This window comes from Coregonus clupeaformis, unplaced genomic scaffold (genome assembly GCF_020615455.1).
Source record: "Coregonus clupeaformis isolate EN_2021a unplaced genomic scaffold, ASM2061545v1 scaf0782, whole genome shotgun sequence".
Classification (NCBI taxonomy): domain Eukaryota; kingdom Metazoa; phylum Chordata; class Actinopteri; order Salmoniformes; family Salmonidae; genus Coregonus; species Coregonus clupeaformis.
In genome coordinates, this window is record NW_025534237.1 from 28742 (window position 1) to 172500 (window position 143759).

General features: G+C 46.2%; 7 protein-coding genes and 2 pseudogenes across 12 annotated transcripts in view; 3 read left to right on the forward strand and 6 right to left on the reverse strand.

Annotated features, from left to right (window-relative positions):
- The window catches only part of LOC123485653, a 13480-nt pseudogene extending 6860 nt beyond the window's left edge, over positions 1 to 6620 (reverse strand).
- Positions 6621 to 30629: 24009 nt separating this feature from the next.
- Positions 30630 to 41874, forward strand: LOC123485658 (annotated as a pseudogene).
- A 16794-nt stretch (positions 41875 to 58668) lies between these two features.
- Positions 58669 to 71151, forward strand: LOC123485657 (growth hormone-regulated TBC protein 1-A-like). Its single transcript, XM_045216729.1, has 7 exons — positions 58669 to 58949; positions 60117 to 60284; positions 62266 to 62390; positions 68006 to 68102; positions 68429 to 68601; positions 69428 to 69613; positions 69718 to 71151. The coding sequence occupies exons 1-7, from the start codon at positions 58859 to 58861 to the stop codon at positions 69808 to 69810; spliced, it is 933 nt and encodes a 310-aa protein (XP_045072664.1). The 5' UTR covers positions 58669 to 58858; the 3' UTR covers positions 69811 to 71151.
- A 104-nt stretch (positions 71152 to 71255) lies between these two features.
- LOC123485656 (lysosome-associated membrane glycoprotein 1-like) lies at positions 71256 to 86175 on the reverse strand. Its single transcript, XM_045216728.1, has 9 exons — positions 85809 to 86175; positions 79013 to 79131; positions 78623 to 78839; positions 78351 to 78512; positions 75394 to 75602; positions 75188 to 75313; positions 75000 to 75066; positions 72672 to 72839; positions 71256 to 72418 (listed from the first exon to the last, which is right to left on the reverse strand). Exons 1-9 carry the CDS (start codon positions 85858 to 85860, stop codon positions 72279 to 72281), a joined length of 1260 nt encoding a protein of 419 aa, XP_045072663.1. The 5' UTR covers positions 85861 to 86175; the 3' UTR covers positions 71256 to 72278.
- A 2955-nt stretch (positions 86176 to 89130) lies between these two features.
- LOC123485652 lies at positions 89131 to 90339 on the reverse strand. Its single transcript, XM_045216723.1, has 2 exons — positions 89541 to 90339; positions 89131 to 89507 (listed from the first exon to the last, which is right to left on the reverse strand). The coding sequence occupies exons 1-2, from the start codon at positions 90190 to 90192 to the stop codon at positions 89476 to 89478; spliced, it is 684 nt and encodes a 227-aa protein (XP_045072658.1). The 5' UTR covers positions 90193 to 90339; the 3' UTR covers positions 89131 to 89475.
- Positions 90340 to 91976: 1637 nt separating this feature from the next.
- LOC123485655 (cullin-4B-like) lies at positions 91977 to 109667 on the reverse strand. 3 transcript variants are annotated; one of them, XM_045216725.1, is made up of 19 exons: positions 109005 to 109650; positions 108292 to 108407; positions 106722 to 106825; positions 105894 to 105963; positions 105693 to 105766; positions 105243 to 105405; positions 104971 to 105060; positions 103736 to 103818; positions 102603 to 102670; positions 101909 to 102027; positions 101598 to 101790; positions 101179 to 101394; positions 99973 to 100058; positions 98942 to 99049; positions 98693 to 98806; positions 98414 to 98549; positions 94675 to 94847; positions 93225 to 93377; positions 91977 to 92796 (listed from the first exon to the last, which is right to left on the reverse strand). In XM_045216725.1, the coding sequence occupies exons 1-19, from the start codon at positions 109144 to 109146 to the stop codon at positions 92701 to 92703; spliced, it is 2304 nt and encodes a 767-aa protein (XP_045072660.1). In that variant the 5' UTR covers positions 109147 to 109650; the 3' UTR covers positions 91977 to 92700. The 3 variants fall into 3 exon arrangements, with proteins under 3 accessions (XP_045072660.1, XP_045072661.1, XP_045072662.1); XM_045216726.1 differs by having other exon boundaries at positions 98444 to 98549; positions 109005 to 109649; XM_045216727.1 differs by lacking the exons at positions 91977 to 92796; positions 93225 to 93377; positions 94675 to 94847; ... (5 more) ...; positions 101598 to 101790; positions 101909 to 102027 and adding an exon at positions 102111 to 102542 and having other exon boundaries at positions 109005 to 109667.
- A 1994-nt stretch (positions 109668 to 111661) lies between these two features.
- Positions 111662 to 120259, forward strand: LOC123485654 (transforming growth factor-beta receptor-associated protein 1 homolog). Its single transcript, XM_045216724.1, is given in 13 exon segments — positions 111662 to 111780; positions 113070 to 113777; positions 113887 to 114081; positions 114322 to 114425; positions 114427 to 114477; positions 114737 to 114975; positions 115169 to 115354; positions 115908 to 115965; positions 116211 to 116354; positions 116560 to 116724; positions 117458 to 117617; positions 117974 to 118440; positions 120020 to 120259. Coding segments are annotated over 12 exon segments (2649 nt in total). The 5' UTR covers positions 111662 to 111780; positions 113070 to 113089; the 3' UTR covers positions 120212 to 120259.
- Positions 120260 to 124051: 3792 nt separating this feature from the next.
- LOC123485650 (sciellin-like) lies at positions 124052 to 137041 on the reverse strand. Of its 4 annotated transcripts, XM_045216720.1 has the most exons (5): positions 136829 to 137041; positions 135257 to 135325; positions 131825 to 131930; positions 124515 to 124617; positions 124052 to 124430 (listed from the first exon to the last, which is right to left on the reverse strand). In XM_045216720.1, exons 1-5 carry the CDS (start codon positions 137020 to 137022, stop codon positions 124414 to 124416), a joined length of 489 nt encoding a protein of 162 aa, XP_045072655.1. In that variant the 5' UTR covers positions 137023 to 137041; the 3' UTR covers positions 124052 to 124413. The 4 variants fall into 4 exon arrangements, with proteins under 4 accessions (XP_045072655.1, XP_045072653.1, XP_045072656.1 ...); XM_045216718.1 differs by lacking the exons at positions 135257 to 135325; positions 136829 to 137041 and adding an exon at positions 132674 to 133963; XM_045216721.1 differs by lacking the exons at positions 135257 to 135325; positions 136829 to 137041 and adding an exon at positions 132223 to 132440.
- LOC123485659 (putative protein TPRXL) overlaps positions 137034 to 143759 on the reverse strand; it is an 8385-nt gene continuing 1659 nt past the window's right edge. Inside the window, exons 2-6 of the mRNA XM_045216735.1 lie at positions 142959 to 143133; positions 140042 to 140527; positions 139645 to 139944; positions 137162 to 137241; positions 137034 to 137047 (exon numbers count right to left, since the gene is read on the reverse strand). Coding sequence (XP_045072670.1) covers positions 137034 to 137047; positions 137162 to 137241; positions 139645 to 139944; positions 140042 to 140527; positions 142959 to 143107 — 1029 coding nt within the window. The 5' untranslated portion in view covers positions 143108 to 143133. The remainder of the gene's footprint in view (positions 137048 to 137161; positions 137242 to 139644; positions 139945 to 140041; positions 140528 to 142958; positions 143134 to 143759) is intronic.

Below are 143759 nucleotides of genomic sequence, written 5' to 3' on the forward strand. Positions count from 1 at the left end.
CTTGTTGCCTTTAGACTCAGCATGGAGCTTCCTGTAGTATGGACCAATCAGGAAGGACTTGAGGAGAGCACACAGCAGTAGCACCACAGCCAGAGAGAACAGGACCTGGGACAGGAGCAGGAGGACACGCATACCCCAAACAGAACACTACAGAACACAGGATAGAACACAGAACACCAGCCTCACAACACAGAACACTAGTTAACAGAGAGAACAGAACCTGGGCTAGGAGGAAAGAACACAGGACAGAAGACAGAACAGAACCCTCAGAAGACAGAACACAGGCCAGAACCCTCAGAAGACAGAACCCTCAGAAGACAAAACACAGGACAGGACTCTCAGAACACAGGACAGAACCCTCAGAAGACAGAACACAGGACATAACCCTCAGAACACAGGACAGAACACAGGACAGAACCCTCAGAAGACAGAATACAGGACAGAACCCTCAGAAGACAGAATACAAGACAGAACCCTCAGAAGACAGAACACAGGACAGAACCCTCAGAAGACAGAACAGAACCCTCAGAAGACAGAACACAAGACAGAACCCTCAGAAGACAGAACAGAACCCTCAGAAGACAGAACACAGGACAGAACCCTCAGAAGACAGAACATAACCCTCAGAAGACAGAACAGAACCCTCAGAAGGCAGAACAGAACCCTTAGAAGACAGAACACAGGACAGAACCCTCAGAAGCAGAACACAGGACAGAACCCTCAGAAGACAGAACACAGCACAGAACCCTCAGAAGGCAGAACAGAACCCTTAGAAGACAGAACACAGGACAGAACCCTCAGAAGACAGAACACAGGACAGAACCCTCAGAAGACAGAACACAGGACAGAACCCAACAGTATTAATCATTAGAACTTCTAACACAATCTTTGGAACGACATACCTCACTAGCATGAGACAAATTGTGGGACAGGTTGAGTTAGACTGTGCAGGTGTGTATACCCAGCAGGTACTATATGTACACAGGGTGTGTCTAGATCCTAGTGTATATACAGCTGTGTGTTAGCTCACCTGCCCAGGTCACCAGATGACACCTGTATGAGGGTGGGCATGACGGCTATGAACAGACCCAGCTGAACATCCTGCATCACCAACATCCCCAGGAGAACACTGCTGTAGTCCAGCTCACCTATGCACACACACACACACACACACACACACACACACACACACACACACACACACACACACACGTGCGCGCACTCACGGTTTTAGTGTTTGTAACCAGTTACTCATTTTAATGACAGGTGCTTCTTTAACATTCAAATAAAAAGTATTGGAAGTCAAGTCTCTCTCTCGCTCTTTCTCTCTCTCTCTCTCACACACACACACACACACACACACACACACACACACACAGTCCGTAGTCTCCGTACCGTCCTTGTCTGCGCGGGCGCCCCCAGCCAGGAAGCGTGAGACCAGCGGTGTGGAGGACAGAGAGAGACAGGAGGAGATGAAGACAGTCTGGGTGGGACGGATATGCAGCACCTGGCCCCACAGCAGCCCTGTAGCCACCATCAACAGACTGAGGTAGCAGGAACCCTGCACAGAGGTCTTCCACACCTGCACACACACATAGGACAGGACACACACGTTAAATATACACACGCATGTACACACACAAAATGGTCTTCAACTATACTCTTGAAATTAACACAATATAATTATCTTATTAGGACACATTCCAGAGAAGGGAGGGAGAGAGAGAGAAAGAAGCAGGAAGACTGATAAGGAAAGAAAATGTGTGATAAACAGATAGCTAGCCAAATGGAGAGGAGAGACAAGGGAGAGCGAGAGAAAGAGAGAGAGAGAGAGAGAGAGAGAGAGAGAGAGAGAGAGAGAGAGAGAGAGAGAGAGCGAGAGAGTTAGGTGTTGGTCTCTGCTGAGACTGAGTTGGTGAAAGAATGTAAGAATGTGGGTTTCTGAGTCACACTGTGAAAATGTAGGTCAGAGTAACGCAATTCACACCAGTCTTTTACCGTCTGGTGATGAAAATGTATGCATCACTAACTGTAAGTCGCTCTGGATAAGAGCGTCTGCTAAATGACTAAAATGTAAATGGTGATGTCACCAGGCAGGCAAGAACTCCATCCCACCAAAACAGGCGGTCTTTTCAAACAGCTCTTAAACTAAAAAGTGCATTATCATCATTTTCACAATTTCACAGTATTATTCCAACCTCATAGCGTGGAAATATATATAAAACACAGAATAATCACTTTTTTTACTGCAATGGGCCTTTAAGAATTTTAACTATTTCAAGAATGTAGGCTAATATCTGATGGAAAATCCCTCTATGTGTGTGTGTGTGTGGGGGGGACAGCCTACCTTCCGAAGTCGCTCTGGGGAGAACTCCAGGCCCACCAGGAAGAGAGTGAAGAACACTCCCAACTCTCCCAACGTCTCAACCTGCACCATAGACTGCACAGGGACACATTACTCACACACACACACACACACACACACACACACACACACACACACACACACACACACACACACGTCTCACCTTGATGCTGTTGAGTCCAGAGGGACCCAGGAGGACTCCACAGATGATGTAACCAAACATGGGGGGCAGGCCCATCATAGTGCACAGCCAACCACATGGCAGAGACAGCATCACTATGGAGACCAGGTCCTGACCAGCCAATCACAGAGAACAGGAAAGGACACCACAGGGACACAGATTAGAATTGTGCAAAATTGTAGTTTCATTTGAAGACCCATTTGGTCAGATTACAGCTGGACTCATAGGACAGACTTCATATAGTCAGATTACAGCTGGACTCATAGGACAGACTTCATATGGTCAGATTACAGCTGGACTCATAAAACCAGACTTCATATAGTCAGATTACAGCTGGACTCATAGGACAGACTTCATATGGTCAGATTACAGCTGGACTCATAGGACAGACTTCATATAGTCAGATTACAGCTGGACTCATAGGACAGACTTCATATAGTCAGATTACAGCTGGACTCATAGGACAGTCTTCATATGGTCAGATTACAGATGGACTCATAGGACAGTCTTCATATGGTCAGATTACAGCTGGACTCATAGGACAGTCTTCATATGGTCAGATTACAGCTGGACTCATAGGACAGTCTTCATATAGTCAGATTACAGTTGGACTCATAGGGACAGTCTTCATATGAATTGGATCAATCAATCAGTAAGGGTCAGGGTTTAGAGGTCAGGCATTAGCGTTCAGCGGTTAGGGGGTCAGGGGTTAGAGGTCGTACTGACCTTGATGAAATGTTGATCAGAGTGGGGCATGGTGGAGTCTCTGGGCTTGGTCAGGGGTTAGAGGTCAGTGGTTAGAGGTCGTACTAACCTTGATGAAGTGTTGATCGGAGCGAGGCATGGTGGAGTCTCTTGGCGGTCAAGGGTTAGAGGTCAGGGGTTAGAGGTCGTACTAACCTGATGAAGTGTGATCGGCGAGGCCGTGGTGGAGCTTGGGCTTGGCAAGGGTTAGAGATCAGGGGTTAGAGGTCGTACTAACCTTGATGAAGTGTTGATCGGAGCGAGGCATGGTGGAGTCTCTGGGCTTGGTCAAGGGTTAGAGATCAGGGGTTAGAGGTCGTACTAACCTTGATGAAGTGTTGATCGGAGCGAGGCATGGTGGAGTCTCTGGGCTTGGTAGGTTAGAGAATTAGAGGCGATATAACCTTGATGAAGTGTTGATCGGAGCGAGGCATGGTGGAGTCTCTGGGCTTGGTCAGAACATACTGGTTGTTCTGGGAGTCAATGAGCATGCCTCAGTCCCAGGTCGGCCCTCCACCTCTCCACCTCTCCTTGACGCGTTCCTTCTTCTTTTCCCTCCATCTTCCTCATCCTCCTCCACTCTCAGCACTGCCTCCACGTTCGCTACGTGCATTCCCTTCATCTGACCACAATCATGATAATAACTATACAATACAATACAGCCCCAAAGCAGCATATCAGGGGCTGTATCCATAAACCGTCTCATAGTAGGAGTGCTGATCTAGGATCAGGCCTCCCTGTCCTAACAATCTGATTCATTATGCTCTATAAGGGAAAACAACGGATCCTAGATCAGCACTCCTACTATGACCTGTTTGTCGTCAAAGGCGTGGTCCTCTATATAACCTGTGTGTTTGTTGTTGTTGTTGATGAACCTGTTTATTGTTGTTGAAGGCGTGGTCCTCTATATGACCTGTTTGTTTGTTGTTGTTGTTGATGAACCTGTTTATTGTTGTTGAAGGCGTGGTCCTCTATATGACCTGTGTGTTTGTTGTTGTTGTTGTTGATTAACCTGTTTATTGTTGTTGACGGCGTGGTTCTCTATATCACCTGTGTGTTTGTTGTTGTTGTTGATGAACCTGTTTATTGTTGTTGAAGGCGTGGTCAATGACCTGTGTGTTTGTTGTTGTTGTTGTTGATGAACCTGTTTATTGTTGTTGAAGGCGTGGTTCTCTATATGACCTTGTGTTTGTTGTTGTTGTTGTTGTTGTTGATGAACCTGTTTATTGTTGTTGAAGGCGTGGTCCTCTATATGACCTGTGTGTTTGTTGTTGTTGTTGTTGTTGATGAACCTGTTTATTGTTGTTGAAGGCGTGGTCCTCTATATGACCTGTGTGTTTGTTGTTGTTGTTGTTGTTGATGAACCTGTTTATTGTTGTTGAAGGCGTGGTCCTCTATATGACCTGTGTGTTTTTCTGTGTGTTTTTTTTCAGGGGGAATGGATCAGCTTAATATTGCAGATAGATTGTATCTTCTATCAATGTAATTGTCTGCATCACTTCCAATCCCCCATGTTTTTTTTTATTTTTTATATATATTCTCCCCTTTATTACTTTTCAACCCCACCATCCTTTCCCTACTTGGAGTAAATTAGTGAACAACAATGCCCAGGCCTCTACTTCCGGTCTATACTTACTATCTACACCTTATGGACAGAGTTAATTTTACAATAATTATATTATATATTGTGATGCCACGAGAGGCTGCACGCTTTCAGCGGGGTTGCCCAAGTAGTGCAAGGAGTCCAGGTTCAACCAAACAAGGATTTTTATTAAAAGGTCTTCGGCAACTAACGAAATTATAACACAATTCTCTTCTTCCCGAGCCCACCCTCCAGACCGTGTCTCTTCCCTTCCAAACAACTCCAGCCCATCAGCCCCCTGATTGGTTTCAGCTGCGTGGGAAGATTGGCCACAGAGGGTTGGAGTTCCCGACCATACCAGCAGATGGAGCCATAGCTGTCTGGGTTTGCAGCCACCTCAGGGGGATGACGTCCCTCCAGGACACAGCCTCTCGTGACATCACACACCCCTCTCGGGACCGACGTCCTCGTCGGGGTAAAGGCAGTGAAGAAGGCATCACGCCGGGAGAGGGCGTCCGCATTTCCGTGGTGCTTGCCAGCCCTGTGGACAACCGAAAAGTTAAACGGTTGCAAGCTCAAAAACCATCTGGTTACTCTACTGTTTGATTCCTTGTTCTTGGCCATCCACTGCAGAGGGGGGCGTGATCAGATACCACCATGAAACGTCGGCCCAGGAGATAGAACCGAAGGGACTCCAGGGCCCAGACTACAGCCAGACATTCCTTCTCCACCGTTGAATAGTTCTTCTCTCTGGAAGTAACTTCCTGCTTAGGTAGAGAATGGGATGTTCTTCCCCGTCATGGGCCTGGGTGAGGACAGCACCCAGACCCACCTCCGAAGCATCCGCTTGGACCAGGAATTCTTGAAGTCTGGTGCCACCAGGATCGGACTGGAGCAGAGTGCTCGCTCCAGGTTGCGGAAAGCCGCCCCGCCGCAGGGTTCCACTTCACCATTTCGTGAGTGGCGTTGGTCGTCAGCTCCGCCAATGGTGCCGCTAGTGGTAGCAAAATCTGCAATAAAGCGTCTATAGTAGCAGCGAGGCCCAAAAATGACCTTACTTGCTTCCTGTTGATGGGCTGCGGCCAGTCCTGTATGGCCCGCAGTTTGGCTTCTGTGGTTTGACCAACCCCCGCCCAATGGTGTACCCCAGGTAGTTTGTCTCACTGAAGGCCACCTTGCACTTCTTCGGGTTTGCCGTGAGCCCTGCTTCCCTGAGCGAATCCAGCACCGCTTGTACCCGGGGTAGGTGGTGGCCTAATCCTGACTTTGTATAACCACATCATCCAAATAAGCCGTGCGCACTCTTGTGGGGGCGCAAGGACTCGATCCATCAGGCGTTGGAACGTGGCAGGTGCCCCGTGGAGACCAAACGGAAGTCGGGTATACTGGTAGAGCCCCTCGGGGTGGCAAAGGCTGTCTTCCTTAGACGCCGGGGTCAAGGGCACCTGCCAGTAGCCTGTGAGATCAAGAGTGGTTATGAAACGAGCATGCCCCAAGGAGTCTATTAAATCATCGACACGAGGCATTGGGTATGCATCAAATTCAGACACTCATTCAACTTTCGATAGTCATTACAAAAATCGTATTGAACCGTCTGGCTTGGGAACTAGTACTATGGGACTTGCCCAGGCACTGTGGGACTCTTCGATTACTCCCAACTCCCCGCATCTTCCTTACCTCCTTCTGTATAACCACTTTACGAGCCTCTGGTACGCGGTACGGGCGCGGTTTACCGCTCGGCCAGGCATGGTCGCGGATCTCATGTTGGACCACCTCTGGTGACCGGGAAGGGAGGAGAAGACATCCTGGTTCTGCTCCACGAGTTCCAGGGCCATCTGTCGTTGATGTGGGGACAGATTTGGACCCAGCTGAACCTCTTCTGGCCGGTTCCTGGGTCTCTGTGGGGGGTAGAGAGCTAAACAGCGCCGCTGGGCCACTTTTTTAAAAGGTTAACATGATAAATCTGCTCAGTTTTCCTCTTATCTGGTTGCCTCACCTTGTAGTTCTCCCATGCGTTCAATGACCTCATATGGTCCTTGCCAGGTTGCCAGGAATTTGCACTCAACGGTTGGCACCAGGACCAGACCGCCCGGCCCAAACCCTGGGCTGAGCAGATCTGTTGTAGGAGGTTGCTGTTGCCGCTGACTGGCCTCCATGTGTTCCCGCATCATGGGATAGATGGCCCATTCTCTCCCCCATAGCCCCCTACATGGTCGATCAGTGTCCGCGTTGGCATGGCTGCTCCTCCCAGGCCTCCTTGGCGATGTCGAGCAGTCCTCTGGGTCTGTAGGAAAGCAAGAGCTCAAAGGGTGAAAAACCAGTAGAAGACTGGAGGTACCTCTCTCACCGCAAAACAATATGTATGGTAACAGTGATCCCAGTTGCGCCATCTTCCCCTACCGCTTCCGCAGCATGGATTTTTAGTGTTTTGTTAAAACGCTCGACTAGGCCATCTGTCTGGGGGTGGTAGACCGAGGTTCTCAGCTGTTTGATTTTCAGTAAAGCACAGAGTTCTTTCATCACCCTGGACATGAATGGAGTCCCTTGGTCCGTCAATATCTCTTTGGGATTCCCAGACTAGTTGAGAGACGGAACAGCTCCTTGGCGATTTGTTGGATGTAGCCCTCCTCAGCGGAATGGCCGACCGGGAGAGTCCAGAATGACCAGAATGTATTGATGTCCCTGGCACTTTGGTAAGGGCCCGACTATGTCTAATCCAATCCTCTCAAAAGGAGTTTCGATAATGGGCAAGGGAATGAGCGGGTTTCTATAGTGGGCTTTGGCGCAACCTGCTGACACTCAGGGCAACCACGGCAGTAGTTCTCTCTTTGTGTAGGCCAAAAGAAACTTGCATGATTCTTTCCTTAGTCTTCTACCCCCAAGTGGGCCTAGTGTGTGTGGGCTAGGTTGAGTACTGTGGCCCGAAGGGCGTGGCACGAGGAGCTGTTCATGCACTTCCTCATTTTTCTTGACTATCTGATATACTTACCCCGGTTTACTGGAAATGGGGGTAAGTAGGGGTTGTTTATCACCTAACACTACACCTTCTAATACCTGCACACTTTCTTAAGGCATTTGCAAGAGTAGGATCTTGTAATTGAGCCGTACCATACTGGCCTGTGAGAGGGGGAAGCTCTTGGGTGCCTGGGACGCCTTCTTCACTGGAGAACGGAGCACTTTCCTGGGCTGCGTTCTCTTCTCCCGTATCCGGACCAGTCTCGGTGTCGGGTCTGGGCACCTGCCATCCCTATCAGAGCCCGGGCGGGAGGAGTAACTCGGAGGATTGCACCGGAGCCTTCCCAGGATGAGTCTTGCCCTCCGTTCCGAGGTACTGGTTATCCTCTCCTGAGACTCTCTCCAGAGTGGGTAAAAGGCTGGGCAGTCTCGTCCAATTAGGACAGGGACGGGGAGGAATCAACCACCCCGGGCCGTGTGTATGGTTCCCCCGTGTGCTGGTCATTGTAAGTTCAGTAATGGATCGGAGTCCCATGGACACAGGAAACTGGGAGGCGGGCAACATTGGGCCACAAATCCTTAGCACCAGGGTGGCCCGGCCACCAGAATCCAGTAAGGCCTCCACATCATGGTGATTCACAGTTACCGGGCAGGTGGGGGGTCACTGGGCGGCCATCTACGACTCCCAAGAGCGAGGCAACCCGGTGTGTGGGTGCTGAGCTGGAGGATCCGCAGTGGGCATAGGTATGGGTGGTTTCACACTGCCAGGAGATATGTATCTCCCCACACCGGTAACACTGTCGAAGCTTCCCCCTGGTGTACCTTTGACCCGCTGGTTTTGGCTCCCTGGAGCCGGGATAAGTCTGAGGGCTGGGCCGAGACCTGGGGTCTTTGGAGGTTTCATTTGTGGTGGGGCCGCACCCCGGGGTTTTTGAAGCATTCAGCATTCGGAGGCGGACTTTTCCACAGCTTCCACGGTCAGATCAGCCGTGGTAAGGCCTGCTGACGATGAACCGCTTTGCCTCATAAGGCAGGGGGTAGGTAACCATCACCACAACCCTCCACCACCGCCGCTGCGTATTCCTATAATTCCTTGCGATTCGGACGGAAGTTCATGCATCTGCCGAGGAGGTTGGTTGGTTGGAAGGTCCAACTGGGAAAGCGGGGCATACCAAATTTTGTGAGTCATATCTGCTGAGGATCTAGACTTAGGGCATAAAGTGAATGGTAGGGCCAGGTCCGGACAGCATTCAGCGTCCCGGCTAGAAAGGGGGGCTAACAGACCAACCCACTGCTGCTTGGGCCAGGTCCTAGTGGCCGTGGCCTCAAATGCATGCAGGTATGCCTCAATGTATCGGTAGCTCCATCTTAGATATAAAGTACTTGCTTTATTGGGCGGGTATTTTGGAAACCATCGGTCCTGCAACTGCAATTCCTCTGCCTTCAGAAGGTTGGATTTTTTTGCTCCTCCAGAGAGCAAGTTACTTGATGGGCTTGGAGCAACAAGGTTTAATATGTCCTCCATTTCAGTCGGAGCTACGGCCAACTGGAAAACTGGGTGATAAACGATCCTCCTTGACATGCACATAACGCTTGAGCATGCGATTCCTCCACCATCGGAGCAGAGAGACGCAGGTCAAGTAGTGCAAGGAGTCCAGGTTCAACCAAAACAAGGATTTTATTAAAGGTTTGGCAACAACAAATTATAAACAATTTTCCCGACCCACCCTCCAGACGGTCCTTCCCTTCCAAAACAACTCACCATCAGCCCCGGATTGGTAGTGGAAGATTGGCACAGAGGGTTGGAGTTCCGACCAACACAGATGGAGCATAGTGTCTGGGCTTGCAGCCACCAGGAGGATGTAACGTCCCTCCAGGACACAGCCTGAATACAAAGAGATAAATATAAAATATATATATATATAATATATATATATATATATATATATATATATATATATAATTTTTTTTTGTCGAACTTCTTTTACCAACCCTCTCCGATCATTTTCATGGTGTCATCCGGGTTTGCTTCTATATGCCATATTTTTAACTGTGCTCTTCCCAAAAAGCTCCCAACATACAACCATATACTTATTATGGACACAGTACGCTTACAATAGCATCTTTGTTATTATTTGTTGTTATTTGTTATTAGTCCCATCCTTCAACCCTATTCAATACCTCCCATCTATCTCTTAACACCATCCATATAGGATTTCTATTTGCCATATATATTTTGGACGACGTGATGTTTTACAAAAAATTCGAACCTTTATTTATTTACAGATTGTGAATAAAAATAAACATTTTTGCTAAAAATAATATATTGATTGATTGATATGACTTTTCAGATCACCCAGTAATGCTATCTGCAAGGTTAGTTAGGTAAATATTGCAAAATTTAGCATTCCTGGACCTGTGTCCAAAAACAAGCTACAAATGGACAGAACCAAAACAAATGATCTAATGATTCTGTCTCTTCACAGCAAAAGCTGCAGAGCTGGGAAGATTGTATCCCCATATAAATAATATTCTATTGGTAGCAAGAATTTTATATAATAACTAAATTGAAAGATTCTAATTTTAATTTTTTTGGTCAGTTCATAAACACTATGCATGGGATGGAACGCCAAAGATCTTTCCCAACTATTTTGCAATCTATATGGGAGGAGAACTCCTTTGGTCCTAAGTGAAACTGATATATTTTTTATTATAATTTAAAATATGTTTTTAATGCAAGGGACAGACAAGTTCCTTACTCCCACTCCTCTCCACTTATGGTAAGGCTGAATTATTTGGTTGTAATTTTGGGTAGAGCAGACATTTCCATATGTTTTTGTTAGCTGATGTGCGATAACTCCACAGTCAGATGATATCATTTACGAAGATTATACCTTAAAAATCGTAAAAAAAAAGTTTTTGTAATTAGTATATTTGAATTTAAAAATATGTGATATGTGTTCTGGAGGATTAAATTGAAATTGCAACCAACTTTCTATGGCTTGTTTTAGAAATAGTGACATTTGGGAGATTATTTTTTTCAAATAACTGAAAGTGAGAGGTGTAATCTGGAATAAAGGGAAAAAGGCCTTTTTGAACATTGGGTGAGACAATCTTATAATTTGCTTGAGAACCAGTTGGATTTAAGTATAACTTTTGTATGACTGAAGCTTTTAGTGATAGGTTAATGCTTAATATTTAATAATTTGTCTCCGAATTATATTATTATATAAATATGTTTTAATTTTGTTGGATTGCCGCCAAATAAAATTGAATATTTTTTTCTCATATAATTTAAAAAACTGTTCGCAGGGAGGCAAGACCATAAGCAAATAGGTAAACTGGGATAATATAAAGAGTTAATAGGGTGATTTTTTCCACAAATTGACAGGTATTTTTTTTTCATGGTAGTAAGATCTTATTATTTTTGCTAACTTTCTATTAAAATTTATTGAAGTGAGATCATTTATTTCCTTTGGGATATGTATTCGAGCATACCACATCACCATCAGACCATTTTATTGGTAAACTACATGGTAATGTAAAAATTGTATTTTTTTGTGATAAAGTAATATAGTAATTTGTATAATTTTGTAATCAGAGAGGTTAGAAAATGTATCAGATCCTCATGAGGCTGTAGGGACTCTAGTTGTGGATTTAAAAGAAAACATGAATATCTGGAATGACACCTTTGTTTTTAAGCCCGATTTTAATCCTCTGATATTATATTGGATGATTTAATAGCTAACATCTGATGGCCACAATAAATAGATATGCCGATAGTGGACATCCTTGTTTCACTTTGACAGTTTAAAACTTTCTGAGAAATAGCCATTATTTACTATTTTACACCTAGGTTACTATACATGATTTTGACCCATTTTATAAGAGATTCTCCAAAATTGAAATGTCCAGGCATTTAATATAAACCCCAGTCGAATTTATCAAATGCTATGACTTGGTTTGTTTTTGTTGTTGTTGATGAACCTGTTATTGTTGTTGAAGGTTATATGACCCGTGTGTTTGTTTGTGTTGTTGTTGATGAACCCGGATTGTTGTTGAAGGCGGGTTATATGACCTGTGTTGTTGTTGTTGTTGTTGATGAACCCGTTTATGTTGTTGAAGGGTGGTCCTCTATATGACTGAGTGTTTGTTGTTGTGTTGTTGATGAACCGTTATTGTTGTTGAAGGTGTGGTTTTATATGACCTGTGTGTTTGTGTTGTTGTTGTTGTTGATGAACCTGTTTATTGTTGTTGAAGGGTGTTATATGACTATGTGTTTTTGTTGTTGTTGTTGATGAACCTGTTTATTGTTGTTGAAGGCGTGGGTCATATGACCCATGTGTTTGTTGTTGTTGTTGATGAACCTGTTTATTGTTGTTGAAGACGTGGGTCTTTATAGACCCGTGTGGTTGTTGTTGTTGATGAACCTGTTTATTGTTGTTGAAGGCGTGGTCTAATCTCCTCAGAGTAGCAGCTCTCCTGACGTATCCAGCATGGACAGGGTTTGTTCTGGGCAGGGACTCTTCACAGCCTCCACCTGGAGCTTCTCTGCTGCTACCATACATACTCCTGCTCCCCCTGGGACAGACACACACACACAACACACACAAGACAGACAGAGAGACAGAGAGAGAGAGACAGAGAGACAGAGAGAGAGAGAGAGAGAGAGACAGAGAGAGAGAGAGAAAAAAAGACAGAAAGACAGACAGGCAGATAGGGTCAGACCAATTATTTATATATACATAGATGATAACAGGGGGTGCTGTTTGAAGCTGTCTTGGCACTCCCCACCTTTAAAATATATTTTGGACGCATTTTGCAGTTTATTCTATTACAGACACCTTAATGCATACTTTCAAATTATATTGTGAGCTAAAATTTAAAAAAAAATATATAAAAATATATAAAAACATTTTTTAAAGTATAATTTTTTGAAAGTTCTAATTTATGTCCACTACAAAAAAAAACATTTCATTGAAATACTGTAGAATTCCATTTATCTCCTATGGAGGACTGCTTTCTGGGAGTGCCAATATGGCCGACCGGTGGCTCCAAAGCCTCTCACTGGCCAATATATAGATCAGCAATCAGGGTATTTAATATGGAGACACACAGGCAGGGAGGCAGACAGACAGACAGACACAAACAGCACACACATAATTAGGAACAAACGAAACACACACACACACAGATGGTCCACAGAAGCAGTGTATTTTGCAGAGTAATGCTGTGCCCCACTTGCCCCTGCTCTGGCTCATCCAATCAGAGATAAGAGTTGCGTCTCCAGCTGGTCAGAATGCAGAACCTTTCTGCCCCGGCTGTTACACGGAGACCGACTAATCACATTCACTACCTTCCTGTCAAAACCAAGTGTATCCCCTCCTTCCTCCCCTCTACCCCCCCCCCCCCCCCCCCTCTCCATACCTCTCTCACCCCCCCCAGAAGGCTCCCTCTTCCCCCCGCCCCGGACCTTAACGTCTGCCCTCTCCTGCCCTCACCTTAATGCTGCCCTCCCCCCGCCCTCACCAAGGCTGCCTTCCCCGCCCGCCCCAACATTAACGGCTGCCTTGTCCCCCTGCTCTGACCTAACGCCCCCCTCCTGCCCCCCACCTTAAGGCTGCCTTCTCCTCTGCCCCCACATTAATGGCGGTCTTCTCCCCCGGCCTGACCTAAGTCGTTTCCTGCCCTCACCTAATGGTGCCTTCTCCTCCTGCCCTCACCTTAATGGCTGCTCTCTGCGCCTGCCCCTCACCTTAATGGTGTTTCTGAGGGCTCAGTCCTGATGGCTGCTCTCCTTCATGTTGACCACGGCCCTGTAGTCTCCCTGCAGCGCCTCTGCAGGCCCACCACCGTGGAAGACTGAGCGTCGCTCTCATTAGCTTCTTCTGGAACACCTCCAGAGTGTGCACCTGGACGGGGAGAGAGAAGAGAGAGGATACTAGATAGGGCCTTCAGAGGTAATACAGGAGGTAGGTGGCAACTCAATTGGGGAGGATGTGGGGTAATGATGAGCGAATCGGGAAGGTATCAAACACATGGTTAGGTGTGATTCATTCATTAGCTCCGCCCGCATTATTATGAGGTCCCTCCCTCAGCAGACTCCCGTAGTGTGCACCTGGACAAGGGGAATACACTGGTAAAAGTAGGGTACTATATAGGGAACAGGTGACGTTTGGGACTCACACTGGGATACAACTAGAACACCTCCAGACTGTGTACTTGGCAGACATGGGATAGAGAGAAGGTAAGACGGGTGAGACCAGGGCTGCATCTCAATATTCAAAAGTAGTTTCCTCTCCTTTATTTAAAGATCTTAACAAGAGTGAGACATTTTAGAATGTAGTTTTGATAAAAGTGCCTGGCTTGGATATGAAGGTTTAGGTATGTTTATAACATATGTCAGAGAAAGGTTCAGGTTAGAGTTGGGGTAAGGGCAGTGCCTGTACTGTTTATATTTAGGTGCAGGAGCTCCACAACACTTTGGAGCTAATATTCTATTTAGCAGTGGTTCCCAACCAGGGGTACTAGGAACTCTTGGGGTACTAGGAACTCTTGGGGTACTAGGAACTTGGGGTACTTGTCCTATCTACAGGGGGTACTTGGCCTATCTACAGGGGGTACTTGGCCTATCCACAGGGGGTCACTTGGCCCTATAAGGGGGCACTTGTCATCTACAGGGGGCACTGGCCATTTACAGGGGGACTTGGCCATTACAGGGGCACTTGGCCCATACAGGGGGCAGGCATCTACAGGGGGCACCTTGGCCCATCTACAGGGGACTTGCCCATTTACAGGGGGTACTTGGCCCAACCACAGGGGGGTACTTGGCCCATCTACAGGGGGCACTTGGCCCATCTACAGGGGGGCACTTGGCAAGGGGGTAATTCCTAACTACAGGGGGATGGTTACAGGGTACTGGCCTAACACGGGGGTACTGATCCACAGGGGCACTTGGCCAATCTACAGGGGGAACTTGTCCCATTTACAGGGGGAACTTGGCCCATTAAACTGCCTATCTACAGGGGCACTCTGGCCCAACTACAGGGGAACTTGTCCATTTACAGGGGGTACTTGTCTATTTACAGGGGGTATTGTCCATTTACAGGGGTATTGTCCTATTTACAGGGGGTACTTGTCCCATTTACAGGGGGCAACTTGTCCCATCTACAGGGGGTACTTGTCTATTTACAGGGGGTACTTTGTCCCATTTACAGGGGGTACTTGTCCCATTCACAGGGGGTATTTGTCTATCTACAGGGGGTACTTGTCCCATTTACAGGGGGATTGTCCCATCTACAGGGGGTACTTGTATTACAGGGGGACTGTCTATCTACAGGGGGTATTGGGAGGAAGGGTGGGGTGGGGTATAAAAAGTACTAAGAGTTTCTCTAATAACAAGTAATAACCATATCCTCCAAAAAGAGTTAGATTGGACTAAGAGTTAGGGTAGGGTATGGAGCTAAACGCTCCATTTTATCTGCCGCCCACCTGGAAGAGTCCGTCTGAGAGGGAGTGGTTCGCTCACAGCGGCTGCAGCACAGCTAGCTTAATGGGGATTTTCTGTCGGATGAGGTGCCAGGCGCCGGCAGTATCAGACACAGTCAAGTGGACACAGCACTCCTGCCCCGATGCAGCTTGGATGGCATGGAGCTACCTGCTCCCGCTGCAGCGCCCCTACAAGGCCAAGGCACAGCACTGCACACACAACCCGCATCCAACCCATTTCTGCTGCGCCCCTTCAGAGAAAGAGGGAGGGAGGGAGGAGGGAGGGAGGGAGGGAGGGAGGGAGGGAGAGAGAGAAGGGGATATGGTGAGAGAAGAAAAGCGATGAGCAGGAATGGAGAGAACAAAGTGAGAAAACAAAGACTAGGGAAAGAGAGAGAGAGAGAGAGAGAGAGAGAGAGAGAGAGAGAGAGAGAGAGAGAGAGAGAGAGAGAGAGAGAGAGAGAGAGGCTGGTGGCAGACAGGAGAAGAGAAAGGTAGATAAGGTGTAATAAAGCCGACAAAGTTAAACAAACACAGACTGTATGAATGTCCCGCCAGTGGAATACAGAGAGGTTAGTGCATAGACAGGATGGGGAGGCCCATACCTGCTCAGGAACAATTACCTGATGAAGCCACACCTGTATCCAGTGACCTGTATCTTCTAGAACACATCACCCTCACCACACACAGTTGACAGCCGAGCTAGTTCCGGGAAGAAGCAAGTACCGTCACACTGAGTCAAAAATAAAATGTAGGCCAAAGACTGCAGAAATTGTTACCATGGCTTGGATTGTAAAGAGAAATCAAAGTGTATACTTATACTAGCAGCACAGTACCTTTGTGTACATGGGTAGGGTTAGTTATGTTTATATTCAGACCCCTCCTACGTCCCTCCCCATGGGAGTAGAAATAGTACTACTCCTATGCTGACCTGTGGATCAATGAGACCACTGTTATAAGGGTGTACACACACAAGCTATAGTTACAGAATACAATGAAAACATCGTAACAACACCAAAATTGCCAACAAGTATTTTGATTAGGTGTGCGGTAACATAATATTATATGATGTACAGAGATCATTCATTCAGTGGAGAGAAAAAAAGGTTGTAATTAAGTGACAGTGATGATATGGACTTAAATGTTGATTAGCATATTCATAGGTATGCCATCTATTTTATGCTTAAATTGTGGAAAATAAAATAGGTAAAATGTTAGATAGTACCACAGCCAGTGTGCAGGCCCCCTCAGACCTGAACTCCACAGTAAATGAGCGAAAACAATGTGCGCTTGTAATGCCACCCTCCCCAATCGCCAATAGCTCTAGCCAACGTTGAGCCCAGAGCAGGCATTCGAACTACACACAGGCGACAAACTTCATGCATTTCTAAGACCCCTACGGTTGACTGCAACAAACGGCTAGTAGGTAGGTAGGCATTTGAGTAAATGTATGTTAATATTGCGCTATTGTCTTTATAAATGGCATTTGCGTGCCGATTTTTAGAAGGTTAGCTATGAATGTTGAAAGCCGTAAACCAGCTTGCGCCTACTAGGTTAGTTGTAGTGAATTTAATAACAAGTTAGGTTAGTAGGGAACTTTTCAAACTTTTGAACATTGACAGAAACCTCAAAATATGAGAATTTGAGGTAAATTTCTCGTAACAAATCTGCAAACATTTTAATAAAGTTGTTTGTGGTGAATTAGATTTGTGATAGGTAATAAAATGTTAAATTGTAGTTATTTTTACTTACTTCGAAACAAATAAACGATTGGTTATATTGGAGATATGGGATATGTAGTTGTATCAAGTGCCGTTTTTGAAGTAACTGCCCTTCTTGGAAAAAAGCGACAGTGGAAAGTTGAGCAATTAGCTGCTGGACTAGCTCCAAAGACCATGAACATAAACTCATCACAGCTATTCAACAGCATTGTGCAAGTAATTTTTACTGCAATGAATCACATTATTTTAAATTAACATTTTATGCAAATGTTTATTTTGCATAAATATACTATACATGTACAGTGTTATTTGGTTAGAAGTGTACTAAACAAGGCCACAACTTCAAGAGCACTGATTATCCAAGAACTACAAGTCCAGTGAGACCTAAACTCCCGTGGGTAGGTTGGCAGCGTACAATGCATTGGGAACATGGCCAAACAGAGGGTGATAGAAATGGTAGGTAAGATCAAAGATGATAAACCTAAACTTGTGAATAAACCCATGGGACAAAGTGTATAGCTGGAAATGTTTTGGGGGCTGCTATGAAGGCCCCCCTATAACGGGAAACGGGGTTCTGGCAGGGCATTGCCAATGTGTGTTCACTGTTGAATTTATAGGGGAATGGAAGGTAGGGTTGTTGTTATTGTGAGAGGGAAAACTGGCACGTACCTTTTCCCCTGGTTGGTATGTCGCCCATGCGCTGGAACAGAGAGGTGTCCGAGCGGCTGGCTTCGGGAACTGGGTCGCGGGAGAGGGCGCATGGCGAATGCCGCTACATGGGGTTCCGAGCGAGAAGATGGGGTCAGATGCAAGACGGGAGTTCTCTTCACGATTATAGCCATCTCGCACTGCACGACCAAGCCAGTCAGAGAAGGGGCTCCGTGGTTGTGTGCCAACCCTCCCGTTGTTTACAGGAGCAAAAGTTGTTTTTTTTTCACACGGTGCGTGCTCACGGTGATGAGTGATGTAAGATTGTTGCCAGTGTGTGTTATTGATCCCGTTGTTATCTGTCCCGACGACCGTTTAGATTATTGGGGGGAATGTTTAATCAAGATGTATTTCCCAACACAGATGTATTTCCGTTTCTAACGGATTGTCCTCAGGCTCCCATCAATGCCATATGATTCTATATAGATGTACAATGTTTTGGGAGTGCATGCTGTGAAGAAAGTAAAGTTTACAGTCAAAAGGATGGGTTGAACAGAACACCAGTGTGAGGTATTGATCTGGCGATCCAACAACCCTCTCTGTCTAAGGATGCTGTTCTGTAGAGAGAAATACAAATCGGTGAGAAATGGAACTGTTCTCCAACAGATAGTTAGACTTAGAAGGAGTGGGGAAAATATGACCGAGATGGTAGAGGGGATTGAAAAGTTGTAGAGGTAGAGGTGAGGGGTAAAGGTTGATGGATAACCTGCCTGTCTTTGTAGTGGGTGTATATATGTGTGCGGTGTGAACCTGTTATCTAACTGGGTCTGTCCTCTCTTGCAGCATAAGCTGAAGTGCCTCAAAAGGACAAGGTTGCCAGTCATGACCTTACTAGTCTGGGGAGAGGACAGATGTGTATGCCTGACCCAGAATGACTGGAAACCAGAGGTGGCCACAGACAACACTTCCAGAACCCCGAACTCTACATAAAGAATCCATGAAAACCTGTGGACGGGAAGAAGTAGAACAGCCACAACCGATACAAAGGTAAGAGGAAGAGGGGAGGGGGAGAGGGAGGGTGTAGGGGTGAGAGGGGAGAGGGAGGGTGTAGTGGTGAGGGGGGTGTAGTGGGGAGAGGGGGGGTAGGGTGAGAGGGAGAGGGAGGGTGTAGTGGGGAGAGGGAGGGTGTAGTGGTGAGAGAGGAAGAGGGGAGAGGGAGGTGCAGGTGGGTGAGAGGAGAGGGGAGAGGGAGGGTGTAGGTGGGGGGAGAGGGGGAGAGGGAGGGTGTAGGGTGAGAGGGGAGAGGGAGGGTGGAGGGGGTGGAGAGGGGAGAGGGAGGGGTGTAGTGGGTGAGAGGGGAGGGAGAGGGTGTAGGGTGAGAGGGGAGAGGGAGGGTGAGAGGGGAGAGGAGGAGGGGAGAGGGGAGGTGGGAGTGAGAGGGAGGGGGAGAGGGGGGGTAGGGTGAGAGGAGAGGGGATGGGAGAGGAGGAGAGGGGGTTGTAGTGGTGAGAGGAGGAGAGGGGTGGAGGGGGAGAGGAGAGGGGATGGGAGAGGAGGAGGGGGAAGTGGTGAGAGGAGGAGAGTGGGGAGAGGAAGAGGAGGGGAGAGGAGGAGGGGGGTGTAGGGGTGAGAGGGGTGTAGCGAAGTGAGAGGAAGAGGGGATGGGAGAGGGAGTGTAGTGGTGGGAGGGGATGGGAGAGGAGGAGAGGGGGGGGAGAGGAAGAGATGGGAGAGGAGGAGGAGGGGTGTAGTGGTGAGGAGGAGAGGGGATGGGAGAGGGGGTGTAGTGGTGAGAGGAGAGGGGATGGGAGAGGAGGAGAGGGGTTGTAGTGGTGAGAGGAGGAGATGGGGGTGTAGTGGTGAGAGGAGAGGAGAGGGGATGGGAGAGGAGGAGAGGGGTTGTAGTGGTGAGAGGAGGAGATGGGGTGTAGTGGTGAGAGGAGGAGATGGGGTGTAGTGGTGAGAGGAAGAGGGGAGGGGAGAGGGGGTGTAGTGGGAGAAGGGGATGGGAGAAGAGGAGAGGGGTTGTAGTGTGTGAGGGAGGGAAGAGGGAGGGGAGAGGAGGAGGAGGGTGTAGTGGTGGGAGAGGGAGAGGGGATGGGAGAGGAGGGGTGGAGGGTGAGAGGAGAGAGAGGGGGATGGGAGAGGAGGGGAGGGTGTAGTGGTGAGAGGGAGGAGAAGGGTGAGGTGGTGAGAGGAGGAGATGGGGGGTGAGAGGGAGAGGAGGAGATGGGGTGTAGTGGTGAGAGGAGGAGATGGGGTGTAGTGGTGAGAGGAGGAGATGGGGTGTAGTGGTGAGAGGAGGAGATGGGGTGTAGTGGTGAGAGGAGGAGATGGGGTGTAGTGGGGAGAGGAAGAGGGAGGAGAGGTGTGGTGGGGAGGAAGGGATGGGAGAGGGAGGAGAGAGGGTTGTAGTGGGGGAGAGGAAGAGGGGAGGAGAGGGGGTGTAGTGGTGAGAAGGGATGGGAGAGGAGGAGAGGGGTTGTAGTGGTGAGAGGAAGAGGGGAGGAGAGGTGTGTGTGTGTTAGGATTAGGTGTGTAAGAGTCAGGGGGGTGGGTGTATATGAAGAATGAAGGAAACATTTAATGAAGTGGGATTGTATCAGTGTATTGTATCAGTGTAATGTATCAGCTCGGAGTTGTAGTCTATTTAATTATTGTTGTTGTGTTCTCTCCAGACCCCCAGGATGAGAATAAGATGATGAGATAGCAGTTTGTGGATGACACCCTGGAACGGCAGAGAGGCTTGGGGTGGCTGAAGTGTGCCGCCACGCAGGTGAGTTGAGCGAGGAAGGAGTTCCTCGAGGCATGGCCGAGCTGGGGTGAGCTAGCTTCCGTGATGTATCTTTCTGCGCCACGCAGCTGTGTTCACCTGTTCAGTAGGAACCATTTTTGAGAAACGTTTTGAAATGGAAAATGAAAGCAAGTGTTATTGAACAACTAAAGATTTTTGAAACGGAGGTCAGGCAGGTACACTGGAATTAGTCCAATAAGAAGTCCTGTGTGGGGGGGGGGGGGTGTCTAGCTGTGACAGTAGAGAAGCTGAACTCGCAGACAGAACAGAAACTAAAGAACGTTAAAGACTTCTACCAGTTCACCTTCAACTCGCCAAGAACCCCGGACAGAAGGGACTAGGTAAGCATTTCCAAGGCTTTTTTGAAAAATGCTCTGAAAGTGGGGGAAAAATAGGTTTTGGTAAATATTGTATCCAGATGGAGAGGTTTAGGCAAACCCTGGTTGGTCCAGCACTGTGTTTGAGGAGAAGGGTTTTACCCTGGTGTAGTTTTAACCCTGGCGTTGAACTCCGTGGAACATGGTAGACAATGTTGATAAGAATGTATGTAGATACCAACAGGAAAAGGTGGAGATGGAAAAAGAATATCAGTAATAAAGACCACAAAACTCTATTGGCTACTAATGTCTATGAACCCTGCTGGAGGAGAGGGCCTTGAGTTGATAGGGAGTGTAGATGTATGTGTAAAAATTTACAGATAGATACCTATCACGCTAAACAGAGATCAGGTGGTCCAAATGGAAGCCCATTCCCTAGATAGTCACTAATATAATAAATAATATGCATTTAGCAGATCGCTTATCAAAGGACTTACAGTAATGCGTGCATACATTTTTTTTTGTGTATGGGTGGTCCGGGGATCGAACTCCACTACCATGGCTGCCCAAGCGCCGGGGCTCTACCAGCTGAGCTACAGAGGACCACACTACTTTTGACCGGAGCTCTCATGGGCAGTAGGGAATCATTTAGGTTAGAGTAACATGATAAACAGGGATTCTGGATGGGACAAATGTTTGGTGTTGTTGGGTGTTCTGTGCTGTTATGACGACCAGAGTGGGTGACCAGCTAAGTTCCTGGAACAACAGTAGCGCCCATTGTCAAAACTCAACTGACTGTGATGCCCTTCTGGTAACTCTCTGACACTGTAATTACTAGGGTGATGCCCTCTTCTGTAACTCCCTGTCTGACACTGTAATGTCACTAGGGCTGTGATGCCTCTCTCTGTAACGCCTGTCTGACACTGTAATGTCATAGGGCTGTGATGCCGCCTCTCTCTCTGTAACCTCTCTGTCTGACACTGTAATGTCACTAGGGCGTGATGCCTCCTCTGTAACCGTCTGACAATAATGTAAGAGCTGTGATGAGCTCTCTCTCTGTAACCCTGCCTGACACTGTAATGTACTAGGCAGTGATGCCTCTTTGTAACCCCCTGTCTGACACTGTAAGTACTAGGGGATGCCTAAATCCCGTCTGACACTGTAATGTCACTAGGCTGTGATGCCTCCCCCCGGTAACTCTCTGTCTGACACCGTAATGTCACTAGGGCTGTGATGCCCTCTCTCTCTGTAACCCTCTGTCTGACACTGTAATGTCACTTTAGGGCTGTGATGCCTCTCTCTGTAACCTGTCTGACACCGTAATGTACAGGGCAGTGATGCTCTCTGTAACTCCCGTCTGACACTGTAATGTCACTAGGCAGTGATGCCTCGTAACTTCTGTTGACACTGTAAGGTCACTAGGGGGATGCCCCCTCGTAACCTCTGTCTGGACACTGTAATGTCACTAGGCTGGGATGCCCCCCCCCCCGTGTAACTCTCTGTTGGACACCGTAATGTACTAGGGCTGTGATGCCCTCTCTCTGTAACCCTCGTTGAATGTAAGTATAGGTGGATGCTCTCTCTCTGTAACTCTCTGTCTGACACTGTAATGTCACTAGGGCTGTGATGCCTCTCTCTCGTAACTCTCTGCCTGACACTGTAATGTCAAAGGCTGTGATGCCGTAACGTGACACTGTAATGTATGTATCACTGAGGAAGAATGTACTAGGGCTGTGATGCCTCTCTCTCTCTGTAACTCTCTGTCTGACACTGTAATGTACTAGGGCTGTGAGATACAGTATCGGAATATTTTCCATGAGCATAAAATAAAAAACAGGAAGCAGACTAAACTTGGTCTTTAAAACTGGATGGAAGATATTGTGTTTATATTGGAAAATAAAGACATGTGACTGGATGACAACATCCGAGGGGTTTTCTGAAGAAGTGAAATCGCCTCTGTTTACTTCCTTGCTACGATATAACGCAAATGAGGAGATGGTATTGTCCCGCCACTAGATGCCACCCTCAATCCCCTCTCGGTTCTTATCACTCACACACTAACTCCAAGGTCAGCAGTTATGGGATCAAACTATTCAGACTAGGAAACACAGAAATAATCATGTCCTGTGTGTTTGACTGAAATGCTAAATAAGTACTGTGATGTTGTAGACAACTTGCTATGCCCATTGATGATGATGTTATGAACCCCTCTGCTCTCTGTGAGACCTGAGATGGTGTAGTTATGATGATATTAAAACCCCTGCCTCTCTGTGTCAGACCTGGAGATAGGTAGTTATGATGATGTTATTAACCCTCTGTCTCTGTGTAGACCTGAGATGGCTGTAGTCTACTGATGATGTTATTAACCCGCTCTTGTGAGTAGAACTGGAGATGGCTGTAGTTACGATGATGTTATAACCCTCTGCTCTCTGTGGCAGACCTGAGATGGCCGAATGATGATGATTAACCCCTCTGCTCCTGTGTCAGACCTGGAGTATGGCTGCTAGTCTCACTGATGATGTTATTAACCCCTCTGCGTGTAGACCTGGAGATGGCTGTAGCCTATGGAAACGGTTCTAACAGGTCGATTCAAGTTCTGGACCTCTGAAACAGGTTTTATTGGTGAGTGGAGGCTCGATGCAAGGTGTATTAATGGCTATTTCCTAAAAAAAACTTGGATAGGTGTATTCATGTATTGATAGTTGATGATGTATTATCTGTGTGATTAATGCAGGAGAGAAATGAGATGTTATGTGTGATTAAGAGGAGATCATAATTCTGATAATATCTGTGTGATTAATGCAGGAGCACCAAATTCTGATGATGTCGTAGCTTGGATTAATGGGAGCAATAGGATTTGATGATGTATTATCTGTGTGAATAATGCAGGAGCATCATAATCTTGATGATGTATTATCTGTGTGATTAATGCAGGAGCATGATCTCTGATGATGTCATCGATGTGTGATTAATGCAGGAGCATATAATTTGATGATGTCATCTATCCGTGTGATTAATTTGCAGGAGCATCATAATTCTGATGATGTCATTATTGCGTGATTAATGCAGGAGCATATAACTTCTGATGATGTATTATCTGTGTGATTAATGCAGGAGCATCATAATCTCTGATGATGTATTATTGTGGATGAATGAGGAGATAATTGATGATGTATTATCTGTGTGATTAATGCAGGAGCATCATAATTCTGATGATGTATTATCTGGTGATTAATGCAGGAAGCATCAAATTCTGATGATGTCAATCTGAGTGATAATGAGGAGATCAAAGCGGTGATCCCAAAGACAGGAACCTCCTACTGGACTTTGGCAACATGATCCAGAAATGTAATACGAAAAGAAGGTGAGATATAACCACTATATGAATGGGTACCAAATGGCAACTCTTTCCTGCGCACTACTTTTGACCAGGCCATAGTAGAACCACATACGGATTAGGGTTGCGATTTGAAACGCAGCCAAAGATTTCTGTAGACCAATAAAACATACACTGGCCCACACCTGCCACACCCTAAGCTTAGATCAGGATAGATTCCCTCTAAACAAATAACAAGAGAGACTAAGATCTGACCTGGAGTCAGGAGCTGGGGATTGGGACTTGACTCTACCTACTACACGCAGCTCAATCACTATCACCAAATATTTCTGCCAATCACTAACCATGCAGCTAATCATGTGACCCCTTTTCTGTCAAGAGTTGGCCTGTCTCATAGATGACTTTGTGGAATTTGCCCGGCCAATCGTGACAGGGGGCAAGCGTAAACCATATAGGCCATATAGATACAGCAGGGGTGAGGATATATACACACGAAGAAAAGAGATTCTACAAGACTGTCAAGGTTGGAGAGATTTAGCTGCAATCAGGGGCCGGGGAGCGGAGAGACAGCAATCAGAGAGAAGGAAAACAACAGGAAGAGGGAGTTATTTTTTTTTTGTTTTGGGACTGAGTCACTACGGGAGGCGGGTGTAGGGGGGTGGGATCTGTGGGAGGAGCTATGAGCGTCTGGTCCCATTGGCTGGCTGGATCAGACTGAGCGGCCAGGGAAATGCAGCCGAGACACCACACCAGCCACCATAGATCAGTGGGCTGTCTATAGATTTAGAACTGGGCTGGCCCACCCCTACCTGTACCCGGCCCGCTCCTTACTAAAGAACGAAGGAGAGCAAACAGAACAGCAGAGAGAGACGGAAGTTTGCTCTCTGCAGCAGAGAGAAGAAGGGTGTGATATTGGATCAGTGGAGGCCGTGCAGAGGGGAGGATCTGGTTAATAGATATTGGCCGGAACAGAGGAATGGAAGGATCCAACATGTGTTTGATGTATTTCAAAAATTCACTGATTCTGCTCAGCATAAGAGCCCGCTCACCAATGAAGGTGACAGCCTCGTGATCGATCACAGTATAAGAGTGTCCTCTGCCGGCCCACTGATGGATGAACTAGGACAATTAGAGTTTGAGGTTTTTCTAGTTGAGCATTAAGTGCGTGGAGGAAAAGAACAAATTTAAAATGAATTAATCAGAGGTGAGGTGTGGTAATCACTGTCCAATGTTCTCATCCAATCCAACCCAGTGTAACGCTCTGCTTCCATTTAATAACATGTAAAAGTGTACTTTTTTGTTATTATGTGATAGGGTGTGTCATAAAGAGTCTAGAGTAGGAGTGGAGGATGTTAGCTTGAGATATAATGAGTAAGATAATGAACAGGGAGGAGGATCCAGATCATGCACGACTACCTGAAATGCTTTAAGAATACAGGCCAGATCCACTGTGGTATTCAGATAGAAGTGGACGGAGACCGACAGAGCAGCATGCTTTTAGAGCTCAACACCAGAGAAACACTATAGCTACAGTTGAAACATACTGATCATAGTATTCATGTATAGATCTAGAATTTTAGAATAATGAATAATAAAAGAAGAAATGAATTTATAATATGAGATGGAGAAAAGATTGAAATGGAAGAGATCAGATAGTGTAAATGGCACCTCATTCCATATAGACGGTAAAAGTAGTGAGTATATAGGAACAGGTTTGCCATTTGGGACGCACAATGTCTCAGAGCTTTCTGTCTGATTTAGTTAGTTGTTTTTGGGGTGTAACTGTTACATCACCAGAGACTGGGTCTTGAAGGGTATATATCCTCATCAGGGGCTAACTTTTCCAACAAGTAGTTCTATTTTGAACAGCACACAACAAGTTGAATTTATAGATCATATTCAGTCTGCAGCACTGTACATGTCATAGTTGAATCTATGGATCATATTAGTCTGCAGCACTGTACATGCCTTCATAGTTGAATCATGGATAATTAGCTGCAGCACTGTAATCTCATGTTGAATATGGATAAAGAGCACTGTAATGATTTAAATTTTATGTAGTATTGTTGGTTGGTATCATGAGTCACTGTAGCAGCCAGTGAAGTGAAGGTTACAGTGTGTATAGACCAGATTGAGACCATGTTACTTCAGATCTCTGAGACACACACACACACACACACACACACACACACACACACAGGAACACTCTCAGTAACAGACATCCTGGAACAGCAGGTGCAGTAATAGTTTCTATTCGAAATGTTGAGATTTGGGGGCACCTCGGTTTGTCCCAAATGGCACCCTAAAGTTGTGCACTATGTAGGAATAGGGTGCCATTTGGGAGATGTCTAAGTTATGCTAGTTATGCCACGCCTTAGACAATTGCACTCAAATCTGGGGGAAAGTAATAAAAACATATTCTGTTAACGGTGACATGTAATGACAGGAGAAGACTGAGATATGGAAGAGTTTTCCTGAACTATAAACGCGGACACTAAGGACGAGAGAGGTCAGTGTGTTGAATGTTGTGCGTAGTATATTAGCTCATCAGCCAGTATTTTTTCCACTGAGAGAAAATAAAAATGATTTTAAACATTTGTGAATCGCTGTGGAGACATTATACAATACTTTGTTTTGGAAAGGAAGGTAGGTCAATAAAGCATGTTGTTTTTTAACCAAAATGGAATGAGAGACTTTGTATCCATCTGTTTTGTCAAGGTTCAAAAAGATAGTTATCATAGAGAATGTGCCCACACATACAGTGGGGGAAAAAAAGTATTTAGTCAGCCACAATTGTGAAGTTCTCCCACTTAAAAAAGATGAGAGAGCGAATTATCATAGGTACACGTCAACTATGATAGACAAAATGAGAAATTAATCAGAAAATCACATTGTAGGATTTTTAATGAATTTATTTGCAAATTATGGTGGATATGCAAATAAGTATTTGGTCAATAACAAAAAATAATACTTTTGTTATATACCCTTGTGGCAATGACACAGGTAAACGTTTTTGTAAGCTCTCACAAGATTTTCAACAATGGGATTTTGGCCGATTCCTCCATGCAGATCCCTCTAGAGCAGTGATGTTTTGGGGCTGTCGCTGGGCAACAGGATAACTCCCTCCAAAGATTTTCTATGGGGGTTGAGATCTGGAGACTGGCTAGGCCACTCCAGGACCTTGAAATGCTTCTTAGATGCCGGGCGGTGTGTTTGGGATCATTGTCATGCTGAAAGACCCAGCCACGTTCATCTTCAATGCCCTTGCTGATGGAAGGAGGTTTTACCATTTTTCCTTTACACGGATCAGTCAGCCCTGGTCCCGGGGCAGAAAAACAGCCCCCAAAGCATGATGCTTTCTACCCCCATGCTTCAGCAGTAGGTATGAGTGTTTTTGATGCAACTCAGCATTTTTGTCCTCCAAACACGACGAAGTTGAGTTTTTACCAAAAAGTTCTATTTTTGGTTTATCTGACCAATAACATTCTCCAATCCCCTGATCATCCAAATGCACTCTAGCAAACTTCAGAGGGCCTGGACATGTATGGCTGAAGCAGGGGGGAACTGGACTGCAGGATTTGAGTCCTGGCGGAGTGTGTTATGATGGTAGCTTTGTTACTTTTGGTCCCAGCTCTCTGCAGGTATTCACTAGGTCCCCCGCGTGGTTCTGGGATTTTTGCTCACCTGCTCTTGTGATTATTTTGAATCCCACGGGGTGAGATCTTGCGGAGCCCTGTGATCGAGGGAGATTATCAGTGGTTTGTATGTTTCATTTCCTAATAATTGCTCCCACAGTTGATTTTCTTCAAACCAAGCTGCTTACCTATTGAGATTCAGTCTTCCCAGCCTGGTGCAGGTCTACAATTTTGTTTTGGTGTTTTTGGAAGCTCTTTGGTCTTGGCCATAGTGGAGTTTGGAGGTGACTGTGAGTGTGGACAGTGTTATATGATAATACAGGTAACGAGTGGAGGACAGAGGAGCCTTAAAGAAGAAGTTAAGTTGTGAGAGAGCCAGAAATTTGCTGCTTGTAGGTGACCAAATACTTATTTCCACCATAATTTGCAATAAATTCATAAAAATCCTACAATGTGATTTTTGGATTTTTTTCCTCAATTTGTCTGTCTTAGTTGACGTACCTATGATGAAAATTACAGGCCTCTCATCTTTTAAGTGGGAGAACTTGCACAATTGGTGGCTGACTAAATACTTTTTTCCCCACTGTAGAGAGTAAAGACATCACAAAGTTGTCTCTGTCCCATTATGGGTTGTGAGTTTTAGGAAGAGTAGGGAAAGGTTAGGGGGGTGTGTTGGTGGGTGATAATGAGCGAGGTTTAGGGGTGATGAGAGGTAACAAGGGAGGGGGCTGGTTAACACTCCATTTTATTGCCCCAGTGGGGGGGAGGGGAGGGAGGGAAAAGGGGGAACTAGACCTACTGGTCAGCTGGACACAGAGCCTAACCCCCTTCCTCAGCCCTCTATCCCCCCCCAACCCAGCCCTCCCCTCCTCCAGCCCCAACCCTATCCCCCCCCAGCCCCCCAACCCCCAGCCCCCCCCCCCCAGCCCCCCCCCCCTCCAGCCCTAACCCCCAGCCCCCCCCCCCCAGCCCCCTGATCCCCCCAGCCCCCCAACCCTCCAGCCCTCCCCCCCCCTCCAGCCCTCCCCCCCCCAGCCCCTCTAACCCCAGCCCCCCTCCTCCAGCCCCCTATCCCTCCAGCCCTCTCATCCCCCCCCTAACCCTCCAGCCTCCCCCCCCAGCCCCTAACCCCCCAGCCCTCTAACCCTCCAGCCCTAACCCTCCAGCCCTCCCCCCCCCCCCCCTAACCCTCATTCCTCCAGCCCCAACCTCCAGCCCTCAACCTCCAGCCCTCTAACCCTCCAGCCCCCTCCTCCAGCCCTCAACCCTCCAGCCCTCAACCCAGCCCTCCTCCCCCCCCCAACCCCATTCCTCCAGCCCCCCCAGCCCTCATTCCTCCAGCCCTCAACCCCCCAGCCCTAACCCCCCAGCCCCCCAACCCCCCCAGCCCCCCCCCCCTCCAGCCCTCCTCCCCCTCCAGCCCTCCACTCCTCCAGCCCCCTTCTCCTCCAGCCCTCTTTCTCCAGCCCTCCCATCCTCCAGCCCCCCAGCCCCCTCCCCAGCCCTCAACCCCCAGCCTCCCTTCCTCCAGCCCTCAAAGAGCCTCACCCCCCCTCCAGCCCTCTAACCCCCCAGCCCCCCCCCCTCTTAACCCCCAGCCCCCCCCCCCAGCCCATAAACCTCCAGCCCTCCCCCCTCCAGCCCTCCAACCCTCCAGCCCTTCCTCCTCCAGCCCTAACCCCCAGCCCCCCCCCCCCAGCCCTCCCTCCAGCCCCCCTCCTCCAGCCCCCTCTTCCTCCAGCCCCCCCCCCAGCCCCCCCTCCCCCAGCCCTCAACAGCCCCCCCCCCCCAGCCCTCTAACCCCCCAGCCCCTTTCCTCCAGCCCCCCAACCCTCCAGCCCCCCCTCCCCCAGCCCCTCCTCCAGCCCCTTCCTCCAGCCCTCAACCCTCCAGCCCCCCTCCTCCAGCCCCCTAATCCCTCCAGCCCTCCTCCTCCAGCCTCCAACCCAGCCCTCTCTTCCAGCTCAATCCCTCCAGCCCTCTCTTCCTCCAGCCCTCTAACCCTCCAGCCCTCTAACCCTCCAGCCCCTCTCTCCTCCAGCCCTCTAACCTCCAGCCTACCCTCCAGCCCTCCCCCTCCAGCCCCCTTCCCCCAGCCCCCCTCCCTCCAGCCCCTCTTCCTCAGTCCCCTAACATCAGCCCTCCCCCCTCCAGCCCTCAACCCTCAGCCCTTCCTCCAGTCTCAACCTCCAGCCTCAACCCTCAGCCCTCTTCCTCCAGTCCCCTAACCCTCCAGCCCCTTCCTCCAGCCCTCTTTCCAGCCCCTAACCCTCAGCCCTGGCTATAGCCCTGGACTCCCTGGGGATGAGGGTATTGCTTTTAGGAGACACGATAACACACACAGAGGTGCTGATAAAGAGTGTGTGTGTGTGTGTGTGTGTGTGTGTGTTAGGATGAGGAGAGAGAGTGACTGGTGATTAGGGCTGATAGATGACAAAGAGAGCAAGAGAGAGAGGCGAGAGCATGGGGGTGGGGGACTGAATGGATGCACTACAGTTAAAAGAGAGATCAACCACGGACGTCCATCAGTTTAAGAGGGAACACCATTAGACCGCAGATTACAGACCAGAGCTGTGTGACAGCATCAGAGAGTGTTACAGGTCCCTGAGGATAGTAGGTGGACCGGAGACTGGGCAGCAGACTGGAGGAGGAGCTCTAGAAGGCTGTGTTTAACCAGTGGAACACTATCTTAGGTGACAGAAGAGGACTAAGATCTTGGGAGTCCGACTGTTTCTGAGAGACTCTGTCTACCTGGAGCTGTGTGTAGTGCGGAGGCAGAAGGACATAACTGAACACCTATTGAAACCACATACATATCTTCGCTTTAGTCAGGGTTGGTGGGCATCTTGAACCCTAACCCTCATGGAGAAGTTCCAGGCTGGTAGTGGTCTAGCGTGGGGGGGGGGGGACGCCTGGCTAACGGGAGAGTGCCGGTGGAGAGAGCTGCCCTCTGGGCCACAGATCCAGGAAGAGCTGGCTCTCTGGGAGGCCTGGGGGCTCTGGAAACTGGACCCAGACAACGGCCCTCAGCGACGGAGCCCTGATGCACATGACCACCGCTGAGGCCCTCATCACAGGTGAGGACAGGACACACCCACAGAGGTTAGAGGAGGGTGGATGGGGAGGACGGCATGGGGTTAGGGGGACATAGGGGGTTGGTGCTAGTTGACCATGCTAGAAGGGATGGATACTAACTAAATAGCAACATTGACCAATCAATAGGACTTGCTCATTGGTTCCAACGATATTATCACTTTATGACCATCTAAGATACAGTGCCTGGTAAGCCTAGTAAAGGAAACTAGTAAAGGAAAACTAGTAAAGGAAAACTAGTAAAGGAAACCAGTGAAGGGAAACTAGTAAAGGAAACTAATAAAGGGAAACTAGTAAAGGAAACTAATAAAGGGAAACTAGTAAAGGGAACTAGTAAAGGGAAACTAGTAAAGGGAAACTAATAAAGGGAAATAGTAAAGGGAACTAGTAAAGGGAAACTAGTAAAGGGAAACTAATAAAGGGAAACTAGTAAAGGGAACTAATAAAGGAACTAGTAAAGGGAACTAATAAAGGGAAACTAGTAAAGGGAAACTAGCGAAGGGAACTAAAATAGTGGAGCTCTCTGAGACAGTGAGACCACCAGTAGTCTGGTGTTTCTCTCATTCTCACTGACACATTCACTCACTCTACTCTCTCTTCACTCACCTAAACCTCTCACTATCTCCTCAATCATTAACACAGACACACACGCACACACACACCTGTCCAGTCAGATTTTACAGCGAGACGAGAATAGCAGTCTTTAAGTCTCTAGGACTAGTCTGTGGAAACTCCTAATCACTGGATGGGCCATATTTCTTCGGGACAATGCCTGGCTGACACCATAATCCCTATAGTAGTTAGAAATGACTCAGCAGGCGTAATCCCAAACACCTCCATATGTCATCACATCTACACTTCATCTCTTCATCAGAGGAGTCTAGCCTGGTCCCAGATCTGTTTGTGCTAATCTTGAACTCCTATGGTCTGGCAATGGAATTGGCAAGAGCATAGGAGTTAGCAGTGGTGGAAAAAGTACCCAATTGTCATACTTGAGTAAAAGAAAAGATACCTTAATAGAAAATGACTCAAGTAAAAGTGAAAGTCTCCCAGTAAAATACTACTTGTGTAAAAGTCAAAGTATTTGGTTTTAAATATACTTCAGTATCAAAAGTAAATGTAATTGCTAAAATATACTTAAGTATCAAAAAGTAATTCCTTATATCAAGCAAACCAGACGGCATCATTTTTCTTGTTTTTTTAAATTTACGGATAGCCAGGGGCATGCTCCAACACTCAGACATAATTTACAAATTAAGCATGTGTGTTTAGTGAGTCCGGATGCAGTGGGGATGACCAGGGATGTTCTCTTGATAAGTGTGTGAATTAGACCATTTGCCGTCCTACTAAGCATTCAAAATGTAACAAGTACTTTTGGGTGTCAAGGGAAATGTATGGAGTAAAAAGTACATATTTTCTTTAGGAATGTAGTGAAGTAAAAGTAAAAGTTGTCAAAAATATAAATAGTAAAGTACAGATACCCCAAAAACTACTTAAGTAGTACTTTCAAGTATTTTTACTTAAGTACTTTTAAACAACTGGGAGTTAGCAAAACAACACAAACAGATCTGGGACCAGGCTCCGCTGGGCAGCCTGACAGGACAACACGTATGTCACCAACCCACCGTTGGCCTGGACGTCTGGAGCTGCCAGGAGCTGCCAGGAGCTGCCAGGTCGGATAAGTCCAAAATAGAACATGAGTCTGTCCTCAGGCAGAGAACAATAGAGAGACAAGGTCTCATCACATCACCAGAAGCTACACCCCCAAGGTCTCATCACATCACTCATAGCTACCCCCTGGTGATCCTGTATCGGATTTGACCGGTGGATTGTGTTCAAAGCTAGCAGCGCTCCTGTAGAGAGATGACAGCCTTACAGATTAGCCTGCCGCTTTAGCCGCATTTCAACAACACAGCTTGAATGTGTCCCAATGATACCCCTATTCCTTATGTAGTGCACTAATTTTGACCAGGTTCCCACTCCATAAGACTCTGGTTAAAAGTAGTGTACTATATAAGGAATAGGGTGTAATTTGGGACACTTACCAAGTCAGGCCAGAGAACCACCATGAATCACTGAAATTGACAGGGGAGCTGGAAGCAAACAAATGGAGAGGAGAGGAGAGGGAGAGGAGGGGGGGAGGAGAGGAGAGGAGAGAAGGGAGGGGGAGAGGAGAGGAGAGGAGAGGAGGAAGAGGGAGGAGGAAGAGGAGAGGAGAGAAGGGAGGGGAGGAGGAAGAGGAGAGGGAGAGGAGAGGGAGAGGAGAGGAGAGGAGAGAGGAGAGGAGAGGAGAGGAGAGGGAGGGGGAGGGAGAGGAGGAGGGGGGGGGAGAGGAGAGGAGAGGGGAGAGGAAAAGAGAGGAGAGGAGAGGGAGAGGAGAGGGAGAGGAGAGGAGAGGAGAGGGGAGGAGGAAGAGGAGAGGAGAGAAGAGGAGAGGAGGAAGAGGGGAGGAGGAAGAGGAGAGGAGAGAAGGGAGGGGAGGAGGAGAGGAGAGGAGAGGAGAGGAGGAAGAGGAGAGGAGAGGGGGATTTCAGTGGATCTTGTCTTGGCCCACGCAGGCATAGGCCTATGTTATAAACTCTAATCTGGGTCCATATTCACAAAGCATCTGAGAGTGCTGATGTGGGCTCCTGTTGCTTGTTAGATTATAGATATATATTTTTATTGTATTTTACCTTTATTTAACTAGGCAAGTCAGTTAAGAACAAATTCTTATTTACAATGACGGCCTACACCGCCAAACCCGGACGACACTGGGCCAATTGATGCGGAATCGAACCAGGGGGTCTGTAGTGACGCCCAAGCACTGAGATGCAGTGCCTTAGACCGCTGCGCCACTCGGGAGCCCTAATAATGAATGGACAGAAGGGAACTGATCCTGGATCAGCACTCCCACACGATAGGCTGAATCACACACTGCCCCTGATCCATATACCACAGGGGACCGAGAGAAGAGGGGGATGTCAATGTATCTCTGGACCACGAGGTATAGGCCTTTATTACAGCCTAGGCCCAATGCAAGCATAGGCCTTTATTACAGCCTAGGCCCACACAAGTATAGGCCTTTATTACAGCCTAGGTCCACGCAAGCATAGGCCTTTATTACAGCCTAGGCCCACACAAGTATAGGCCTTTATTACAGCCTAGGCCCACGCAAGTATAGGCCTTTATACAGCCTAGGGCCCACACAGGTATAGGCCTTTATTACAGCCTAGGCCCACGAAGCATAGGCCTTTATTACAGCCTAGGCCCACGCAAGTATAGGCCTTTATTACAGCCTAGGGCCACACAAGTATAGGCCTTTATTACAGCCTAGGCCCACGCAAGTATAGGCCTTTACTATAGCCTAGGCCCATGCTAGTATAGGCATTTATTACAGCCTAGGCCCACGCAAGTATAGGCCTTTATTACAGCCTAGGCCCACGCAAGTATAGGCCTTTATTACAGCCTAGGCCCACGCAAGTATAGACCTTTATTACAGCCTAGGCCCACGCAAGTATAGGCCTTTATTACAGCCTAGGGCCCACGCAAGTATAGGCCTTTATTACAGCCTAGGCCGGCCTACGTAGTATGAGAACACTGATTCTGGGCTCTGTATTTTTAAAGCATCCCAGAGAAGGAGTGCAGATCCAGGATCAGATCCCCTTTGGCCATGTAATCTTATTCATTATAACCTATCATGCAGAAATGATCCTAGATCAGCGCTCTTACTTTGAGATGCTTTGTGAATACAAACCCTGATGTACAACAAAGCATACGTCAAACAGCAACAAGTACCCAACATCAAACCCCTCCTTGATAAAGTAGGGATGTACACAACCCTATCCGGCTCGAAGGACCATGAAAAAGAGCTGGATAGGAACAATTGTCCTGGAACAAGGGGAAAGGGCTTCAGAGATGGTACATCAAGACATGGCCGGTTAGACTGCAGGTAACTGCTTCTAAACAGAGGGTATGAATTCCAAATGGCACCCTTTTCCCACAGTGCACTATTTCTGACTAGGGCCTATTCCATAGGGTGCTCTATTTTTGACTCGAGACGGATGGGCCCTGGTCAGAAGTAATGCATTATAAAAGAGGGGTGCCATTTGGGAGGCAGACAGTGTAGTAACTAGGTTGCTATTTAGGAGGCAGACAGTGTAGTGACTAGGGTGCTATTTAGGAGGCAGACAGTGTAGTGACTAGGGTGCTATTTAGGAGGCAGACAGTGTAGTGACTAGGGTGCTATTTAGGAGGCAGACAGTGTAGTAACTAGGTTGCTATTTAGGAGGCAGACAGTGTAGTGACTAGGGTGCTATTTAGGAGGCAGACAGTGTAGTGAAGGGCATTCACACCGCTTGTCTTGTCTGGTAAACTAGGATGAGAAGATGGAATGAATGATTTTCATTCAGTTACTTTGACACCAGTAATCCCCCTTCGCTCCTCTTCTTTACACCCACTGATTGGAACTCCCCCTCCCTCTCTTCCTGACACCCGTCTGGTTCCTCCCTGTCCTGAGGGTGTAGCCTGGACCCTGAGTCCTGAATCAGAGGTGACACACACACAGACAACACACCACACACACACCACACCAATGACACACACACACACTCCACACCAATGACACACACACACACACAAACATATGCACCAACCCATGATACACAGGTGTGGAGCCCCACATCAGAACACATGGTCTAATCTAAGCACAGCACAGCAGGCTGAAACATAGACTCTCATCTGGCTGGTATGGCAAACATGCCACAGCCCCCCACGGACAGACAGGGTCTGACCCAACCACTCTGTGTGAGTGTTTATATATTTATAGAGAGGAGAGGGAGAGGGAGAGGGAGAGGGAGAGGGGAGAGGAGAGAGGAGAGAGGAGAGAGAGAGAGAGAGAGAGAGAGAGAGAGAGAGAGAGAGAGAGAGAGAGAGAGAGAGAGAGAGAGAGAGAGAGAGAGAGAGAGAGAGAGAGAGAGAGAGAGAGAGAGAGAGAGAGAGAGAGAGAATGTGTGTTAACTTTTCACAGTATGCATCATGACATCATAGTTGACATGACATGACATGACATCACGAGGGCACTACATTCATCCACCTCTGGCCTGCTAGCCCCTACCTCTACGGAAGCACAGTTCCCGCTCAGCCAGTCAAAGCTATTCGCTGCTCTGGCACCCAATGGTGGAACAAGTTCCCCACGACGCCAGGACAGCGGAGTCACTGACCACCTTCCGGAGACACTTGAAACCCTACCTCTTTAAGGAATACCTGGAATAGTAAAATAGTTGGCCTTTGCAGGTGTATTTAATGACAAGCTTCCAGACTTGCAGTTGCATTAACTATGCTGTGTGTAAACTGTGGTGTGGTAACTATGCTGTGTGTAAACTGTGGTGAGGTAACTATGTTGTGTGTAAACTGTGGTGAGGTAACTATGGTGTGTAAACTGTGGTGTGGTAACTATGCTGTGTGTAAACTGTGGTGTGGTAACTATGCTGTGTGTAAACTGTGTTGTGGTAACTATGCTGTAAACTGTAGTGTGGTAACTATGCTGTGTGTAAACTGTGGTGTGGTAACTATGCTGTGTGTAAACTGTGGTGTGGTAACTATGCTGTGTGTAAACTGTGGTGTGGTAACTATGCTGTGTGTAAACTGTGGTGAGGTAACTATGCTGTGTGCAAACCGTGTTGTGGTAACTATGCTGTGTGTAAATTGTGGTGAGGTAACTATGCTGTGTGTAAACTGTGGTGTGGTAACTATGCTGTGTGTAAACTGTGGTGTGGTAACTATGCTGTGTGTAAACTGTGGTGTGGTAACTATGCTGTGTGCAAACCGTGTTGTGGTAACTATGCTGTGTGTAAACTGTGGTGTGGTAACTATGCTGTGTGCAAACCGTGTTGTGGTAACTATGCTGTGTGTAAATTGTGGTGAGGTAACTATGCTGTGTAAACTGTGGTGTGGTAACTATGCTGTGTGTAAACTGTGGTGTGGTAACTATGTTGTGTGTAAACTGTGGTGTGGTAACTATGCTGTGTGTAAATTGTGGTGAGGTAACTATGCTGTGTGTAAACTGTGGTGTGGTAACTATGCTGTGTGTAAACTGTGGTGTGGTAACTATGCTGTGTGTAAATTGTGGTGAGGTAACTATGCTGTGTGTAAACTGTGGTGTGGTAACTATGCTGTGTGCAAACTGTGGTGTGTTCTGTGTTGTTCCAGACTACTGGTGTTTGGAGGACCTCTACAGGGAGCTGGTCAGGGTGTATGTTGAGGCCATGGCGTCTCTCCAGGGTCGCCCTCCTGACCCAGCCACCGTGGAGGGATGTGCTCACCTCAAACCCAACAACTTCCTGCTGGCCTGGCACACACCCTTCAATGAGAAAGGTCAGAGGTCACAAAACACAGATGTGTGAGGTCTAATGGTGACATGATTTAGTAGGGCTCAGTTCAACCTGCATATGTGCAGTCTCTCTCTCTGTGTATCTCACCATGTGGCAATTCTCCTGATGGGTTTTGTGCAGGTTCTGTGTTTGGTGCAGGCACTAAGGCAATGTATGTGTGTCTCACAGTGTGTGTGTGTGTGTCTCACTGTGTGTGTGTGTGTGTGTGTGTGTGTGTGTGTGTGTGTGTGTGTGTGTGTGTGTGTGTGTGTGTGTGTGTGTGTGTGTGTGTGTGTGTGTGTGTGTGTGTGTGTGTGTGTTCCTCACCAGGTTCTGGGTATGGAGCTGCCACCAAGGCCATGTGTGTGGGGATGAAGTACTGGCAGCCTGAGAGGCTGGACAACCTAGTGGAGGTCAGCATTGAGACGGGACGCATGACCCACAACCACCCCACAGGTACCATACAACATGACCCACAACCACCCCACAGGTACCATACAACATGACCCACAACCACCCTACAGGAATCATACAACATGACCCACAACCACCCTACAGGAATCATACAACATGACCCAACCACCCTACAGGAATCTCATACAACATGACCCAACCACCCACAGGAATCATACAACATGACCCAACCACCCTACAGGTACCATACAACATGACCCAACCACCCTACAGGAATCATACAACATGACCCACAACCACCCTACAGGAACTCATACAACATGACCCACAACCACCCTACAGGTACCATACAACATGACCCAACCAACCCTACAGGAACTCATACAACATGACCCAACCAACCTACAGGAATCATACAACATGACCCACAACCACCCTACAGGAATCATACAACATGACCCACAACCACCTACAGGTACCATACAACATGACCCAACCACCCTACAGGAATCATACAACATGACCCAACCACCCTACAGGAATCATACAACATGACCCACAACCACCCTACAGGAATCATACAACATGACCCACAACCACCCTACAGGAATCATACAACATGACCCAACCACCCTACAGGAATCATACAACATGACCCAACCACCCTACAGGAATCATACAACATGACCCACAACCACCCCACAGGAATCATACAACATGACCCAACCACCCTACAGGAATCATACAACATGACCCAACCACCCTACAGGAATCATACAACATGACCCACAACCACCCTACAGGAATCATACAACATGACCCACAACCACCCTACAGGAATCATACAACATGACCCACAACCACCCTACAGGAATCATACAACATGACCCACAACCACCCTACAGGAATCATACAACATGACCCACAACCACCCCACAGGAATCATACAAACATGACCCAACCACCCTACAGGAACTCATACAACATGACCCACAACCACCCTACAGGAATCATACAACATGACCCACAACCACCCTACAGGAATCATACAACATGACCCACAACCACCCCTACAGGAACTCATGACAACATGACCCACAACCACCCTACAGGAATCATACAAACATGACCCACAACCACCCTACAGGAATCATACAACATGACCTAACCACCCTACAGGAATCATACAACACTGACCCAACCACCCTACAGGAATCATACAACATGACCCAACCACCTACAGGAATCATACAACATGACCCAACCACCCTACAGGAATCTATACAACATGACCCCAACCACCCCACAGGAATCATACAACATGACCCAACCACCCTAAGCAGGAATCATACAACATGACCCAACCACCCTACAGGAATCATACAACATGACCACCACCCTACAGGAATCATACAACATGACCCCACAACCACCCTACAGGAATCATACAACATGACCCACAACCAACCTACAGGAATCATACAACATGACCCAACCACCTACAGGAATCATACAACATGACCCAACCACCCTACAGGAATCATACAACATGACCCAACCACCCTACAGGAACCATACAAACATGACCCAACCACCCTACAGGAATCATACAACATGACCCAACCACCTACAGGAATCATACAACATGACCCAACCACCCTACAGGAATCATACAACATGACCCAACCACCCTACAGGAATCATACAACATGACCCACAACCACCCTACAGGAATCATACAACATGACCCAACCACCCTACAGGAATCATACAACATGACCCACAACCACCCCACAGGAATCATACAACATGACCCAACCACCCTACAGGAATCATACAACATGACCCAACCACCCTACAGAAACCATACAACATGACCCAACCACCCTACAGAAACCATACAACATGACCCAACCACCCAACCACCCTACAGAAACCATACAACATGACCCAACCACCCAACCACCCTACAGAAACCATAGCCTAGACGTTATATAGTATAGCCTGCTATTTAACTAGCCTGGTCCCACATCTGTTTGCGCTGTTTGCTCTAGTGATTATCCTGGGGACCCGAGGTTAGTGTCTTGCCAACTCCTATAGGCAAAACAACAGCAACAGATCTGGGAGCAGGCTGGATTTACCTGGCATCACCATCCATAATGACATAATACTGACCTGGCTGATTCCAACAGGTTTCCTGGGCTCTCTGATCACGGCTCTGTTTGCGTCACGCGGTGCAGGGCAAACCGACAGACTGGGGTCGCGACCTCATGAAGGTCATCCCCAAAGCCGAGGAGTACTGTAAGAAGACCATACGCCACATGGCAGGTGTGTGTGTGTGTGTGTGTGTGTGTGTGTGTGTGTGTGTGTGTGTGTGTGTGTGTGTGTGTGTGTGATTAAATGGGACTATATGTTGTGTCCACTGCAGAGTACCAGGAGAAGTGGTCTACTGAGGCTAAGTGGCAGTTCTACCTGGAGGAGAGAGAACTGAGCAGGAGGGGCAGAACAAGCCACTGTTCCTGACACCTACAACGCGAGGAGACAGACAAGGTCATCCATTGGTTCCATTCTACCTGGCAAACTGGATATTTAAAGACATTTGACAGATGTATTTGATCATGGTGTGCTCTCCTTACAGGTGTAGAAGTATTTAACCCAGGGTGTCCCCTCTCCTCAGGTGTAGAAGTATTTAACCAAGGTGTGTCCCCTCTCCTCAGGTGTAGAAGTATTTAACCCAGGTGTGTCCTCCTCTCCCTCAGGTGTAGAAGTATTTAACCCAGGTGTGTCCTCCTCTCCTCAGGTCTGTATAAGTATTTAACCCAGGTGTGTCCTCCCTCTCCCCAGGTGTAGAAGCATTTAACCCAGGTGTGTCCTCCTCTCTCAGGTGTAGAAGTATTTAACCCAGGTGTGTCCTCTCTCAGGTGTAGAAGTATTTAACCCAGGTGTGTCCTCCTCTCCTCAGGTGTAGAAGTATTTAACCCAGGTGTGTCCTCCTCTCCTCAGGTGTAGAAGTATTTAACCCAGGTGTGTCCTCTCTCTTCAGGTGTAGAAGTATTTAACCCAGGTGTGTCCTCCTCTCCTCAGGTGTAGAAGTATTTAACCCAGGTGTGCCTCCTCTCCCCAGGTGTAGAAGTCATTTAACCCAGGTGTGTCCTCTCTCCTCAGGTGTAGAAGTATTTAACCCAGGTGTGTCCTCCTCTCCCCAGGTGTGAGAAGTATTTAACCCAGGTGTGTCCTCCTCTCCCCAGGTGTATAAGCGCTGAGCTCAGAGGGCCGTGCTGGACGGAGGGGTCATGACGCTCCCATGATAGCCTACGATGCCTCCCTGGCCTCAGGCTCCGACTGGACCCAGCTCTGCCGCCGCGCCATGTTCCACGGAGGTGGGCTGTGTGTGTGTGTTGTGTGTGTGTTGTGTGTGTTGTGTGTGCTTGCCATTAGTATCAGTTCTGAGCCATTCATTGTGTCCCCCAGGGGAGAGCAGTGCCACAGGGCTGATAGCAGGCTGTCTGTACGGTCTCCTGTTCGGCCTGTCCCAGGTCCCTGAAGGGCTGCACCAGGATGTGGACCGACGCACTTGGGTGGAGGAGGGAGCCGAGCTGTACAGGGCAGCCTCTGCAGAGAGGAGCACAGAGAAGCAACAACACCACCCTGCCCACACCGCCCTCTTCTGGCCGACATAGGAACTACACATGAATGACTTCTCCATGGCTGGCTGCTGGCTGCTCACCTGCCTACCTACCTACCTACCAGTGGAGGCTGATGGGAGGAGCTATAGGAAGACGGGCTCATTGTAATGGCTGAAGTGGAATACATGTGCTGGATACTGTTCCATTAATTCCATTCCAGCCATTACAATAAGCCTGTCCTGATACATCTCCTCCCACCAGCCTACTTTGCTACCTACCTATCCCACAACACTGCACCCCAGCCCCCTAGCCCGGCCTGTAACCTCTTTCTCTCTCTCTCTCTCTCTCAACTGCTCCTGCTGGGGTCTCTGGAATAGTTCCATTCTATTTTCAGTTCCATAAGTGTTTATAAAAAACAAAGTAATTAATGTGGAACTGAATCAAAATCAGAATTGGAACTCCAAAACTGGATATGGAATGTAACTATTCCATAGATTCCAGAGGCCCACCTGCTCTCCTCTTTAGATTAATATGGATTAACTAACATACCTGCCTACACTACCGTTCAACAGTTTGGGCTCACTTAGAAATGTCCTTTTTTTTTCAAAGAAAATAAAAAAAATGTGTCCATTAAAATAACATCAAATCGATCAGAAATACAGTGTAGACATTGTTATTGTTGTAAATGGCTATTGTAGCTGGAAACGGATGGTTTTTAATGGGATATCTACATAGGCGTACAGAGGCCCATTAACAGCAACCATCAGTCCTGTGTTCCAATGGCACGTTGTGTTTGCTAATCCAAGTTTATAATTTTAAAAGGTTAATTGATCATTAGAAAACCCTTTTGCAATTATGTTTGCTCAGCTGAAAACTGTTGTGCTGATTAAAGAAGCAATAAAACTGGCCTTCTTGAGTCTAGTTGAGTATCTGGAGCATCAGCAATTGTGGGTTTGATTACAGGATCAAAATGGCCAGAAACAAATAACTTTCTTCTGAAACTCGTCAGTCTATTCTTGTTCTGAGAAATGAAGGCTATTCCATGCGAGAAATTGGCAAGAAACTGAAGATCCCAGTACAACGCTGTGTACTACTCCTTCACAGAACAGCGCAAACTGGCTCTAACCAGAATAGAAAGAGGAGTGGGAGGCCCCGTGCACAACTGAACAAGAGGACAAATACATTAGAGTGTCTAGTTTGAGAAACAGATGCCTCACAGGTCCTCAACTGGCAGCTTCATTAAATAGTACCCTGAAAACACCAGTCTCAATGTCAACAGTGTAGAGGTTACTCTGGGAAGCTGCCAGTTGTGCACCGGGCCTCCCATCCCTCTTTCTATTCGGTTAGAGACTGTTTGCGCTTGTTCTGTGAAGGAGAGTAGTACACAGCCGTTGTCACGAGATCTTCAGTTTCTTGCCAATTTCTCGTATGGAATAGCCTTCATTTCCAGAACAACAAGGGTCTAATGATCAATTAGCCTTTTTAAAATGATAAACTTGGATTAGCAAACACAACGTGCCATTGGAACACAGGACTGATGGTTGCTGATAATGGGCCTCTGTACGCCTATGTAGATATTCCATAAAAAATCAACCGCTTCCAACTACAATAGCCATTTACAACATTAACAATGTCTACACTGTATTTTGATCAATTTGATGTTATTTTAATGGACAAAAAAATTGCTTTTCTTTCGAAAACAAGGAAATGTCTAAGTGAACCCAAACTTTTGAACGGGCAGTGTACATACACCAGTCCTGGGTTAAAACGTGATTGTGGACAAAGAAGACGGTCCTATAACATGTAAATGGGATTATAAGAACAGGCTTGTTATTAGTCTGTGTCCCCATATAGTATATGTTCCTATAGTGCACTACTTTTGACCCGAAACCTATGGGGCCCCTGGTTAAAGTAGAGCACACTAGGTGCCATTTGAGATTCAATCTTAGTCTGTTATTTGCACTCATCTCATGTTTGGGTTTATTGTCTGCTGTGGATTCACCGTGAGTGACATGGTGCCTGTCATGATAATAATCATGTTATTATCAGATTAAAGTGGATAACTACATATTACCTCTGAGGTCCGTCTCTCTTTGCTACTGTCTTTATAATGCTGTAGAGGTCAGAGGTCAATCCTAAACTAACACCAGGGATGTGTCCCAATAATATCTCCTTTCTGCTGAAGTGTGCACTCCACCACCATATTTTTTCCACCATATTTCTTACACCAGTCATTTCCTTTCAAATCAGTGAAGGGAAGTGAACAAGTGCACACTTTGGGAGGAAGGAGAGATAATTGGGACATAGCCACCTTACTGTACCAAGACCCCTAGAAACCACCAATAGTCTGTTTCTCTCTCCTCTACTTGCCCCCACCTCCCTGTTATAGAGCAACTAAACAGTCCCTGTTATAGAGCAACTAAACAGTCCCTGTTATAGATCAACTAAACAGTCCCTGTTATAGAGCAACTAAACAGTCCCTGTTATGGATCAACTAAACAGTCCCTGTTATGGATACACTGAGGGAAAAAAGTATTTGATCCCCTGCTGATTTTGTACGTTTGCCCACTGACAAAGAAATGATCAGTCTATCATTTTAATGGTAGGTTTATTTGAACAGTGAGAGACAGAATAACAACAAAAAAATCCAGAAAAATGCATGTCAAAAATGTTATAAATTGATTTGCATTTTAATGAGGGAAATAAGTATTTGACCCTCTCTCAATCAGAAAGATTTCTGTTTCCCAGGTGTCTTTTATACAGAACGAGCTGAGATTAGGAGCACACTCTAAAGGGAGTGTCCTAATCTCAGCTTGTTACCTGTATAAAAGACACCTGTCCACAGAAGCAATCAATCAGATTCCAAACTCTCCACCATGGCCAAGACCAAAGAGCTCTCCAAGGATGTCAGGGACAAGATTGTAGACCCACACAAGGCTGGAATGGACTACAAGACCATCGCCAAGCAGCTTGGTGAGAAGGTGACAACAGTTGGTGTGATTATTCGCAAATGGAAGAAACACAAAATAACTGTCAATCTCTCTCGGCCTGGGGCTCCATGCAAGATCTCACCTCGTGGAGTTGCAATGATCATGAGAACGGTAAGGAATCAGCCCCAGAACTACACGGGAGGATCTTGTCAATGATCTCAAGGCAGCTGGGACCATAGTCACCAAGAAAACAATTGGTAACACACTATGCCGGAAGGACTGAAATCCTGCAGCGCCCCCGCAAGGATTTCCCCCTGCTCGAAGAAAGCACATATACAGGCCGGTCTGAAGTTTGCCAATGAACATCTGAATGATTCAGAGGAGAACTGGGTGAAAGTGTTGTGGTCAGATGAGACCAAAATGGAGCTCTTTGGCATCAACTCAACGTGTTTGGAGGAGGAGGAAGATGCCATGACCCCAAGAACCACCATCCCCACCCGTCAAACATGGAGGTGGAAACATTATGCTTTGGGGGTGTTTTTCTGCTAAGGGGACAGGACAACTTCACCGCATCAAAGGGACGATGGACGGGGCCATGACCGTCAAATCTTCCTCAGCCAGGCATTGAAAATGGGTCGTGGATGGGTATTCCAGCATGACAACGACCAAAACACAAGGCCAAATCAACAAAGGAGTGGCTCAAGAAGAAGCACATTAAGGTCCTGGAGTGGCTTTAGTGTCACGGTTTCGCCGAGGCTGCTCCTCCTCCTTGTTCGGGCAGGCTTTCGCGTCGCGTCCCCGAGATAGCTGCCACCGCTCTATGTTTCTGTGTTTGATTGCTTTTGTCTGTCTGTCACACCTGTGTCTGTTTGAGTGTTGATTATGTGTCTTATAAGTTCCTTGTTTTGCTCTATGGTAATTGTGTGTTGTTATTTTTCCGTTGCCTCTTGTATTTTGATACGTGTTTGTTTTCCGTATCATTTTTCTATGTTTAGTGTTTTACGCGTGTGCTTTTTCCTCGCCTTCGTGTTATTCGAGGTCGGGGTGTACACTATTGCTTTTGAGACTATTAAAAGTCTTGTTGGACTAAACTCTGCTTCCTGCGCTTGACTCCTCCACCACATCCACAACGGTTTTATGACAGAACAACACACCATTATGGAGTCAGCAGGATCAGCGACGGCACCCGAATCCCTGCTGGACCGGATCAATTTCCAGGACGCATGATCCAGCAACTCGGGACCGTCATGGACGAGGTGTCCAACGCCCTCTGCGCCGATAGGTGAACTCTGAGGTGGCCAAGGACCTTACAACTTAAGATCACCAACGGCCAGTCCTCCTCTTTCTCAGTACCGAACCAGTGGCATTCGGCCTCACTCCCGAGGGCATATGAGGTTCTGCAGCGGGTGTCAGGGATTCCTCTGCAGGTAGAACTGTACCTGCCACTATACACCCGGCGCCTCGGGATACGAGAGCGTCTCCGCCCTCATCTCTGTCTCTCCGGCAAGGCGTTGGAATGGGCCAACGCCGAATGGAGGGGAATAGACGCCGCTACCATCACCTACGCGGAGTTCTCCCGCCGCTTCAGGGATGGAGATCGAAGACAGCCCTGGGCGGGAGACCAAGGAAGAGGAGTGGACCGGACACTAGCGGGGTACGCGGGGTGGAATGAGAGGGCCCTCATCGACCAGTACCCGATGTAGTCTACGAGAGGACGCTCGGAGGGAGCTCGGCTCTGCAGGGACACCAACCTGTCGTTTGACCAGTTGGTGGACATTTCCATCCGTCTGGATACCCTGCTGGCTACCGCGGACGCCCCGAGTGGGGGTGCCAGTCCACCCTCTAGCACTGAGCCGATTCCCATGGGAGCAGGGGGTGCTGGCGCTAGAGAGAGGAGGAGAGGGAACCCGAGGGGGCCATCCACTGCACCACCTGCGGTCGTGGAGGACACACTGCGGCCAGGTGCTGGGGAGGGTCTCCTGGGGGAGAGGTGACAACAGGCCACGCACTGGGGAGTCATTTCAGGCCCCTGAGTAGGCGCCCACTCACCCAGAGCCTCTGTTGGTCACATGAGTATTCCTGTGAGGTTTCCACAGGTGGTACCTAAATTCCCAGCATAAGGCGCTAGTAGATTCAGGCGCAGCTGGGAACTTTATTGATCGAGCATTTTGTGCTAGGTTAGGAATTCCTTCGGCCGGTAGAAGTTCCATTCCCTGTCCACGCATTAGACAGCCGGCCGTTGGGGTCGGGTCTGATCAGGGATGTCACAGCACCACTGACTATGACGGCGCAGGGGGTCATGAGGAAATCATTCAGTTCTATCTGATTGACTCTCCTGGCGTACCCAGTGGTGTTGGGCCTTCCTGGTTAAGTACCCATGATCCTACCATAGCGTGGCAACAGAGGGATCTTATGGAGTGGTCTGCCCAGTGTGTGGGGAGATGTTAGGTGTTTCCATAGGGGCGACTGTAGAGAGTCCGAACCAAGGGCCGCGACTGCGCGATTCCCCCGAAAGTATGAGGATTTAGCACTCGTGTTTAGCAAATCGAGGGCAGCACGGCTACCTCCCACAGACAGGGGGGACTGTGCGATAAATCTCCAGACCGGAGCGGCTCTTCCCGGGAGTCATGTGTATCCCCTGTCTCAAGAGGGAAACTGCGGCTATGGAGACCTACATAGCTTGAGTCCTTGGCACAGGGATACATACGGTTCTCTAATTCCCCAGTCTCCCTCGAGTTTCTTCTTTGTAGAAGAAGAAGGACGGGGGATTGCGCCGGTATTGATTATCGTAGTCTCAATCAGATCACAGTTAAATACAGCTACCCACTTCCACTGATTGCGCGACGATGACGGAGTCCACAGCGAGGCGGTTCTTCACAAAGTTGGATCTCAGGAGCGCGTGTACAATCTGGTGCGCATAGGGAGGGGGGATGAATGGAAGACAGCATTTAGCACCACCTCGGTCATTACGAGTATCTAGTCATGCCATACGTTTAATGAATGCTCCTTCAGTCTTCCAATCCTTTGTTGACGAGATTTTCCGGGACATGCATGGGGGCAGGGAGTAGTAGTACAAAGACGACATCCTAGTGTACTCTGCTACCGAGGAGCATGTAGCCCAGTCGCGAGTGTTGAGACGACAGTGGAGCATGACTTGTATGTCAAGGCAGAGAAATGCCTGTTCTTCCAGGAGTCCGTCCGGGTATCGGTTGTCGCGTCTGGTGTGGAGATAGAGGTAGACCGAGTACTCGGCCGTGCGTATGGAAACTCCAACCACTGTAAAAGAGGTGCAACAGTTCTTGGGTTTTGCTAATTACTACCCGGAGGTTTATTCGGGGAGTTTGGACAGGTTGCAGCTCCCATTACGTCCCCTGCTAAAGGGGGTCCGGTTCGCTGGGTCGGCTGAGGCGGACAGGGCATTTGTCAAACTTAAGAACCTGTTCACCTCGGCTCTGTGCTGGCGCATCCGGATCCCTCTTTACCATTCCAGGTTGAGGTAGACGCGTCCGAGACTGGTATTGGGGCAGTTCTATCACAAACGGTCGGCACGCACCCAAACTCCGCCCGTGCTCTACTCTAAGAAGCTCAGTGCGGCGGAGAGTAACTATGATGTGGGGACAGGGAGCTGTTAGCCGTAGTCCAGGCCCTAAAGGTGTGGAGGCATTGGCTTGAGGGGGCTCAACACCCTTTCCTCATTCTGACGGATCACCGTAACCTGGAGTACATCCGGGCAGCTAGGAGATTGAACTCGTCAGGCTAGGTGGAACATGTTCCTAACCCGGTTGCTTTTTAAGATCACATACATCCCTGGGTCCCAGAATGGTAAGGCAGACGCCTGTCCCGGCGATATGACACAGAGGAGAGGTCCAACGAGCCACTTCCATACGGCCGGAGTCTTGTTTGGTGGCTCCGGTGGTGTGGGAGGTCGATTCAGAAATCGAGTCGGGCATGCGCACCGACCCTACTCCCCCGAGTGTTCTGTGGGGCGGACGCGTCTCCGCCTCGAGATTCGTGATAGACTTATTTATTGGGCTCATACATCACCCTCCTCGGACATCCTGGTATTGGCCGGACATTGCACTGTCTTAGCATGAAATACTGGTGGCCAACGTTAGCCAGGGATGTGAGGGTTTATGTCTCCCTCCTGCTCGGTGTGTGCCCAGTGTAAGGCGCCTAGACATTTGCCCAGGGGTAAGCTACATCCCCTGCCCGTTCGCAACGACATGGTCACACCTATCGGTGGATTTCGTGAACCGACCTTCCTCCCAGGGGAATACCACCATTTTGGTCGTTGTGGATCGGTTTTGCAAGGCCTGTCGCTCTTCCCATGCCGGGTCTCCCTACTGCCCTACAAACCGCTGAGGCCCTATTCACCCATGTTTTCCGGCACTATGGGGTCCCCGAGGATATTGTGTCTGACCGAGGTCCCCAGTTCACTTCCAGAGTTTGGGGAGCGTTCATGGAACGGTTGGGGGTCTCGGTAAGCCTACCTCGGGGTACATTCAGAGAGTAATGGGCAGGTGGAACGTGTCAACCAGGATGTGGGTAGGTTTTGAGGTCCATTGCCGGGACCGGCCGGAGGAGTGGTCGGGGTTCATCCCCCTGGGCAGAGATGGCCCAGAACTCTCTCCGCCACTCCTCCACCAACTTAACACCTTTCCAGTGTGTTTTAGGTTATCAGCCGGTCCTGGCACCGTGGGTACGAGAGCCAGATCGAGGCCCTGCGGTGGACGAGTGGATTCGGCGCGGAGGAGACGTGGGACGCTGCCCATGTCCATCTGCAGCGTGCCATACGTCAACAAAAGGGAGCGCCGATCGCCACCGCAGAGGGGCCGGTGTACACACCGGGAGATCGAGTCTGGCCTCGACCAAACCGCTCCTTCGCCTGCCCTGCCGGAAGCTGGGTCGGGCGGTTTGTGGGGCCCCTTCAAAGTCCTGAGAAGATTGAACGAGTGTGTTACAGGTTACAACTGCCAATTGAGTATAAAAATATTAACCCCTCGCTCCATGTGTCCTTCTCAGGCCGGTGGTAGCTGGCCCACTCCAAGAAGATGAGATAGGAGAGACCCCCCGCCCCTTTGGACATCGAGGGGGCCCCGCGACAGGGTCCGGACCATCCTGGACTCGAGGCGCCGGAGGAGTGGTCTCAGTATCTCGTGGAGTGGGAGGGGCACGGTCCGGAGGAACGGTGCTGGGTGCCCAGGGGGACATACCTGATCCATCCCTCTGACTGAGTTTCACTATGGGCATCCCACGCGCGTCGCTCCTGGCCGCCCCGAGGGCGGGCGAGCGCGTCAAGGGGGGGCACTGTCACGGTTTCGCCGAGGCTGCTCCTCTCCTTGTTCGGGCAGGCTTCGGCGTTCGCCGTCCCGGAGTATTAGCTGCCACCGCTCTATGTTTCTGTGTTTGATTGCTTTTTGTCTGTCTGTCAGCAGCCTGTGTCTGTTTGAGTGTTGATTAGGTGTCTTATAAGTTCCTTTGCTCTATGGTAATTGTGTGTTGTTATTTTTCCGTTGTCTTGTATTTTTGATACGTGTTTGTTTTTCCGTATCATTTTCTATGTTTAGTGTTTTACGCGTGTTGCGTAATTTTCCTCGCCTCTTCGTGTTATCGAGGTCGGGGTGTACACTATTGCTTTGAGACTATTAAAAGTCTTGTTGGACTAAACCTCTGCTTCCTGCGCAGACTCCTCCACCACATCCACAACGGTTTTATGACACCTAGCCAGTCTCCAGACCTTAATCCCATAGAAAATCTGTGGAGGGAGCTGAAGGTTCGAGTTGCCAAACGTCAGCCTCGAAACCTTAATGACTTGGAGAAGATCTGCAAAGAGGAGTGGGACAAAATCCCTCCTGAGATGTGTGCAAACCTGGTGGCCAACTACAAGAAATGTCTGACCTCTGTGATTGCCAACAAGGGTTTTGCCACCAAGTACTAAGTCATGTTTTGCAAAGGGGTCAAATACTTATTTCCCTCATTAAAATGCAAATCAATTTATAACATTTTTGAAATGCGTTTTTCTGGATTTTTTTGTTGTTATTCTGTCTCTCACTGTTCAAATAAACCTACAATTAAAATTATAGACTGATCATGTCTTTGTCAGTGGGCAAACATACAAAATCAGCAGGGGATCAAATACTTTTTTCCCTCACTGTAACCTAAACAGTCCCTGTTATGGATCAACTAAACAGTCCCTGTTATAGATCAACTAAACAGTCCCTGTTATGGATCAACTAAACAGTCCCTGTTATGGATCAACTAAACAGTCCCTGTTATGGATCAACCAAACAGTCCCTGTTATGGACTCAACCAAACAGTCCCTGTTATGGATCAACTAAACAGTCCCTGTTATAGATCAACTAAACAGTCCCTGTTATGGATCAACTAAACAGTCCCTGTTATAGATCAACTAAACAGTCCCTGTTATGGATCAACTAAACAGTCCCTGTTATGGATCAACTAAACAGTCCCTGTTATGGATCAACTAAACAGTCCCTGTTATAGATCAACTAAACAGTCCCTGTTATGGATCAACTAAACAGTCCCTGTTATAGATCAACTAAACAGTCCCTGTTATGGATCAACTAAACAGTCCCTGTTATGGATCAACTAAACAGTCCCTGTTATGAATCAACTAAACAGTCACTGTTATAGCTGTACGCTGCTAGAACACTCACTGGAAATCTAAATCATCTCTAAATCTGCTGCTGTAGCTAATGTACTGAACAAGGAATTCATCTTCTGTCATGTATAAAAAATGCATTGTCCATGGTAGAGGTTATAGTACAGAGATGGTAGACGTTATAGTACAGAGATGGTAGAGGTTATAGTACAGAGATGGTAGAGGTTATAGTACAGAGATGGTAGAGGTTATAGTACAGAGATGGTAGACGTTATAGTAGTACAGAGATGGTAGAGGTTATAGTACAGAGATGTGGTCCTCTGTAGCTCAGCTGGTAGAGCACGGCGTTTATAACGCCAAGGTAGTGGGTTCGATCCCCGGGACCACCCATACACAAAAAAAATTTATGCACGCATGACTGTAAGTCGCTTTGGATAAAAGCGTCTGCTAAATGGCATATTATATTATATTATTTATTATATGGTAGAGGTTATAGTACAGAGATGGTAGAGGTTATAGTACAGAGATGGTAGAGGTTATAGTAGTACAGAGATGGTAGAGGTTATAGTACAGAGATGGTAGAGGTTATAGTACAGAGATGGTAGAGGTTATAGTACAGAGATGGTAGAGGTTATAGTACAGAGATGGTAGAGGTTATAGTACAGAGATGGTAGAGGTTATAGTACAGAGATGGTAGAGGTTATAGTAGTACAGAGATGGTAGAGGTTATAGTACAGAGATGGTAGAGGTTATAGTACAGAGATGGTAGAGGTTATAGTACAGAGATGGTAGAGGTTATAGTACAGAGATGGTAGAGGTTATAGTTCAGTGTCTGCTAGTCAGCCCTATCACAGGATGTTTCCGTCATCCCTATGGTCCCTGTTCTGTCCTGAGAACAAAGCTAGGTCCTTCTGTTTCCCTACAGAGCAGAGAGAGAGCAGCGAATGCAAGGCATCAGGCCTCACTGTGGACACCAGCGCCTGAGGAGGCTGGTTTGGGACCGGACGACCCGCCAGGAGTCAGAGGGGTTCTGGAGAGCCTGCTCCACTACCTGACCCAGGACCTGCCCAGCCGGAGTCCCACCGCGACGCCTCCTGAGAGGTTAGGGCTGGAGGTCGGAGTGGGGGTGGAGGTGCCCCAGTTCAGCAGGTATGGAGGTCGACCAGCAGGGGGCGAAGTCTCAAGGCGCCTCACCTCCCTTCCAGCTCCTCCAGGCCAAGTTCTGAGGAACACCCCCCAAACCTCCGCCTCACACACCGCCGGAAGGTGGGGGGCCCTGGCACTGTCCTCCAGAGGGAGGCTGGGGAGCCACAGCCAGGCAGAGAGCCCCCAGTGGACAGGTTGAGGGCTGCATTCCCAAAACAGGATGTGGAGAGGAAAGGGGAACACTGTTAAGGATGTGCTGGGCTAGGTTTGCCGTGGCAGCGCAGAAGGAGAGGGGAGGGGCCACACAGGGGGAGGAGTGTTGAAAAGGCCCCACTGATCGGCAAGGGGCAGCTGCTGTCTGCCATAATGGACAAGTTTGAAACCATGGCGACGGTGCAACGGGGAAGTGACGTGAGTTGCCTGGAAGAAAAGCTCACCTGGTAAAGTCAAGTGACCGGTGGTCATGTGAAAGAATTAGTGAGTCGTCAGGAAGAAGGGGGACAACAGTGCTTAGGTCAACCAGGTCAACCCGTCAAAGGTCAGAGTTCAATGAAGCAGCAGGTTAAGAGTAAAGGCTGGGGACAGCAGAGGAAAGAGAACCCCTCTGGAGTGCAGGGAGGAGATAGAGGATCAGAGAAGACAGTAGCTGGTCTGAAGGATTCACCTCAACACAGAAAAGAGTGGAACGGGAATCAGAAGGTGAAAGCTCAGTCTATAGTCAATAAGCAGGCAAGGGGGTCTGGTTCAGATCAGAAGCTGAAGGTCGATTCAAGATTCAATTAAGGAGGAAGAAGTTTGGGGCGCTGATCAACAGGTAAAGACTCTGGGTATGAAACAACAGATGGAGATTCAGGGTACAAACCAAGAACAGATTGTTAGCTCAGGTCAAATACTAGAAGGCCATGGTTCAGAGCTGGACAAGGAGCTAACGGTTCAGCATCAATACATTGAAGTTAAGGCTTCAGTGGGTCAGGAAGTAGTGGTACAAGCTTCACATCAGGATCCTGATCAAGACAGTGAAGTTGAAGTTTCAGATCAGGAGGTCAACGTACAGGTTTCAGGTCAGGAGGTCAAGGCACAGGCTTCAGATCAGGAATTAAAGTTACAGGTCTTAGGTCAGGAGCTCAGCTATGGGCAGGTAGAGCTGCTCTGCTCTGCTGCGGTGGTCCAGTGGTCTCCCCCAGCGCCCCAGGTAGGGATACCTGAGGTAGAGGCCTTGCTGTCTGGGTACCTGGCAACCCTGCTCCCCTGCCCTCCTGTGTGGGCCCTAGCTTCCTCTGTGGATCCACCAGCACACAAATACTCAGGGTCAGGGTCCAAAACCAGGACCCTGGAAGGCCCACTTCTCTCCTACCCCTGGAGAAAACAGTTCCTGGATCCACCCCAACCCCGGTCCACCCAGAGAGGCCAGCCCAGATACCCCATCCCTAGGAGGGCCCACGGCTCAGAGTCAGAATCATCGGAAATGGGCCAGGCCCATAACACCAGCCTCTCACCCCCACCTTCTGAATCTACGACCCCTGATGTTATGACCTCTGTCCCCACAACCCCTGATCTTGACCTTTGCTTCCTGCCATCAGCGTCCACAACGTCCAACCAGGAGCCCCGCCCACATGGAGCCAAACAGGAAGTAAATGTCCCAATGGCACTGCAAAGTGGGGAAAGGGAGGTGACATGTCAGGAGGGGGGGGGGCAGGGTAGCACTGTGATGTCACACAAAGATGACATCATCACTATGCACGGTCTAAGGTTGCAGACCCAGAAAGACTACAGACAGAAAAGCAGGAGAGACCAAAGTACAGGACGTTAAACTATGGCGACCCTTCTGCGAAACTGACCTATAAACCCAAAGTCATCCGATTCACAGATACCTTCAATTTCTAAGTCACTCATTCACTCACTCAGACTTCAGTGATGTGTCATCTGTGAAAGATAAAAGCCTTCTGAACTTTCTCTCATCACAGTGAAACACAATACATCTTCAAGGTCATGCTAGCTATCCCATGTCTTGCTGTCCTCTGAAAGCCGTGGCGTTGCAGGAGTAGCATTCACTCTGCTTGAGGGTGTAGTGATGCAGATACAGCAGTCCTGGCATGGTGTTATTCAGCAGCTGTGTAATGCTCTAAGTAGGGGGTGTGTGTGTGTGTGTGTGTGTGTGTGTGTGTGTGTGTGTGTGCGTGCGTGTGTCGTCCGTACTGTAACAGTGGAAAGACAAACAGAACAGGGGTGTGTAACAGTGACTAAGCTAGGCCTAAGCTTTAAAATGGCATTTTCATGGAAAACATTGTGAAGCAATAATATCAGGATTTAAACTGTAACTATGACAACCAAGTCAAACAAACCTCTGCTCTTTATCAGATTAAAGAAACTCAATCACTTCTCTTGTAGTTCTTGTATTGTTGACGTTGTGATCAACATGAAACACCTGTGCTCTTCTAATCTACCTTTCATTCATTGGTCTGTTTGTGTTAGCTCTACTGACCTTGGCTTATCTATACGCTCCATAAGGCTCGTGACTTTTGTCTTTATCAAACAGCAAACAAGTAAAGGGGAACAAAGGCCCCATACATTTAATGTCATTAGAATAATCTCTGTGATTAGGGACATATTTGGCCACTTCTTGTATCATTGAAGTTTACAATGCAGAGAATGTTTCTATCTTCAAATGTTCACGCCACAAGGTTATTTTTTCTGGAATGTTCCAAGGCCCCAGGTACACCCACACACGTACACGCGCACACACACACACGGGTTGTTTGTGTGCCAGCTAGATGTTCTACTACCACCGTACCTTAAATGTGCCCTCACCGCGAGTGTTTTGGCTACAGACAGGGACCATAACCTTGGGAAATAACCAAAATATCTCATACTGTTCACACCACAGTCACATTTCATAGATGCTAGGAAAAACAGCCCTAAACACACTATTTTTGTGCTAAGAAAAGGTGGACGTGCACTTTTATTGATGGGTTACGCTCAAACACACACGCACACAAACACAGTTTGTCATGGCATGTGTGGTGCATGACGTCATCTACTGTAAAATCACCTGTCAGGGGGAGTGGCTAAAGGTAAGCATCAGAAGGGTTTCCCCATTCAGTTATCATGACGTGGCATTGGGGACATTTTGTAAACCTAGTATATTATGAAGATTAATTTAAGAAAATTATATGTGGTTATACATGATTGAATAGGTTAATTATTTCATCGCGGATAGTTTTGGAGTTGCGTGCGTAGAATATTTAGAGTGGGCGGTTCTATTTCTCGCTCATGCTTGATTGACATGTGCCCCGAGGCTTAACGGAGCTCATGCGCGGTCAGGTGTTCTACCATGGAATACGTGGAAAGAACCCACCCCGCGGATTCATAGACATTTCAAGATATTTGTTAATGATGGACCATGTTTCGAGACGCTGTGGATTCAGCCGATCGCGTTTAACATTGTTGTTGCCAGATTGCGGTTGTTCTTCAGTTTCAGCCACCAAAGTAACGATCCAGGTGCATAAACGGGGTTCTCTCTTCCAGATAGGATGAAAGCTCGAGACACTTTACCCTCCTCTTCCAGCTGAACTTGCTAGTGCCTAGGGTGGGACAATACACCTCCCCGTTGTTTGACTGTCAGTGACATCGAGTGACGCTTTCCGACTGTCCCCTGATCGGAATCCGAGTCCACGCCTGGGATTTGCTGTTGTGGGACTCGCTTCATGGAGAGAGAGAAGCGATATCGTTTCAACTTGTGCCAACACAGCTTTCAAATTTAGGACTACATGATAGCCTGCTGCAATTAACCAAACTCTTAGGCCATATTTCCAAGACATCTCTGGAATATATTTGGGTTCACACATGGAAAAGAAAAAGAACAAAGCGAACTGGGTTCGCTCGCCGCAACTTCGAAGCCTGAACTCAACTATCAACTCTCCTCCCAGTGGCAGCAGCGCGCCAAAGAGAGAGTGCACAGGTAGCCACACTTTATAGCTAGCAAAAGTTACATGCCAACTAAACAAACTAGCTGGCTACGAATATTCGCATATTTCCGCCCGTCCCTACCATCATATACCTGAGAACTGAATGTTCTTAGCGTTACACAAAAAGTTATACTATTTTAGGCAGAGTTATGTAAAAATAAACAAAATTGGCCAACGCTAACTAGTTAAACTGGCTAACGACAAAGCATGGCAGGTGGTGGTTGTACTTGTGTTTTGCAAAGCTACCTCATACAGTAGTTAGCTAGCTAAATTGATGTGTTGAGAATGCGAGGAGTGTTGGTCCTTCGTAATGGCATGTGCACTATTCCAGGCTGCCTCACAACCTCCACCCGACACCCCGTCCCCCACCATCGAGATTACACACGTTTTAATAGCTAGTCACACGTGTTGTGCTATGGCCAGGGTTCCTCCACTGTTGTGCACACTGAAACATAGTGATCTTATATCTGGTGACTCGAAACTTCCAGCACAGTACTTTTCTAAAACACTCGATTCAACGTGCTTAATGGTTTGATTAGTTGAATCCGGTATGTTAGTACTGGGCTGGAACAAACGCTTGCACAGTTTTGAGTCACCAGATTGAAGATCACTAAGGACTAGGATGAACATTGCTGGCTCGGAAAGTTCTCAACCAAAACATTAGGCCCTAGGCTACATACCTTTCAGTGCAAAGCTTTGTTGAAGTTCACTGATGTTTGTTTTTTTAGGTTGTAACTTGTCCTAAATGATAGGTTACACATTGTGGCCCCCAGGGTTATTATAGTTGAGTGTTTTATTTATATTAGTTAAAACATAATTGATGATTGTTTTATTTTATATGAGTTTGTTTTGGAGTAAAAGCTAATAGTTTCAGTGTAGTTTTAGTTTTTCAAACGGGTTTTTTAATTTTATTTCAGTTTACTAAATCGTTTTTTCATGATTAGTTTTAGTTTACTATAATATCCTTGGTGGCCTCTCATTCTATAATAATAATACATAATAATATCCCCTCTTCCTTTCCATAGTGTCTTACTCCACCACCGTTCAGTAATCACCCAGCAACTAGTGGGAACATCCCATTAGGTCACTCATCCACACAATATCATTACTCTAAGATCTTATTAAGTCTACTCCTGGAACTCACGCTGACTGGAGAATGTGTCTGGTCTTTATAAAGGGCCATTCTATGGCCAGATTCCATACCAAACAACAGATTGCCACACATCCTACTACTACTCACCAGTCTGGTCTTTATAAAGGGCCATTCTATGGCCAGATTCCATACCAAACAACAGATTGCCACACATCCTACTACTACTCACCAGTCTGGTCTTTATAAAGGGCCATTCTATGCCCAGATTCCATACCAAACAACAGATTGCCACACATACTACTACTACTCACCAGTCTGGTCTTTATAAAGGGCCATTCTATGCCCAGATTCCATACCAAACAACAGATTGCCACACACTACTACTACTCACCAGTCTGGTCTTTATAAAGGGCCATTCTATGGCCAGATTCCATACCAAACAACAGATTGCCACACATCCTACTACTACTCACCAGTCTGGTCTTTATAAAGGGCCATTCTATGGCCAGATTCCATACCAAACAACAGATTGCCACACATCCTACTACTACTCACCAGTCTGGTCTTTATAAAGGGGCCATTCTATGCCCAGATTCCATACCAAACAACAGATTGCCACACACTACTACTACTCACCAGTCTGGTCTTTATAAAGGGCCATTCTATGGCCAGATTCCATACCAAACAACAGATTGCCACACATCCTACTACTACTCACCAGTCTGGTCTTTATAAAGGGCCATTCTATGGCCAGATTCCATACCAAACAACAGATTGCCACACATCCTACTACTACTCACCAGTCTGGTCTTTATAAAGGGCCATTCTATGGCCAGATTCCATACCAAACAACAGATTGCCACACATACTACTACTACTCACCAGTCTGGTCTTTATAAAGGGCCATTCTATGCCCAGATTCCATACCAAACAACAGATTGCCACACATACTACTACTCACCAGTCTGGTCTTTATAAAGGGCCATTCTATGGCCAGATTCCATACCAAACAACAGATTGCCACACATACTACTACTACTCACCAGTCTGGTCTTTATAAAGGGCCATTCTATGCCCAGATTCCATACCAAACAACAGATTGCCACACATACTACTACTCACCAGTCTGGTCTTTATAAAGGGCCATTCTATGGCCAGATTCCATACCAAACAACAGATTGCCACACATACTACTACTACTCACCAGTCTGGTCTTTATAAAGGGCCATTCTATGGCCAGATTCCATACCAAACAACAGATTGCCACACATACTACTACTACTCACCAGTCTGGTCTTTATAAAGGGCCATTCTATGGCCAGATTCCATACCAAACAACAGATTGCCACACATACTACTACTACTCACCAGTCTGGTCTTTATAAAGGGCCATTCTATGGCCAGATTCCATACCAAACAACAGATTGCCACACATACTACTACTACTCACCAGTCTGGTCTTTATAAAGGGCCATTCTATGGCCAGATTCCATACCAAACAACAGATTGCCACACATCCTACTACTACTCACCAGTCTGGTCTTTATAAAGGGCCATTCTATGGCCAGATTCCATACCAAACAACAGATAGCCACACATCCTACTACTACTCACCAGTCTCACTACGCTCGTCGCTCAATATCCCCTTTAGATTGACTTAGTTTCTGACTCCTGCTAGCTAGACTCTGATTGGAACTGAAACATTGCTGTGGACCCGCTTGGCTTTGACTCTATTGTAAACCCTGTGTGGTGTCTTCAGTGTGGACCCGAATGGCTGTGACTCTGTTTCAGTGTGGACCCGTATGGCTTTGAGCGGTCAAAGGACTTTGACTATGAGTCGTATGAGGAGCTGATGTCAGAGTACCTGGCCGTGCTCACCAGAAGGTCCATCAGGTGGTCCAAGCTGCTGCAGGGCCGGGGACGGCTGGAGAAGAGTATCAAGGGTGAGTGGGACTTAATCGGAGCCAGAGCATAACATTTACTTTTTGGTCCACCAGCCACTGTGACGGGTAGATTTTTTTACCAGCCAAAATATTTTTTTCTGCTAAAATGACACCAACAAACCACAAAAAAACAGATGAGCATGCGTTGTAGTGTTTCTAAAACAATAAATGTATTACTCGTAAGAAGTAATGTGGTATATTGTTTAATTTCATTTTTTGTGTCCCGAGTCTTTTAACCAAAATATCACAGATGAGACAAACATTTTCACCTGCCCCTTTAAGGGCGGTAGGTTACCGTGGTAGCGCAACTCAGAGTCATGTTTGTGCCTGTGAGATTGAGTCTGACTAGGAGAAGCGTTGTCTTCTCTTCCCTAGCAGTTGAAACTCAAACCTAGTTTGTGAACAAAGAAACACAAGGACAAAGACTCACTTCAGTAGACTTTCGTTTCAAGTCAATTAGACCAACTTTGATGACTGTTTCTAAAAATTCAGGTGGAATAGGCTGTATAGGATTCTTAGTTCTTTGACTTTGTGTGATTTAATTTACCAGCTGTGAAACAAAACGGCAGAAATACTTTGAAAACAGCTATGGCAGCATTTATTTTACTATAAATATGATCATACTTGATAGATGTCTTAACCGCCAATGCCAAAATCTACCCGCATTTGGCAGGTGTTTTTTGTTGTTGGTTATTTTTGTTTTTTTATTCTTATTAGTATTATCAGCTTTAATATTACAGATTGAGGCTTCTATCAATGTAATTGTCTGCATCATTTCCAATCCCCATATATATATATATATATATATATATATATATATATATATATATATATATGTGTGTGTGTGTGTATGTATATGTGTTTTTGTTGTTGTAAATATATATGTAATTTTAAATATGTATATATTTTCCTTCTTTATTATTTTCCCCTAACCCTACCACCCCTCCCCTAATTGGAGTAAAGTAATGGACAACAATACTTAGGCTTCCACTTCCAGTTTATACATTTGGCAGGTGTTCATGTTAGGCCCTGATCGGAGCACACTGACTGTACAGCACACGTCAAATCAGTGTTTTTGTTCATGCTGCTTCTAGGATGTGTGAAAGTGTGTGTGTGTGTGTGTGTGTGTGAGAGAGAGACTCACTGACTCATGAAGCACTCCCACAGTGAAACGGTATGTGCGTAAGGGCGTGCCCAACGAGCACCGAGGGTTGACCTGGATGGCAGCCAGCGGGGCCCAGGAGCACCTGGAGAAGAACCCAGGCTACTATCACTCTCTACTGGACACTACGAAGCAACAGCACGACCCCAAGCTGGTGGACTCCATACGCACAGGTGAGCTAATGGACATCATCATAGGTTAGCTAATGGACATCATCATAGGTTAGCTAATGGACATCATCATAGGTTAGCTAATGGACATCATCATAGGTTAGCTAATGGACATCATCATAGGTTAGCTAATGGACATCATCATGGGTTAGCTAATGGACATCATCATGGGTTAGCTAATGGACATCATCATGGGTTAGCTAATGGACATCATCATGGGTTAGCTAATATACATCATGGGTTAGCTAATGTACAGTTCATTTGGAAAGTGTTCAGACCCCTTGACTTTTTCCACATTTTGTTACGTTACAGCCTTATTCTAAAATTGATTAAATTGTTTTTTTTTCTTAATCAATACCCCATAATGACAAAGCAAAAACCGTAAAAAAAAAAAAGTTTGCAAATTTATAAAATTAAAGAACCCCAGGAAATATCACATTTACATAAGTATTCAGACCCTTTCCCAGTACTTTGTTGAAGCACCTTTGGCAGTGATTATAGCCGCGAGTCTTCTTGTGTATGACGCTACAAGCTTGGCACACCTGTATTTGGGGAGTTTCTCCCATTCTTCTCTGCAGATCCTCTCAAGCTCTGTCAGGTTGGATTGGGAGCGTTGTAGCACAGCTATTTTCAGGTCTCTCCAGAGATGTTTGATCAGGTTCAAGTCCGTGCTCTGGCTGGGCCACTCAAGGACATTCAGAGACTTGTCCTGAAGCCACTCCTGCGTTGTCTTGGCTGTGTGCTTAGGGTCGTTGTCCTGTTGGAAGGTGAACCTTCGCCCCAGTCTGATGTCCTGAGCTCTCTGGAGCAGGTTTTCATCAAGGATCTCTCTGTACTTTGCTCTGTTCATCTTTGCCACAGCATGATGCTGCCAGCACCATGCTTCACCGTAGGGATGGTGCCAGGTTTCCTCCAGACGTGACGCTTGGCATTCAGGCCAAAGAGTTCAATCTTGGTTTCATCAGACCAGAGACTCTTGTTTCTCATGGTCTGAGAGTCCTTTAGGTGCCTTTTGGCAAACTCCAAGCGGGCTGTCATGTGCCTTTTACTGAGGAGTGGCTTCCATCTGGCCACTCTACCATAAAGGCCTGATTGGTGGAGTGCTGCAGAGATGGTTGTCCTTCTGGAAGGATCTCCCATCTCCACAGGGGAACTCTGGAGCTTTTTCAGCGTGACCATCGGGTTCTTGGTCACCTCCCTGACCAAGGCCCTTTTCCCCCCGATTGCTCAGCTCTAGGAAGAGTCTTGGAGGTTCCAAACTTCTTCCATTTAAGAATGATGGAGACCACTGTGTTCTTGGGGACCTTCAATGCTGCAGAAATGTTTTGGTACCCTTCCCCAGATCTGTGCCCCGACACAATCCTGTCTCGGAGCTCTACTGACAATTCCTTCGACCTCATGGCTTGGTTTTTGCTCTGACATGCACTGCCAACTGTGGGACCTTTTTATATAAACTGATGTGTGCCTTTACAAATCATGTCCAGTCAATTGAATTTACCACAGGTGGACTCCAATCAAGTTGTAGAAACATCTCAAGGATGATCAATGGAAACAGGATGCACCTGAGCTCAATTTCGAGTCTCATAGCAAAGGGTCTGAACACTTATGTAAATAAGGTATTTCTGTTTTAGTTTTTATAAATGTGCAAAAAAAAATGAAGAAAAACATTTATTTAATCCATTTTAGAATTAGGCTGTAACGTAACAATGTGGAAAAACTCAAGGGGTCTGAATACTTTCCGAATACACTGTACATGATCATAAGTTAGATAATATACATCATTATAGGTTAGCTAATATACGTCATCATAGGTTAGCTGATATACACCTGAACAGGTGAGCTTCATCTCTGAGATATTTCTCTCTGTATGTACTCCGCTTTGAGAAATAGCTGAAAGGGTTAGAGATGTTTGGAGTAGGCAGCAGGTTGTTTTTGGTGGTGATTATAACCACAGCACCTCCTTCTTTCCTTTTCTCCCTGGCAGACTTGAACAGGACCTTTCCTGACAACGTCCAGTTCCGCAAGACGTCGAACCCGTGTCTCCAGAAAACCCTGTACAACGTGCTGCTAGCGTACGGACACCACAACCCGGCTGTGGGCTACTGTCAGGTACGTTACCCTGTTACACCTGGCCGTTATCTGGGCTGCGGCCCAAATGGCACCCTATTCCCTATATAGTGTACTACTTTTGACCAGGGCCCACAGGCAGCCTCATATTCCACTTTACAGGCTCAATCACGGCAAAGACTAAAATCAATCAATCAAATGTATTTATAAAGCCCTTTTTACATCAGCAGATGTCACAAAGTGCTATACCGAAACCCAGCCTAAAACCCCAAACAGCAAGCAATGCAGATGTAGAAGCACAGTGGCTAGGAAAAACTCCCTAGAAAGGCAGAAACCTAGAAATAAACCTGGAGAGAAACCAGGCTCTGAGGGGTGGCCAGTCCCCTTCTGGCTGTGCCGTGTGGAGATTATAACAGTACATGGCCATTAAGGCCAGATTTTTCTCCCCAAGATGTTCAACCATTCATAGATGACCAGCAGGGTCAAATAATAATCACAATGGTTATAGAGGGTGCAACAGGTCAGTACATCAGGAGTAAATGTCACTTGGCTTTTCATAGCCGGGCATTTAGAGGTTGAAATAGCAGGTGCGGTAGAGAGAGAGTTGAAAACAGCAGGTCCGGGACAAGGTAGCACATCCGGTGAACAGGTCAGGGTTCCATAGCCGCAGGGAGAAGAGTTGAAACTGGAGCAGTAGCACGACCAGGTGGACTGGGGAAAGCCAGGAGTCATCAGGCCAGGTAGTCCTGAGGCATGGTCCTAGGGCTCAGGTCCTCCGGGAGGGGAGGGAGAGAGAGAGAATTAGAGGGAGCATACTTAAATTCACACAGGACACCGGATAAGACAGGAGAATAACACCAGATATAACAGACTGACCCTAGCCCCCCGGCACATAGACTATTGCAGCATAGATACTGGAGGCTAAGACGGGTGGGGGGGTCTGGAGACACTGTGGCCCCGTCCGATGATACCCCCGGACAGGGCCAACCAGGCAGGATATAACCCCACCCACTTTGCCAAAGCACAGCCCCCACACCACCAGAGGGATATCAATAGACCACCAACCTACTACCCTGAGACAAGGCTGAGTATAGCCCACGAAGATCTCCTCCACATCCCGAGGGGGGCGACAAACCGGACAGGAAGATCACGTCAGGGACTCAACCCACTCAAGTGACGCACCCCTCCTAGGGACAGCATGGAAAGCACCAGTAAGCCAGTGACTCAGCCCCCGTAATAGGGTCAGAGGCAGAGAATCCCAATCGAGAGACGGGAACCGGCCAGGCAGAGACAGCAAGGGCGATTTGTCGCTCCAGTGCCTTGCCGTTCACCTTCGCACCCCTGGGCCAGACTACACTCAATCACAGGACCTACTGAAGAGATGAGTCAGTAAAGACTTAAAGGTCGAGACCGAGTCTGCGTCTCTCACATGGATAGGCTGACCATTCCATGTAAATGGAGCTCTATAGGAGAAAGCCCTGCCTCCAGCTGTTTGCTTAGAAACTCTAAGGACAATAAGAAGGCCTGCGTCTTGTGACTGTAGCGTACAGTGAGGGAAAAAAGTATTTGATCCCCTGCTGATTTTGTACGTTTGCCCACTGACAAAGACATGATCAGTCTATAATTTTAATGGTAGGTTTATTTGAACAGTGAGAGACAGAATAACAACAACAAAATCCAGAAAAATGCATGTCAAAAATGTTATAAATTGATTTGCATTTTAATGAGGGAAAAAAGTATTTGACCTCTCTGCAAAACATGACTTAGTACTTGGTGGCAAAACCCTTGTTGGCAATCACAGAGGTCAGACGTTTCTTGTAGTTGGCCACCAGGTTTGCACACATCTCAGGAGGGATTTTGTCCCACTCCTCTTTGCAGATCTTCTCCAAGTCATTAAGGTTTCGAGGCTGACGTTTGGCAACTCGAATCTTCAGCTCCACCCACAGATTTTCTATGGGATTAAGGTCTGGAGACTGGCTAGGCCACTCCAGGACCTTTAATGTGCTTCTTCTTGAGCCACTCCTTTGTTGCCTTGGCCGTGTGTTTTGGGTCATTGTCATACTGGAATACCCATCCACGACCGATTTACAATGCCCTGGCTGAGGGAAGTAGGTTCTCACCCAAGAGTTGACGGTACATGGCTCCGTCCATCGTCCCTTTGATGCGGTGAAGTTGTCCTGTCCACTTAGCAGAAAAACACCCCCAAAGCATAATGTTTCCACCTCCATGTTTGACGGTGGGGATGGTGTTCTTGGGGTCATAGGCAGCATTCCTCCTCCTCCAAACACGGCGAGTTGAGTTGATGCCAAAGAGCTTGATTTTGGTCTCATCTGACCACAACACTTCCACCCAGTTCTCCTCTGATTCATCAGATGTTCATTGGCAAACTTCAGACGGGCCTGTATATGTGCTTTCTTGAGCAGGGGGACCTTGCGGGCGCTGCAGGATTTCAGTCCTTCACGGCGTAGTGTGTTACCAATTGTTTTCTTGGTGACTATGGTCTCAGCTGCCTTGAGATCATTGACAAGATCCTCCCATGTAGTTCTGGGCTGATTCCTCACCGTTCTCATGATCATTGCAACTCCACGAGGTGGGATCTTGCATGGAGCCCCAGGCCGAGGGAGATTGACAGTTCTTTTGTGTTTCTTCCATTTGCGAATAATCGCACCAACTGTTGTCACCTTCTCACCAAGCTGCTTGGTGATGGTCTTGTAGCCCATTCCAGCCTTGTGTAGGTCTACAATCTTGTCCCTGACATCCTTGGAGAGCTCTTTGGTCTTGGCCATAGTGGAGAGTTTGGAATCTGATTTGATTGCTTCTGTGGACAGGTGTCTTTTATACAGGTAACAAGCTGAGATTAGGAGCACTCCCTTTAAGAGTGTGCTCCTAATCTCAGCTCGTTACCTGTATAAAAGACACCTGGGAGCCAGAAATCTTTTTGATTGAGAGGGTGTCAAATACTTATTTCCCTCATTAAAATGCAAATCAATTTAACTTTTTTGACATGTGTTTTTTCTGGATTTTTTTGTTGTTATTCTGTCTCTCACTGTTCAAATAAACCTACCATTTAAAAGTATAGATTGATCATGTCTTTGTCAGTGGGCAAACGTACAAAATCAGCAGGGGATCAAATACTTTCTTCCCTCACTGTACGTGTAGGTATGTACGGCAGGACCAAATCGGAGAGATGGGTAGGAGCAAGCCCATGTAATGCTTTGTAGGTTAGCAGTAAAACCTTGAAATCAGCCCTAGCCTTAACAGGAAGCCACTGGAGTAATATGATCAAATTGTTTGGTTCTAGTCAAGATTCTAGTAGCCGTGTTTAGCACTAACTGAAGTTTATTTAGTGCTTTATCCGGGTAGCCGGAGAGTAGAGCATTGCAGTAGTCTAATCTAGAAGTGACAAAAGCATGGATTAGCTTTTCTGCTTAATTTCTTGACAAAATGTTTCTGATTTTTGCAATGTTACAAAGATGGAAAAAAGCTGTCCTTGAAATATTCTTGATATGTTTGTCAAAAGAGAGATCAGGGTCCAGAGTAACACCGAGGACCTTCAGTTTAATTGTCAGATCCCACAGAAGATCTCTGTTTCTTGGGACCTAGAACTAGCATCTCTGTTTTGTCCGAGTTTAAAAGTAAAAAATGTGCCGCCATCCACTTCCTTATGTCTGAAACACAGGCTTCCAGGGTAGGCAATTTTGGGACTTCACCATGTTCCATCGAAATATACAGCTGTGTGTCGTTCGCATAGCAATGAAAGTTAACATTGTGTTTCCGAATGACATCACCAAGAGGTAAAATATATAGTGAAAACAATAGTGGTCCTAAAACGGAACCTTGAGGAACACCGAAACTTACAATTGATTTGTCAGAGGACAAACCATCCACAGAGACAAACTGATATCTTTCAGACAGATAAGATCTAAACCAAGCAAGAACTTGTCTGTGTAGACCAATTTAAGGTTTCCAATCTCTCCAAAAGAATGTGGTGATCGATGGTGTCAAAAGCAGCACTAAGATCTAGGAGCACGAGGACAGATGCAGAGCCTTGGTCTGACGCCATTAAAAGGTCATTTACCACCTTCACGAGTGCAGTCTCAGTGCTATGATGGGGTCTAAAACCAGATTGAAGCATTTTGTGTACATTATTTGCCTTCAGGAAGGAAGTGAGTTGCTGCACAACAGCTTTTTATAAAATTTAAGAGGAATGGGAGATTCGATATTGACCGATCGTTTTTTAAAAACATTTTCTGGGTCAAGGTTTGGCTTTTTCAAGAGAGGCTTTATTACTGCCACTTTACCTGCTAGCCTTTTCAGGAATCCCAACCCTTCCTCGATCATTCAATCAGCTTTTGTTCCTAAATGGGAATTCTATAGTTGGAATGGCATGTGGAATAGACAAGGCTATGGTGTGTGTGTGGTTGTGTGTGATTTGATAGGGAGATTTTCAGCATTTTGCAATGCAAAGAAGCAGCATTATGGCTGAAGGTTTAGTGTGTGTGTGTACAGTCAGTCGTTCTGTCTCCTTCTCGTATTGTCAGTTTTTCTGTATATTAGTCTCTGTCTTTTTATTTGACAATCAAAGACACATTAAATCACATCAACTCCAATATTTACTTACTAGAGACAATGTATTGTTGGCATGGGCCCATAGGGCTCTGGTCAAAAGTAGTGCACTATATAGGGAATAGGGTGCCATTTGGGACACTTAGTGTATCTCTGTCCACCTGTTCATCTCTCTCCCTCTCTCTGAACTCATTCATCAGAATACAGACGTGTTCTCCTTCTCTGAACTCATTCACCAGAATACAGACCTGTTCTCGCTCTCTTTGAACTCATTAATCAGAATACAGACGTGTTCTCTCTCTCTGAACTCATTCACCAGAATACAGATGTTGTATTAGCCATGCAGGGGGGAGGAGAGAGAGAGAGAGAGAGAGAGAGAGAGAGAGAGAGAGAGAGAGAGAGAGAGAGAGAGAGAGAGAGAGAGAGAGAGAGAGAGAGAGAGAGAGAGAGAGAGAGAGAGAGAGAGAGAGAGAGAGAGAGAGAGAGAGAGAGAGAGAGAGAGAGAGAGAGAGAGAGAGAGAGAGAGAGAGAGAGAGAGAGAGAGAGAGAGAGAGAGAGAGAGAGAGAGAGAGAGAGAGAGAGAGAGAGAGAGAGAGAGAGAGAGAGAGAGAGAGAGAGAGAGAGAGAGAGAGAGAGAGAGAGAGAGAGAGAGAGAGAGAGAGAGAGAGAGAGAGAGAGAGAGAGAGAGAGAGAGAGAGAGAGAGAGAGAGAGAGAGAGAGAGAGAGAGAGAGAGAGAGAGAGAGAGAGAGAGAGAGAGAGAGAGAGAGAGAGAGAGAGAGAGAGAGAGCTGTTGTATTAGCCAGGGAGAGAGAGACAGGGCTGTTGTATTAGCCAGGGAGAGAGAGACAGGGCTGTTGTATTAGCCAGGGAGAGAGAGACAGGGCTGTTGTATTAGCCAGGGAGAGAGAGACAGGGCTGTTGTATTAGAATGGGGTGAATGGGTTGTGTCCCTCCCTAAGCTGTCAATGAGAGGATGTCTGCAATCTACAGACAACAACACCTTGAAAACACTGTTGCATGACTTAACTATTTATTGTGGCTGAAATGTAATATTCATATGTATCCAAGTGATTTTCTGTCTTGTCTTCAGGGCATGAACTTCATCGCTGGGTACCTCATTATCATCACTAAAGATGAAGAGAAATCATTCTGGCTGATGGACGCTCTGCTGGGCAGGATACTACCAGGTGTGTGTGTGTGAGGGACAGCAGCTCTATTCCTGTCTCCTCCCCCTGCCGTGGGTCTATGTATAACCCAGCTGAGGTCACATGGTCTTGAGCCTCGTTAAGACCCATGTCCCGTCACACGGAGGGGAGGGCTAATCCTATGATGTCACACAGGAAATTACATCACGCCCCAGCCCACTACCCCCCCCTTCCTGTTCTGGCATAGTCAGGCTCCACTCCGGCAAACAGGTGGATTTCATCTGAGATCACATTCGTCACTGTGTTCAGGGTTGATATCTTTGAGGTGTGTTTGTGACTGTTGATACTAAGTTGTGTCTCCTGTCTAGACTACTACACCCCGGCCATGCTGGGTCTGAAGATGGACCAGGAGGTTTTAGGGGAGCTGGTGAGGACCAAAGCCCCAGTTGTGTGGCAGGCCATGGGGCAACACAACGTCATGTGGACCCTGGTGGTCTCCAGGTGGTTCATCTGCCTCTACATAGACGTCCTGCCTGTAGAGGTGAGGGGGATGGAGGGCGGGTGAACTTTGGCAAAATCTTTGTGGTTGTTGGAGTACTATTACTACGTTGATGCAACTATTGAAAATGTGAACGCCCAGTCAGGTTTGGGTCTGTGATCTGTTGTAGAAGGGCTGTTAAATAATGCTTTATCAGTGCTGACTAAGACACTGAGCTTTATCAGAGGCTCAGCTCCACAACAGGTCTGAGTCAGGTTTCCAGGGCAGAATGGGATCTGTGTGTCAGGAGATTAGTCTGCTGAGCTGAACTAAGTCCAGGGCTGTGTCCTGGAGCAGCAGGGAGGGGAGGCTGACGCGGTATCATGAAGTAGAATGATCATGAAGAACAATCTTTACATCTTTCATCACTGTGCCTAGTGTCACTGTCTACCGTCTCAGCTAATATGACTGTCCTGCTGCCCTTCTGTTATTAAACCTGACTGTCCTGCTGACCTTCTGTTGTTATTAAACCTGACTGTCCTGCTGCCCTTCTGTTGTTATTAAACCTGACTGTCCTGCTGCCCTTCTGTTGTTATTAAACCTGACTGTCCCGCTGCCCTTCTGTTGTTATTAAACCTGACTGTCCTGCTGCCCTTCTGTTGTTATTAAACCTGACTGTCCCGCTGCCCTTCTGTTGTTATTAAACCTGACTGTCCCGCTGCCCTTCTGTTGTTATTAAACCTGACTGTCCCGCTGCCCTTCTGTTGTTATTAAACCTGACTGTCCTGCTGCCCTTCTGTTGTTATTAAACCTGACTGTCCTGCTGCCCTTCTGTTGTTATTAAACCTGATGCTCTCCTCTCTCCATTCTCCTTGGTTCTCCTACTCAGACGGTTCTGCGTATCTGGGACTGTCTGTTCTACGAGGGTTCTAAGATCCTGTTCCGTGTGGCTCTGACATTGATAAGGAACCAGCAGGCTGAGGTCCAGCAGGCTGGTTCCCTGCCTGACGTCTGTGACAGCTTCAAACACATGACCAGAGGCCCCTATGTAGAGGACTGCCACACCTTCATGCAGGTACACATATACACACACAAACACTGAAATGAACATTGTGTGTGTGTGTGTGTGTGTGTGTACCATGATGATCTCTGTAATCCTTTGTCCTGCTGCTTTCCCAGAAAATCTTCACGGAACCCGGAAGCCTCTCCATGGCAACCATCACCAAGCTCCGGGAGATGTGTCGAGCACGCATCATCGCTGAGGAGTCCTGACCCCATCCTCCTGACCTGTCAATCAAACACTACACATTCCGGGCTGGGTCCCAACACTCCTTAATGGTCTCCTCTCTTTGGCTCCTATCCCTCACTGTTGGGACAGTCCCTAGACTGTTTTGCCTGACTACCATGTAGCTATGTAGACTACCATGTATGGAGACCACCAGAGGTGAAAGTAAGGCGGTACGTCCGGTATGGAGTACCGGCAAAATAATTAGTAGCTATCCTGTGGAGGTACACCGTACTGGTTAAACATGAGCCTATCACAATAAGGAACAACAAAGACGGAAAGGAAACTTTTGGCTATTACACTATCAATACCACATGAAAGTCGCATGAAAAAAAAACACAATTGTGAATGGACATGGAAAAACGTATGGAATACGCTCCAAAATGCGGTGTGGTTCGGCCATAAGTGACATTTTGCAAAGGCAGAGATGATTGGCCGAGACCGAGGCGGTCGGACAGCAGTGGACATATCAATGCAGGTTACCAGTCTGCTGTAGCCCTGATAAATGACCATCACTGGATATCATTCATTACACCTTTTTGCTGTCTTTCCATTCATCAAATGGCAGGTGCACAGTGCGCTGTAGAGATGCAGGAATTCAAAATGGTTTTCAGTCCAGCATTGGTCATAATCTGTGTTTGGGAAACCACCCCTAGATGTATTTAGTTCATGTAGACCTGAATGTATACATGTAGCTAGATAGATGGCGTGCTTGTCTTAAATCTCACCCTGCTAACTGACGATTCCATTGTGTCCCCCAAATGGCACCCTATTCCTGACGTAGTGCAAAAGTAGTGCACTATATAGGGAATAGGGTGCCATTTGAGCCACAACTCATGTGAGATTCATGTTGCCGCCTGAAGCTAGTCTTAACAGGAGGAAGACCATTTCATTTAAGAAAAATATTTGAATTCTATGACTTTGCACTTTTCTCCTCCCAGAGTGGATGAGATCACTGATGACGTTGGGAAGTAGACTTGACGCGTATGGTACGTTGTTGAGCGTATGGTACGTTGTTGAGCGTATGGTACGTTGTTGAGCGTATGGTACGTTGTTGAGCGTATGGTACGTTGTTGAGCGTATGGTACGTTGTTGAGCGTATGGTACGTTGTTGAGCGTATGGTACGTTGTTGAGCGTATGGTACGTTGTTGAGCGTATGGTACGTTGTTGAGCGTATGGTACGTTGTTGAGCGTATGGTACGTTGTTGAGCGTATGGTACGTTGTTGTACATTGTACATGAATGATGAAGTGTCCGTTGTAGTTCACTAGCCCCAGTCTTTGAACACCAGACACTATTAAATAAGCTACTCTGACTCTCCTCCTTCACCATCATGTGACCCGTCTGTTCTTTCTGATACTTTTGAAGTCCCTGTAATCTCTAGTGCTGGGAACTACAAACCCCATCTATTCTCAACTCCAGGAAGCAGAAGAGAGTTTCAAATGTATTTTATTGACCTCAGCAGGATGCATAATAGAAAAATGATCAAAACATTCTCTACAAAAATAAAATATAAACTCGCTACAAATCGATATTAACACAATCATGGGAGGAGAGGGGAAGAGTTAGACAATATTACACCCCCTGCTTTTAGAAAAAAATGCATCTACCCATTTCTGCCCAATTCAACACATCCATCATGTAACACCTTGACCTTGTGTTACATTCCTCAGTCTTATGCCATCCACAACCCTTTGTTTTGAAATGGAGTAAAACCCAAACACAGCACATCCCCCCCTAAGGCCTTTCAAATGTTCTTGTGACCTACAAGATAATTAGGTCAGTATTTCTAACCAGAGTGGGGTTATTAGACAGACATTCACAAGTTTCCCTTTTCACAGGAGTCTTCGGGCCTCCTAGGTGATGTCATAGAAAAGATGGTGGTCATGAAGGAAAGGAGATGAGGAAGGAAGGAAGGAAAGCTTGTTGTGTGTTTGAGCCAATCACAAGATGTGGTTCTAGGAAAGACCCCCTCCTCCATAAGAGTTTAATACCATATAATGTCAGATTAATTGTAATTTACACAAAAATTACAATTGAAGAAAAAAAAATCTTTCAATTACTTCAAAGCGAAAATCCACCCAAGTCAAACATGAAATGAGATTAGAACTAAAATGAGGGTATACTGAGCCAGCTGCAGTAGAGATGGGTTAGAGAGAGAGACGAGGGGGATAGTAGGTTTTACCAGGCAGTAGTCGGTTAGTAGGTAGCAAAGGATGAGCTGCTGTGAATAACAATACATAGAGGATACACACTCACTCTCACACACACACACGCTGCAGAGAGGGCTCGGTTTGTACATCGTCCAGTCAGCCATTAGTAGCAGTGGGTGGTTGGAGCGTCCGGCTCTCTGCAGTATGTCTGAAAAGGCTCCATTGGCCTCTGGTCAAAAGTAGTGCACTATCTAGGGAATAGGGGGCTATTTGAGACACAAGCAGCCTGTGTGTCAGTGTTCTCAGATGGTCTGGTATCCAGCGGGCCTCCTCTTCCTGCCGATGAGGTAAGCAATGAGAACGATTAGAACCAGGCCGGCCAGAGCTGCTCCCACGACGATGGGGATCAACATGTTGTCCTGATCCAACTGACACTCCTCCGCTAGAGGGAGGGAGGGAGAGGAGGGATGTGGAGAGAGGGAGAGGAGGGATGTGGAGAGAGGGACGGGGGGGGAAGAGAGAAGGTAATTAATACAAATGCAGAACTTCTAATCAAGGACAACCATAAAACAAAGGGTAGAGAGAGAGAGGAGAGATGGATAGATCAGATGAAAGGGTAGAGAGAGAGAGGAGAGATGGATAGATCAGATGAAAGGGTAGAGAATGAGAATGCTAGATTATGACGTATCCAGTACCTTGTGCAAACTGTCCTCTGGTGAGGCCGAAGGGCTGGACCTGCAGCTGGAAGGTGTTGAGGGAGAAGTTCTGGTCTACAGCCAGAGTCTGTTCTGAACTACACATGTAGCTACGCCCCAGGGAGCCACGCAAGTAGTCCAGACTACTGTTACTGGTGTTGAACGGGGCTGGAGGGAGGGAGAGTCGTTAAACATTCAAATCCAGACATGCACTCTTACCATGGAACAGTAATTATTCAGCAGAGAGAGGTGGTAAAGGAACAGAGAGAGAGGGGTGGTAAAGGAACAGAGAGAGAACCAAATCATGAGAAAACAAAAATATAATTTACAAAAAAACTGCACAAACTAGAATGCTATTTGGCCCTAAACAGAGAGTACACAGTGGCAGAATACCTGACCCAAAATTAAGGAAACTTTGACTATGTACAGACCCAGTGAGCATAGCCTTGCTATTGAGAAAGGCCGCCGTAGGTAGACCTAGACAGGCTATGTGCACACTGCCCACAAAATGAGGTGGAAACTGAGCTGCACTTCTTAACTTCCTGCCAAATGTATGACCATATTAGACATATTTCATTCAGATTACACAGACCCACAAAGAATTAGAAAACAAATCACATTTTGATAAACTCCCTTATCTACTGGGTGAAATACCACAGTGTGCCATCACAGCAGCAAGATTTGTGACCTGTTGCCACAAGGGCAACCAGTGAAGAACAAACACCATTGTAAATACAACCCATATTTATGTTTATTTATTTTCCCATTTGTACTTTGTACACATCATTACAACACTGTATATAGACATAATATGATATTTGAAATGTCTTTATTATTTTGGAACTTGTGTGAGTGTAATGTTTACTGTTAATAAAAGTGATATAAACAATAAAAAAGTATCTATTTCACTTGCTTTGGCAATGTAAACATGTTTCCCATGCCAATACAGCCCTTACATTGGAATTGAATTGAGAGAGAGAGAGGCAGAGAGAGTGAGTGAGAGAGGTAGTAAATGGCGAGAGAGAGAGAGGTAGTAAAGGTGAGTGGTATCATATACAATGCATTCAGAAAGTATTCAGACCCCTTGACGTTTTCCACATTTTGTTACGTTACAGCCTTATTCTAAAATAGATCACATTGTTTTTTTCCCCTCATCAACAATACCCCATAATGACAAAGTGAAAGCAGGTTTTTAGAAATGTTTGCATGTTTTGTCTATATGGACACTATTGATAAGGAATCCCTAACCTGTCATGTCAGACCAAGCTGTTACCACAGACAGACCACTGAGGTGATACTAACCTGTCATGTCAGACCAAGCTGTTACCACAGACAGACCACTGAGGTGATACTAACCTGTCATGTCAGACCAAGCTGTTACCACAGACAGACCACTGAGGTGATACTAACCTGTCATGTCAGACCAAGCTGTTACCACAGACAGACCACTGAGGTGATACTAACCTGTCATGTCAGACCAAGCTGTTACCACAGACAGACCACTGAGGTGATACTAACCTGTCATGTCAGACCAAGCTGTTACCACAGACAGACCACTGAGGTGATACTAACCTGTCATGTCAGACCAAGCTGTTACCACAGACAGACCACTGAGGTGATACTAACCTGTCATGTCAGACCAAGCTGTTACCACAGACAGACCACTGAGGTGATACTAACCTGTCATGTCAGACCAAGCTGTTACCACAGACAGACCACTGAGGTGATACTAACCTGTCATGTCAGACCAAGCTGTTACCACAGACAGACCACTGAGGTGATACTAACCTGTCATGTCAGACCAAGCTGTTACCACAGACAGACCACTGAGGTGATACTAACCTGTCATGTCAGACCAAGCTGTTACCACAGACAGACCACTGAGGTGATACTAACCTGTCATGTCAGACCAAGCTGCGACCACAGACAGACCACTGAGGTGGTACTAACCTGTCATGTCAGACCAAGCTGCGACCACAGACAGACCACTGAGGTGATACTAACCTGTCATGTCAGACCAAGCTGTTACCACAGACAGACCACTGAGGTGGTACTAACCTGTCATGTCAGACCAAGCTGTTACCACAGACAGACCACTGAGGTGATACTAACCTGTCATGTCAGACCAAGCTGCGACCACAGACAGACCACTGAGGTGATACTAACCTGTCATGTCAGACCAAGCTGTTACCACAGACAGACCACTGAGGTGGTACTAACCTGTCATGTCAGACCAAGCTGTTACCACAGACAGACCACTGAGGTGATACTAACCTGTCATGTCAGACCAAGCTGCGACCACAGACAGACCACTGAGGTGATACTAACCTGTCATGTCAGACCAAGCTGCGACCACAGACAGACCACTGAGGTGGTACCTGTTAGACGTGGTGTTCTGTAAAGAGAAGAACATCAGTCACGGAGGAGAGTAGAGAATTAACAGACAGACAGGTAAACAGACTGATAACCAGACAGACAAACAGACAGACAGGTCAACGGTAGAGTGATGATGTCACCAGAGTAAACAGGAAGCTGAGGTTGGTGGTTCCGCCCTGCGTCAGCACCAGGGTGGCGCTGGAGGGGTCACATGATCCTGAGCTGGTCGTCTGATTGGGCAGCAGGTTTACTACTTCCTGGATAGTCTGTCAATGAGGAGGAGAGGAACAGGTTATTGTGTGTTACTGGGACAGTGTGTGTGTGTGTGTACATGAGTGTGTGTTACCTTATTCTGTAAGGCAGAGAAGTGGGAGATGTTCAGCTGCAGTGCCATGCGGGCCAACAGACAGACAGTCCCGTTGCTATTGGAGACGGAGTAGCTGCCCTGGTTGGGGGTTCCAGGGGGGGTGGGGACAGGGACGGGGGCTGCTGTGGTGGTGGAAGGGGGTGGAGGGGGGGCTGTGGTGGAGTTCTGGTCAGCAGTACACACACTCTCTGGGAATGACAGAACAGAACATTTATCAACACCACAACACGGGTCAATATCCTCATACTGTTCAGAACATTTATCAACACCACAACACGGGTCAATATCCTCATACTGTTCAGAACATTTATCAACACCACAACACGGGTCAATATCCTCATACTGTTCAGAACATTTATCAACACCACAACACGGGTCAATATCCTCATACTGTTCAGAACATTTATCAACACCACAACACGGGTCAATATCCTCATACTGTTCAGAACATTTATCAACACCACAACACGGGTCAATATCCTCATACTGTTCAGAACATTTATCAACACCACAACACGGGTCAATATCCTCATACTGTTCAGAACATTTATCAACACCACAACACGGGTCAATATCCTCATACTGTTCAGAACATTTATCAACACCACAACACGGGTCAATATCCTCATACTGTTCAGAACATTTATCAACACCACAACACGGGTCAATATCCTCATACTGTTCAGAACATTTATCAACACCACAACACGGGTCAATATCCTCATACTGTTCAGAACATTTATCAACACCACAACACGGGTCAATATCCTCATACTGTTCAGAACATTTATCAACACCACAACACGGGTCAATATCCTCATACTGTTCAGAACATTTATCAACACCACAACACGGGTCAATATCCTCATACTGTTCAGAACATTTATCAACACCACAACACGGGTCAATATCCTCATACTGTTCAGAACATTTATCAACACCACAACACGGGTCAATATCCTCATACTGTTCAGAACATTTATCAACACAACACAGGTCAATATCCTCATACTGTTCAGAACAGTTACAGTGGGGAAAAAAGTATTTAGTCAGCCACCAATTGTGCAAGTTCTCCCACTTAAAAAGATGAGAGAGGCCTGTCATTTTCATCATAGGTACACGTCAACTATGACAGACAAAATGAGGAAAAAATATCCAGAAAATCACATTGTAGGATTTTTTATGAATTTATTTGCAAATTATGGTGGAAAATAAGTATTTGGTCAATAACAAAAGTTTCTCAATACTTTGTTATATACCCTTTGTTGGCAATGACACAGGTCAAACGTTTTCTGTAAGTCTTCACAAGATTTTCACACACTGTTGCTGGTATTTTGGCCCGTTCCTCCATGCAGATCTCCTCTAGAGCAGTGATGTTTTGGGGCTGTCGCTGGGCAACACGGACTTTCAACTCCCCTCCAAAGATTTTCTATGGGGTTGAGATCTGGAGACTGGCTAGGCCACTCCAGGACCTTGAAATGCTTCTTACGAAGCCACTCCTTCGTTGCCCGGGCGGTGTGTTTGGGATCATTGTCATGCTGAAAGACCCAGCCACGTTTCATCTTCAATGCCCTTGCTGATGGAAGGAGGTTTTCACTCAAAATCTCACGATACATGGCCCCATTCATTCTTTCCTTTACACGGATCAGTCGTCCTGGTCCCTTTGCAGAAAAACAGCCCCAAAGCATGATGTTTCCACCCCCATGCTTCACAGTAGGTATGGTGTTCTTTGGATGCAACTCAGCATTCTTTGTCCTCCAAACACGACGAGTAGAGTTTTAACCAAAAAGTTCTATTTTGGTTTCATCTGACCATATGACATTCTCCCAATCCTCTTCTGGATCATCCAAATGCACTCTAGCAAACTTCAGACGGGCCTGGACATGTACTGGCTTAAGCAGGGGGACACGTCTGGCACTGCAGGATTTGAGTCCCTGGCGGCGTAGTGTGTTACTGATGGTAGGCTTTGTTACTTTGGTCCCAGCTCTCTGCAGGTCATTCACTAGGTCCCCCCGTGTGGTTCTGGGATTTTTGCTCACTGTTCTTGTGATCATTTTGACCCCACGGGGTGAGATCTTGCGTGGAGCCCCAGATCGAGGGAGATTATCAGTGGTCTTGTATGTCTTCCATTTCCTAATAATTGCTCCCACAGTTGATTTCTTCAAACCAAGCTGCTTACCTATTGCAGATTCCGTCTTCCAAGCCTGGTGCAGGTCTACAATTTTGTTTCTGGTGTCCTTTGACTGCTCTTTGGTCTTGGCCATAGTGGAGTTTGGAGTGTGACTGTTTGAGGTTGTGGACAGGTGTCTTTTATACTGATAACAAGTTCAAACAGGTGCCATTAATACAGGTAACGAGTGGAGGACAGAGGAGCCTCTTAAAGAAGAAGTTACAGGTCTGTGAGAGCCAGAAATCTTGCTTGTTTGTAGGTGACCAAATACTTATTTTCCACCATAATTTGCAAATAAATTCATTAAAAATCCTACAATGTGATTTTCTGGAAAAAAAATCTCAATTTGTCTGTCATAGTTGACGTGTACCTATGATGAAAATTACAGGCCTCTCATCTTTTTAAGTGGGAGAACTTGCACAATTGGTGGCTGACTAAATACTTTTTTTCCCCACTGTATAAACCAACACGGGTCAATACCCTCATACTGTTCAGAACAGTTATAAACCAACACGGGTCAATATCATCATACTGTTCATTTAAACAATAAGTTAAGGGGTCAAAGCCAAACATGTAAAGGAATAACCAAAGTGTTGATGGTTGATGCTCAGTGTACAGTTGTTAATGGTTGATGGTCAGTGTACAGTTGTTGATGGTCAGTGATGGACAATAAGTGTGCGTCCCAAATGAGCCCCGGTCAAAAGTAGTGCACCATCTAGGGAATATGGTGGCATTTGGGTATCAGCCCAGGTGTTGGTGGCTGTACCGTTGGGGCTCAGATCATCTCCTGTCATGTAGGCCTCCATCTTGACGTTTGAGAAGGTGACGGTGGCTCCTCCCACAATGACAGGTGAGACGCTGATACATCTGTAGGTGGTGTTGACCCTAGCAACCATCCCCACAGAGGTCGTCTCCACAGTTACCACATCTGTAGAACAACAGACAAGACACATTGGTCAGAAATCAAATAATAATCAATTCCGTGTGTGTACGCGCGAAGCGTGCCTCCGTGTGTGTGTGTGACAGTCTCTTTCTCACCGGTACTGTTGGCCTCTGGGAAGGTAGTGACATCACTGAGGTTGTACTGCAGGGTGAGGTTAGATACGCTGTACAGGCTGTTATTGGATGAGAAGCTGAGGCCCAGGGTGTGGCCATCCCCAAACAGCGCCACGAGCCAGGGGGAGCGGCCGTCACCCCCACACGAGCTGGCCCCACCCACCACCGCCGACCCTGGGAGGGGCACCATCACCGTACGCTGGAGAGAAGAAGAAGAATGTTTGTACATTTAAAACATGTTCAGGATGGGATCGTTGGCCCAAACTCATGCACACAGTTGTCGTGGGAAGAGAGACTTATGTTCAGGACATTTTCAAAAGTACAATCTGTGTTTTTCTAAGCCGGAGAGGATTGTGGGGGGATGTAGTTTACCGTGCCGTTGGCTGTGTCATAGGTGATGGAGAAGGAGGCGGAGAGTTCAGCTTTTATACAGGTGGAGTTTCCCTCTGTCACCTCCAGAGTGACCAGAGCCTGGGCTACTGTCACGCAACCTGGGGGGGAGATATCATCATCATTACCATCACCACTATAACTATGACTGACTGGGCTACTGCCACGCAACCTGGGGGGGAGATATCATCATCATTACCATCACCACTATAACTATGACTGACTGGGCTACTGCCACGCAACCTGGGGGAGATATCATCATCATTACCATCACCACTATAACTATGACTGACTGGGCTACTGCCACGCAACCTGGGGGGGAGATATCATCATCATGACCATCACCACTATAACTATGACTGACTGGGCTACTGCCACGCAACCTGGGGGGGAGATATCATCATCATTACCATCACCAACTATAACTATGACTGACTGGGCTGCTGTCACGCAACCTGGGGGGGTATCATCATCATTACTATAACCATGACTGACTGGGCTACTGCCATGCAACCTGGGGGGGAGATATCATCATCATTACCATCACCACTATAACTATAACTATGACTGACTGGGCTGCTGTCACGCAACCTGGGGGGGGAGATATCATCATCATTACTATAACCATGACTGACTGGGCTACTGCCATGCAACCTGGGGGGGAGATATCATCATCATTACTATAACCATGACTGACTGGGCTACTGCCATGCAACCTGGGGGGGAGATATCATCATCATCATTACCACCACCATCAGCAGCACCATCACTTGAGCAACAACCTGAGTAGTTCTAGCAAAGACAGTACAGTAGGAAGATAGGCAGAAACTGCTTCTCCAATAAAAATCCCTGATCATTCTTGTAAGTGATGTCATGGCGACACTGGCTAGCTAAGCTCATGCACAGAAACACATTAACGGGTCTAATGGTCATCTAGTGCCAAACTGTGCATGTACATGCTGTCAAATCAAAGGCACTCCTTTGATATCAAGTTGTTTTTGACTGAAAATTAAAACGTGTCAAGTTTGCCACTCTCACAAGGTTGGAGTGTTGAGGATTATTCCATGTTTAAGGCCCAGTGCACTATCAAACTCACTATCACAGTGGCAAAGTGTTTCTCCAAAATGACCACCAAGTCACCTGACCACTCACCTGACAGGTCAGATGGTCACCATCTGACCATATTAAAGATGGCCGCCATACACACACCACACCAGACATTGGCTGCGTTTCAAACACATAAAAGACACACCCTCCTCCACTTACCCTCGCGGCCATATTTGTTGTCAGTCCAAATGATTGTCCAAGCAAGGGAAGTTGGCAACGTAAGCCCCTCAGCCCTAGTTTTTGATCGAGTTTGCGAGTGTATTATTACGTTCACTCCGGGGCCTGAAATGCCCCATAATTCAATTCGCGATGATTGTACATCCGCTAAGAAAAGTCAGCCAAAACTTAAAACCAACATTAATATGGAGAAGTCAACATACAAGTGGAAGTAAAAACGAATGTAAATAAGTTAGAAATTGTGCTACTAATGCACTTGACGGCTCAAACATGTATCATAAAAGTAATTATGTTTTTATTTGGTTAGCTTTTGGAAACGTTAGCTTGTGCATCCAACTTTCCCTGACATCACACTTACACGTTGTAATTTTCGATTTACCTGATATAGTCGGACGCGTTGTCTTCTAGCCAAGATATGAAATGCAATCATAATTGACTGTGGCGCATATAAAGCACACACAACAGCTACCGGTGGTTCCACGATGACTGAAAACACAACTGTGGGACGAACGAGTGACACATTTTCGGGCAAGAGCGGTCCATTTAAAATTAATTCATTCTTCTCTCGTCCTGCAAGTGTCAACTCGTCAGACGTCATAATAAGTCATCAGAAGTGTCCACTTAATTTGAGGGCTGAGGGGAGAGGGTGTGTCTTAAGTGTTTGGAATGCAGCCATTGTTTTGGTTTGGAAGCCATCAGACAACTCTCCAGGATGACTAAGTGAGTGTTATGTGTCCTTCATGTGGTATATTCACGTCACACTGTTTATCGATTGTAGAACCCATGTCGTATGATAATGCTAACTAGTAGCCTTTTAGCATATGGTTTGCAAGGGCCCATTCAGGTCTGTATTGACCCAAGGACCACATGTTGTGGTTACCATTATGCTACTTATGGTCCTTTATGTTTAGTATATATATATGATGATGTTTTATAGCCTATCTAAGGGCATAGGGCCCATTATATTGGGGTAACTGTAGCCTACTGACTTCTGTATTACCTTAGGACTATTGTGTACTTTGATCAGTTCACAGTATGTTACGCTTTTAACTTTTTTATAATGCTAATTATGTTCCATTGATTATGTAAACCTTAATACTTGTTTCCATCTGTTACAAAAACCATACATGCATATTACATTCTATCACTTCAATGTCCTCTGATTGACCTGGCTAAATAAAAACGGATCAAAGTGGTTAAAGAGACGTTCTGAATCAGTCGCTCTGACAGGAGCCCTTGGGCGGCCAACACCTTTCACTAAAACCAGCCATACAGTCCTAGAACATTTCTTACATGGAGTAATAACATGTTCAACTACTTAAGACGTTGCCTCGAATCTAGGTTGTGCCTCTAGATTTCGAGCAAATCAACAACTAAGGAAGAATTGTTCACTTCCCTCATTAACTTCTCTAACCCCAAACCTCGGCCTGGTCTGCTTCGCAAGCGTTCCTGGATGATGCGCCTCTAGTTTTAAAAATGATGTGGTGCTAGTCTCATCTCACAGCTGCTGCACAACCTGAGCAACAACGTCAAGAACTCCATCCAGTACAGGGAAACATATCAGTTCTCAACAATGACCAGCAGAGGGTAGTACAGGGTTAGAGTTGAGACTGAGACACAGGGACTCAGGTCACATATCAATCTAGATAGACAAGCGATTTCACAGCCTGAACACATATGTCTACAACATAATCCAGAACCCTCACATCTACAGCTGAGAAGCATCACTACCTGTCCGTACTACCAGAATAAGTTCTAGTTTCACAGCAGTTCAGTTCCAAGCCTGAGAGGAGTTCTAGAACTTTTTTTTTTTTTTTTTTATTTCACCTTTATTTAACCAGGTAAACCAGTTGAGAACAAGTTCTCATTTACAACTGCGACCTGGCCAAGATAAAGCATAGCAGTGCGATAAAAACAACAACACAGAGTTACATATGGGGTAAAACAAAACAAAAATCAAAAAAATACAACAGAAATACAATTAATATACAGTGTGCAAATTTAGCAAGTTATGGAGGTAAGGCAATAAAATAGGCTATAGTGCAAAATAATTACAATTTAGTATTAACACTGGAATGATGTGCAAGAGATGATGTGCAAATAGAGATACTGGGGTACAGATGAGCAAAATAAATAACAATATAGGGATGAGGTAGTTGGGCGGGCTAATTTCAGATGGGCTGTGTACAGGTGCAGTGATCGGTAAGGTGCTCTGACAACTGATGCCTAAAGTTAGTGAGGGAGATAAGCGTCTCCAGCTTCAGAGATTTTTGCAGTTTGTTCCAGTCATTGGCAGCAGAGAACTGGAAGGAATTGCGGCCAAAGGAGGTGTTGGCTTTGGGGATGACCAGTGAGATATACCCGCTGGAGCGCAGACTACGGGTGGGTGTTGCTATGGTGACCAATGAGCTAAGATAAGGCGGGGATTTGCCTAGCAGTGATTTATAGATGGCCTGGAGCCAGTGGGTTTGGCGACGAATATGTAGTGAGGACCAGCCAACAAGAGCGTACAGGTCACAGTGGTGGGTATTATATGGGGCTTTGGAGACAAAACGGATGGCACTGTGATAGACAACATCCAATTTGCTGAGTAGAGTGTTGGAGGCTATTTTGTAAATGACATCGCCGAAGTCAAGGATCGGTAGGATAGTCAGTTTTACAAGGGCATGTTTGGCAGCATGAGTGAAGGAGGCTTTGTTGCGAAATAGGAAACCGATTCTAGATTTAACTTTGGATTGGAGATTCTTAATGTGAGTCTGGAAGGAGAGTTTACAGTCTAACCAGACACCTAGATATTTGTAGTTGTCCACGTACTCTAGGTCAGACCCGTTCTAGAGTAGTGATTCTAGTCGGGTGGGCGGGTGCAAGCAGCGTTCGGTTGAAGAGCATGCATTTTGTTTTACTAGTGTTTAAGAGCAGTTGGAGGCTACTGAAGGAGTGTTGTATGGAATTGAAGCTCGTTTGGAGGTTTGTTAACACAGTGTCCAATGAAGGGCCAGATGTATACAAAATGGTGTCGTCTGCGTAGAGGTGGATCTGAGAGTCACCAGCAGCAAGAGCGACGTCATTGATATACACAGAGAAAAGAGTTGGCCCAAGAATTGAACCCTGTGGCACCCCCATAGAGACTGCCATAGGTCCAGACAACAGGCCCTCCGATTTGACACATTGAACTCTATCTGAGAAGTAGTTGGTGAACCAGGCGAGGCAGTCATTAGAGAAACCAAGGCTATTTAGTCTGCCAATAAGAATGCGGTGGTTGACAGAGTCGAAAGCCTTGGCCAGGTCAATGAAAACGGCTGCACAGTACTGTCTATTATCGATCGCGGTTATAATATCATTTAGGACCTTGAGCGTGGCTGAAGTGCACCCATGACCAGCTCGGAAACCGGATTGCATAGCAGAGAAGGTACAGTGGGATTCGAAATGGTTGGTGATCTGTTTGTTGACTTGGCTTTCAAAAACTTTTGAAAGGCAGGGCAGGATGGATATGGGTCTGTAACAGTTTGGATCTAGAGTGTCACCCCCTTTGAAGAGGGGGATGACCGCGGCAGCTTTCCAATCTCTGGGGAACATTGCCTGTGATGATGTAACCCCAGTAGTGATGTAAAACTGGCAGGTCCCTCCCTCTCCTTCACTTGTACCATTACCAAACCCTTTAACAACCCTCTAGTCTGGCACACATAGCCTGCTACAGACTATTAATACCTGCTATGTGTTCCAAATGGTACACCCTATATAGTACACTATGCAGACTCATTTACACCTGGTGGCTACCACAACAGACACAGAGGTCGAGGGGTTAAATATGTGTCTACCAACATACAGGTTAAAGGTTAGGTTATTAGTGTGTTGCTAAGGAGTGACTGACCAGAGGGTGCACCTCAATAGTCTAGACTGGCTTCCTTCCTCTCCTCAGAGGATCAATTAATCCAAATCAGCACTTGTGTACAGACAGAATCAATGTCAGATAAACTAAGTGTGCATCCCCAATGACACCCTATTCCCTATATAGTGCACTACTTTTGACCAGGACTATTTTTGAGCAGCCCTATAGGCCCTGGTCAAAGGTAGTGCACTATATTAGGAATAGGGTGCAACTTGAGGTCATCAGCATCCAGAGCAGGGAGCCTGATGAGGCCTGATGCTGGGTCGTCAGTAGTTAACACAGCGACAAAGTCATAATTATGGCTAAATCCCACCGATTTCTACAATTTATCTTATTAAAATCTGATGCCTAACCTAAACCTTGAATTAAGACCAAATATATAAAAAAAAAAATCAAGAATTTTTACAACATGGCCAATTTTGACTTTGTGGCTGTGGTAACTAGTGCCAACCCTGATGGTGTCCTGTGTTTTGTGGGTTATTAATGTCCATCATACACTGGGTAGTTCGAGCCCTGAATGCTGATTGGCTGACAGCCGTGGTAGTGCCTAAGAACAGCCCTTAGCCATGGTATATCGGCCATATACCTCGGGCCTTATTGCTTAATTAACTATCTGGCCTGGTGGATAGCAGAGAGCAGCAGGCCCTGCTGTGCTTCCATCATGCACCCGTGTGTGATGATGACTCAGGGAGTTTTACTCCAGTGGTTGAGCATGACCCTGCCTGCCTCACATCCTCCCCTAAACACACACACACACACAGCAACACAGACACTTCTGAAACAGACAAAGAGTAACCGCTCTATAATACTGTTTCCACAGAAGTAGAGAGAAGACGTGTGACTCAACACTAATCACAGCTTGACTACCACACACCTGATTCCCTTTCTTATGTAGGCCTAGGTCTTATCAATATTATATACAAAATAAACGGACACAGTTTCAAAGGTCAATGAACCTGTGACCTGGCCCATGAATAGCATCACAGCACACACACTTTCCACAAAACAGTAGAAAATGCCAAGGCACAACTATATTACGCCTATAGCTTGTAGTTGGTTAACTTGACAGTGCTGTGACAACACATCTGTGTTCGTGTCGTGTGTGTCACTCGGTTTGAGTGGCCACCGGCCAGCTAATGGTCAGTCATAGAGGGTCCAGTGTTTCAACACACAAAGCACCTCTACGGTCACGTGAAGCGTCCCCGGAACAATGGGTTGACAGAGAGACAGACGCGCTTTTGATTTTAGGAAAACGAACTCCCTGTTTGTCTGTTCCCATTTGATTCACTTGACCTTCTACTGTCTGTCCCAAAACATATCCTGGCCATCATGAAGAAATCAACATGTGTACAAATACGACAGAGAGAAAAAATAAAACACGTTACCCTGAAATGGACCATAAATAAAACGTATATCCAAATACATAATAAAATAATAGGCTTTATGTCATAGGCTCCTATAGAATTATCTATTTATTTCTAACTTACTAATTAACAAGTCACCATACTACACAATAATATAACACTAGCGGAGATTATGACGTTTTATTTCCCCCTCCGTCTCAGTAACAGTCCTCGCTCGACCACCACTATAATAAACACTTACCTAGAATCGCAAAGCAGGCGATCCCGACAACGCATGGATGTGTTGGAGTCATGTTTCAAATCCAGAGTTCTCAGAGTGCAGTTTAATGGATAGCGCACAAACAACGCGCACACCGCTCCGCCTTGTCCAAACAGCTGTCCAGGAAATGCAACAACAAGCCGAAAAGTAAAGATCGACCTTCCTTTTCCTGTTATTCTGTCCCCTTTATTTGGCGGTTATTTAATATGTTTCATATTCGTGGTCCTGTATTCGGAGCAGGTTGCAGAAGTCGGACAGTATCGCTCCCTTTCATGTCCTTAATACGAGGAAGGAACATCCAGTCATGTGAACCAAGCTTTAGAAGCACCCAGCACCGTCACGTGAGGCAGCCAGCGACACCCTCTTATTATAGCTCAATGGCGACCGACAGCTCCCCTCCCTGACAACTCAGTTCTATGCTGCAATGCTGGCAAACCTTGGTCAAAGCATAATCTGATTTTTACTGTAGAATACTGTATTAGAGAATGTATTATTTCTTTCTGGATATTTAAAAACATCAGCTAAACAGATATTTATAGGCCAAGAGGAGGCCCATAGCAAAACAAATATTTACATAGCAGATAAACAAGTACTAATGATCTAGTAGATGTGTTTTATGTTGTGTTAACTATGTATACTGCTGTCTTGGCTCACTTGGAAAATATGTCAATGTGACCTCTGGTTAAATAAAGGATGGTGGCCAATGTTTTTTAACTTGTCTGTGATCTAGGGGCGGCAGGTAGCTTAGAGGTGAAGAGCGTTGTGCCAGTAACCGAAAGGTCGCTGGTTCTAATCCCCGAGCCAACTAGGTGAAAAATCTGTCGATGTGCCCTTGAGCAAGGCACTTAACCCTAATTGCTCCTGTAAGTCGCTCTGGATAAGAGCGTCTGCTAAATAATGTAAATGTAAATCTAAGTGGAGAGAGATATAAAGCCCAGTAGCCAGTCTATAGTAAAGAGGAAAGGGATAGAGCAGTAGCCAGTGTCTTATATCAAAGAGGAAAGAGAGCAGTAGCCATGTGAGGACCCACGCGCAGGTCAGGGTAAAGTACTGCGGCGTGCCGCCATAGGCAGTCAGCTGACTATTTCTGTTTTTCAAATGGCACCCTATATAGTGCACTACTTTTGACCTGAGCCCTGTTCAAACGTAGTGTACTATAGGGAAAAAAATCTCTCTCTCTCTCGGCCAGAAAACTCTTGCCTCCACTTCCATCAGTTTCACTTTATCTTGTCTTCTGTCTAGTCCAGGGATCATAAACTACATTCAGTCGCGGCCTGATAATTAAATATATTTTCTAGACTGCAATTTCACCGCAGAAAGCCCAAACATATATATTTCAAATTTAATTTGTCATATGTGCCGAATACAACTGGTGTAGACTTTACTGTGAAACGCTTGCTTACGAGCCCTTCCCAACAACGCAGTTTAAAAATAATAGTAACAAAAGAGGAATAAAATACACAAGAATGGAGCTATATACAGGAGGTACCAGTACCAGATCAATGTACAGCTATATACAGGAGTACCAGTACCAGATCAATGTGGAGCTATATACAGGAGTACCAGTACCAGATCAATGTACAGCTATATACAGGAGGTACCAGTACCAGATCAATGTGGAGCTATATACAGGAGTACCAGTACCAGATCAATGTGCAGCTATATACAGGGAGTACCAGTACCAGATCAATGTACAGCTATATACAGGGAGTACCAGATCAATGTGCTGCTATATACAGGAGTACCAGTACCAGATCAATGTGGAGCTATATACAGGAGTACCAGTACCAGATCAATGTGCAGCTATATACATGGAGTACCAGATCTATGTGCAAAGGTATGAGGTAGATATGTACATGAAGGCAGGGTAAAGTGACTAGGCATCAGGATAGATAATAATAAGGTATGAGGTAGATATGTACATGAAGGCAGGTTAAGTGACTAGGCATCAGGATAGATAATAATAAGGTATTTGAGGTAGATGTGTACATGAAGGCAGGGTTAAGTGACTAGGCATCAGGATAGATAATAATAAGGTATGAGGTAGATGTGTACATGAAGGCAGGTTAAGTGACTAGGCATCAGGATAGATAATAATAAGGTATTTGAGGTAGATGTGTACATGAAGGCAGGTTAAGTGACTAGGCATCAGGATAGATAAGGTATTTGAGGTAGATGTGTACATGAAGGCAGGGTAAAGTGACTAGGCATCAGGGTAGATAATAATAAGGTATTTGAGGTAGATGTGTACATGAAGGCAGGGTTAAGTGACTAGGCATCAGGATAGATAATAATAAGGTATGAGGTAGATGTGTACATGAAGGCAGGTTAAGTGACTAGGCATCAGGATAGATAATAATAAGGTATTTGAGGTAGATGTGTACATGAAGGCAGGTTAAGTGACTAGGCATCAGGATAGATAATAAGGTATTTGAAGTAGATGTGTACATGAAGGCAGGTTAAGTGACTAGGCATCAGGATAGATAATAAGGTATTTGAGGTAGATGTGTACATGAAGGCAGGGTAAAGTGACTAGGCATCAGGGTAGATAATAATAAGGTATTTGAGGTAGATGTGTACATGAAGGCAGGGTTAAGTGACTAGGCATCAGGATAGATAGAGTAAAATAAACAGAGTAGCAGCAGTAAATTATGAGCGTAGTGTGTGTGTTATGTGTGTGTGCATGTGAATGTGTGTGGGTTTTATTTGACCAAAACAATCATTTTAAACCTTGCTTAGATTTGTATATGATCACAGGTCTCCATTATGCGTGGAAATACTTGGGAACAGATTTCCAAAATTAAAATCACTTGAAGCTGATTTCCTGGTGTTTTTAGTCTTATGTCCAACAATGAATATTCTATTTTATTTCAAATAAAAACCCCCGCGTGCCAAATTCATCCCAAAAGTTGGGGAACCATGGTCTACTCCACTTTAGTTCCTCTGTAGTCTGATTCCAACCATCTTTTCACAAAACGATTTTACTCATTACACATTTTAGTCATTTAGCAGACGCTCTTATCCAGAGCGACTTAGTTAGTGAATACATATTTTTTGAATACTGGCACCCCGTGGGAACTCATGTAGTATTTCTTCAGGGGTCCTAGCCAGCATTGTTGATTTCTTCAGGTGTCCTAACCAGTAAGGTTGTTGAGAATGTGAGGGGGGTGGTTTGATAACAGGATTCTAAATGCAACACTTACAAGCAGCAGCAGCTCCTCTGACTCACCACTAAGCCACATACATCCTGTTCTGTTGAGAGGGCGTGAAGGGGCAGGCTCACTGAAGAGGGGAATCACAATAATTAAAACATACCTTGCTTTACTGTACTTGTGTCAAAGAATTTAACAATTCAGTAGCAAACTGATGGTAAACAGACTTAAGTTTTAGTTGAGATGGAGAGAAAGACACTTTAGGCACACCCAGGGATGAGAGGTTGAGGGTGGTCAGGAGAGGTTTAGGGGGGTGAGGGGTAGAGGAGGGTCAGGAGAGGTTGAGAAGAGGCTGGGGGTGAGGAGAGGGGTTATTCCACAGCAGCGTGCCAAAAGCTGAGGACAGAACCTCTGACATCTCAGGTCACTCACCCTCCTCCTACGACAGCAAGGATAATTTGTTTCTCTAAGGAATTACTCAGCTTCAGGGGCAGAAATCAAATTAGCCTGTAGCCAGCAATGGAGCCATATACTGACAGCCAGTAGCCAGCCATGGAGCCATATACTGACAGCCAGTAGCCAGCCATGGAGCCATATACTGACAGCCAGTAGCCAGCCATGGTGCCATATACTGTCAGCCAGTAGCCAGCCATGGAGCCATATACTGACAGCCTGTAGCCAGCCATGGTGCCATATACTGACAGCCAGTAGCCAGCCATGGTGCCATATACTGACAGCCAGTAGCCAGCCATGGTGCCATATACTGACAGCCAGTAGCCAGCCATGGTGCCATATACTGACAGCCAGTAGCCAGCCATGGAGCCATATACTGACAGCCTGTAGCCAGCCATGGTGCCATATACTGACAGCCAGTAGCCAGCCATGGTGCCATATACTGACAGCCTGTAGCCAGCCATGGTGCCATATACTGACAGCCAGTAGCCAGGCATGGTGCCATATACTGACAGCCAGTAGCCAGCCATGGTGCCATATACTGACAGCCAGTAGCCAGGCATGGTGCCATATACTGACAGCCAGTAGCCAGCCATGGTGCCATATACTGACAGCCAGTAGCCAGGCATGGAGCCATATACTGACAGCCAGTAGCCAGCCATGGTGCCATATACTGACAGCCAGTAGCCAGGCATGGAGCCATATACTGTCAGCAGAGTGATACACAAAGGGGCTTCCTCAATAGACACACACAAAAACATACATGTTGATGAACACAGTTGAAAGGAAGAATCGAGAACACTTGAGATTCAGTCAATGATTATTTCTCACTAGCTCAACCAACTACAGTGAGGGAAGAATGTATTTGATCCCCTGCTGATTTTGTACGTTTGCCCACTGACAAAGAAATGATGAGTGTATAATTTTAATGGTAGGTTTATTTGAACAGTGAGAGACAGAATAACAACAAAAAAATCCAGAAAAACGCATGTCAAAAATGTTATAAATTGATTTGCATTTTAATGGAGGCAAATAAGTATTTGACCCCCTCTCAATCAGAAAGATTTCTGGCTCCCAGATGTCTTTTATACAGGTAACAAACTGAGATTAGGAGCACACTCTTAAAGGGAGTGCTCCTAATCTCAGTTTGTTACCTGTATGAAAGACACCTGTCCACAGAAGCAATCAATCAATCAGATTCCAAACTCTCCACCATGGTCAAGACCAAAGAGCTCTCCAAGGATGTCAGGGACAAGATTGTAGACCTACACAAGGCTGGAATGGGCTACAAGACCATCACCAAGCAGGTTGGTGAGAAGGTCACAACAGTTGGTGCGATTATTTGCAAATGGAAGAAACACAAAATAACTGTCAATCTCCCTCAGCCTGGGGCTCCATGCAAGATCTCACCTCGTGGAGTTGCAATGATCATGAGAACGGTGAGGAATCAGCCCAGAACTACACGGGAGGATCTTGTCAATGATCTCAAGGCAGCTGGGACCATAGTCACCAAGAAAACAATTGGTAACACACTATGCCGTGAAGGACTGAAATCCTGCAGCGCCTGCAAGGTCCCCCTGCTCAAGAAAGCACATATACAGGGCCGTCTGAAGTTTGCCAATGAACATCTGAATGATTCAGAGGAGAACTGGGTGAAAGTGTTGTGGTCAGATGAGACCAAAATCGAGCTCTTTGGCATCAACTCAACTCACCGTGTTTGGAGGAGGAGGAATGCTGCCTATGACTCCAAGAACACCATACCCACCGTCAAACATGGAGGTGGAAACATTATGCTTTGGGGGTGTTTTTCTAAGGGGACAGGACAACTTCACCGCATCAAAAGAGACGATGGACGGGGCCATGTACCGTCAAATCTTGGGTGAGAAGCTCCTTCCCTCAGCCAGGGCATTGAAAATGGGTTGTGGATGGGTATTCCAGCATGACAATGACCCAAAACACACGGCCAACACAACAAAGGAGTGGCTCAAGAAGGAGCACATTAAGGTCCTGGAGTGGCCTAGCCAGTCTCCAGACCTTAATCCCATAGAAAATCTGTGGAGGGAGCTGAAGGTTCGAGTTGCCAAACATCAGCCTCCAAACCTTAATGACTTGGAGAAGATCTGCAAAGAGGAGTGGGACAAAATCCCTCCTGAGATGTGTGCAAACCTGGTGGCCAACTACAAGAAACGTCTGACCTCTAAATGCCAACAAGGGTTTTGCCACCAAGTACTAAGTCATGTTTTGCAGAGGGGTCAAATACTTATTTCCCTCATTAAAATGCAAATCAATTTATAACATTTTTGAAATGCGTTTTTCTGGATTTTTTTTGTTATTCTGTCTCTCACTGTTCAAATAAACCTACCATTAAAATTATAGACTGATAATTTCTTTGTCAGAGGGCAAACTTACAAAATCAGCAGGGGATCAAATACTTTTCCCCCCTCACTGTACACACCACTAAGTTATACACACACCACTAAGTTATACACAAGTACTCAATCCATTTGATGTTCACACCATCAGACCATGAATGAACTCTTCTTCATTCATTAAATATCAATTTATTCATGTTTCCTTTCTCTCTCTTACAAAGAATACAATCTGGTCTACAAAAGAGCGTGGAAAGTGTTGGTCAAAATACAGGAGAACGCTAATCCAGGAGACAGTGTCCCCCGACCCCGTCTCAAAATCATCCCTCCCCTTGTCACTCCTTGTATCCGTATCCATGTCCATGTGACCCCCCAAACCCTGTTCCTGTTCCCTGTCTGACAACACTGTCATAGTGTTACCCCAGGCCGGTGCATGTTATGTTACCTCACAGAAAAAAACAGAAAAATCACCACACGCTAAACTACAGTGGAACTGATAGACTGATAACAATAAAGGTGGATGGATCACAACCCCCCCAAAAAAAACAACAACAACATCTGAGATAGCGCTGTGTTCTCTTCTTTGTTAGCGTTGTCAGCGGATATTTGTGCCGGCCGTCTCCCACCCACCAGACAGACTCCTCCAGCCCCACGACCCAGCCTGCCCTGCTCTGAGTCCCCCCTGAGGGTGGTGTTGGCTGGGCTGTGCAGGACCAGGTGGGGCTCTGGCCTCCAGACTGGCCCTCTCTGAGCTGGGCCCCAGAAGCAGGGGGGGAGGGGCGGTGAGGGGGTGGGGCAGGTCAAGGAGAGGCGGGGCTATATCAGGGTCAGCTGATGCCAACTTGCTGAGCCCACTGGCAGGGCACCGGAGGAGTGGTGAGGATGGAGGTGGCGACCCCCTCAGGCCACATAGTGGTACTGGTTGGGACTCTCCTTGTCTCTCTCCATGTAGTCTCTGTCAATCAGCGACTCAATCCGCTTCTTTAGGTCTCCAGGCTGAGGAGAGAACACACAGAGGAATGACACTGAAGGGTGTGCAGCCTAGAGCTGTGGGTGGGTGTGCAGCCTAGAGCTGTGGGTGGGTGTGCAGCCTAGAGCTGTGGGTGGGTGTGCAGCCTAGAGCTGTGGGTGGGTGTGCAGCCTAGAGCTGTGGGTGGGTGTGCAGCCTAGAGCTGTGGGTGGGTGTGCAGCCTAGAGCTGTGGGTGGGTGTGCAGCCTAGAGCTGTGGGTGGGTGTGCAGCCTAGAGCTGTGGGTGGGTGTGCAGCCTAGAGCTGTGGGTGGGTGTGCAGCCTAGAGCTGTGGGTGGGTGTGCAGCTTAGAGCTGTGGGTGGGTGTGCAGTGCCGTTTACTTGATGTGTGCCTGTTTTGTGGCTGTATATTTCAGGGTAGGAAAAAACAAAAGTGAAAGAAAGAAAGAGAGTACCTTGACGGGGAACTTGAGCTGGTTGTACAGTTCTGACACCAGCAGGTTGTGGCTCAGGGTTTTCCTCATCTTCATGATGCGGACCACGGCCGCGTCTATCTGGTACTGTCTGTCCTGGAACACACGCTCAGTGGTGCTCACCTGCTCCTCAACCTGGACACACACAGACGCATGAACAGAGACACACAGAAACATAAACACACAGAAATGTAACTCCACATTTATTTTCTGTGAACGTTTCACTTCCTGAATTAAAAATGACTCCAACCCTAGAGTTGACTGTGTGGACGCATGCTGGCCACACTACCGCCAATGAAGGGAAAGGGTGGAACTCAAAACTTAGGCAATAAGATTTAATGACGGGAACTTGATGAGGTGTCAACCCTCAGGGGAAAGCCCCATTATATGGATGAGTTAGTCTGATATAACAGTTAATGATTATGACCCATGGGGCGGCGCACAATTGGCCCAGCGTCGTCCAGGGTAGGGGAGGGAATGGCCGGCAGGGATGTAGCTCAGTTGGTAGAGTATGGCGTTTGCAACGCCAGGGTTGTGGGTTCGATTCCCACGGGGGGGTTGGAAAAAAAATAATGTATGCATTCACTAACTGTAAGTCCCTCTGGATAAGAGTGTCTGCTAAATGACTAAAATGTAAAAAATGTAATGATTAGAGGAGTCAGCAGTCCTTTCTGTACAACAGGCAGGCACAGACTTGACACAACGTTGTGTAGGAGTGACAATAAGAGGGGTGAGAGCGGTGTTGACCCTACCGTTTCCTTCAGAGAGCGGTGTTAACCCTACCGTTTCCTGCAGAGAGCGGTGTTAACCCTACCGTTTCCTGCAGAGAGCGGTGTTAACCCTACCGTTTCCTTCAGAGAGTGGTGTTAACCCTACCGTTTCCTTCAGAGAGCGGTGTTAACCCTACCGTTTCCTGCAGAGAGCGGTGTTAACCCTACCGTTTCCTGCAGAGAGCGGTGTTAACCCTACCGTTTCCTGCAGAGAGCGGTGTTAACCCTACCGTTTCCTTCAGAGAGCGGTGTTAACCCTACCGTTTCCTGCAGAGAGCGGTGTTAACCCTACCGTTTCCTGCAGAGAGCGGTGTTAACCCTACCGTTACCTTCAGAGAGCGGTGTTAACCCTACCGTTTCCTGCAGAGAGCGGTGTTAACCCTACCGTTTCCTGCAGAGAGCGGTGTTAACCCTACCGTTTCCTTCAGAGAGCGGTGTTAACCCTACCGTTTCCTTCAGAGAGCGGTGTTAACCCTACCGTTACCTTCAGAGAGCGGTGTTAACCCTACCGTTTCCTGCAGAGCGGTGTTAACCCTACCGTTTCCTGCAGAGAGCGGTGTTAACCCTACCGTTTCCTGCAGAGAGCGGTGTTAACCCTACCGTTTCCTTCAGAGAGCGGTGTTAACCCTACCGTTTCCTTCAGAGAGCGGTGTTAACCCTACCGTTTCCTTCATCTGAATCTGGTTGATCTTGATGCGGAACAGTTTGTGTCTGAAGTCGTTGTTGAAGTTGAAGCGGTCTCCGTCCTCTATGTCCTTCCCCCGGGGACTCTTATTGAGGACGCGCGCCTTCCCACAGGCCAGAGACTGCAGGGTACGCCTCAACTCACCCTCCTCTGGGGACAGAATGGGGACACAGATCACGGTTACACTACTTCCTTTCATCAAGTTTAATTGGGGAAATTACATGCATTTCATGAATGAGCCGAAATGTTATTGACCCCAAATATGCAATGAGATGAATGTAGAGAGAGAAAGATAAGAGAGAAAGAGGTGACTAGAAGGGCACTCAACATGTACTGCACTGACAAATCACTGATTGGTTGAAAGAAATTGATAGAGAAGATTGTGGGAGCTGTCCTGTTAGATTTCAGTGCAGCCTTTGACATGATTGACCATAACCCGTTGTTGAGAAAACGTGTGTGTTATGGCTTTTCATCATGGATTCAGAGCCATCTATCTAATAGAACTCAATGCTTCTAACGTCAAACATGTAAAGTGTGGTGTTCCGCAGGGCAGCACTCTAGGCCCTCTACTCTTTTCTATATTGAACGAAAATATAAAAACGCAACATGTAAAGTGTTTAGTCCAATGTTTCATGCGCTGAAATAAGACCCCAGAAATGTTCCATATGCACAAAAGCTTATTTCTCTCAGATTGTGCTCAAATTTGTTTACATCCCCATTAGTGAACATTTCTCCTTCGCCAAGATAATCCATCCACCTGACAGGTGTGGCATATCAAGAAGCTGATTAAACCGCATGATCATTACACAGGTGCACCTTGTGCTGGGGACAATAAAAGGCCACTAAAATGTACAGTTGTGTCACAACACAATATCACAGGTGTCTCAAGTTAAGGGAGCATGCAATTGTAATGCTGACTGCAGGAATATCCACCAGAGCTGTTGCCAGATAATGAAATGTTCATTTCTCTACCATAAACTGCACCCAACGTTGTTTTAGAAAATTTGGCAGTACGTCCAACTGGCCTCACAACCGCAGACCACCTGTAACCACGCCAGCCCAAGACCGCCACATCTGGCTTCACCTGCTGGATCGTCTGAGACCAGCCACCAGGACAGCTGATGAAACTGAGGAGTATTTCGGTCTGTAATAAAGCCCTTTTGTGGGGAAAAACTCATTCAGATTGGCTGGGCCTGGCTCCGCCCCTGCCCAGTCATGAAATCCATAGATTAGGGCCTAATGAATTTATTTTATTTTAATTGACTGATTTCCTTATATGAACTGTAACTCCGTAAAATCATTGAAAGTGTTGCATGAACATGTTTTTTCAGTATATTTTTACCAATGACCTGCCACTGGCATTAAAACAAAGCATTTGTGTCAATGTACGCTGATGATTCAACCGTATACGCATCAGCAACCACAGCCAATGAAGTTACTGAAACCCTTAAGAAAGAGTTGCAGTCTGTTTTGGAATCGGTGGCCAGTAATAAACTGGTCCTGAACATCTCTAAAACTAAGAGCATTGTATTTGGTACAAATCATTCCCAAAGCTCTAGACCTCCGCTGAATCTGGTAATGAATGGTGTGGCTGTTGAACAAGTTGAGGAGACTAAATTACTTGGTGTTACCTTAGATTGTAAACGGTCATGGTCAAAACATATAGATTCAATGGTTGTAAAGATGGGGAGAGGTCTGTCCGTAATTGATGCTCTGCTTTTTTGACACCACACTCCACAAAGCAAGTACTGCAGGCTCTGGTTTTATCTTGATTATTGTCCAGTCATGTGGTCCAGTGCTGCAAAGAAAGACCTATTTAAGCTGCAACTGGCCCAGAACAGAGCAGCACGTCTTGCTCTTCATTGTCATCAGAGGGCTGATATAAATACTATGCATGCCAGTCTCTCTTGGCTAAGAGTTGAGAGACTGACTGCATCACTTCTTGTTTTTATAAAAACACATTGTGTTGGAAATACCAAATGGTTTGCATAGTCAACTTACATACAGCACTGACACACACACTTACCCCACCAGAAATGCCACCGGATGTCTTTTCACAGTCCCCAGGTCCAGAACAAATTCAAGGAAACGTACAGTATTATACAGAGCCATGAGTGCATGGAACGCCCGTCTTAAATAGCGCAAGTGAACAGCAAACCTGGTTTAAAAAACAAATAAAGCAACAGCTCGCGGCACAACGCCTCTCCCCATGTGACCTACTTGTTGTGTGTATGTACTGACGTATGATGTACAGTTGAAGCCAGAAGTTTACATGCACCTTAGCCAAATACATTTAAACTCAGTTTCACAATTCCTGACATTTAATCCTAGTCAAAATTCCCTGTCTTAGGTCAGTTAGGATCATCACTTTATTTTAAGAAATGTGAAATGTCAGAATAATAGTAGAGAGAATTATTTATTTCAGCTTTTATTTCTTTCATCACATTCCCAGTGGGTCAGAAGTTTACATACACTCAATTAGTATTTGGTAGCATTGCCTTTAAATTGTTTAACTTGGGCCAAACGTTTCGGATAGCCTTCCACAAGCTTCCCACAATAAGTTGGGTGAATTTTGGCCCATTCCTCCTGACAGAGCTGGTGTAACTGTCAGGTTTGTAGGCCTCCTTGCTCGCACACGCTTTCTCAGTGCTGCCCACACATTTTCTATAGGATTGAGGTCAGGGCTTTGTGATGGCCACTCCAATACCTTGACTTTGTTGTCCTTAAGCCATTTTGCCACAACTTTGGAAGTATGCTTGGGGTTGTCCATTTGTCCATTTGGAAGACCCATTTGCGACCAAGCTTTAACTTCCAGACTGGTGTCTTGAGATGTTACTTCAATATATCCACATAATTTTCCTTCCTCATGATGCCATCTATTTTGTGAAGTGCACCAGTCCCTCCTGCAGCAAAGCACCCCGACAGCATGATGCTGCCACCCTGTGCTTCATGGTTGGGATGGTGTTCTTCGGCTTACAAGCAACCCCCTTTTTACTCCAAACATAACGATGGTCATTATGGTCAAACAATTCTATCTTTGTTTCATCAGACCAGAGGACATTTCTCCAAAAAGTACGATCTTTGTCCCCATGTGCAGTTGCAAACCGTGGTCTGGCTTTTTTATGGCGGTTTTGGAGCAGTGGCTTCTTCCTTGCTGAGCGGCCTTTCAGGTTATGTCGATATAGGACTCGTTTTACTGTGGATTTAGATACTTTTGTACCTGTTTCCTCCAGCATCTTCACAAGGTCCTTTGCTGTTGTTCTGGGATTGATGATACAGTGAATTATAAGTGAAATAATCTGTCAGTAAACAATTGTTGGAAAAATTACTTGTGTCCTGCACAAAGTAGATGTCCTTACCGACTTGCCAAAACTATAGTTTGTTAACAAGAAATTTGTGGAGTGGTTGAAAAACGAGTTTTAATAACTCCAACCTAAGTGTATGTAAACTTCCGACTTCAACTATATGTGGAACTGATAGACGCGCACACACACACTACATGTTAATGTTTTTAAATGTCTGTAAATTGTAAAGTATTTTGTCTGTAATGTCTTTTTCATTATGTGTCGGGCCCCAGTAAGAATAGCTGTCGCCATTGGCTAAAGGGGATCCTAATAAATGTAATCGAGAGAAAGCGAAGCTGCACCTATGATGAAAGAAAGAAGAGAAAGAAAGAGAAGCTGTACCTATGAAGACAGACAGAGGAGAAGCTGTACCTATGAAGACAGACAGAGGAGAAGCTGTACCAATGCCAGTGGCTGATTTGATCTCCTCCATGCTGAACTCCTCCCCCTCGTTGAACATCAGTAGTACCAACGTCTGGAACAGAGACACTTGCAGCTCCTTCTTACCCTGTAGACAGACGCACACAGTTATTGAGACGCGTCTAGAACAGACACCCGCAGCTTCTTCTTGTGAAAGACGCATTAGAAATTTGAAACAAAAAAAGCTGTCCATCTTCTAGGACAGTGTTGCTCTGGTCCTTTCACTCGCACCTCTTTAAACTCAGTCTTCAGAACAGCGTGGCCCAGGGTGGGCTGCCACTGGAGCTTCCTGCCACTGTGTTTCCCCAGATAGAACAGCTTGAATACCTCCTGGAGCTTCACCATCTGGGGGGAGAGGGGGCATAGAAACTTTATCTATGCTTCATAAAAACCTAACCAACACTCAGATTAGATTGACACATCCTGCAATACTTTTTGCTAGCATACATACACCACCCAACCACACACAGACAGACAGACCTCAGGGGGCAGGTGGACCTCCATAGGAGTGTATGAGGGCCAGTAGCCCATGGTGAGGATGTTGACCGTCAGCTCCATCTGGCTGGGCTCACTCTGGTTCTGGGTGTACTGAAGGAGACAGACAACCTGATTCAATACATTAATGTACTGGGGGAGACAGACAACCTGATTCAATACATTCATGTACTGGGGGAGACAACCTTATTCAATACATTAATGTCCTGTAGTGGGAGAAAGTCAAATCCTTAATTTCTTGGAAAACGGTGTGTAAAGAACAGTCTGGAACTAGTAGAGCTAATGCTAACATTATGATGAGTTTTGATGAAGCAGCTGTTGTTCTGCCACCAGTCATTGCAGTAGCCTCCAGAGTCAGCTGCTATGCTCATCTGACCCAACGATACATTCACAGAGAAACCTGTTGATCTACGGACTGATTACTGATAAGTCAGTTCCTCTTAATTGTGTGGCTGCAGGTCTACAACTTCAGGGTAATTTAAAACAGGCTAAGCAAGCTTTTTATGTAAGTGAAGGAAGAGCTAGCTAACCATGTCAGTAAGCTAGCTAGCTAACCATGTCAGTAAGCTAGCTAGCTAACCATGTCAGTAAGCTAGCTAGCTAGCTAGCTAGCTACCTACAACAGCTCCACAGCTGAAAGTCACGGCACTAGCGACCAATGTCCTGGCACAAAACTTGTACAGGAGATAGCTACCGGTTTGTTTTTATTTTCTCACAATCGCAAACTATTAAATCCCTGTCACAACATTTTTGTACTAATTTAGCTAGCTATTCTTCCGATTTCATGGAGTCATACGAGAGCGCAGTGATTAGGAACTACAGTATGTTTTGATTTTAATGGCGGACGCTCAATATTCAAATACGAGTTCCACGTTTACAAGACAGATCGGTTGAGGGACGAGTGTCACGGAGGAGTGACGCCATCTGACGTGAGACAATGTTGTCATCTACGATTCACTGATGGTAAATCTATTACAGCAACTACTATAGTGATATCGATGAGTCTGTGTGTTAACCTGTTTGAACTGGATCATGACGTCTTTGGAGAGCTCCATGTCCTTAAACATCCCCTCCAGCTTACTGGTGAAGGCCGCTCCACACTCTGCAGGGACAGGAAGCCACAAACCATCACACTCACTTCCCGTTAACAGGTTTTATAGAGTAATACAGTGCATGACTTCATGACTTGGGGTGGTGCTTCTACAGTCACACACCAGAGATAGTGACCATTGAGTTTAACAAACCACCGATAGGCTGACCTCTGCTGATGTCTTCACTAGCAGTTGAAGCAAAGTCAAACATTGAAAAACAACCTGTGCGGGTACATTTTGACATTGGCGGGTAAGATGTTTATTTCAGCAGCCATGTTGGCGGGTGGTCATTTCTTAAAACGCGAGCATTTCACTCGCATTTGCAAATAAAAATGTAGTTAGAAGTCAAGAATGAGCACATTTATAGCTAAATAAAATGCTGCAGTAACTGTTTTGAAAGTGTTTGTCGTTTTGTTTCATAGATGGTAGATAAAATCACACAAAGAACTAGGAATCATATATATCTCCCGCGACGCGCAGCAACACTGCCTGGCTGGGGAGCGGTGAGCACTGTGATTTAGACACGTTGCACACAGGCATAGAAGTCTGTCTAATTTCTAATTTACTGGAAAGTCTACTGAAGTGAGACTTTGTCCTTGTGTTTCTTGGCCATTTACAATGTTTTGTTCACAAGCTAGGTTGTTTTTCAATGTTTGACTTTGCTTCAACTGCTAGTGAAGACATCAGCTACTAGTCAGATGATGTAGTCTAATATCTCACAGGCACACTGTCACTGACCACTCCAGCGGCTGGAGTACCACCGCTGCCTCCGTAACCTCCCGCCCTTAAAAGGGGCAGCTTAACATCCTTCTCATCTGAGATATTTTGGTTAAAAGACTTGGGTCACAAAATGAAATAAATATTAGCAATATACCACATCACTGCTTACTAGTAATACATTTATTGTTTTAGAAACATTACCAAGGTTAAAAAAACTGGAGTGGCAGGTAGATTTTTTTATCTACCTGCCACAGTGGCTGGTAGACCAACAAGTTCCTTTCTGGCCCTGCCCACAGACAAAGCTTGCCACAACACAGATACCATAACATGTGATGGTGACAAACTTTGTGATTTTGGAGATCACTGCATTGTATCCTGTTATCATACAGTGTTGACGTTTGGACAACTTACCGTGTTTGAGTTTGGACAGCATGGACTTCTCAGCGTCCACCGAGGCACTCTTCCCCACCAGCAGGCGTTTGGCTAGGTCCTTCTTATAAAAGGCCTCAAACACATCCTTCCCATGGATGAAGCGGAAGATGATCATGATCTTGTCTAGAATTCTCTCCAGCTCCTCCTCTGTAGCCTCCTTGTTGCCCGCCCGCAATTTACAGTCCACGTACTTCGCTGTGCAGAGACAGGACACCACCATAGAGACAGGACACCACCAGTTAGATAAAACATACAGGAAACACTCAAACATAACTGGTGTGGGACCCCTGACCGGTATCTTAAGCAATGGAGCAAAAGTCCTTTGTTTTAAGATTCCAGGACCCTTTAAATATCTCCTGCTCTGGCTCTTTACACCCACAGCAGTCTCGTGTCCTCACCAATGAGCTCAGCAGGTTTGTTGGGTCTGTTGTTGATGAAGGCTTCGAAGGCCTCCTTCATAGCATTGATGAAGCTCTCGTTCCTGTTGAAACAGCCCTGGGCCACGTTGTCCATCTTATCCTTAAAGTCCAATAGGTCTTGAACCATGTCCTTATCCTTCTCTGGGGTGCCCACAATCTCACCACCAAAACTCTGTTAGGAGACACCTCAGTGAGACAGGAATCAATAGAAATGTTTCAGAGAGAGTAGTATACAGAGAGGAGAGAGACAGACAGAGAGGAGAGAGACAGACAGAGAGGAGAGAAAGTACCTTGATGTAGTCTCTCCAGTGCTGCAGCAGAGTGGGGAGTCCTCCCTTCACCTTACTGAAAAGCTGGTAGAGCAGAGCCAGCTCCATCACACGGTTACCATCTACCAGAATACTGAGACCTGGAGGAGAGGGTCAATATCACACGGTTACCATCTACCAGAATACTGAGACCTGGAGGAGAGGGTCAATATCACGCGGTTACCATCTACCAGAATACTGAGACCTGGAGGAGAGGGTCAATATCACACGGTTACCATCTACCAGAATACTGAGACCTGGAGGGTCAATATCCCACGGTTACCATCTACCAGAATACTGAGACCTGGAGGAGAGGGTCAATATCACACGGTTACCATCTACCAGAATACTGAGACCTGGAGGAGAGGGTCAATATCACACGGTTACCATCTACCAGAATACTGAGACCTGGAGGAGAGGGTCAATATCACACGGTTACCATCTACCAGAATACTGAGACCTGGAGGAGAGGGTCAATATCACACGGTTACCATCTACCAGAATACTGAGACCTGGAGGAGAGGGTCAATATCACACGGTTACCATCTACCAGAATACTGAGACCTGGAGGAGAGGGTCAATATCACACGGTTACCATCTACCAGAATACTGAGACCTGGAGGAGAGGGTCAATATCACACACACACACACACACACACACACTGCTGGTAGATACCTTTCTGTAAGATGGCCGTCATGTGTTCTCCAAGCAGCTGCTTCTCTACATTAGAGATAAGTGGCTTCCTGTTGAATACAAACAGATAGGAGAGAGAAAGGGAAGCGAGAGGAGAGAGAGAGAGAGAAGAGAGATGACAGATGGAGGAGGGGGTGAAAGAACACGAAGAGGTTCAAATCTGTGAGATGATCTAGTGTACTCTGACTGGAGCACAGGCCTGTCAGTCTAAGGGGTTAGTCTGACTGGAGCACAGGCCTGTCAGTCTAAGGGGTTAGTCTGACTGGAGCACAGGCCTGTCAGTCTAAGGGGTTAGTCTGACTGGAGCACAGGCCTGTGAGTCTAAGGGGTTAGTCTGACTGGAGCACAGGCCTGTGAGTCTAAGGGGTTAGTCTGACTGGAGCACAGGCCTGTCAGTCTAAGGTGTTAGTCTGACTGGAGCACAGGCCTGTGAGTCTAAGGGGTTAGTCTGACTGGAGCACAGGCCTGTCAGTCTAAGGTGTTAGTCTGACTGGAGCACAGGCCTGTGAGTCTAAGGGGTTAGTCTGACTGGAGCACAGGCCTGTCAGTCTAAGGGGTTAGTCTGACTGGAGCACAGGCCTGTCAGTCTAAGGGGGTTAGTCTGACTGGAGCACAGGCCTGTCAGTCTAAGGGGTTAGTCTGACTGGAGCACAGGCCTGTGAGTCTAAGGGGTTAGTCTGACTGGAGCACAGGCCTGTCAGTCTAAGGGGTTAGTCTGACTGGAGCACAGGCCTGTCAGTCTAAGGGGTTAGTCTGACTGGAGCACAGGCCTGTCAGTCTAAGGGGTTAGTCTGACTGGAGCACAGGCCTGTCAGTCTAAGGGGGTTAGTCTGACTGGAGCACAGGCCTGTCAGTCTAAGGGGTTAGTCTGACTGGAGCACAGGCCTGTCAGTCTAAGGGGTTAGTCTGACTGGAGCACAGGCCTGTCAGTCTAAGGGGTTAGTCTGACTGGAGCACAGGCCTGTGAGTCTAAGGGGTTAGTCTGACTGGAGCACAGGCCTGTCAGTCTAAGGGGTTAGTCTGACTGGAGCACAGGCCTGTCAGTCTAAGGGGTTAGTCTGACTGGAGCACAGGCCTGTCAGTCTAAGGGGTGTGGAGGAAGAGGCGGGTCTTACTGAGTGCTTTGGTCGAGGTAGCTGATGACACGATCGTTCTCTTCATCCAACCGACGAGCCACGTGATGCAGGTACTCTGGCACCTGGACACACACACACGCGTCACTTATAATATAATTTATAATATGCCATTTAGCAGACGCTTTTATCCAAAGCGACTTACAGTCATGCGTGCATACATTTTTTGTGTATGGGTGGTCCCGGGGATCGAACCCACTACCTTAGCGTTACAAGCGCCGTGCTCTACCAGCTGAGCTACAGAGGACCACACTTATGACCGTCACTAGGAGAAACCCAGATATGCTACCTATATAGGGAAAACCCAAATATGCTACCTATATAGGAGAAACCCAGATATGCTACCTATATAGGGGAAACCCAGATATGCTACCTATATAGGGGAAACCCAGATATGCTACCTATATAGGGGAAACCCAGATATGCTACCTATATAGGGGAAACCCAGATATGCTACCTATATAGGGGAAACCCAGATATGCTACCTATATAGGGGCAACCCAGATATGCTACCTATATAGGGGCAACCCAGATATGCTACCTATATAGGGGCAACCCAGATATGCTACCTATATAGGGGCAACCCAGATATGCTACCTATATAGGGGCAACCCAGATATGCTACCTATATAGGGGCAACCCAGATATGCTACCTATATAGGGGCAACCCAGATATGCTACCTATATAGGGGCAACCCAGATATGCTACCTATATAGGGGCAACCCAGATATGCTACCTATATAGGGGCAACCCAGATATGCTACCTATATAGGGGCAACCCAGATATGCTACCTATATAGGGGCAACCCAGATATGCTACCTATATAGGGGAAACCCAGATATGCTACCTATATAGGGGAAACCCAGATATGCAACCTATATAGGGGAAACCCAGATATGCTACCTATATAGGGGAAACCCAGATATGCTACCTATATAGGGGAAACCCAGATATGCTACCTATATAGGGGAAACCCAGATATGCTACCTATATAGGGGAAACCCAGATATGCTACCTATATAGAGGAAACCCAGATATGCTACCTATATAGGGGAAACCCAGATATGCTACCTATATAGGGGAAACCCATATATGCTACCTATATAGGGGAAACCCAGATATGCTACCTTTATAGGGGAAACCCAGATATGCTACATATATAGGGGCATGATCATAATATGGGATTAAAGCATTTGATTGACAGCGGTCACTCACGTCTCGTTCCTGCATCAGCCTCTGTCCCTCTGCAGCATACAGTCTGTTAGTCTCCATCAGAAACCGCTCCTCAAACGACTCTTTATACACCTGAGGAGAGAGACAACAGATTACACCAGGAGATCTCCAGATAATCTACACAGATTTGAGGAGAGAGACAATAGATTACGCCAGGAGATCAGACAATCTACATACTATCTGCCTATGGAACAAAAGTTTTACATTTGATTGGCCAATGGTAAAACAAGCCCCATGAAGAATTGACCAATCACCTGCAGGTCTGAGAGCATGCCCAGAAGGCTGCGGAGAAGGCTGCGGTCCACGGTCTCTCCGTTGCGTTCACGTTCGATCTGCTCAAGGATCCCGTCGACGGTACGTTTCTGGACTGCCCCGTCGCTCACGATGTGGGTCCGGAAGAGCTCCAGCCCAGTATCCCTGTGGAACACACACGGTCATGATGAACAGTAATGGTCACGGTCATAGGACAAACACATGGGTTGCATTCCAAATGGCACCCTATATCCTACATATAACTATTTTTGCCCAGATAGGACCTAGTCAAAAGTAGTGAACTAAATAGTGAATAGGGTGCCATTTCAGACGCAGCCATGGTCACGTTAAGGCCATAATGAAATGCTCACCATCACAGAACAGGAAAAGCCGTTTGCCACTGAGAACGGACGAATGTATGTTTCCTAATAGCTAGTGGACAGGGCTCTTACCAGATGGAGGGAAGCAGGGAGTTCTGAAGCACGTAGGTACGGTCCAGGAACAGAAAGATACTCCGGATCATGATCTGTAGTAAACAAGGTTACACATTACAAACATACATTATATTAATCTACAACATACATTTCAGACAGATTAAATGTCACATGATAAACAAAGGTCAAAGGTGAGATGAAAAAGGCTGTCTGACGAACCGTCTGTCTGCAGTGGTCCTGCCAGCATCGGTTCATCCTCTTCAGGAAAGACAGGCTGTCCAGGGACTCTGTGAGATGTTAAGGTTAAGGAACAGGCCTCAATTCAATAAAACACAACAGTCAAACTATCTCTTTGGAGGGTGCCTTTGCTCGCACCAGGTTGTGGTTAAAAAAACATCACATCCTTCTGACGACTAAAAACTGTGTAGTCAGTTTATAGAGAACACCATTACAGGGATGTTCATAGTTTTTTTATTTGCCATCAGTCCAAGCAGTGTGTCGCTGTGCGCAGCTAGCTGTTGGAAGAGGTCCAAAGTGCCCCCTGAGCGTCCGGTAGCCTAGCAGTTAAGAGCGTTGGGCCAGTAACCGAAATGTCACTGGTTCGAATTCATGAGCCGACTAGGTGAAAAAAATCTGTTGATGTGCCCTAAAGCAAGGCACCTTAACCCTAATTGCTCCTGTAAGTCTCTGGATAAGTCTCACAACTACTACACAGCAGCCTGCTGAAATACAGCTCTATGACATGAGGCTGCCAGGTTCCTTTTAGGCCCCCCAGTCACAACTAACCAGATAAACAAGTGTTATCAGGGAGACCCAGGCCAACGGTGCAGCATACAAATCAACTATTTTAAAAAACAAACATGTTATGTTACAGAGATAGTTATAAAACATGTGCATCTTCTCAGAGGAGCCACTGTCATGTGGCATCGTACAGGACACAGACGTTCTTATCAAGTCTCGACGTGAAATCTATCAAACAGGATTTTATAACATCCACACACACATGCGCACTTTCACACACAAAGACATACACAGTGTAAAGGATATTCTCTGAACTGGTGTATCTGGGCCTGGACATGGTCCTCACAGACCTGACGGAGCTGCTTGTAGAGTGTGGGGGAGACTTTATAGGAGCACAGGTTCTCCACTGCCTGAAACAGAGTTGAGAGAGAGACAGAGGGAAACATACTAAGCATTCCTAAATTCTGTAAGTTATCCCACCCTGTTTATAGGACACACACACAGATAAGTTACAAGATAGGGTTAGCCAAGTCCACAGGCTGGTGAATGGTCAGAGTGATAGGGTTAGCCAAGTCCACAGGCTGGTGAATGGTCAGAGTGATAGGGTTAGCCAAGTCAACAGGCTGGTGAATGGTCAGAGTGATAGGGTTAGCCAAGTCAACAGGATGGTGAATGGTCAGAGTGATAGGGTTAGCCAAGTCAACAGGATGGTGAATGGTCAGAGTGATAGGGTTAGCCAAGTCAACAGGCTGGTGAATGGTCAGAGTGATAGGGTTAGCCAAGTCAACAGGATGGTGAATGGTCAGAGTGATAGGGTTAGCCAAGTCAACAGGCTGGTGAATGGTCAGAGTGATAGGGTTAGCCAAGTCAACAGGATGGTGAATGGTCAGAGTGATAGGGTTAGCCAAGTCAACAGGCTGGTGAATGGTCAGAGTGATAGGGTTAGCCAAGTCAACAGGATGGTGAATGGTCAGAGTGATAGGGTTAGCCAAGTCAACAGGCTGGTGAATGGTCAGAGTGATAGGGTTAGCCAAGTCAACAGGATGGTGAATGGTCAGAGTGATAGTCCTATAAGGGCAGCAGGTAGCTTAGTGGTTAAGAGCGTTGTGCCAGTAACCGAAAGGTCGCTGGTTCTAATCCCCGAGCTGACTAGGTGAAAAATCTGTCGATGTGCCCTTGAGCAAGGCACTTAACCCTAATTGCTCCTGTAAGTCGCTCTGGATAAGAGCGTCTGCTAAATGACCAATTATTATTATAATTATTGATAGGGTTAGCCAAGTCAACAGGATGGTGAATGGTCAGAGTGATAGGGTTAGCCAAGTCAACAGGATGGTGGTTAGGTATGCTGACTGACTGCTGATGTGAGTTACAGGACCTGCTGGCTGGCATGGGGCAGCGCTCCTCTCCAATACTTTGAGATTAGAGAGAGGCATAGTGTCCTAGGACCGATGCCACCTCCAAATCTATGCTGCGTTCCAAATGACACCCTATACCCTAAATAGGGTGTCAGTTGGCACCACCCACCCAGACTGGCTGGGGCAACCAGCAGATCACACGACAACAACCAGCAGATCACACGACAAGACAGCTGGAGTAATGGCATCATACAGATGAAAAGTGTAAAGTGCCCATATCGGTACATATTATTCACATGGAAATACTGGGACTTGGATATAGTCATGTCATCAAGGCCCGGTGGACACATGAACTAGGCCTATGTTTTAGAATGGAAAATAAGGGCTGTAGCCTCAAGTATAGCACAAGCATTTCGCTACACCTGCTATAACATCTGCTAAACACGTGTATGTGACAAATACAATGTGATTTGTTTTATGTCCTGAAAGCACCACTGTCTGTTTGATGCTTTAGGCCTGACCTGGTAGAGTTCCTCCAGGTTGTACTTGATGGAGGTGCTGTTCTGGATGGCTCCTACTGCATCCCTAAGCTTCAGCCAGGTGTCCTCAGTGTAGTTCTCTGCTAGCTTTGGCCTGTCTGGGAACACACAACCGTTACACCACACCAAAGGCACAGCAAAATGGACAGACAATCAATGCAACATGACAGTTTTTTTACGCCTCTGGCTGGGTACCTCACTTAAACTAGGAGAAATTTGAAGTTTGTTTGTAAACAGTTGAATGCATGTTCAACCATTTGTAAACATCTGGCAGGGACAGAGTCAACAAATGTCAGGAAATGTCCAGTTTTCTAAAATGTAATAGATATATTTATTCTGCAAGAATGTCATTAGCTAGATGATGTAAACAGAGTTGAGTAATATTTCCAGGGCTGGTTGCAACGGAATATTCAGTTGTTTACATGCCATGGCTATTAATTGCGTCAAATATGTCACAAGCTAACATGGTCTGGAAACTTCCTAGGTTACCCAGCTGGCTATCATGGACAACTTAAAAATATGAACTCAAGTTACACTGCAATTTATGAGGAGTTACAAGTTACACAAGTAGAGTTAACTAGTTAGCCAATTACTAGCATATAGTTGATAGTCAGGCCAAACGGCTAAATAACGTTTAGCTACCTATCACGGTTAGCTAGCTAGCTAACGTTAACTAGCTATTCAGCACGCGTTACCTTTGAAATTTTTAATAACTAATTTCTTGGAGGCGCCAGCTTTGTTGGAGGCCAGGCCAGAAGTCCTCGTCACTCCGTTGTTGTTGTGCTCCGTCAGAGCAGAGAAGTTTGCTTTCTTGTCCTGTCGTATGTCTTCTGCCATTATTAGATAATGCAGAGGGCCGTTGTTGTGAAGAGTTGTTAGCTAAATTTAGCCTGTCAGCGGCACTTCTGCTTGTCCTCTCAAACGAGCCTAAAGTTGGATTATACAACTCTGACCCTGTTGCTTAAAATCATTCACGATGCACCACTTAGTCCGATCCCTCGCTGACACAGAAGTAGATACCTAGACCAAAGCCATAAAACTTAGGAAACTTTTGGATAAACCGAACAACTGAAAATTATATTTCGTTCAAGTCAGCTAACGTTAGCTAGCCTACCAGGTTAGCGGAATTATACGCGAAACAAACACTTTAGTATACACGCCGCGTCACTCCCTGGCCCATATTAAAATTTGGCAAATATTAAATGTTATATTTTTCAGACTTCCATGTGTGAAACAAATTAAAAGCAATATTCCATCTCAAAGTATCCATCGTTATTATTCCGCTGGAGATGTGGCGGTAGCCACATAGCTAACATAACAAAATGGCTTTTTACCTCCCCCTTGACAAGTGCATCTTGGGAGATTAGCATTCTACCCATGTGACGTTTGAAACTGCACAATTATTTAGACTTTCTTTTTTCAATAGTTCATATTTAAATGGTCCCAATTACATTTTATATTCAATCACTTTAGCGAAATTCATCAACTTTTATTGATTTTGCATGCTATAAAAGCATTTTAGGTACAAGCAATAACACATTAAACTCTTATTCAAATGATGTAGGCTGAAAATGTAAGCGTTTCTAACTGTGATGGTGGAATATAAATTGGTGCAGGATTGGTGCATCGTGATTTTATCAATTTACCCTGTTCTAAAAGTTAACTAGATTAAAAGGTATGATAGAGTACAGTATTCTACATTTAGTTGCTCATTTTAAACAGATGCATTTTCTTGGAAAGACAGGAGAAAGGTGTAATTGCAGCCCGCAATTCAGGGCATTCCTGCATGTGGGCATTCATGCATCTGCAGGAACCCCTCTTTATCCTTCTATTGGTACATTTTTAATCGCATAGACAATCAGAGGAAATGTAGAATATCAAAAGTGTCATACAAGCATGAAGATGGCGTGCTCGAGGATTACGAGGTGTTCATGCAGGAAACAATGGGATGCTCGGGGGATGTTGATGCAGGAACCAATGCGATGCTCGAGGGGGCGTTCCTGCAGATGCAGGAATACCCACATGAAGGAGAGCCCCAAATTGCGGCCAGCAATCACACACTATTGGAACAGACAAAGCATATTTTTGTAGGCAATGGTACTCCACCATGGTTCGATGGACAAAGCCTATGGGGAAATGAATGGAGTTTTTGTAGGGTTTTTGGATCAACTGCGAAAATAAGGTATTTGGTAAACACAGGCTTAGGAGATCTTGTACATTTTGTTCTATGAGATCATTTTCAACAGCTAACGTCACTTTTTGTGAATTTTGAAGCATTTGTGTAATAAAAAAAAGCGCATAAAGGCTTCATAATTCATAAAGGTCATGTTAACTGACTGATATTATCTCACAGAACAAAACGTATAAAGTCTTCTAAACCTGTGTTAACCTCAGACCTTATTGTCGGCATAGGAATGGTTGAAGGATTGGTGCAGCACTTTGTGACATCTGCTGATGTAAAAAGGGCTTTATAAATAACATTTGATTGAAGGAACCATAGGTAACTCATTTCGTTTTTTAGGACTACAAACTGGCAAATTCTATAGCCCTCAATCTGGTTCTAATGTCTGTGGGAGAATCTCAATTGCATAATCCAGAGGAGCCTGGTGGGAGGAGCTATAGGAGGAGGGGCTCATTGTTATGACTGGAATGGAATAAATAGAATGGCATAAAACACGTGGAAACGACATGTTTGACTCCGTTCCATAAATCCCATTCCAGCCATTACAATGAGCCCATCCTTCTATAGCTCCTCCCACCAGCCTCCACTAGTGGGAAGGGAAGAGTAAGAGAGGCCCAACTCGGCGGAAAATCTGTCTCCCTCCAGCAGGTGGCGTTTTTTCGTTGTTTCGCCCACCAAGCAAGGAGTTTTTGTATGGAGGTCAATGAGTGTCGAATTTGGTCAACAGAAAAATTAATGACTTATTTGCTATGTGAGGTTTATTTGATCGAATATACGTTTCGTAATGCTTAAGTTGTTACCAGTGTACAGATATAAGTAGGACACGTGACATCCCGACAACTTTGAGAAAAAAACACTTTATATAGGAGTTGTCTGGAGATGCCTCTATGCATATTCATGTGATGAGGCTAGAGCATAGCGTGTCTCTCCATTGAATACAGGCGGTTGACGTCAACAACCCTCATCGAATATGCAAAAATAGAAGACAATAATGAGATGTATCCACCAATCCAAAGAAAGGATAGGCTAGACAGCCCGCCCTGCCGCTTTTTGGACAACAACTCCCATTGTATTTTGTCAATATATGCATATATTGACCCAATGCATTTGTAAACAGGAAGTACAACCTCCTCATGACCTTCTTCGAGCGGAAAACGTAGTGGCAGCTCTCCCTAGCGGTTAGCAAACGGTAAGCATCGAAGTAAGTGGAGAGATTGAGAAGTGAAAAGGCAGGGAGGCCGTGGTACATCGGCGTCTCCTATACCAGATCTGCAGTGGCTACGGCTGGGGTATGACAGCTTCTAGCTATCGTCTTTGTATGGACATGTACATTACTGTTTTTGAAAGGTTTTCACAGTCAACAGCTGCGCCGATTTACCAATAATGACAGCCTGAGTCATTGCTAAGTAGCTAGTTACCTACATATAGCCAGTCAGCTAGCTAGCTGCTAAAACTGGTTAACATTAGCTGGAAAGCTAACTTTACTTCAGTCATTGCTCTACTTCCACAACAGATAGTCAATGTACAACATATTTGCATGATGTTGCTAGGTAATTAGCTGCCCCATATTTAGCTCTGGGTTTGAGAATCAAAATGTCCCAGAATTTCGCTAGAAATGATCGTATAGAGAAGGTTTGTTGCCAGCTAGGCTAGCTAGCATGATGGCTAACTGTCAAGTGATCATTGCTAGTAGTCGCTAGTTGTATCATTATTGCGGTATCCTCCTAGCTAACTAGTTAGGGCCTATAGTTTTTCCAGGTCCGTTCACGTGATCAGGAAAAGCTCCTGGTCCTACTGATCCCACACTAGCCTTGGAGTTAGGACTGTCAGTGAGAGCTTGTACAATAGTATTGAAAAGGCTGTTGCTTTGCACTTACAGGACGCATCGCAGTTATCCACCCTTCTCCCACAGTGTGCATGGATTTAAAAGCATTGGATTTATGTAATAATTGGCTGTAGAAATGCCTGTAAGTGTGCAAGTGTACACTTTGGGAAAAGGGTGAAGAATCGGGACGCAGCCAAGGTGTGTTGACCTGATCTCACCCTCCTGACTCCTGCAGTAGATGTCTGTGTTGACCTGATCTCACCCTTCTGATTCTTGCAGTAGATGTGTGTTGACCTGATCCAACCCTCCTGACTCTTGCAGTAGATGTCTTTGTTGACCTGATCTCACCCTCCTGACTCCTGCAGTAGATGTCTGTGTTGACCTGATCTCACCCTCCTGACTCTTGCAGTATATGTCTGTGTTGACCTGATCTCACCCTCCTGACTCTTGCAGTAGATGTCTGTGTTGACCTGATCTCACCCTCCTGACTCTTGCAGTAGATGTCTGTGTTGACCTGATCTCACCCTCCTGACCCTTGCAGTAGATGTCTGTGTTGACCTGATCCCACCCTCATGACTCTTGCAGTAATGTCTGTGTTGACCTGATTCCCTCTGCTCTTGCAGTAGAGGCCTGTGTTGACCTGATCTCACCCTCCTGACTCTTGCAGTAGAGGCCTGTGTTGACCTGATCTCACCCTCCTGACTCTTGCAGTAGATGTCTGTGTTGACCTGATCCCCTCTTCTCTTGCAGTAGATGTGTGCTGTGCCTTCAAGATGAGTGTGAAGGCGTTTGAGCTGGTCCCTGCCGTGGAGCGGGAGCTCCTGATGGGAGACAAGGCCCGCATCAATATTGAGTGCATTGAGTGCTGCGGCAAGCACCTGTACGTGGGCACCAACGACTGCTTCATACATCACTTCCTCCTGGAGGAGCATGCCACGGCCAAGGGGATGCTATCCTACTCTGTCCAAAAGCTGCTGTTCAAGTACCTGGGCCTGAAGAAGCCTGTGGAGGCCCTGAAGGCCGCGTCAGCGTTAGAACGCATCATTGTGCTCTGTGATGCTACGGTTAGTGTTGTTGACATGATTACCTTAGAACCCGTGCCCTTGGGCGGGGCCAAGATTAAGGGCGTGGCCGCATTCTGCGTCAACGAGAACCCGGTGAACGGGGACCCGTTCTGTGTGGAGATCGGGGTGATCTCGGCCCGGCGGCGCACCGTGCAGATATATATGGTGTATGAGGACAGGGTGCAGTTGGTGAAAGAGGTCAACACGCCCGAGCAGCCATGTGCGGTCAGTCTGGACGGTTACTTCCTGTGCCTGGCCCTCTCCACGCAGTACATGATCCTCAACTACAGCACAGGGGCTGCGCAGGACCTGTTCCCCTACGACAGCGAGGAGAGGAAGCCCATCGTCAAGAGGATCGGTAGGGAGGAGTTCCTCTTGGCTGCCCCCGGTGGCTTGGGTGAGTCATTACAACAGCAGCTGTATGGTTAGTCATTGGATCTTATTACTAACATATCACTAATGAAGAATGTTCTCTCTCTCTCTCTCCCTCTCTCTCTCTCCCTCAGGTATGTTTGCCAATGCGGAGGGTGTATCCCAGCGTGCCCCAGTGAACTGGTCGGAGAGTGTGATGGGAGCGGCGGTGTGTTTTCCCTATGTGGTGGCGCTAGACGAGGGCTTCGTCACCGTCCATAGTATGCTGGACCAACAGCTCAAACAGACCCTCTCCTTCAGAGACGGACACATCCTACAGGACTTTGAAGGTGCCAACATGGCTCCCATACACTACTCTAAATGTCAAACCTTTTTGGCTTACCTCAGTAGACCTATGTCTACAGTATCTATGGCCGTGGAGACCGTGACCTGTCTGTGTCCCTAAACCTAACCCTGACCTGTCTGTGTCCCTAAACCTAACCCTGACCTGTCTGTGTCCCTAAACCTAACCCTGACCTGTCCCTGTCTGTGTCCCTAAACCTAACCCTGACCTGTCCCTGTCACTATAGGTAAGGTGGTTCTGGCCTCCACTAAGGCTGTGTACGTGCTGGTGCCCCTACCTCTGGAGAGACAGATCCAGGACCTGCTAGCTGGACACAGAGTGGAGGAGGCCCCTCACCCTTACAGAGGGAGCCAGGAGAAACATTCCGAAAGACAAGTTCCAGGTACAGACTGACTGCCACAAATAGTGTTTCTAATAGAGTGCTTTTCAAGACTAGACACTATATGATCAAAAGGCTGATTTCTACAGTTTCTTTTGTGAGTACAGCCCAAGGGGGTTATTGTGACAGTGATGTGTCATGTGTTCCCACGTGGCTCATTTGACTGGGGTGATTGTGTCCTTGTGAAATGTAAAATATAGAATAGCAGTGATGAGATGTGATGCATCTTTCACTTTCTCTTTCATTACCCCCCTTTCCTCAGATATTGCACAAAAGAATCCTCCAGCAAGCAGGATTCATACAGTTTGGGCAGCTTCAGTTTTTAGAAGCGAAAGAACACTTCAGGACGGGTCAGTTGGACATCCGGGAGTTGATCTCCCTCTACCCTCTCCTCCTCCCGGCCTCCTCCTCATTCACCCGCTGCCACCCGCCGCTCCACGAGTTTGCCGATCTCAACCACCTGGCGCAGGGGGACCAGGAGAAGGTCCAGAGGTGCAAGAGGTAAGAGATGTGGTCCTCTGTAGCTCAGTTGGTAGAGTATGGCATTTGCAACGCCATAATAGTGGGTTTGATTCCCAGGACCATCTGTACGTAAAATATATGAGCGCAAGACTTGAAGTCACTTTGGATAAAAGTGCCTGCTAAATGGCATTTATTATAATAATAATAATAATTATTATTATTATTATTATAGGTTTCTCATCACGTACCTTGGCGAGGTGCGGAGCACGGAGGAGGCTAACGGCTGCCGGGAGGATGTGGACACGGCTCTGTTGAAGCTGTACGCTGAGCAGGACCACGAGAGTCTTCTGGACCTGCTGGCCTCCCCCAACGCCTGTCTACTGGCAGACAGCACCCCCTGGCTAGAGAAACACCACAAGTGGGTACTGCAGCTAGCCTAGCCTAGCGGATACTGCAACTAGCCTAGACTAGCGCATACTGCTACTAGCCTAGACTAGCGGATACTGCAACTAGCCTAGCCTAGCGGGTACCGCAACTAGCCTAGCCTAGCGGGTACTGCAGCTAGCCTAGCCTTGCGGGTACTGCAGCTAGCCTAGCCTTGCGGGTACTGCAGCTAGCCTATCCTTGCGGTTACTGCAGCTAGCCTAGCGGGTACTGCAGTTAGCCTAGCGGGCAATGCAGCTAGCCTAGCGGGCAATGCAGCTAGCCTAGCGGGCACTGTAGCTAGCCTAGAGGGCAATACAGCTAGCCTAGTGGGCAATACAGCTAGCCTAGTGGGCAATACAGCTAGCCTAGAGGGCAATACAGCTAGCCTAGTGGGCAATACAGCTAGCCTAGTGGGCAATACAGCTAGCCTAGCTACCAAGGCTGTTGCTCACTATTGCTTAAAAGTAGCCCGCTAAGCTATTGCCTTAAAAGTGTGTAATGAGTATGTTTTTATGTTATGTTTTATTCTTTCTCCTGCACATCAGGTATTTTGCACTAGGCCTCCTCTACCATTATAACGGACAGGATTCAGCTGCTCTACAGGTAAACATGCACTGTACACTACCTTAGTTTGAACATGGTGACAGTACCACCATGGCTCAGTATATGGCAAATCAAATCCTATTAAGTAAAATATGGCCACGTCTTAAACTAATGCGTTTTGAGCACCTAGGTGGAAAAGCCCTATAAATCCAATCCATTATCTTGATTATTACTTAATATTAATTGAAATGAAATGACCATGTTGTAAAATACATCTCTCCTCTGCCTCTCCTTTCCTCCTGTAGTTGTGGGTGCGGGTAGTGAACGGGGACCTTCAGGACTCTACCAGGTCTGATCTGTATGAGTACATTGTGGACTTCCTGAGTTTCTGCTCCAACCTGGACCTGGTGTGGAAATATGCAGACTGGGCCCTGCAGAGAGACCAGACAGTACGTTTCTGGCTACGTCCCAAATGGCATCCTAATCCCTATATTGTGTACTACTTTTGACCAGGGCCCTAAGTCCTAGCAGAAACTAACGAATGACTTCGACTGGAGGCCATTTTGGATATACATATAGGAGTAAAGAAGAAGGTAAACTCTACTCATTCTAATTCTATGGGTGTGTGTATACATCTATGGTCTCTCTCTCTAGATAGGGGTGCAGGTCTTCACCAAGCGGCCGCTGGGTTTGGGTAAGGACCAGGTTAAGGAGCAGAAGGGCCAGGTGAACCCAGACGACGTCATCACGTACCTGGGGAAACACAGCCAGGCTCTGCTGCTCTACCTGGAACACCTGGTGCTGGACCGACAGATACAGGTCAGAACATACACTACATAGGACTTCAGAACACGTTTATAATGTAGCTCAATTGTAGCTCAATTGGTAGAGCATGGCGCTTGTAACGCCAGGGTAGTGGGTTCGATCCCCGGGACCACACATACGTAAAAATGTATGCACACATGACTGTAAGTTGCTTTGGATAAAAGCGTCTGCTAAATGGCATATTATATATTATATTATTATAACACATACATAAGGGGTATGTAAGAAATGCCAGATTTACAGCAGACTGAACTATCATCTATAATGGTAATACTTCACTTGAAGGGTACCTACATAGGACTTCATAACACATTCATAGTCCATTTATAACCCATTCATAAGCAGCACCAAGCATTTACAACGGCAAGACATAGCGATTGTTGACAAACTGTCTTGTCCCTCTCTCTGCATATTACTCCACGATTTGCCTCGTTCAACTTTCCCTGGTGCTTGGCCTTTATTCACTCTCTCTCTCTCTCTCTCTCTCTGCCTCTCTCACTCTCTCTCTCTCTCTGGCTCTCTCACGCTCTCTCTCTCTGCCCTCTCACTCTCTCTCTCTCTCTGCCTCTCTCACTCTCTCTCTCTGGCTCTCTCACTCTCTCTCTCTCTCTCTGCCTCTCTCACTCTCTCTCTCTCTCTCTCTCTCTGGCTCTCTCACTCTCTCTCTCTCTGGCTCTCTCACTCTCTCTCTCTCTCTGCCTCTCTCACTCTCTCTGCCTCTCTGCAGAAAGAGAAGCTCCACACCCACCTGGCAGTGCAGTATACAGACAGAGTCCTGTCTCTCCTGTCTCAGTCCCCCACAGTGGACCAACAGGTGTCTGCAGCAAGGGACAAACTACAGCTCCTCCTCAGGGAGTCCAGCCTGTACCGCGTCCAACTACTACTGGGTGAGCTGTCGATTTCAATTGTGTCCCAAATTACACCCTATTCCATATACAGTGCATAGGGCTCAGGTCAAAAGTAGTGCACTGTATAAGGAATAGGGTGTAATTTGGGAGGCAGACAATGTTGTTTTCCATGTAAAACAATATTTTAGTTGAAGTATTGTTACTGTTTAAACTTGATAGAAAACCAATACACCACATTTAGTTTCCTGTCAGAATAATGACGGAAATGGTATGAGGCATGTATTCAGTTGATTTCCAACCAGAGAATGGCTATAACCTACTATGACCCTGGTTTTAACCATGATGACATGGCTATAACCTGCCATAACCTGTGACCCTGTCTCCCCCTCCCTCAGGTAAGATCCAGGAGTGTGACCAGCTGTTACTGGAGAGAGCCACGCTCCACGGGAAGCTAGAGGAGCACGATAAGGCGTTACACATCCTGGTGCACCAGCTCAAAGACTTCCCCGCTGCCGAGGCCTACTGCGTGTGGGGTTCCGCCTCCCGGGACCCGGCCTACCAGCAGCGCCTCTTCCACCTCCTTCTGGGGGTCTATCTGGACCGGGACCTTCCCAGTAGAAACAGGGCCGGTAACGGTGGTAGTACCGGGGAGCTGGAGATGGCGGCGGTGGATCTGTTAAACCGGCACGGGGAGGTGTTTGACGCGGTGCGCGTGCTGGACCTGCTCCCTGAAGGGTGGTCCCTGCAGCTGCTCCGCCCCTTCCTCGGACGCGCCCTGCGGGGGAGTATGCACGCCTGCCGCACCTCCCAGGTTGCACTGGGGCTGGCGAGGTCCGAGAACCTACAGCTGCAGCACGACAGGGTGAGACTGGAACAACGAGACACACACAATGAGACGAGACACACACACACACACATCACAACACACACGCATCACAACACACACACACATCACAACACACACACACACACATCACAACACACACACATCACAACACACACACACATCACAACACACACACACATCACAACACACACACACACACATCACAACACACACACATCACAACACACACACACACATCACAACACACACACACATCACAACACACACACATCACAACACACACACATCACAACACACACACACATCACAACACACACACACATCACAACACACACACACATCACAACACACACACACATCACAACACACACACACATCACAACACACACACACATCACAACACACACACAACACACACACACACACATCACAACACACACACATCACAACACACACACATCACAACACACACACACACCACAACACACACACACACACACACACACACACCACAACACACACACACACACATCACAACACACACACACATCACAACACACACACATCACAACACACACACACACATCACAACACACACACCACAACACACACACACACCACAAACACACACACACACACATCACAACACACACACATCACAACACACACACACACACATCACAACACACACACACATCACAACACACACACACACACATCACAACACACACACATCACAAACACACACACATCACAACACACACACATCACAACACACACACACATCACAACACACACACACACACATCACAACACACACATCACAACACACACACACATCACAACACACACACACATCACAACACACACACACATCACAACACACACACACATCACAACACACACACACATCACAACACACACACACACACATCACAACACACACACACACACATCACAACACACACACATCACAACACACACACACACCCACACACCACAACACACACACACACACACACACACCACAACACACACACACACACACACATCACAACACACACACACATCACAACACACACACATCACAACACACACACACACATCACAACACACACACCACAACACACACACACACCACAACACACACACACACACATCACAACACACACACACATCACAACACACACACACACACACACACACACCACGACACACACACATCACAACACACACACCACAACACACACACACACCACAACACACACACACACACATCACAACACACACACATCACAACACACACACACATCACAACACACCCACACCACAACACACACACCACAACACACACACACACACACACATCACAACACACACACACACACCACGACACACACACATCACAACACACACACACACATCACAACACACACACACACACACAAGCACACACATCACAACACACACACACACCTCTGTATTATGTGTTTACAACTAAGCTGTTATGATTTAAATCTTGTAATTGCTCCTAAGTGCTGCTGACTCTTGATGAAGGTGAGCTGTAACTCTCCCCATGTTGTCGTCTCATCAGTTGAAGCAGAGGAGAAGTCCAGTCCTGGTGTCAGAGAAGAAGGGGTGTGTTCTGTGCCACAACACCTTCAGCGAGCCGGACTGTGTGTGTCTGCCAGGGGGGGTGCCCGTACACACACACTGTGCCGCCCAGAGGGTGGTACGAGACTCGCCCACCAAGAGACAACTAGCCAATAGCAGCAACCACACATGAAGCCCCTCCCACCACCACCCAAGCCCCGCCCAGAGCCAATGTGGTGGGAGGAGCTAAGCAGCAGCCCGGGGCTGTGATTGGGTTGCGTCTGGGGGTCACATCAGATGATGACTATGGGGGTGCAAAGCACAGAGGTTACTATGGCTACCGTGGTCCAGCGTAGTGGAAGCAGCCCTGGAGCCTACTCAGAAACACAGAGCTGACCACACTTCTCTACCGTGTGCTTGTTCCTTTGTGAATGAATGAAGGAAGCTATTTATTCCAGTGCCACCATTCATACACAACACGGAGACTGATGACAGACTGTGAGTTGTGAATTAATTGTGAATGAAGTTCTAAAACAAGAACTAACTCCACATCCATCCATAATGACTCTAAACATTGAAGTGAAACCTCCAGCCTCTCCTGGTCCGGTGCTGAACCCCTGCTCTGCTATGTCTGCCCTGGTCCAAGCCCAAACCTGAGTTGAGCTTGAGTCTATCCCTGTGAAGTACAAGCAGACCATAGTTAGGCATCTCCTCCATCACCACAGTGGCTCCTCTCTGCTGCTGGTATCTGAGACTGAACTTGAAGACGATGATGCCCCCAGTGAGGCTCCGTTCACAGCCAGGAGAGTTCCTAAGTGTTGCTAAATGTTCTGGTGTGTTGCACATGCTCTCTCACCCCTCCAACCTTGTGTCCACACTTCTCAAGAACTCTCTGCCGTCAAGCAACAAACAATGGTTTGGTTTTCACTTTGCTAACCAAGGTGGGGTTATCTTCAAACGTCCTGCTAACCTGATGCTAGTTAGTTTCAGCTCAGACCAGGGCCGTGTTCATTAGGCACCAAACTGAAGAAAACTGGGGAGGGACTAGCTGAGCCATCTCCAAAAACAAACACTTGTTTTCCTTTTCCACTGCAAAACATTTTGCTACGGTGTACCCTGATGAACATGACCCAGCTCTATGGGATGTGCTAAAACACTGAACAGAAGACTTGGCTAATGTTTCACTAACCAAAGCTACTTCTAGCCTGGTCCCAGATCTGTTCGAGCACAGAAGACTTGGCTAATGTTTCACTAACCAAAGCTACTTCTAGCCTGGTCCCAGATCTGTTCGAGCACTTGCCAACTTCATTGCTAATTGTCAAGCCAAGGAGTTGGCATGGTGGCACAAACAGACTGGCACTCAGGCTAAGCTATGTCCTATGTATAGAGAGCTCCGTTTTGTATCTGTGCCATTATGGAGTCTGTGACAGCATGGGCAGAGCCATTGAGGCTATCTCCATTTTAAAGTAACACATTTTTCTTCTTTTGGATGTTTGAAAAAGTGTATAGCTAATATTGGTGATTTACCGCCACCTGCATTGCTGGGGTCTTGAACCAAATCTTGTCCTTCATTTATTGTGGCCACTAGATGGCGGTGATATAGCTTAAAGCCATTTACAAACTAAGCAAACCAATTTGAAGAAGTCAATGCTCTGATCATTAGCTGATCGCTCCCAACCCATAGGAATCCCCACCCAGTTGACTACTTTAAAATGGTGGAAGCCCTCAGTGGCATGCAAGTCCATGCAAATAGAGTTATTTCCAAGGAATGATCTCTATACATCTCTATGGTCCTGTCCCAGTTCATATCGATCAGTGAACAACATGATTGTGGGTCGAACAAAGCAAGAAATCAGCCTTTGTATTAACACTGATTTACAGGGAATCCTTCAATTATGCAACTTAGCTGTTGGAATATCATAGTTTTTGTACCAATGAGTTAAAACCAGATGAGCTCTTTGTGAACGGTAAAAGGGAAAACGCATTGCAATGCAGTCTATTTCTTTTAATGCTTTAGTTGTTTTGTTCTCACGCTGCTTGCGAGGTTTATAGCAAACTAGAGACCGTTGATTTCTCAGTAAAAAAAACAAACTATTTTGACTTTTTAAAATGTGTGAAATGTCAAACTTTTGATGCATTTTGCAATAGACCATTTGATGAGCACAGACTAAGTGAAACCCCCTCTTTTACTTACACACACACACACACACACACACACACACACACACACACACTTCCTTCCTTCTGTTCTAACCCTCTATGATGCATATCCGGTTTGTTTCTCTGTTGGTGAATGGTGTTGTGTCTCTGTCTGAGTACCAAGTGGCACCCTGTTCCTTATATAGTACGCTACCTTTGACCAGGGCCTCTGGCCATTTGGGACGCACACTCTGTCTTTGGGGACGGAGCTCTGATCAAAACAAAGCCTTTTTTAATTCAGCCTTTGATTCAAACCACACTGTAACTGCTACAATCTGAACAGAAACAGCCAGGTGTTGCTCTACATGTTGTAGATGCAGGTGTTGTGTCTCTGTCTGAGTACCAAGTGGTACCCTATTACCTACATAGTTCACTACTGGTTTGATTCCCTATTTGCACGTGCACCGGTTAGGAATGAAATGTTCTGTTATTTAATCAAGGAATGAATCACTCTCTGTTACATGATTTAAGATATAAATGTGGGTTTTTTTTATCATTGAAAGAGGGTGTCATATGATCGAAGTGTAGAGTAGTGGAGTGAGCAGTCTTGAAGGTTTGTTAAATGCTGAGGTTTGTTACATATTGTTCCCCTGATCCTTGTGTATGTAAAGCCAGTAGCATATTTGTGGGCATGGCTGACTGTTCCAGTGGCTGATTCCATGCACAGTGATTGGCCAGGATAACTTGGTCAGATGTACCGATTGGACACATTAATCACAGTAACTCCGCCCTCCCCCAAGAGTGGCACATTTCGAGGAGATGATATCAGTGCACAACACCTTTAACGCTGGTTGCGTCTCAAATGGTACCCTATTTAGTATGGAGAGCACTACTTTGGACCAGGGCACATAATGGGTCTGGTCAAAAGTAGTGCACTATATAGGGAATAGGGCGCAGGGTGCCATTTCAGACGCAGAGACCTTCAGTACCATCCATCCTTCCATATGGTCATCTCTGGTCGTATATTCAAAATGGACACCTATCTTCTCTATCACTTCTCGGATCATTTCAGTGATGTCTGATTCAAGGTTAGCCTGTTTAATTGTTACACGTTGAATAACATCTTAACTTTGGTTCCAGGGTTACTTCTGCTAGTGCCTGGGCTGTGGACTTTAGTCTCCCCCTGACCTGTAATACACAAGGGCTCAGGTCAAAAGTAGTGCACTATATAGGGAATAGGGTGCCATTTGGGACGTAGTGGTTTACTCTGCACAAACAAAAGGACTTACTGTCTTCTGCCTTCTCCCCTGACACTAATAACACAATGTGTGTAAACATGACCTTAAACAAACCTTCTCTCTCTTTCCCCGTCTCTCTCTCTCTCTCGCCCTCTCTCTCTCTCTCTCTTTCCCCGCTCTCCTCTCGCCCTCTCTCTCTCTCTCTCTCTCCGTCTCTCTCTTTCCCCCTCTCTCTCTCTCTCTCTCTCTCTCCCTCTCTCTCTCTCTCGCCCCTCTCTCTCTTTCCCCCTCCCTCTCTCTCTCTCTCTCTCTCTCTCTCGCCCTCTCTCTATTTCCCCGCTCTCTCTCTCTCTCTCTGCCTCTCTCTCTCTCTCTCTCTCTCGCCCTCTCTCTCTCTTTCCCCCTCTCTCTCTCTCTCTCTCGCCCTCTCTCTCTCTCTCTCTCTCTCTCTCTCTCTCTCTCTCTCTCTCTCTCTCTCTTTCCCCCGCTCTCTCTCTCTCTCTCGCCTCTCTCTCTCCCTACTGATGTATTTTATAAATGTATAGATACTGGTATGTGTATATACTGTATATACAGTAGTTTGTTGCTTTGTAAATCAATGTAGGTGGAATGTACAACATGCAAAGACGTCCATTTTAATAAACATGACTACATGCTGACATCAGTTGGTGGTTTTATTGTAAAGAGATTTAACAAATCATCATATTACATTATAGTAGATAAATACAGAAGTACATAAAGAATCCATCCAGGTCATTGGATCTGATTCTATATGTGACAATAATTTGCAAGAGAGGTTGTGAAGATTATAGATCCAGACTACATTATAAAATGTAATTCACTGTTGAGTCAACCACCAGATCCACCCTGTTGAGTCAACCACCAGATCCACCCTGTTGAGTCAACCACCAGATCCACACATATAAAAGCAATGTGTCCTTTTACGGCTTTTGAATTGATGTCTCCTTGTTCTCTGTCTGTTACCGTGGAGACATGAGCATTCTGTCATTCTTCTTCCCTAGAGGAGATATTTCTCTGTAAAGAAACCCGTACAGGACAGGATTAGAGCTAAGCCAGCATAGCATGACGGATTTGTTGTGGACACTAACACACACACACCTCTGGTTGTGCTGAAGCAGCCTTCACAGTGCACTGTCCCTCTATGGAGCCACATACTGTCTCCTGCATGGAGGTCTCCTAGAGGACAGTGGCACACCTCACACTGTGGAGGAGAGGGAGAGAGAGAGAGAGAGAGAGAGAGAGAGAGAGAGAGCTCAAAGACATTGCTCCTGCATTTTTAACAAAAAATATAGATTTAGAGTTAGATAAAGTAGGATTTTTTGGCAGGGACATATACAGGATGCTACCCTCCACAACATAACCTTTATTCCAAACCAAAACTCCAAACCTACAACCTGATTTTGGACGGAATTACCTGGAAAGCTTTCTACTACCAAGGATTACTATTCTCAAACTATACAGCAAATGCTCTGGAAAACAAACAGAAACCTGAAAACACCATCCAACCTGGAACTGAGTGAGTAATGTTTAGTATGAAGCTATTTTTCACTTTCAAAAACCAAGAAGAAAAATTCATTACAATGATATATTTTATATTATAAGGACTGAATTCTAAGGCTACCAAGCTTAAGCTTGCTACAAAGAGATACAATTTCAATTAGCACTGACGTGTGAAGTGAGAGGTGTCAAAGCCCTTGAGCCCAACAATGGCAGGAGAGTCGTACAGTCTACCCCAACTAGAGGCCTTAGAAGAGGCCTTAGAAGCACCCCCCACTGTTCAGAGGTCATTAAAATACAGTACCCTCTGAATGTAAAAAAACGACAAGACACGAAAAGAGTACAAATTGAAACTTCTTTTGGGGAAGCACGAGACACTTTTTGCTGATTTGTATAAAAATGGGAACATAAGCAACCTTATCTTCCACACAGACCATCCCCTGGCATGGCACAGTGCTATACTAGCACACTACCCCTCTGTTAAGAGGGGGGTGTTAGCGACGGGTGGAAACTCAGGATACTGGACAACGAGGACTCTGAGTCGTCTAATATTAATCTCTATAAATCTGGAACCGTTTTGGTTCAAGGCAACACCAAACAGTTCCAGCTGGACTTTCACCTAATCAAAGAAATAGCTCAGCAGGAGAAGCTGTCCCTTGAGAAAGATACCCCTACCCCCGAGCGGGTCAGACCAGACCTCTTCATTAAATAACCCCACAGAGCAACCCCAAGCAGAAACTCAACTTCCCAGCACAGAGTACTACTCCCTCATTGAAATGAAGGATAAATTCACCCAGCTGGAGGTAAGGCAGGTGGAGCTGGAACAGCAGGTGAACACACTCCAGTCAGCACAGACCCAGACAACAGTCCAGCACAACAACACCCCCTTAACTAGACCTGGAGAGCTGGAGGTGGAGAGAGAGACATGTCTGCACTCTGGACTGTGGTGAGACAACATCAACAGGAGAAAGAGCAGGAGCAGGAGAAGAACAGAGCACTAGAGGAGAGGATCAGAGTGCTGGAGGAGAAGGTGAGAACGATGACGGGTGACATTGAACAACCCATTAGAGAACAGCCCACCTCAGATCCTGGCCAAAGTCTCGACACCGCAGCAGAACAGTACACCCTAGACCCTGACCATAGCCTCGACATCACACCCAGACAAACAAATGAAGAACCCCAAGCCCTGGGGACCCCAACCCCTCTGAGCAACCCCCCAGTCAGACACCCTGATAGCCCTCATGACGACCCCCCACACCCACTGAGGACATACACAAGCCACAGATTGTACTCCTTATGGACTCAAACGGGAAATACATACAAGAAAATAAACTTTTTCCAAAACACACGGTGTCTAAACTCTGGTGTCCAAATACCCAGCGCGCCCTAGACCTTCTGTCTGAGGACCGACTAGGATCACCCAGCCACATAATAATACACACAGGCACAAACGACCTGAGAACACAGCAGGAAAGGGTGGCCACATCACTCAAGGGAGTGATAGAAAAAGCTTCTTCTACTTTCCCCAACGCACAAGTGGTTATCTCAACCCTGTTACCACGAAAAGACTTCCACCCTGCTACCATACAGCGGGTAAACGCAAGTATTTCCCGTGACTGTGCATCAAAACCAAATGTCTTCCTGGCCCACCACTCCACCCTGGACGTGAACAGCCTTTATGACCAGGTCCACCTATACAAGGCAGCAGTGCCCACCTTCGCCCCGGACCCTAAAGGATATCGCCCTCAACCGCAGACCCAACACCTCACACAGGAGCAACAGATCAACAGACACCCCGCCCAGACCAGCGAGACACTCTCCCAGACCTGCGGGACCCCTCCCAGGACCTACACATAGAGGACCCCCGCAGAGAGGACCTACATCCAGACCACAGCACCATCAACCACATCTACACCCCCACCCCCACCAATTAACTCCCCCCCAAGTCAACCATGCCCACACCCCATTTAGGCCCCCTCAGATCAGACCTATGCCCCTCCTACCCACGCCAAGCCCCCCACTCCCACAAAGAGGGCCTCAACATGAAAGTCACACATACGCCCAGGCCGTGAGCAGGCAAACAGGCCCAACACCCACTCTTACACTAGCCCAAGCCAATGGCATGTACCAGATGCTCAGCAGGCTCTGCTCACAATTACTGGCCTGAGGCCAAACCACACAACCAACAACATTAGACACTTTATGGAACACAAAGCCTTCACTATTTCATCCTGGAATATCCAAGGCCTGCGGTCATCTGCCTTTGGCCTAAAGAGCAGGAATCTGGACTTCACCAAAGAAATCGGAAATACAGACATTGTCATCCTACAAGAAACATGGTATAGAGGAGACGGACCCACTGGTTGCCCTCTAGGTTACAGAGAGCTGGTAGTCCCATCCACCAAACTACCAGGTGTGAAACAGGGAAGGGACTCAGGGGTATGCTAATTTGGTATAGAGCAGACCTAACTCACTCTATTAAATTAATCAAAACAGGAACATTTTACATTTGGTTAGAAATTCAAAAGGAAATTATCTCAACTGAGAAAAATGTCCTCCTGTGTGCTACCTATATCCCCCCACTAGAATCCCCATACTTTAATGAAGACAGTTTCTCCATCCTGGAGGGGAAATCAATCATTTCCAGACCCAGGGACATGTACTAGTCTGTGGCGACCTAAATGCCAGAACTGGACAAGAACCTGACACCCTCAGCACACAGGGGGGACAAACACCTACCTGGAGGTGACAGCATTCCCTCCCCCATATGCCCCCCTAGGCACAACTACGACAACATAACCAACAAAAACGGGTCACGACTCCTGCAGCTCTGTCGCACACTGGGTATGTACATAGTCAATGGTAGGCTTCGAGGGGACTCCTATGGTAGGTACACCTATAGCTCATCTCTTGGCAGTAGTACTGTAGACTACTTTATCACTGACCTCAACCCAGAGTCTCTCAGAGCGTTCACAGTCAGCCCACTGACACCCCTATCAGACCACAGCAAAATCACAGTCTACTTGAACAGAGCAATACTCAATCATGAGGCATCAAAGCCAAAGGAACTGAATAATATTAAGAAATGCTATAGATGGAAGGAAAGTAGTGTTGAAACCTACCAAAAAACAATTAGGAAACAACAAATTCAATCCATTCTAGACAACTTCCTGGACAAAACGTTCCACTGTAATAGTGAAGGTGTAAACTTGGCAGTAGAAAACCTAAACAGTATATTTGACCTCTCAGCTTCCCTATCAAATCTAAAAATCTCTAACAGAAAACCAAAGAAAAGTAATAACAGTGATAAATGGTTTGATGAAGAATGCAAAAACCTAAGAAAGAAATTGAGAAACCTATCCAACCAAAAACATAGAGACCCAGAAAACCTGAGCCTACGCCTTCACTATGGTGAATCACTAAAACAATACAGAAATACACTACGGAAAAAGAAGGAACAGCATGTCAGAAATCAGCTCAATGTAATTGAAGAATCCATAGACTCTAACCACTTCTGGGAAAATTGGAAAACACTAAACAAACAACAACACGAAGAGTTATCTATCCAAAACGGAGATGTATGGGTAAACCACTTCTCCAACCTTTTTGGCCCTATAACAGAGAACAAACAGCAAAAAAATATACATGATCAAATGCAAATCTTAGAATCAACTATTAAAGACTACCAGAACCCACTGGATTTTCCAATTACATTGAATGAACTACAGGACAAAATACAAACCCTCCAACCCCAAAAGGCCTGTGGTGTTGATGGTATCCTCAATGAAATGATAAAATATACAGACCACAAATTTCAATTAGCTATACTTAAACTCTTTAACATCATCCTTAGCTCTGGCATCTTCCCCAATATTTGGAACCAAGGACTGATCACCCCAATCCACAAAAGTGGAGACAAATTTGACCCCAATAACTACCGTGGGATATGCGTCAACAGCAACCTTGGGAAAATCCTCTGCATTATCATTAACAGCAGACTAGTTCATTTCCTCAGTGAAAACAATGTACTGAGCAAATGTCAAATTGGCTTTTTACCAAATTACCGTACGACAGACCACGTATTCACCCTGCACACCCTAATTGACAAACAAACAAACCAAAACAAAGGCAAAGTCTTCTTATGCTTTGTTGATTTCAAAAAAGCTTTGACTCAATTTGGCATGAGGGTCTGCTATACAAATTGATGGAAAGTGGGGTTGGGGGGAAAAACATACGACATTATAAAATCCATGTACACAAACAACAAGTGTGCGGTTAAAATTGGCAAAAACACACACATTTCTTTCCACAGGGCCGTGGGGTGAGACAGGGATGCAGTTTAAGCCCCACCCTCTTCAACATATATAAACGAATTGGCGAGGGCACTAGAACAGTCTGCAGCACCCGGCCTCACCCTACTAGAATCTGAAGTCAAATGTCTTCTGTTTGCTGATGATCTGGTGCTTCTGTCACCAACCAAGGAGGGCCTACAGCAGCACCTAGATCTTCTGCACAGATTCTGTCAGACCTGGGCCCTGACAGTAAATCTCAGTAAGACAAAAATAATGGTGTTCCAAAAAGGTCCAGTTGCCAGGACCACAAATACAAATTCCATCTAGACACCGTTGCCCTAGAGCACACAAAAAACTATACATACCTCGGCCTAAACATCAGCGCCACAGGTAACTTCCACAAAGCTGTGAACGATCTGAGAGACAAGGCAAGAAGGGCCTTCTATGCCATCAAAAGGAACATAAAATTTGACATACCAATTAGGATCTGGCTAAAAATACTTGAATCAGTTATAGAACCCATTGCCCTTTATGGTTCTGAGGTCTGGGGTCCGCTCACCAACCAAGAATTCACAAAATGGGACAAACACCAAATTGAGACTCTGCATGCAGAATTCTGCAAAAACATCCTCCGTGTACAACGTAAAACACCAAATAATGCATGCAGAGCAGAATTAGGCCAATACCCGCTAATTATCAAAATCCAGAAAAGAGCCGTTAAATTCTATATCCACTTAAAAGGAAGCGATTCCCAAACCTTCCATAACAAAGCCATCACCTACAGAGAGATGAACTTGGAGAAGAGTCCCCTAAGTAAGCTTGTCCTGGGGCTCTGTTCACAAACACAAACAGACCCCACACAGTCCCAGGACAACAACAACAACACAATTAGACCCAACCAAATCATGAGAAAACAAAAAAGAGAATTACTTGACACATTGGAAAGAACAAACAAATAAACAGAGCAAACTAGAATGCTATTTGGCCCTAAACAGAGAGTACACAGTGGCAGAATACCTGACCACTGTGACTGACCCAAACTTAAGGAAAGCTTTGACTATGTACAGACTCAGTGAGCATAGCCTTGCTATTGAGAAAGGCCGCCGTAGGCAGACCTGGCTCTCAAGAGAAGACAGGCTATGTGCACACTGCCCACAAAATGAGGTGGAAACTGAGCTGCACTTCCTAACCTCCTGCCAAATGTATGACCATATTAGAGACACATATTTCCCTCAGATTACAGCGATCCACAAAGAATTCGAAAACAAACCCAATTTTGATCAACTCCCTTATCTACTGGGTGAAAAACCACAGTGTGCCATCACAGCTGCAAGATTTGTGACCTGTTGCCACAAGAAAAGGGCAACCAGTGAAGAACAAACACCATTGTAAATACAACCCATATTTATGTTTATTTATTTTCCCATTTGTACTTTAACTATTTGCACATTGTTACAACACTGTATATATACATAATATGACATTTGAAATGTCTTTATTCTTTTGAAACTTCTGAGTGTAATGTTTACTGTTAATATTTATTGTTTATTTCACTTTTGTTTACTATCTACTTCACTTGCTTTGGCAATGTTAACACACGTTTCCCATGCCAATAAAGCCCTTAAATTGAAATTGAAATTGAAATTGAATTGAGAGGAAAGGGAGGGAGGGGGAGGAGGAAGGGGAGAGAGAGAGGAAAGGGAGGGAGGGAGGGGAGGAAGGGGAGGAGGAAGGGGAGGTAGTGGGAGGGAGAGGAAGGGGAGGGAGTGGGAGGGAGGGGAAGAGGAGGAAGGGGAGGGAGTGGGAAGAGGGAGGGAGGGAGAGCGGGAGAGGAAGATGGTTACATACAGTATGGGTTCAGAGACAGTCAGTTATTCATGTGATTCTAATAATCTGACTGCCTGCCTACTGATTGACTGACTGCCTGACTGACTGCACACAACATGATACACATCTAGAGGGCATATCCAGTTATCACTACAGCACAACTTTGTGGAATATGTGTGACTTCCTGTAGATGTGGGTTAAATAGATAGACATGTAGATGTACTGTAGATGTGTTTAATGGATAGACATGTAGATGTACTGTAGATGTGTTTAATGGATAGACATGTAGATGTACTGTAGATGTGTTTAATAGATAGACATGTAGATGTACTGTAGATGTGTTTAATGGATAGACATGTAGATGTACTGTAGATGTGTTTAATGGATAGACATGTAGATGTACTGTAGATGTGTTTAATGGATAGACATGTAGATGTACTGTAGATGTGTTTAATAGATAGACATGTAGATGTACTGTAGATGTGTTTAATAGATAGACATGTAGATGTACTGTAGATGTGTTTAATGGATAGACATGTAGATGTACTGTAGATGTGTTTAATGGATAGACATGTAGATGTACTGTAGATGTGTTTAATGGATAGACATGTAGATGTGTGACGTACTGTAGGTGTGTGAAAATGGCACCCTATTCCCTATATAGTGCACTACCTTTGAATAGAGCCCATAGGGCCCAGTGGGCCTGGTCAACGGTAGTGCACTTTAAAGGGACTAGGGTGCCATTTGGGACACACATGGATGTATGTTGAATAGATGGGTGTGTTGGTTTACCTTGAAGCAGGATGAGTGGCTGTAGATCTGAAGGTCCTCCAGGATCATCTTGGCTCCAGCCACTATGGGTTTACAGCAGTACGAACACAGGTCCTCAGTCACACGCCTGTACAGCAGAGGGCAGTAGTGAGTTGGGTATAGCGAGAACACACAGGGACAGCTTTACTGAGTGCATAGAGGGCATGGAGAGTAGAGTCTGGGTTGGAGTCAGGACTGACCTGTTAGGTATGGAGAGTAGAGTCTGGGTTGGAGTCGGGACTGACCTGTTAGGCATGGAGAGTAGAGTCTGGGTTGGAGTCAGGACTGACCTGTTAGGTATGGAGAGTAGAGTCTGGGTTGGAGTCGGGACTGACCTGTTAGGCATGGAGAGTAGAGTCTGGGTTGGAGTCAGGACTGACCTGTTAGGTATGGAGAGTAGAGTCTGGGTTGGAGTCAGGACTGACCTGTTAGGTATGGAGAGTAGAGTCTGGGTTGGAGTCAGGACTGACCTGTTAGGTATGGAGAGTAGAGTCTGGGTTGGAGTCAGGACTGACCTGTTAGGTATGGAGAGTAGAGTCTGGGTTGGAGTCGGGACTGACCTGTTAGGCATGGAGAGTAGAGTCTGGGTTGGAGTCAGGACTGACCTGTTGAGGTATGGAGAGTAGAGTCTGGGTTGGAGTCAGGACTGACCTGTTAGGTATGGAGAGTAGAGTCTGGGTTGGAGTCAGGACTGACCTGTTAGGTATGGAGAGTAGAGTCTGGGTTGGAGTCAGGACTGACCTGTTAGGTATGGAGAGTAGAGTCTGGGTTGGAGTCAGGACTGACCTGTTAGGTATGGAGAGTAGAGTCTGGGTTGGAGTCGGGACTGACCTGTTAGGTATGGAGAGTAGAGTCTGGGTTGGAGTCAGAGAGGGTATGGAGAGTAGAGTTTGGGTTGGAGTCAGGACTGACCTGTTAGGCATGGAGAGTAGAGTCTGGGTTGGAGTCAGGACTGACCTGTTAGGTATGGAGAGTAGAGTCTGGGTTGGAGTCAGGACTGACCTGTTAGGTATGGAGAGTAGAGTCTGGGTTGGAGTCAGGACTGACCTGTTAGGTATGGAGAGTAGAGTTTGGGTTGGAGTCAGGACTGACCTGTTAGGTATGGAGAGTAGAGTCTGGGTTGGAGTCGGGACTGACCTGTTAGGTATGGAGAGTAGAGTCTGGGTTGGAGTCGGGACTGACCTGTTAGGTATGGAGAGTAGAGTCTGGGTTGGAGTCAGAGAGGGTATGGAGAGTAGAGTTTGGGTTGGAGTCAGGACTGACCTGTTAGGCATGGAGAGTAGAGTCTGGGTTGGAGTCAGGACTGACCTGTTAGGTATGGAGAGTAGAGTCTGGGTTGGAGTCAGGACTGACCTGTTAGGTATGGAGAGTAGAGTCTGGGTTGGAGTCAGGACTGACCTGTTAGGTATGGAGAGTAGAGTTTGGGTTGGAGTCAGGACTGACCTGTTAGGTATGGAGAGTAGAGTCTGGGTTGGAGTCGGGACTGACCTGTTAGGTATGGAGAGTAGAGTCTGGGTTGGAGTCAGGACTGACCTGTTAGGTATGGAGAGTAGAGTCTGGGTTGGAGTCAGGACTGACCTGTTAGGTATGGAGAGTAGAGTCTGGGTTGGAGTCAGGACTGACCTGTTAGGTATGGAGAGTAGAGTCTGGGTTGGAGTCAGGACTGACCTGTTAGGTATGGAGAGTAGAGTCTGGGTTGGAGTCGGGACTGACCTGTTAGGTATGGAGAGTAGAGTCTGGGATGGAGTCAGAGAGGGTATGGAGAGTAGAGTCTGGGTTGGAGTCAGGACTGACCTGTTAGGTATGGAGAGTAGAGTCTGGGATGGAGTCAGAGAGGGTATGGAGAGTAGAGTCTGGGTTGGAGTCAGGACTGACCTGTTAGGTATGGAGAGTAGAGTCTGGGTTGGAGTCAGGACTGACCTGTTAGGCATGGAGAGTAGAGTCTGGGTTGGAGTCGGGACTGACCTGTTAGGTATGGAGAGTAGAGTCTGGGTTGGAGTCAGGACTGACCTGTTAGGTATGGAGAGTAGAGTCTGGGTTGGAGTCAGGACTGACCTGTTAGGCATGGAGAGTAGAGTCTGGGTTGGAGTCGGGACTGACCTGTTAGGTATGGAGAGTAGAGTCTGGGTTGGAGTCAGGACTGACCTGTTAGGCATGGAGAGTAGAGTCTGGGTTGGAGTCGGGACTGACCTGTTAGGTATGGAGAGTAGAGTCTGGGTTGGAGTCGGGACTGACCTGTTAGGTATGGAGAGTAGAGTCTGGGTTGGAGTCGGGACTGACCTGTTAGGTATGGAGAGTAGAGTCTGGGTTGGAGTCGGGACTGACCTGTTAGGTATGGAGAGTAGAGTCTGGGATGGAGTCAGAGAGGGTATGGAGAGTAGAGTCTGGGTTGGAGTCAGGACTGACCTGTTAGGTATGGAGAGTAGAGTCTGGGTTGGAGTCAGAGAGGGTATGGAGAGTAGAGTCTGGGTTGGAGTCAGGACTGACCTGTTAGGTATGGAGAGTAGAGTCTGGGTTGGAGTCGGGACTGACCTGTTAGGTATGGAGAGTAGAGTCTGGGTTGGAGTCGGGACTGACCTGTTAGGTATGGAGAGTAGAGTCTGGGTTGGAGTCGGGACTGACCTGTTAGGTATGGAGAGTAGAGTCTGGGTTGGAGTCGGGACTGACCTGTTAGGTATGGAGAGTAGAGTCTGGGTTGGAGTCAGGACTGACCTGTTAGGTATGGAGAGTAGAGTCTGGGTTGGAGTCGGGACTGACCTGTTAGGTATGGAGAGTAGAGTCTGGGTTGGAGTCAGGACTGACCTGTTAGGTATGGAGAGTAGAGTCTGGGTTGGAGTCAGGACTGACCTGTTAGGTATGGAGAGTAGAGTCTGGGTTGGAGTCAGGACTGACCTGTTAGGTATGGAGAGTAGAGTCTGGGTTGGAGTCAGAGAGGGTATGGAGAGTAGAGTCTGGGTTGGAGTCAGGACTGACCTGTTAGGTATGGAGAGTAGAGTCTGGGTTGGAGTCAGGACTGACCTGTTAGGTATGGAGAGTAGAGTCTGGGTTGGAGTCAGGACTGACCTGTTAGGTATGGAGAGTAGAGTCTGGGTTGGAGTCAGGACTGACCTGTTAGGTATGGAGAGTAGAGTCTGGGTTGGAGTCAGGACTGACCTGTTAGGTATGGAGAGTAGAGTCTGGGTTGGAGTCAGGACTGACCTGTTAGGTATGGAGAGTAGAGTCTGGGTTGGAGTCAGGACTGACCTGTTAGGTATGGAGAGTAGAGTCTGGGTTGGAGTCAGAGAGGGTATGGAGAGTAGAGTTTGGGTTGGAGTCAGGACTGACCTGTTAGGTATGGAGAGTAGAGTCTGGGTTGGAGTCAGGACTGACCTGTTAGGTATGGAGAGTAGAGTCTGGGTTGGAGTCAGGACTGACCTGTTAGGTATGGAGAGTAGAGTCTGGGTTGGAGTCAGAGAGGGAGGGTCAGGGAGACTGGTCTCTAAACTGAGAGATCAGAGAGAGAGAAACACTTTTACACCACATAAATGTATACATTTGACAGTTCAGGGATTCTTGAAAGACGGGACAATCTCTACCTTTTTTTTAACAAATATTTTTTGACTATTAACAACATTTGAAATATATATTTTGATAGGCCAAAGTATCAGCCATCACACCATGTAAAGGAACAACCTAATTATTAAATGTTTTCATCAAATGCAACTAACTGTATTTATGTCAACTCCGTCAGACACCTTAAAAGGCAGTTCATTTTTACATTTATTGACCAACAAGTTGTTTAAAGGCCTTGATTGTTTCATTCTAACATTAATAAAAAATAAACATCTCCTAACCTCTTTTTGTTTTGTTTTATAGCACTATTAAATGCTCCAGGGGTCATTTCGTTAGCATTTTGACATGTTTTTCTAGATTCAGAACATTAAAACAACATTTATAAAGCAAACATTATCCCTTAGGTCTAGCTGAGCAAATATGTGACAGTTTAAGCATGCTGTATGTTGCAGAACAGTGATTAGAATATTATTTCCGAATATTGACCAAAAAAATCGATCTTAAGGGGTTAGCCATCAGTGATGGAGTTGACAAGCCACTGACGGAGTTGACAACAAATACTTAAAACAGACATATTTTGCCTCTAAAAATAAAAGTTTAATACAAACGTTTGTAAAATATAGAAAATGATTCATTTGAAAATACCCAATAAAAACAAAACAATTCTATCAGCTATTACAGCACTCTGACAGAGTTGACGTTAGACAAAAATCTGACGGAGTTGAGGTTTAACGGAGTTGACAAAAATTGCTTTTTTCTTCTTCTTTTAAGTGGTATACAAAGTAGACATTTAGTTTTTCCTCAGTTGCTTTATGACTCTAAAATCCAATGAAAAGAAACATATTTGAACCAAAATTCATATCCTATCTTAATCTATCAGGAAGATGAAGATGGTGATTTGAATATTGTTTGTTTAAATCTATCAAAAGCAGAGAACTTTCCAGACCATGAGTGGTCTTGTTGCACTACATGTAATGAGGACATGAATAAGGGGTCCTTATGGTATAGCTGACCCTGATAATTCCTGATAAATGTAGGATTTTAGACAAATCTGACGGAGTTGACCAAATCTCCGGACACATTTTTTTCGGAATCACAGTTTTGAGATAACTATTATTTAAAGTCAGCGAGGGCTATTGCAAGAAAATACATAATATCCTTTTTCAGTTAATATTCATTATTGCCAGTTTTTAGAATTTTAAACACTTTTTTGGAGAGTTTGAAATCCGGACAAGGGCATTTCGGGCATAGAGCCAACATGGAAATTCATAATATTGAAAATATTTAGAAAATTCCCAAAACAAATCTTCCCCCTTATAACAGCCTGGTCTCATAGACTATACATAACATAGTAAAAGTAAATCCAGGACTCAACTTAGTATGATATGTTACATGCACACTGCCATTCATCAATGTTCATTATGTCAGAAGTACCTCATCTCATTGATTGAAGCTTGGGGCATTGTTGCCTCTGTCATTGGAGGTGGTGGTGGTGGAGTTGTTGTGACTGCTGGTGGCTCTTCATCAGTGATGTGGGTTATGTCATGGGTGAGCACTTCTGGAGGGCTTAGTGGGGAGTATAATCGTTTTTGGGGTGAGGAAAAGACCCTTGCAGTAAAGAGGGACATGGATGGGCTCTTCAGCGATGAGCTTCTACATGACCACACGGAAATGAAACAAGATTGTTGGTCAATTATACACAAGATACTGTAATACAACATAATTTAACTTCAAACTAAAGTCACTTGCTCTATGTGTCTGACTTACTTGGGGATTCTGGGGACTTTGGGGAGGTGCTGCCAGGACCCTTGGCTGTCTTGGAGTCTTTCATACTCTTTGAGGTGGTGCTGTGAGGAGAGGGAAGACAGACACGGTTGAATTACAAGGGATAAGTGCATTAATGGGAGGGTCTGCCGTAGTTTTTTGTGAGTGTGGTACAATTTTAGTCCCTTGAGTATTCGTTAGAATTTTGACCTCTTTACCTTAAAACGGAGGACACAGTCTTGGGCTTTGGAGGAAGTGGAGGGCTGAGGTGAAAACGAAACAAACAAAAAACCAGTGATGTGAAGTACTTAAGTACAAATACTTTAAAGTAGTACTTAAGTAGTTTTTTTGGGGTATCTGTACTTTACATTACTATTTATATTTTTGCCAACTTTTACTTTTACTTCACTACATTCCTAAAGAAAATATGTACTTTTTACTCCATACATTTTCCCTGACACCCAAAAGTTCTCGTTACATTTTGACAGGAAAATGGTCCAATTCACACACTTATCAAGAGAACATCCCTGGTCATCCCTACTGCCTCTGATCTGGTGGACTCACTAAACACACATGCTTTGGTTGTAAATTATGTCTGAGTGTTGGAGTGTGCCCCTGGCTATCCATCAATACAAAGAATACAAGAAAATTGTGCCGTCTGGTTTGCTTAAAATAAGGAATTTTAAATGGTTTATACTTTTACTTTTACTTTTGATACTTAAGTACATTTTAGCAATTCCATTTACTTCTCATACTTAAGTATATTTAAAACCAAATACTTTTAGACTTTTACTCAAGTGGTATTTTACTGGGTGACTTTCACTTTTACTTCAGTCATTTTCTATTAAGGTATCTTTACTTTTACTCAAGTATGACAATTGAGTACTTTTTCCACCACTGCGAAAAACACAAATACATTAGTGAGGTACAGAGACACAACTGTGTGAGAATGACTAAACATTATGAAGATACAGGTAGAGAGTAGATATATAGTTAGAGAAAACAATGTGACTACCAGATAGTCGATACAGTGCATTCGGAAAGTATTCAGACCCCTTGACTTTTTCCACATTTTGTTACGTTACAGCCTTATTTTAAAATTGATTATATTGTTTTTTTCCCTCATCAATCTACACACAATACCCCATAATGACAAAGCAAAACACAGGTTTTTAGAACATTTTGCTGATTTATAAAAAAAAATCTAAAACTGAAAAATCTAATTTACATAAGTATTCAGACTCTTTACTCAGTACTTTGTTGAAGCACCTTTGGCAGCGATTACAGCCTCGAGTGTTCTTGGGTATGACGCTACACGCTTGGCACACCTGTATTTGGGGAGTTTCTCCCATTCTTCTCTGCAGATCCTCTCAAGCTCTGTCAGGTTGGATGGGGAGCGTTGCTGCACAGCTATTTTCAGGTCTCTCCAGAGATGTTCGATCAGGTTCAAGTCCGGGCTCTGGCTGGGACACTCAAGGACATTCAGAGACTTGTCCCGAAGCCACTTTTGCGTGGTCTTGGTTGTGTACATAGGGTCGTTGTCCTGTTGGAAGGTGAACCTTCACCCCAGTCTGAGGTCCTGAGCAGGTTTTCATCAAGGATCTCTCTGTACTTTGCTCCGTTCATCTTTCCCTCGATCCTGACTAGTCTCTCAGTCCCTGCCGCTGAAAAACATCCCCACAGCATGATGCTGCCACCACTATGCTTCACCGTAAGGTGCCAGCTTTCCTCCAGATGCGACGTTTGGCATTCAGGCCAAAGAGTTCAATCTTGGTTTCATCAGACCAGAGAATCTTGTTTCTCATGGTCTGGGGGTCCTTTAGGTGCATTTTGGCAGTTGTGTGCCTTTCCAAATCATGTCTAATCAATTGAATTTACCACGTTGGACTCCAATCAAGTTGTAGAAACATCTCAAGGATGATCAATGGAAACAGGATGCACCTAAGCTCAATTTAGAGTCTCATAGCAAAGGGTCTGAATACTTCTGTAAATACAGTATTTATCTTTTTTTATTTGTAATACATTTGCAAAGATTTCTAAAAACCTGCTTTCACTTTGTTGTTATGGGGTATTGTGTGTAGATTGATGAGAAAAACAATTTATTTAATCAATTTTAGAATAAGGCTGTAACGTAACAAAATGTGAAAAAATTCAAGGGGTCTGAATACTTTCTGAATGCACTGTATATCGTTAAAGAAGACACTGTGACTACCAGATAGTATATCTATCTATGTAGAGAAAACACTGTGACTACCAGATAGTATATAGTAGAGAAAACACTGTGACTACCAGATAGTATATAGTAGAGAAAACACTGTGACTATCAGATAGTATATACATACAGTATAATATCCTGAAAACACCACAGACACATGACATACAGTATAACATGAAGCCATACCGTAACTTGAAGAAACTAAGCAGCATATTGTCTTGCTCAGCTCAGCGTTCCAGTGCTGCTAAGATAAGACACAATGCAAATGTACCTCTTGGTCTGATCGTTGAATGAGATGCTAGGGCTGCTGGCAGTGGAAGGGTTGGTCAGGCTAGGGCTGCTGGCAGTGGAAGGGTTGGTCAGGCTAGGGCTGCTGGCAGTGGAAGGGTTGGTCAGGCTAGGGCTGCTGGCAGTGGAAGGGTTGGTCAGGCTAGGGCTGCTGGCAGTGGAAGGGTTGGTCAGGCTAGGCCTGCTGGCAGTGGAAGGGTTGGGCAGGCTAGGGCTGCTGGCAGTGGAAGGGCTGGGCAGGCTAGGGCTGCTGGCAGTGGAAGGGCTGGGCAGGCTAGGGCTGCTGGCAGTGGAAGGGTTGGTCAGGCTAGGGCTGCTGGCAGTGGAAGGGTTGGTCAGGCTAGGGCTGCTGGCAGTGGAAGGGCTGGGCAGGCTTAAGCCTGCTGGCAGTGGAAGGGTTGGGCAGGCTAGGGCTGCTGGCAGTGGAAGGGTTGGTCAGGCTAGGGCTGCTGGCAGTGGAAGGGCTGGGCAGGCTAGGCCTGCTGGCAGTGGAAGGGTTGGGCAGGCTAGGGCTGCTGGCAGTGGAAGGGTTGGTCAGGCTAGGGCTGCTGGCAGTGGAAGGGTTGGTCAGGCTAGGGCTGCTGGCAGTGGAAGGGTTGGGCAGGCTAGGCCTGCTGGCAGTGGAAGGGTTGGGCAGGCTAGGCCTGCTGGCAGTGGAAGGGCTGGTCAGGCTAGGGCTGCTGGCAGTGGAAGGGCTGGGCAGGCTGGGCCTGCTGGCAGTGGAAGGGCTGGGCAGGCTAGGCCTGCTGGCAGTGGAAGGGTTGGTCAGGCTAGGGCTGCTGGCAGTGGAAGGGCTGGTCAGGCTAGGGCTGCTGGCAGTGGAAGGGTTGGGCAGGCCCACCTCTGACGGCTGGCTGTGGTTAGCACTAAACAGACAGAGGGAGACTGATGTTAGAGAGAGAGAATCCTACCAAATGTGATATTGTCAAATCATTTGGATGTTTGAGATTGGTCAACTTTTTACCATTCGACAGTGTCAGTAGATTTGAGACAGCTCAGAACCTCTCTGCCAAAGTTTGGGTCGCGAGAATTTTGTTAACTCAATGGTTGAAGCCAACTACTTCTTAAGTCTTAGAATAATTCCCAAAAGGTTGTAAATATCTTAGTTTAAATAAATTAAACAAAGACTCAATCCTGAAATGGTCAGCATATTTATTCATGAGAGCGCTCTGCAACAAAATGGTCGTACAATATTTTTATACGCTGTAGGCTGCTGTATATTTCCACTGTACCTGGGTTTAGCTCATGTTTTCCTCTGCTCTCCTGACCATCAGGTCACACACACACACACACACACACACACACACACACATACAGTGGGGCAAAAAAGTATTTAGTCAGCCACCAATTGTGCAAGTTCTCCCACTTAAAAAGATGAGAGAGGCCTGTAATTTTCATCATAGGTACACGTCAACTATGACAGACAAATTGAGAAAAAAAAATCCAGAAAATCCCATTGTAGGATTTTTAATGAATTTATTTGCAAATTATGGTGGAAAATAAGTATTTGGTCACCTACAAACAAGCAAGATTTCTGGCTCTCACAGACCTGTAACTTCTTCTTTAAGAGGCTCCTCTGTCCTCCACTCGTTACCTGTATTAATGGCACCTGTTTGAACTTGTTATCAGTATAAAAGACACCTGTCCACAACCTCAAACAGTCACACTCCAAACTTCACAATGGCCAAGACCAAAGAGCTGTCAAAGGACACCAAAAACAAAATTGTAGACCTGCACCAGGCTGGGAAGACTGAATCTGCAACAGGTAAGCAGCTTGGTTTGAAGAAATCAACTGTGGGAGCAATTATTAGGAAATGGAAGACATACAAGACCACTGATAATCTCCCTCGATCTGGGGCTCCATGCAAGATCTCACCCCCGTGGGGGTCAAAATGATCACAAGAACGGTGAGCAAAAATCCCAGAACCACACGGGGGGACCTAGTGAATGACCTGCTGAGAGCTGGGACCAAAGTAACAAAGCCAACCATCAGTAACACACTACGCCGCCAGGGACTCAAATCCTGCAGTGCGAGACGTGTCCCCCTGCTTAAGCCAGTACATGTCCAGGCCCGTCTGAAGTGCATTTGGATGATCCAGAAGAGGATTGGGAGAATGTCATATGGTCAGATGAAACCAAAATATAACTTTTTGGTAAAAACTCAACTCGTCATGTTTGGAGGACAAAGAATGCTGAGTTGCAGCCAAAGAACACCATACCTACTGTGAAGCATGGGGTTGGAAACATCATGCTTTGGGGCTGTTTTTCTGCAAAGGGACCAGGACGACTGATCCGTGTAAAGGAAAGAATGAATGGGGCCATGTATCGTGAGATTTTGAGTGAAACCCTCCTTCCATCAGCAAGGGCATTGAAGATGAAACGTGGCTGGGTCTTTCAGCATGACAATGATCCCAAACACACCGCCCGGGCAACGAAGGAGTGGCTTCGTAAGAAGCATTTCAAGGTCCTGGAGTGGCCTAGCCAGTCTCCAGATCTCAACCCCATAGAAAATCTTTGGAGGGAGTTGAAAGTCTGTGTTGCCCAGCGACAGCCCCAAAACATCACTGCTCTAGAGGAGATCTGCATGGAGGAATGGGCCAAAATACCAGCAACAGTGTGTGAAAACCTTGTGAAGACTTACAGAAAACGTTTGACCTGTGTCATTGCCAACAAAGGGTATATAACAAAGTATTGAGAAACTTTTGTTATTGACCAAATACTTATTTTCCACCATCATATGCCAATAAATTCATTAAAAATCCTACAATGTGATTTTCTGGATTTTTTTTTCTAATTTTGTCTGTCATAGTTGACGTGTACCTGTGATGAAAATTACAGGCCTCTCTCATCTTTTTAAGTGGGAGAACTTGCACAATTGGTGGCTGACTAAATACTTTTTTTCCCCACTGTACATACACAAACACACACACACATGTTCTTATCATATTCTACTCCTTGCTCGGGCAGGCTGCATTCCTTAGATATCGCCGTCCTCACAATATTCTGAAACCTTTTCATGCTCTCCTTTCCCTGTGTGTTTTTTGAACCAGTCTCCTGTTATTGGTTTCAATCGTACTCTGTTGCTGGGATATAAACACATTTGATTAACTCTCTAAGCTCTAGTCTACTAATTAGTCAGACATTATTAGTTTAACTGAGGGTGTAACATTTTAGTCATATCTTACTCACACATTTCTTTATCAACAGGCCATTACACTATGTGTGTATGTGTGTGTGTGTGATGTGTGTGTCTAAGGATGCATGTGTGTGTACACTACGTGTGTGAGTCACACTTACTCCTCCTCCTCCTCCTCCTCCATGCTACGTCTGATCCAGCTGTTGTCTTTCAGCAGACTGGTCTTCTTCCTGTTGCTGTCAGATATGTTCTGACTGGCACTCATCTCCTTACTCAATGTGACGGGCTTAGACTTACTGAAAATAGACATTGTAGAAAGCAGGGGGATGTTCCAATCTGTGGTAGAAGAAAAATAAAATGTAACGAAGATATTGGTATGATGAACACGCACACACACACACACACACACACACACACACTCACACACTCACACACTCACACACACACCTGGGGTCAACTGCTACGTTTCAACATTCCGATGACCTGTCCTGAGGACATACCTGAACGTGGATTTATCGGAACATCTGTTTTATGATAAACTCTACCTGACGTGGTTAAGAATGGCATGCTAGATGGTATGTTTGATTAAGCAATAATATTCAACACACAGAGCGTCAGTTATGATTGAACAATCACAAACTTAATTGGTTGAGAACAACAGACTTTGGTTCCCCTTGGTTTAATAGTGTTGTTATGGCTTAATAGTGTTGTTATGGCTTAATAGTGTTGTTATGGCTTAATAGTGTTGTTATGGCTTAATAGTGTTGTTATGGCTTAATAGTGTTGTTATGGTTTAATAGTGTTGTTATGGTTTAATAGTCTTGTTATGGTTTAATAGTGTTGTTATGGCTTAATAGTGTTGTTATGGCTTAACAGTGTTGTTATGGTTTAATAGTGTTGTTATGGTTTAATAGTGTTGTTATGGCTTAATAGTGTTGTTATGGTTTAATAGTGTTGTTATG

What these genes read in the sequence shown, in the direction of transcription:
- LOC123485657 (XM_045216729.1), top strand. Translation starts at nt 58,859, where the DNA reads ATGTCAGAGTACCTGGCCGTGCTCACCAGAAGGTCCATCAGGTGGTCC. An exon ending in GCTGGGCAGGATACTACCAG is followed by an intron (nt 68,103 to 68,428) that starts GTGTGTGTGTGT and finishes TCTCCTGTCTAG; the next exon opens with ACTACTACACCCCGGCCATG. An exon ending in ACTGCCACACCTTCATGCAG is followed by an intron (nt 69,614 to 69,717) that starts GTACACATATAC and finishes CTGCTTTCCCAG; the next exon opens with AAAATCTTCACGGAACCCGG.
- LOC123485656 (XM_045216728.1), bottom strand. Translation starts at nt 85,860, where the DNA reads ATGACTCCAACACATCCATGCGTTGTCGGGATCGCCTGCTTTGCGATT. An exon ending in CGCCTGCTTTGCGATTCTAG is followed by an intron (nt 79,132 to 85,808) that starts GTAAGTGTTTAT and finishes TCTCCCCCCCAG; the next exon opens with GTTGCGTGACAGTAGCCCAG. An exon ending in CAGAGGACAGTTTGCACAAG is followed by an intron (nt 72,419 to 72,671) that starts GTACTGGATACG and finishes CCCTCCCTCTAG; the next exon opens with CGGAGGAGTGTCAGTTGGAT.
- LOC123485652 (XM_045216723.1), bottom strand. Translation starts at nt 90,192, where the DNA reads ATGTTTTTGTGTGTGTCTATTGAGGAAGCCCCTTTGTGTATCACTCTG. An exon ending in TGGCTACTGGCTGTCAGTAT is followed by an intron (nt 89,508 to 89,540) that starts ATGGCTCCATGG and finishes GGCTGTCAGTAT; the next exon opens with ATGGCTCCATTGCTGGCTAC.
- LOC123485655 (XM_045216725.1), bottom strand. Translation starts at nt 109,146, where the DNA reads ATGGCAGAAGACATACGACAGGACAAGAAAGCAAACTTCTCTGCTCTG. An exon ending in ACTGGAGAGACTACATCAAG is followed by an intron (nt 101,791 to 101,908) that starts GTACTTTCTCTC and finishes GTCTCCTAACAG; the next exon opens with AGTTTTGGTGGTGAGATTGT. An exon ending in TGAAGACTGAGTTTAAAGAG is followed by an intron (nt 98,550 to 98,692) that starts GTGCGAGTGAAA and finishes GTCTGTCTACAG; the next exon opens with GGTAAGAAGGAGCTGCAAGT.
- LOC123485650 (XM_045216718.1), bottom strand. Translation starts at nt 133,908, where the DNA reads ATGCCTAACAGGTCAGTCCTGACTCCAACCCAGACTCTACTCTCCATA. An exon ending in CTACTCTCCATACCTAACAG is followed by an intron (nt 131,931 to 132,673) that starts GTCAGTCCCGAC and finishes TCTGCTGTACAG; the next exon opens with GCGTGTGACTGAGGACCTGT. An exon ending in GCCACTCATCCTGCTTCAAG is followed by an intron (nt 124,618 to 131,824) that starts GTAAACCAACAC and finishes TCTCCTCCACAG; the next exon opens with TGTGAGGTGTGCCACTGTCC.